The following is a 144,179-nucleotide window of genomic DNA, read 5'->3' as shown; positions in this document are numbered from 1 at the left end:
GGACACTGTAGTCACTGGGTGTGGTGATTTCAATGATCAGTGCTACTTTTGTCTTCTTTTCTTGGACCATCTCCAGTTTTCTAGCATCTATCTTTTGAACTGCTGGTAATGGATGATTCCATGTGATGTAAACTTCATCATTTTCTATGATGCTTTATGGCTTATGTTTCCAGTGTTTTTCACCCACTTCAATACCATAATGTTTGCGCAATCCCCAGTGTAACAGTTTCACCACATTATTATGCCTTTCAGTATACAGTCCTTCTGCCATTAGTATGTCTGAACCAGCAACAAGGTGTGCAACTGTTTCCAATTCTGTTTTACAAAACCTATATTTGCCTGTTTCTCCCACATGTTCAATGGACTTTGTAAACCAACATGTATGTAGCCCACTATCTTGTGCCCCCAATATTAACTTTTCATCTCTTGGTTTGAATTTCCCTCTCCTTAACCATTCCTGAATTTTTCTATACTTGCAACTATATTTATGCATTTTCCACATTTCTTGAATTCTCACCTGGTCCTTCACCTTATATTCTTTCTTTTGTTTTTTGGCACATTCAGTTGCTGCCTGGTTTTTATCCACTTGTGGCTAGATTTCCATTCCTGCTTGACGCTGATATGCTTCTTCTAGCTTAAGCAGGGAAGTCATCTTAGATTTATTTTCCTCATGTTTCAAAACTTTCACTACATTTGGGTCTTCTGAGATCAGCAGATATGTGTGGAGTCCCACGATTGCAGATTTATGTATGTAATCAGTTTCAAGGAGTCCCATCCCTCCTTCGGAACAAGGAATATATTATACTGGTATGCACTGATTTTTATAAATCATTTAGTGAGCATGAAGCATCCTTTTTGTTTTCCTGTCTATCTATTCAACACATTTTAGGGCCAGCTAGTCACTCCAAAACTGTAAGTTAGGACAGGAAGAGCAAATTGGTTTATAGCTTGGATTTTGTTCCTAGATGTCAAGTCAGTTTTCAGGATTAATTTGTCTTCTAAAGTACTCCTTACTATATGCTCTTTACCAAGTTTTATTCACATTTGTTCACATTTTATTGCTGATCCTTCATCAATTCCCAAATATTTATACACTCCCTCTTGCTCAAATTCTTTTATATCACATTCTTGTCCCAAACTGATGTTTTCTTGGTGCTGCAGTTTTCCTGCTTTAAAGGTTGCTTTTGCTCACTTATCAAGACCAAATGACATTCTTACGTCATCTGCAAAAGTTTTGACAACTTACATTTGTACTTTCGATTCCTCATCTGATGAGCTATACAGTTTCAAATCATTGACAAAGAGAAGATGAAAAGTCTTTACACTTTATTCTTTTTTAGGAACCAAATTATAGCCATGGCCTAAGTTGTTAAGTAGACAGCTTAATGTGTTAAGGGCAAAGCAGAATAGCAGCGGTGACAGAGAGTCATCCTGGAATATCCCCTTTGAATTTTTATCCCTGGAATAATAATTTGTCCTTTATCATGGCTTAATTGCAAAGTGGTCTGCCACTGTTTCATGGTCACTGCAATGTAGTTGTTTAGTGTAGGGTGTATCTTATACATTTCTAAGCAATCTTATCCATGAATGTGGGATACTATAAAATGCTTTTTAGTAGTTAGTCCATGCCATACTTAAATTCTTCCCCTTTTTACAGTTCTCCACTATGACTTTAACAGCAAATGATCCTTTGTTCCATATCACTTTCTTTTATTGCCCTTTTGTTCTACTGCCATAATTGAGTTTTCTTCTAAATGACTATAGACTCTGTCGGCATCAATTCCAGTGTATAATTTATACATCGTTGGAAGGAAGTTATTGGTTTATAATTTTTAGGGTAGCTTGCAGGTTCACTCTTAAGTAGGAGCATTGTTTTTCCTGTTGATAACCAGGTTGGTGTCTGTTTGGGGTGCACATATAAATAGTTCTTACTCATGGCTAAATCTTATTGCAAAGATGTTAATACTTTTAACCAGAAATTAGGTACTGTATCTTGGCCTGGAGTTTTCCAATTTGAGGCTTTTCTTAACTTTGTTTCAGTCTCTCTGGCTGTTACTTCATCCCATTTCACATCCTGTACCTTTAAACCTCTTATTCTTTCTTTTACTTCTTCTATCCATTTAGCATTTTTGTTGTTCCACAGGATCTTCATAGATACTTCTCTAAAATGTATCTATTTTTTTTTTTGGTGGTCTTTCAATTCATTTTACCATGTTTCCCATTTCTCTATAAAACTTTTTTGGGTCATCAGTAAATTGCTTATTTTGTACTTTTCCTTTATACTTATCTGTGTATCTTCTAAGTTTTCTGCCTATGCTGAGATTTTTAGTTTATTTGTAATAGTGCATGATAGATCCTGATCTGTTCTAGTACTGCACATTGCTTTTATCCCATCTATCTTTCTAAGTATTTTTGTTGATCTGCTCCCTCTGCGATACTCTTCTAACAGTGACACCTTGTCTTAGTTGCTTTATAGTTTTCTCTATTCGATACTTCCATGATGGTATTCAATTTCTCCCCTTTCTCTCCCTCACTACCCTGTGTTCTTGTGATAGAACTTTATTAGTTATTAATTAAGATGCACAGCAATATATCCTGTTTACTTCTGTTATGTCGCATGCATCTCTATATAAAGTCCTAATTATTGTGTTCATTTGTTTTATCAAACTTCTGACTTTTGGGGTTTTATTGATCTTCTGCAGTCTATTTCTTTCATTGATCTTAAATGTTTACTGTATCTGTCTCTATTAAGTCAAGCAACTCTTCTCTTATCTAAACTGAGGGCACATTTTTTTGTTTTCCATTTCCTGCAGGCATTCTATAGAAAGTTCTATTACATCTTCCTGTGGCACATTCTCTTCAATTTCCTCTTGTGCCATCCATTGCTCTGTCATAATATAACTCAATGGCCTATCACTCCTCAACATTAACTGTGTCAGTTTCCACAGTTTCCTGTTCCTTCCCTTGCCGTCCAGCTTCAAGTGAATGTTTATACTCATTTCCTGTGGAAGCTCCAAAATATCTTCATATGGCACCTGACCAATTGCTTCCCATTCCACTGGTTTCCCCTTAATTTGGATATCCATTGCTCTATCCTTTTGTGGTGCATTCTGAATTAGATTTTCTGCACTGAATCCTTCTCTTTGGTGGTACTCCACAATCTCAGGTATTATTTCTTTAACTCCTCCATTACTGATCTCCTTCTCTACTTTTTCTCTTTGTCTTCTTATTCTTTTTGTATTGTGAAGTTTTCCATGTCTGGATTTCTTTGCCTGTATTTCTCTTCAAATATCTTTGGTGCTACTCTTTTTGTATTGATTAGTGTTGTTTTCTCCTTTCCATAGATATTACACCATATTAACTCTCTTTTTCTTTCCCATGTCCATATTTCTTCTTCAGATGTCTCCTGATCTTCCTGTTTCTCCTTACGTTGGTGACTCATTCCATCATGCTGTGATGTAACCTGTGTTAGAACTTCTACATCAAATTCTTCACTTTGCAGACAGTCTATAACTTCAACTTTTATTTTTTTTAACTTCTACTTTACTAATCTCCTTTTCCGCATTCCCTCTTTGTGATATTTTTGTATTGTGAAATTTTCCATGCCTGGATGCCTTTGCCTGGATTTCTCTTCATATATCCATGGGGCTGCCTTCTTTATTTTGATTAATTTGGATTTCATCTTTGCATAAATATTGTATCATATCAAATCTCTCTTTCTTTCCCATGCCCATATTTCTTTTTTATACTTTTCAAAAATATCTAGGTTTTGTTGTTTATATTTTTGCACTTCCTCAGATACTTCTTTTTCTAAACAGATCAAAGTTTCTTGGTCTATATACTGTTTATCAAAAATCCATATTATTAATAGCCATAATTTTTTATTTGAAGCTTCTGACAGTTTTTCTTGTGGAAGTATTTTTCTTTCCTCTAATTTCTCTGTTAATCTTTTTGTATACCTTGTGTCTGGAAATTCTGGGCTTTTTGTATAATAGTAACAATACATAATTTCTTTCTTTCTTATCCTCAGTAGTCCACTCTATCGTCTTTATGGCTCTTCTTTGGCTTATCAGTTTTTGTGATTTTTGTGGACTGCTAATTCCTTCTACAGCAGGGGGGCCATCCTTCCCTTGGGCTGGGCCTGGCCCCATTGTAGGAATGTTTCCATATTTTGAGGATTCTATACTGTCATTTTTTCCAGTCCTGGCACCAGTAGGCCTACCAGGCTTAGGCACTATTTTATTCAGGATCTTGTGCATCCAGCCATCTTTTTTAATTTTGGACCATCTGTCCACAATATATGGTATATAAATACAATCTATATATCAGTGTCACCTTAGTGAGATTTTGTAGAAAACAGGGTCCCAAGACTTGAGGATGAATTCAGTTAAAGCACTACTACTCTCCCTTGCTTGCTAACTTTTCATCTCACCATTAGGACCCCTATGTTTTGATATGGGTGTCAGGACTGAGGAAAAAAGGTCAAGAATACATTTTCAATATCTGGTTGCTATATTTTTATTATTTCCTATATTTTTACAATTATTCATTGTTGTCTTATCTTATTATTTACAAGTGGCAATAGCTGAACAAGACTTCTTTAATCTAGCACAAATAAATACAATAAAACAAATAAACAGCCTTGTCTGCAGTCTTGTGACCTGATAATTAGGGGACCTTCTGGAGAGCCATGAATGTGTAGAGTTCAGAACAGGCTTCCCTAAAAGGTGGTTCAGGACTCAGTAGTGATGAAGCATGCAGTGGTGTGCAGCTACTTGAAATGTGGAGAGCAGTAGAAACTACACTTGACTTAAACAGTGGGGTGCAATGAGGATCAGACTGGCTATTGACATTTCACTTTAATAAGACAATCTGTAATTAAAAGGATGGAGAAGAAGCATAAATAAACCCTCAGACCATTTGCAAGCCAATGCATACTGGACTGAAGCACTCACCACATGAACACTATGCTTCTGAAATTGAATGGTGGGGTAAAGTGCTAAGGATGGCACAACAACTGACTACTGCAGGACTCAGTGATCTCTCATATGGCAGCACTGTTTGCCTGCTCACTCTGTCATCTAGAGAACTATAGTCCCTATTCAAATGTGACCCATAAAAAGGAACTGGTTCTTCTAAAAGTTCCACTTTCACACTGACATGGCCTCATTGCAGAGAGGAGTGAATGTAATGTCTGTTGATTTTTAATTTAGCATTCTGCTGCCATTGTTCTCTGATTAGATTGAAATGTGCCCAGGAGGTAGATAGAGCAGAACTGTCTTGAGCACAGTTAGTACAGGTCTCACTTCTAGCATTGTGATGCACAGTAAGGGGACTTGCTCTAACTACACACTCTGAACAGTGTGCTTCTCAAGCTGAATCCCCATCCATAATAAGGACTTTGTTGAGGGGGAACTTCACAAAGGGCATTCCAAAGAGGAGTTGACAGGGGAAGTACACCACTACAGGTGCTATTGCATGACTGTGAAATTCTGATAGTGGCCTGCAGGGATTCATTTCCTGAACCAATGGCATTCTTACTGTCTGCAGTACTTTCAACTGGTTACCTTCAGGAACCTTTAAATGAAGGACAACAGGATGCCTAACAGTCTGAGACAATTCTCATCTATTGCTTCCTGGCACAAGTGAAGATGATGCATTCTAGCTAGCAGATGCTGAAGAATTTGTAATGGCAAACAGAGTCAAACTACCTGCTATCTCCGGAGTAGTATATAAATGTCAATTGTTGGGAGAGGGTTAGCTCGGCATTTTGCAAAGTTAATAGTGAAAATGAAGGAATGGAAAATTTGGAGCAGACACTCCTTATCCTGTATGAGACCAATTAAGAAGTCTATCACTTACAACCAGTCATAAAGGTAGGCAAGATATCTGGATTCCCATAATATTAGGTGAAAGACAGACTACTTACATAAACCTGTCTGAAATCAAACATGCTTGTTAATTTCAATCAATATAATTTGGTACATGCTGAATCAATGCTTGCTATGACATTGGTGTCAATGTCAGTGTGACTAACACAGGTAAGTCAAAGTAGAAAATACTGAAAGTGGTGACCAGTGATGGCTGCCCCAATGTAGAGTACCCCAGCACCAGTCAACTGACATTTGGAGTGTCAGCAGCATAGGAATTGGTGTTGGTGATCAACATTGTTAGAGCCATTGCAGAGAAAATTTGTACTTTTTTCCCCAACTTCAGTGAGGCTTGATGCCAGGTTAATTCTGTCAGATGATCATAACATAGTAGAGGTGGCACAGCCATCATTCACTCAGTATGGAGGAGCCATACCTGTTCAGGTGAAACCACTGAGAGAAAGGGAAGCTGACTTTGATGTATTGGTGGCAGAATAGGTAGGAGAGACGCCATTAGTGCTGGATGATTAGGAGACTGTGCTTTATATTACCACACATGACTCATCTCCAGTACAGAAACTGCAGTGCAGCATAAGGGAGATGCTACATTCCTGTGTGCGCTATACATCGAATGGGATTTTAAACTTTGACCCATCTATGTGAGTTGGTGGTAGCTCAAGTGAATTTAAAAAAATCTCATGGCACATATTAAAAAGAATAGGATACAGCTTTATTATACACATTTATACTATGAACAAGTTCTATACATGCAAAAGAGATATAAAATTGTATATACATAATGATTATACAGTGCTATATGACAACAGAAAATTATCAAACCTCACTGCATTCCCCAATCTTTCGGCCATAAACAAAAGATAACATTATTCAGTATTTGGTAACCAAAAGTAGAAACACAACTCACACCAAAAAATTGCGACAAAATCCGGTAGCAATAAAGGCTCTCCTCCGTATACAACAAGCAATAGTAGTTATATTCTCTCCGATATTTCCGATTATTCAGTATTTCAGTAACTTTCTACTTATTGTAAAATATTTCATGACACTTTGCTTTTCATGCATGCCAAAAACAAACATTGTTTATTAATATTATGAGTTTTGTAGTGTCCTGCAAACCAAAATCACCATGTAATAAAATTTACACGTTTAAGTGTTCAACAGTTGACAACCACATACATGCCAACTTTTTTCACAAAACTGTTTCGTATGGTTAAAATAGAAAAGTGTTTCATGGTCTCTGATTCTCTACAATTAAAACATGTAATTTCATCATTATTTATACTTCATGGAAACTTTTACTGACAACTTGTTATTCAACAATCTCCATAGAAATTGTGCAGCAAATCTGTTGTTTCCTTACATTTTTTGATTTTACAGCAGCACTTAAACTTTAAGTCACCATTACTTTATCATACTATTTCCTTGCATTATTTCCTGATTCCATCACTGACAACTTTTATTCCTTCATTTTTCAATTTTTTTCCCATCTTACTATCATGGTCCAATATTTTCTTCTTTCAAGACGTATCACAGAATATAAACATCCTTATATCTAGTTCCTTCTAACATGTTAACATGTTAATCCTTCTAACATGTTAACATGTTAATAGTTACATTTCTTGCTAGTATAAAAATGTCAAAACCCAAATTAAATGCAAGAGACATGCATGCACTACAGGGATAATCAGTTCTATTCTCTGGAATTCCTTTTTTGATAGGGTTTGATGGAGCTTGATATATATATATATATATATATATATATATATATATATATATATATATATATATATATATTTATATATATATATATATATACCCAAATTCACATCATACTAATTTTAACCTTTCTCCCACAGCAGCTAGTCACCAAACGTTGGTGCACAAGAATTCATATATACATTATCAAATGCTTTTTTCATGCCACAGATTACAAATTTCCCTAAATACATCTCTGGTTTAAGTCACTTATCACTTCTTAAATAATAATAACTGTCTGTTTTCTGCATTTGTTTTCACTTCATATATACCTTCCCTAAGAAAGTTTGCAATTATTTTCTAAAATTTCACCTGAAATACAAACATTGCAATTTTATAATCCAAATCACAGACTGTTATTGGTCTTCAAATATCACCAGTTTTTCATAACTAATTATACTGGTGCATATTTCTGTATTCTGTAGCCCCTGTATAGCCCATTCTTTCAAAGAATTTAGCAAACATACTTTTTCTGAAGATGTCCTTCTTTTATAAACCTATACCTTAAGTCATCCATGCCCAGTGTACTATCTACTTTGCCTTTCAAAATTACATGATCTAACTCTTGAATAGTATCCAATGCCTGTAGCAGCTCCTGCTTAGGTTTAGCTAGTAATTGCACACTCCACAGTATACTGTTGATTTACATCTCTACATTATATAGCTTTGAAATATCCCTTATACATGAGGCATAAAGTCATTTGTTTTCCTAGAATTTTTCTAGAATTAGTCTCAGTTTTAAGTATACTACCTTCAGGATCGTTTATCTTATTACTTCAGAAAGGCACAACTTCTTTATCTTAGCAATAAATCCATTATTTTTAATATATTTGGCTTGACAATACAATTTTCTTTATTAAGCACACTCTCATCTTCCCTTTCTAAGGTCAGTTCATAGTCTCCTCATCTCTCCACAGATATCTCTTTGTCACAGTCATGCAAAGTTCTCTCGATCTCCTGATATAGTTGCTGATATTTCCATTTATATGTCATTCACCATTCTCTCCAGCTAGGATAAAAAAATCTCTATCTGTTCATTTTTTTCATAAAAGGTTTATGATTTCCATTTTCTTGGCTTTTAAGTCATTGCATATGCATAATAATCTTTGTATCCCTTTATTTATTTTTAAAACATTATTTTTTCTTAAATTCAAACCAACTTACTTGATGATCAAAAATAAGCAACCACTGTTGAACATGCTTTCACCTCCATAAGACTTCTATAATGAATTTCAAAATCAGTTTCAGTCAGTAGCAGTTTTCTGCTACACCTAGGATTCCTTATATTACCTCGTAGTAAGTCAAAATTAGTAATAGTTCCCTACAAGATTTAAAGTTTCTCTCACTTTCTTTCTTTCTTCTCTATGATCATTGTTAAAGTGTCCACTAAGAAGTACAACCATATTTTAACATGAACTGTAATAGTTTCTTCTAACATGTTAACTGTCAGTTTACATTTCTTGCTAGTACAAACGTTTCAAAACCCAAATTAAATGTAAGAGACATGCATTAACTACAGGGATAATCAGTTCTAATCTATAGAATTCCTTTTTTTATATAGTATCTACTTACATAATTTATAAGACTGTAAAACAATAAATCTTCTCTTCATTTTAATGTTAACATGTATTTAAAAAAAAACAGAAAACAGCTATCTCTCTCTTCTTTTGGTAGTTCTTCATATTTTTTCTTTCTGTTTCTGTGTTTCACCCTACCTGATATTGAAGCTGTTCTATCTCCCGTATTCCTATTCACTGTCTTTTACCTGTAAAACTGCAGATCTATTCCCCTGTCACCAAGCTTCATTCATGATGGCCTTCCTTGTCTTCCTGTCTTTTCATCTCAGTATCATTATCATCGAATTCTCCTTCCTGGTCTGTCCTCTCCAGATGTGGGGCTTTGACTGTTATCATTCCCTGCCAGTTCAGACTTGTTTTGGAATGCTTACTACCTCCTCAGTGCTTGTTTTCTGCAAGACACTTATACTACCAATGTACATTAATTCCACATTTGCTTCAAGATTCCTGACATTACCAGGCATTATAAGCAGAGATTGAGAACGCTTAAAATGTTTTGAACTTTTGTCTTCCTTTATTGGTTTAACTGTGTAGGATGTAGAAGGCTGATCTTAGAGGAGCATTCCAAGGAGATGAAGTAGAGGTCCAGACTTCGCTTAAACTGGCACTCCAGTTCCTGCATCTTTTTAGATATTGTATACATTTCCAGTGCCATGCTTCTTTGATGCCTCGAAGCTTCATTAAATTAGTGCAGATCTGACATCTTTAATTGTCATGTTCTGGCCAAAAATAGATGGAGCAATAAATTTGCCAATCAGCTAATGTATTAATGCAAGCATAATTCACCAATGAATAGGCTATGACCAAAAGTATAAAATAGAACTATTAAAATTAACAATAGACACTTTGAAAAAATAATCAGAATCTACAGCAGAGAAAAATAGTTTGCGTACCCCGAGCAAGGCAGCAAGTAATCATTCAGACCTCTCTTAGCCTTAAATCAAAGTGTTTGCATAAAAACCTCCATTAGCCAAAGACAACAGCCTAAAGCAATATAAAACTAGTAATGTATTTATTAGAAGAAATACTTGTATAGATGGGAGAAGTTAAGGAAGGATAAGGCAGAATGAAAAAGTTCTAAATGGCAAGCAGGCCTTGCTTCTGTGGCAAGAAACTTTAACCTATACTCTGCAGGCAGAGTTCTGTGAAATCAGATAACTGAAGTCTTCCTTCACTCTCAAAAAGCATGTCCACACCATCACTGAGCAATGATTTCTATAAACTGACCACTTAAAATAAAACACTATTTTGCTTCATGCATTTTTTATTTATTTAAATACTTAGTTGATTTTTCAGTCGAGAACAATAAACAATAAAAAAATGATTGTCAGTATTCTCTGACCCCCAATTACTGCAATTAGTTAAAAAAAATATCATTCTGGTATTATATAGTGAAGAGTATAAATTATATTTTGCCAAAAACGCTTTTCTGAAGCTGAAAAATCATAGAATCATATAATGAAAAAATAAATAATTGTGGCAAACCTTATAAATTAGTACATTTGTAATCATTGGCCCCTATTTCTTGCAGAGCTGGTGACTACAAATACCCCCAAAAATCCAAATAATTGTGGTTCAAATCAGGAGTATTAAAAAGCTGTATACGTTTTTGCCTAAAGAGCATTTTAGCACTGCAAGGTTTAAGTCTTAGCTGAAGAGCTTGACCTCCGAGTGTACAACATTGATAGAGAAAAACTCAGAAGGTAAATAGATATTTTCCATAGACAATACTCTTTGACAACATTCTATTCATACAGTAAAAGTGAGTTTCTTTGCCTTCAGTAAAACTGACAGTCTTCAGAAGGTCACTGCTCCTTCTCAGTCAATAATATTTAAATCACTGTATATGCTTACTAATAGTGAATGCAGCAGGATGCATACTCATTTAAACTATTGATTAAAAATATAAAGAGAATGTAAAGCAATAATGACATGTATCTGCACAATTAGCCTTCGTTGGAGTGGGTAAGGTCCATTACTAAATTGGTAAAATGTAGTTTCACCTGAAAAGAAATGAGCTTTTCTGTTGAGACAATTTTTTTTTTTTATTACTCTTGATTTTACTACTGCAGTCCTTTTCATTTTCAGGTTTCTCTTTATATTAGCTCTAAACATTTTTTCACAGAAAAGGCATGTCAAATGACAAAAATGACATTTGTAAAAACTGCCTTTGTTTAGTAAATCTAATTCTTGGATATTTCATGTTACTAATATTTGGAGTAAAAGTTTAATTCAATATCTCTTGATGCACTCTTTTGCAAAACACTCAGCATTTTAGATATGCACACAGACATGGAGACACATACCTACACAGATCACAGACAGAGACACACAGGTACACATATCCATACAATGCAGGTGAAAGATATAAATATTTTATTACAGCATTTCTTATGGTCACCTAGACATTGTATAATGTGGGAAAATGCAACATCAGTGTTCGGACAGAAATCTGTTTTCTAGATTGTGAAAATAGCAATCATTCTACACCTTCTAAAGCAGAATCAAAATACACCGCACCAAGCAGGAAGTCTACTTTACTTCATTACCAGCTTTTTCCTCAGCATAGCTGAAATGGCAGCGAGTGCAGACAAATAGATCATGTGTAAATCCATCCATGCTTGGCATAATAATGAGGGTGGGGACATTCATGTTGTTTGAGTTCTACCCAAAAATACCATATTAAGTTAGATTCATCCATCTATGGCCATGAGTCACATTAGACTCCAAGCCCCATGAACAACTTGGATACACTGCTTAATTGTTCCAGTTCAGAAATCCTGTATACATTCTACTTCCAGTTTTATTCAAAGCAGGTTACAACACTTGATACAGAATGAGTCCCTGATAAGTGATAAACAGTGATACCTTTGTTTACAAGGAAGCTCCAAACTATAGATTTGCTGGGACCAGAAGTCAGAACTTATGTCTTCACCCCTAGAATTCTGCTGCGGTGATTACACAGTGAGCTAAAAGCAGTAACCTGGCCAGTTATAACTGATGACCAGCATACAAGGCATTCTCCAAAGTAGAGTCAGAGACCATTACAGCTATAGTATGAACGGAAAAGCAACTAAAAGGTATGTTTTATAAAGGGCAGGAGGTATAGACAACACTAGGATAATGCTACAGTTATGGGAAAACATCTCTTTATGCACACTGTCTTCAAGGAAACAAATACAGCAGTGTTAACATCAGAAAAAAGTGTTATACTGAACAACACAGATCTTGAGAATTGTTTGTGAAAACCAATTAGTACATCTGAATGCTGAATCATTTTTTTTTTGTTAATACAATTTTAACAAAAATTAGAAAGTAGATATTTAAAATATTATATCAGTGTAGTATGTGTGATTACGTTTATTTTACGTTTTGGCGCTTTCCTGTGTGTTGTGTTCTTCTGGTCTGCCTCAAACAAAATTCCTTCTGAATCAGATATTTAATGTAAATAAAAGTAAATAAGTTTATTTTTTTAACTTTAACAAATTTAACTGGGTATGCAACTCTGGACTACTGAAATAAAATGTTTTTGATATTGATCATTCAATGGCTTTCTACAATTGGTCAGTGTCAAAACCATGGGTAGTAATATTTTAGATCTGATTGTAGGAAGTGTGGAAAACTATATATATATATATATATATATATATATATATATATATATGTTTATATATATAAAAAAGTCCAGGTTGTGCCAGGTTGTGAGGACAGCTTGCTTCACACATGGAGGTGCAGGGCTGCTCCCCTACCCCACAAAATATCATTTTAAGGAGAAGAGCAATTTTTAGATTCACTCTTCTCCAGGTTTTCTGCCTTATTTTGGGGGGGGGGGGGCAATTTTCAACACTCGGAATTACAAGCACTGAAATTTCAGTAGGGAGCCAAACTGAATATTTTGTTTAACAAAACTTTAAAACTAGTATAGTCCTTGATAAACAAATTGCTAAATTAATCAAATTGCTAACCTGTAGAATTCAAACACCATCAAAATTTATAAGAAAAAAAATATTTTTAATGTATAAAAATTCACAAGAAAAAGGAAAAAAACACCTTAAGGAAGATCACTATTTTACAGAAATAAATAAAACGAGAGATGGAAAGGTTTGAAATAAGTTTTAGCTTGGTAGAAAATAAAAAGAAATTGTATAAATATATAAATCCCTATAAAACTAGTAATCATTTAGGAATAACTCTTACTATGGAAGGAAACATTTTAACTGATCCTATTGTGATAACTAGAGCATTTAATGACTACTTTGCAATCTACAACAGCAATGCAAAGAACATGCTCGAAAATGGATTATCCAGTTTAATATTTGATGGACCTTGTCCTATCTATATCTCAAGACTTGGTTAAAGCTGCACTGAAGAAAATGAAATAAGTATCTCTACTAGTCCTAAATACATCCCTGATGTTATGTTATTCAGTCTAAAATCTGAACTTCATATCTTGCTACAATTTATATTTAATAGTTTTACTAAAGTCTGAAACAGGACATACAACATTGAAATAATCTAGTATTTCATATTTTTAAAAAAGGATGCACAAAAGATGCAAATATCTACAGAACAGTCACATTACATCTGTCTTGGAGTGAGTATTTTGAGACATGTAGTCCAAGAATAATGGAAATAGGGGAAAAATGACATCATGGAATCTTATATAAATCAACATGCTTTTTCCAAAGGGCACTCGGTACTAAGATACATGATAGATTTTTATGAGCAGGTTACAAATTCACTGAACCTAGAATTAAAATGTGGTGCAGTCTTTCTAGATTTATGCATAGTTTTCCATTTCCAGCCTCATATCACTACTATTAGATCAATAGTCAACTATGTATATAACCCTTACTAAATAAGATGGAGAGGAAACTGGACGATGGATCAGTGTGTGATCACACAGGGTCACAAATCACAATCTGATTTGTGTGGAGTGCCTCAAGAATAGGAATTTGACCCAACAGTATTTAATCTGGTGTTTGCAGGCATACCCGTACAACCTTCTTTTCGGATAAATAAATTTGCTGATGATTGCAAAACTGGTTTTGTAGAGAGTCAGCAAAGAACACTATGAAGACATTAATATGTACTTGTCAGTCCTTACAACTTGGGCAGCTGAATCAGGGTAAAATGTTAGTACAGACAAATGTAAAACCATGTTTTTTGGTAAATCCAACACTCCAGAATCAAAAAAACACTGAACAATATTCCTTAAGGGGAAGTACAAAAATATAAATGTGTTGGTATAACAATCTCCCCACCACACTTTTCATTTACAAATTAATGCTATTATTGTAAATTATATCATGTGGCAAACTAGTCTTTTGTTAAGCAACATCATGACAAGAGAAGAGACTTGCATGTTTAGTCTGCATAAGACTTGCATTTGACCGATTCTAAAGTATAACAACTCATTTTATAGTTATATATCTGAACATCTTAAATGCCTGATATTTCTAATCAGAAAATGTATTAAAATAATAATTTCCATTAACAATTGTATTGCTGTTGTAGGGGCATCTTACATTTCCATATAAATCATTTCATAACATGGAATTAAGGGAAACTTTAGATTTAAAAATTAATGATTGTGTAAATACAGATAGGTTCAGGAATATGAATTAGTATGCTGGTAATTACAAGACTGAATTGTGGAAAAAATATGACAAAATGTATACTTCATATATGGAACAAAATGCGTGACAAACTGTAATACTTTGTATATGGAATAATGTAACATTCTCTGTTTGGATTTGGATTCCATATCATCTTTTTACAAAAATCTAGATATATGGGTGAAAAATATGGCCTATTTCCAGTTCTTGTGGTGGCTGAGTTTCTTGTTGGCATAAGGGCTGGAAATTAGGAATCAACTTTATGAACTTATGAACTTATAAAACTGAATCATGCTGATGATAAAATCAAGACATTTAGTCTAAATTAAATGTCATAGGTTCATAGGTTCATAGGTTCATAGGCTGGTACTAGGCTATTGGTCCTAGGGCCTATACAAGCCTAGCCATAACAATTCCCTGAATATTTCTTCCCACAATATTTACTTCCTTGGATCCCTGTCTAGCAGGGTGACTGACATGATCCCCGGGGTGAATTTCCTATCTCCCATCTAATCGTCAAGGTTTCTTTTAAAGAGGGCCAAGGAGGTGCTCTGCTTGACATGTATGTGCAGTCTGTTCCAGAGTATGGGGAGTCTCTGGGTCAGGAACCTATCCCTCCAGCATGTTTTGTTCATTGTGATGACAAGGTTTAGATCCCTGGAGAATGTGGCTCTGAGGGATTGGGATTTCTTTAAGTGGAGCATATCCAACAGCTCAGGGTCTGACATGGCCTTGTATATTAAGCAGAGATTGCCTCTGAGTAGACGATATGCCACAGAGTATAGCAAGAGTTTTTTTAGATGGTCAGCATAGGGCATCTGCTTTAGGCCTGTGATTTTTTTTTAGTGAGATATTTCTGCGGCCTTTCCAGCTGTTGCAGATGTCTTGTGAGGTACATACCAAATGGGGTGTTGTACTCTATAATGGGTCTAATGAGGGATGAGTACAGTGGGACAATGACCTCCTTTTTTCTTGATGAAAAGCCCTTAGTGATGAAGTGTGCCACATAGAAGGATTTCCTGACTGTTGTAGTGATGTGGTTATCGAAGGTGAGACCACTGTCCACCTGTGTCCCTAAGTCTCTCATTACACTTTCAGTGTTTAGTGCATTGCCACCTATGTGGTAATTCATGGGTACATGGTTTTTCCCAAAGGGGATAGCTATACATTTCTTAGCATTAAACTTGAGCCCATGGCTCTGGCACCAAGCATCTGTTGCTTTTGTAGAATATCCACACCATTTGGAGATTCAATAATGGCTCCAAGTTGTCAGTCATCTGTGAACTTTGTTAGCCAGAGTCCCTTAGTGTTGGCCTGTTCTTCAGAGAAGTAGATGCCAAACAAGAGCGGTCCCAGGACTGAACCCTGAGGTACTCCACTTGTCACTTGTCTGGAGCTGGATTTGGAGTCGGCTACTTTTACAGTCTGGGTTCTGTCAGTAAGCCAGTTGATAACCCATCGAGTGACATAGGGATTTATGCCCAGATTAGTAAGTTTATCAATGATTCCAGAGTGGGGGATGGTGTAGAAGGCCTTGGTGAGGTCCAGATAGGCAATGTGGACTGCCTTATCGTCATCCACAGCTCTGGAGACTGATTCGAAGAAGTCAATCAGGTTCAGGAGACAAGATTGGCCCTTCACAAACCCAAACTGGGTGGGGTCCAGTGTTTGAAGGTTGCCAATGTCTTTGTTTATAAGGTCCATGATAATGTGTTCCATGCCCTTGCAGATCAGGCTCATCAGACTGATGGGACGGTAGTTCCTGGATCCAAGGTGGCTTCCCCTATTGTAGAGTGGGATAATTGTAGCTGTGTGCCTCTCAGTGGGCATGAAGCCTTAGGTGAGGCTATGATTAAACACAACACTTAGGTGAGGTGCCAGTTAATTTTGTAGTTCATGTAGTACACAGCCCGGGATGTCATCTGGCCCCATGGATGCTGTATTCTTAGCTTTGGAGAGTGCAGTTTCTACCTGTGTGACCATGATTACCAGAATTTGGAAATCTTTTGGTATTGAGATGGGCCCTTTAGGGGGTGAGAGGGGGGTGAAGTTGGCACTAAATCGAGCTGCCAGGATATTGGCAATATCCTTGGGATCAGTATATTTAATGTCATTCTGTTGTTGCTCAGAGCAGATCTGAGTATTGCCATTTAGATTCTTGACATAACTATAGAGTGCCTTGTGGTTGTCTTTGGACTCTTTAGCAATTTTATTTTTGTAACTAGCTTTGGAGGATTTTATGAGGGATTTCAGCTTCTTACTGAGGCTGGTAAGGGAGTTTATTGCATCCTGGGATTTTCCTCTTTTCTGCAGCAGTTTCTTTTTTGGAGGAGATCATCTTGGTTCTATTTGGGATGGCACGATTCATGCAAGAGTGGATGTGGTCATACAGTGCCTTGGTGTAGGATTCAGCAGTCAAACTTTCAGCTCCCATCTGTATGGGTGTCATGAAGTTTGTCACTTCTGACTTGAATAGCATGAAGTTGGCTTTGGAGAAGTTTTTTATGGAGGTTTCCTTACAGAGGGGTGGGATGTGGATGTCAAGGGTGATTAGCTTATGGTTAGACCTGACCAATGAGGGTGTGACCACTGGTGTGGAGCATCCATCTCCCATGTTGGTAATGACCAGGTCTAGGATATTGGAACCCCTGGTGGGACAATGGATTAGTTGATCCAGGGCATTGGAATTTATGAATTCCAAGCACCATTGGGAAAAGGTGTTGGTACCTGAGTAGTTTTCCCAGTCAATGGCAGGGTAGTTGAAATCACCCAGTATTAGGGTGTTTGGTTGTATCTTAATGTTTTACAGTATGTTTAGAAAGGTGTAGTGAGAATCTTGGGGCATGGTGGGGGAATCTGTAGCAAGCTACAATTTGGATTGCAGTCTTACCTAGTGTTAGCTGCACCTGGAGAATTTCAGATGAATTTTGTTGGGCAACTAGCCTGGAGGTGAGAATATCCTTGGTGAATATGGACACTCCTCCACATTTAGTGTTTCGGTCTTGGTTTGGTGGCTGAAAAGTGTGGTAAGAGTTGTAGCCTGGTATTGCAAGGGTGCTCTCTGGGGCCTTGAACCAGGTCTCAGTTACTGCACAGATATCAATGTTCTCTATTTTTAGGAGTGCCTTGAGAGAGTGCATTTTGAGGTTTAGACTTCTAGCATTGAGTAGCATTACCTTCAGACTTTGCATGCTTGTATCTGTTATGGTGGTGGTTTTGTCCTTTGAACCTTGCCTAAAAAAGGCATTATAGCTGTGGCAAGAGCTTTAGATAGTATCCTAAATCCCAGGGGTGACAGGTGCAGACCATCTCTGGCAAAACATTGTGGTTTGTCTATCATGTTGTCCCAGGCAGACAGATACTGTATCCTCTTCGAATGACACCAAAAACTTAGCCAATTGTTGAAGTCAATCATTTTGTCCTTATACTGTGGTATCATTGTGGGTGAAGGCAGGATGCTACTCAGGGCTAGGATCATACCTGCCTGGGCCACATGATCCAAGAGCTCTTACATGTCTCTTTTCATGTAGTCCAGGGAGGTACTTCTCAAGTCATTCACTCCAACATGGACAATGACAGAGTCATATTTGTACTTGTTGTGGAGTGACTTGAGTGCATGTGTTATGTGACAGATCCTGGCACCCGACAGCTGACTGTAATTTTCTCCTTGTTCAGCCTGGTGAGTGGGACATCAGTGTGCCTGAATATAGAGTCACCTATGACTAAAGTGTTGGGAACGTTGTCTTGCCTTAGGGTCTGTTGTTGGATGGCACACTGGTGTTGTGAGCTATATGTCACTTTGGTTGTGAGTGTTGTTTGTTTACATTTCAGCTTCAGAGGTCGTGGTTGCTTGGGCAGATTAATGATAAGGGCCTCCGCATATGTAGGTTTAGTGTTGCTGTGTGTGGGTGTTGATGGTGTGGGTTTTGAAGGGCTATGTGTTGCTTGAGGTGTAGTGCAGGTGTTAACCTTCTCCTCTTGACTGTCTAGCATAATCTTGGCTGGAGAGAGCTTTGCTTCCAGTTTGGCTATGTATGTGCATCTCTCACAGGTTGTAGTGCTGGGTGAAAGGAGGAGAGGGTTGTCTGTGTACATGAGGCAGTTGCTGCATTGCCCCAGTATGCCCAGATTCACCAAGTGGACAGAAGAAATCAGCGAAAGCTGACCCTTGGATATGCCTGTTTAGGTGCTTTTTTTGTAAAGTACAAGAGCTGTTTTCCCTTACCTTTGCAAAGTACTTTGCACTTATACTCAATACACTCAACAAAAACCAAGAAATAAGATACTTGGACACAACACAAGCAGTCAACGGTGCCTATGATTAATTTCTCCTTATTAACAAGGAGAGTTGAGTGCTTGTATCAGTTTAAGGCTTCATAGTTGTTTCCAGCAGGTTCTACAGCAAGTGCTAGTCACAGGGGTTCAGGTTTTAGTGCTACCACTGAGAAACCAGCTAGTTCTAAGCATACCTCTCAACCTGGAAACATCAAAAATCTGGACAAAGGCCTTAAAAAATAGTTACAAATCTGTACGCTGATTAACATAACATTTTCATACATAATTATGTAACCCCACCCACTCCAATGCAATTGTGGGATACCATTACCAACTTTTACAGGCAAAATGTTAAATATAAAATAAACATAACAATAGTGTTTTATTTATATTAACATTTGGACTTGTATCATCAAACTTTGAACAGGTGAAAAACTAAAATACAGTCTTCTTTTATAAAAATAAAATTAACTGCTTCTACTCTAAATTGCTACCTGCAGAGTTCTGAGCCATTAACTGACTAAACTACTGTAAAAGCCACAAATAAAAGAGAGTCAACAGAATCATTTTCATAAAACTACTCAAAAACATTTAATTCATATTACATCTTTGTGAATACAAAGACTGAGTGGGGTAACTCTCAACCAAGCTAGTTCAACAGCTATCTATTCTGAAGAACAGAGAGTTACTTCTTTGAGGTGAGATGAGGCAATTCCAAACACAATGACAGTGACCCAACCAATATAAAGCATGATAGTGCACCTATAGCAAAACACAAGACTTGAACAAACTCCCCTCACCCATTTGCATTACCTCACAATGCCACTGGTGTATACAGATTTACAACATGTTTTGATTTCCAGGCATCAATGCCTACCTCATTCTTCACATTCCCTTGCATACAAACAGCTGCTACCTCACTTTTGATAGGTTATATTAACACAGTCCGTTTCTTGTCACTTAATTTTCAAGATGACATGGTTTCACTCCCCCAAAGAATTTAAAAAGGAAGTAATGGCCAAAGGCCCTGCTGAAAGCCCCATGTCTATGATCCAGGCACAAAACTGAATTAGTATGTATTGTCAAAACATTTGCAACTTAAAACGATGCTGTCATAATAATTATGATGGCTGAATCCATGTGCAGCTTATTTATTTAAAAATGAAAATCACAACAGCAAAGATTGCTGGAAAGGGACACTTTGTATAATCAAAAAAAGTCCCAGGGAGAAAAACTCTCAATATGGTGCAACATGCAATATAAATAAATGCTGTACAGCATAACATACAATTAACTAGACAAAATTAGTACTGGCTTTATTTATATATCACACAATAGCAGCTGAGACACACCACACACAAAGATAAGTCCGATGATTATACGTTGTACCAGCTCTGCATGACAAAATTAAGTAACCTGTGATCTGCCCGAATGGCAGAAAGTAAAGTACATCCACATCCTGTGTTCTGCCCAAACGGCAGAAAGTAAAGCAAATTTTGTGTTCTGCCCGAACGGGAGAAAGTAAAGTAATCCTTCTCCTGTGTTCTGCCCAATGGCAGGAAGATAGATTAGACGCGTATTAGCTTAGTAAAATAAATCTAACCGCAATCCTATTCAAACATATAGCTGATGTCATTGCACCGTGATAACGCATCACAAAAGCGCCGCGGAATTAAAAATTAGAACAGTTGAGAGGTCTGGTTCTAAGGGAAAATTTGAAGAGCAGACTTTCTGGCACCTGGAATAGTTTAACCATAGCCTCATGGTGCTGCACGATATGAAAAACACGCAAACACATGCATTTTTAAGCCAGAAAGTTGAAAAGGATAGAAATCAGCCCAAAATGGCTAATAAAATTACAATTTCAGAGCTGGAAACCACTCCTCTAGTGTTAGATAGGCAGTACAATGCTCACCACTCCCACTGGTAAGCAGTAGGACTTCCCTCTACCACAGCAAGGTCTGGATAGCTTTGAACATAGAAAATAAAGTCCTGAAACCAGCAAAGGCTGGGATCTGGACTATACTAGCTAGGAAAGGTGGGAAACGGGCAAACAAGAGAGTATTTTTTTTTTTTTTTTTTTTGGTTAAAACAGGCTAAACAATGCAATAATACAGTGAATAAATGCAGAAAAGGCTAACACACTTGAGTGTGCATCCCTAAACAGTAAATGCAATTAAAACTCTACAAAATTAGCAATTTAAAACTTTTGAAATGAAGCAAGGCAAGTGCATAACTGAAAAACGATTTAAGAGGCAGTAATACAGTAGAATAAGTAGTTAGTCTACATATACATAAAAGTCTATATATACAGAAAAGCATCTCAGAGGGATGGTTCTGTAGGACCAGCGTGAGACAAACTTAGAGACAGCTATTGACTTCAGAACAAGGGTGAGCTATCAGGCAAACCTTATACACATGGTTACAGTTTTATATAATTGATTTTTCATGCACAGTTATCCATGCTTATCACCTATCCTGCATCAGTAATCTTCAGTCATCATGCTCAGATAAATGCACATATTACGTTCAATGTTTACCAGTGACTACGTGAGACAGATGTAAATCTTCATTTAAATGAAAGTGCAAACATTTATATAAATGCATACATAATATTTACTATACACCTTCTGCATGTGAAAAGAATAAAGTGCAAGTCACCAGTCTGTTCATTTAGCTAACTGGCAAACACAACATAAAACCAGGAACACATAACACAATGACCAAAAATATGAAGCAAAGTTGTTTAATCCAATACTTAGTGTTTTTGTTTGAAAGGTAAGCAGACTTCTTCAGAGTATACAGCCACATACAAACACAGGTTTAAATAGACCCATTAGTTAATCATCTGACTACACACACCCAAAACCTAAAGTGTAAAAACTTTTTTTATACACATTTAAAACCCCACTGACCAAAATATAAAAAAATAACAATGAAAAATAATAAAAAAATGTTTGTATATACAATGGTATAACCATTTTCATACAATTAACACAAATAGGCATAGCATTTTCCCAGAAATAACCCATCATCACTTTCTGGAAAGTTTTCAGATACTTGGTAGTGCATATATTTGGCAAGTGTCTGATTAAAAAAATAAATCTAGGTATTCAGAACATTTTAAGAGCATTGATCCTTGCAATAAATGGAAGGTTTGGGAGATGCCACTTAGTCAACATTTGTTTGATTTCAGCAAAAACATATTTAGTGTTTCTATCTTTTATTGCCAAGATACTTGTCGATATGGTTATTCCCATGTATTTGCAAGTAGACAATGTTTTATCTCTATTCCTGGTTTTACATCTATACAAGCTTGATTTAATTGGAATAAAAACAATTTACCCTTGTTAAGACAAAGGCCAGAGAATTATATAAAAATGTCTATGAGTTCTAACATGTTTCAAATTATTATGATCAATGTATATCCATATTACCCCAACAACAGCAAACCACAAGACAATGTTATACCATCTGGAAAGGGGATATCTGACTTAGAGTGCTTTTGTTGACTAAAAGCAACTAACATGTTGATAGCAAGGATGAACATTGGAGAGTATGCCGCCTTTATGGGTCCTTTTTGAAATAGGAATGCTGTTGAAATTACTCCATTAGTGTTGATGTTAGCCTAGGGACCTGAATCTAATAGTTTGCATTCTCTATAAAGGCCCCTTGAATAATGCATGCTTTCAGAGAGTTCCAAAGAAATTCCCAATCCATTTAATCAAATGCCCCATAGAAATGTAGGCAGAAGGGACCTAAAAGAGTTGAGGTGAACTTAGCCTGCTGAATCAGATTGACTCAGACCCTAACTAAATTTGGGCCCCCATGCCTGCCTTTTATGAAAGGCCTCCAATCTCCTAGCTAGAATGTTGGCACAAATGTTAGATTCTAGAGGAAGGATGAATATGGAACTATACCCAGCTGGATTAGTCAGATCCTGTCTATTTTTTTTTGTATAAATATGATAGATACAGTTCTAAAAAAAGAGGAAAATACACCAACTTTTTCATTAAATGTAAATAAAGTACATATGACTGCCAGGTATGTCAAATGCAGCAGGACCAGAGATTACTGCTCAAATCCTTCCAAAGACAAAAAGGGACAAGCATAAGAACAGTCAGACAGTACCTGTTAATTTCTTCAATCACATAATAGCACTTTATACAGCATTGTTACCCTGCTTGGACCTCTGATTGAAGCCCCCACTAGATTAAATGTCTTGCACTTCAAATAGACCTGAATCCTGAGTAATAAATAGTTGTCCCACTTGCAGTTATGCTGCAGAGGTACATACCAATTATAAGTACAAATCCACGGTGTAGAGGAAGTAAATGGGGGCTCTTCCTTTATCATCACCCAAAGGAATGTTACATTGTTTGTGGTCCCCTCTTGTGTCATTTCCCAGCAAGTGAGTTGTTAGGGGATTGCACATTTAACCTTTCCAGTCTTCTTTTGTCCTTCAGATTATTCTCCACAAACATTTCTCCAACTGTCTCTCCACTGGTTTGGATGTACAATGCATTAAATCATTGTTCACACAGGCATGATCTTCATCTGGGTTGAGAAAGTTTAAAGTATGACCATCCAAGTTAATATTCAAAATGGCTGAAAACTTGTGTTGCCATTTCACTCCAATCTCTTTCACCATTCTGAAGACAGGAACCATTGATTGATGTTTTAGGAACATGACATTGCTGTAGTCGGGGACAACTCTCACACTTGCCCTGAGAGTTTAAATTCAGAACGCAGGACTCTAGCTTTGAGAAGTACAAACTCTTGACTATTATAATCAAAAAACACAAACAATCATATGCCTTGGAACATCTGTTGGGAGGTTTCTTGCCATAGTCATAAGGGTCTTTTCCATGACTGGGGATTGGACTAATTGTAATACCTCAGTTAATTGTTGCCTTATGAAGGTTAGCTGGTCACTCCCTTCCTTACCCACTGATATCCCAATAAAATGCAGGTTGTCCTGACATCTGTAACTTTCCAAGTTGCCTATTTTACAATCCAGAATGAAGGATTTATTTTATAAATCTGATATTTGGCTAATGTGCAGAACCAAAAATTCCTTTTGGACAGATAATTCCTTGCCTTGTTGTACAGTCATTAAAGTGACATCTTGCAAGGTCTTCTTTTTGTTTTAATGAGACTTCCTTTACTTGTGTGGTATCTAGCAGAACATTCTGTTAAATTTTTAAGATCTTTGTGACTTTATCTTGTGTGTTGTCAGTTGCTTGTGTTTTTGTTGTTATATCTTGGATGGGGCTGAGGTACATAGTAAAGTAGCAGCCCTGATTTTCAACAGAATTAAAGCTATACCTTAAGTATTAATAAGGTAGTCATGCTCTAGAAGTAATTGGTAATCCAAGGTAACTGGCTAAACATTGAGGGAGTTCAAAAATTGTAAAAGAGGCTTCCCTGGAGGACTGAGCTATTACAGGTAAAAGCTACTTCGCTCATTCCCATACATGTTCAATTTTATGTATGCATTCTAGTTTAGAACTGTGCTGTCAAGTACAGAACTGCTTATGATATATGGATTTGAAACCTTATTCATTTATTTTTAACATCAATTTATATCCACCCCTTAAGAAGTGAGAATAGCACTAAGGAAAATTAAGTCTGGGAAAGCAGCAGGCTCAGATGAGGTCACGACAGATATGATAAAGATGTTGGGTGAGATAGAAGAGAAATGGCTCCTGAGGTTACTCATAGCAGTATGGAGAGAAAGGTGTATCTAAGATGACTGAAGAACAAGTATACTCTTGTCAGTGTACAAGAATAAAGAGGGCATCCACAACTGTAGGCAGTAAAGAGATATCAGACTTTTATCATATTGCATGAGCGTTCTGGAGAAGGTGATCGATAAATGAATACGCAGAGTAGTAGAATGTAAGATGGGAGATGAGCAGTTCAGATTCAGATCAGGATGCACATAACTGACCAGATGTTTGCAGTCATTCAGATAGTTGAGAAGAAGCTATAGATGAGGAAATAGTCCAACTGGGCATTCCTAGACTTGGGGAAAGAATATGACAAGGTCCCAAGAAAAAAGATCTGGTCAGTACTGTGGTGGTTCAAAGTCCTAGAAACATTGGTCGAATTAGTGCAGGCTATGTACAAGGACCCACTGACTCAAGTACGGACAGTGTTCAGCCTCACAGAGGGGTTCCCAGTGGGAGTGGCTATACACCAGGGTTCAGCTCTGAGCCCACTGCTGTTCATAATGGTGATGGACTACATTACTAAACAGGTTGGATGGGGACAGATCGACAAAGTTGCTGTATGGAGACAATGTAGCATTACAGATAGACTCAGAGCAAGAACTTCAGCAAAGGATAGAGGAATTCAATGCAAAACTGAAGGCACAATGAATGAAATTAAGCACAGATAAGACAGTGGTAATGGCAGCAAATTGGGGAAATCAGAAGAAGCTGAGAATTAACATAGCAGGGAAGATAGTGGAACAGGTAAATATCTTGAAGTATCTGGGACGGGTGGTTGAGTAGAAGATAAGTCTGAATGAAGAGATCAAAGCTAGAATCAGAGGAGCTGCAGCCAACTGGCATAAAGTCTCAGGTATAGTATATGACAGAAGAATGCCAAAGAAGCTGAAAAGTAAGGTGTGCAAGACAGTGATGTGACCTGTACTACTGTATGGTACAGAAACCTGGGTAGTAAAGGCAGAGCAGATAAAGTAACTAGAGGTGATGGCAATGAAGTGCCTGAGAAGGATGGTAGGATGCACACTGTGGGACAGATGAAGAAATGAGGACTTAAGAGCAGAAGTCAAAGTAGCTCCAATTGCAGAAAAGATCAAAGAGAACAGATTACAGTGGCTCTGACACATCTACAGAAAAGCAGAACACAATCTGGTGAAGAGAATTTGGGACAGGCACGAAGAAGGGAAGAGGAAATGAGGATGTCCAGATGGACTGTGGGAAAGAAGATCTCCGACAGTCAGGCATGAATGTCAAAGAAGACAAGAGTGTGGCATTGAATCGAGAGAGATGGCGACTGTTAACTTGACACCCTGACTCCATATAGAAAATGGGAAAAAAGGAGGCTGCTGATGCTGCTGCTGCTGATGGTGCTCATCAATTTATAGTAGCAGAAAAATATACCCTTATGATACTTAAGTTTAAAGTTATATCCAGTCGAGGCTTTCTTCAAAACTCATATTATACATAGACTTGTGCAGACTCCAGTTTTCTTTTTTACTGAGTAATATTCCTTAGGCACAAGTACAAATGTTCATAAACAAACTGGAAGGACTAGTTTTCTCAAATGACTTTCATTATTCTGCAAAGCATACATGTGGAGACTTAAGGAATCAAACCTAGGACAATACCCATAGCAGTGTGGAGAAAAAGGCATATCCCAGATGATTGGAAAATGTGCATACTCATGCCAGTGTACAAGAACAAAGGGGGTATTCATAACTGTTTATATCATGTAATTAAATGACTGCACCACATTTTATTTGATACGTTAGCGGTGAAACATGAATAGTGTTACACAGCACTTTCTAGAACAATAAAGATTGAACAGGTCTTATCCATCCATGCCATTAAATGAAAATGTTTGCATCCCATAATAATTATTCCATGATGCATTGCTTGTGGCAGGTTAAATAAAGCACCCAATGCTGTAAACCATGCATATTTTAAAAGTACTTTAGTCTAAACTGGCAGTCCTTATCAGCCACTAACGCCCCAGAAACACCTGGGGTGTCCCCTCTGCTGATGCAAGACTTATGTGAAACACTAGAAATTAGGCAATTGTTCATATTGTAAATGTACTACATATTCACCAGTTGATCTATAACTGCTTTAGAACTGCAAATTTTATATTTATGCTGTGCACAGCATTAATTGTAAGTATGAATCTCACACAGGTTCATTACTCCGTCTTCTTTCTAATGAATATGAGTCTGTAGCAGTCAATGAATTAATGTCAGGACTATTCAGAGAATAGCATATATCTGTAGTATAATGAATGCCCTCAGTAAAGTGTAAACAGTCCTAAGAGAGGGAGAGAGACAGACAGAAAGACAGAGCTAGATAGATAGATAGATAGATAGATAGATAGATAGATAGATAGATAGATAGACAGACATTCAGATAGATAGAAACACAGATAAATAAATCTAGATTGAAGTGGCAAGAAAATTCCAAAAGAAGAGAGTATTGCATCAGAAGAAAAACAATTGTAAGTCTAGATGATAGATTGCCCTGACTCTGCTTATGCTCGCTGCCTTTTAAATGACCCTATGGCACCAGTGGGCTCGACCACTGGTGTTCCACTCAAGCTGGATTTAAAATTAATGTTGGCAATGAAACATTCATTGTACATTGCAGCTGTGTATTTCTCACATGCAATCCTTGAATTAGAAAAATTAATCAACCGTCGGTATTAAATAACATTTAAAACTAAGATTCATGTCTTGTAATGCTGCTATTACTCAACTCTTCATATGCTTACAATGTAATGGGATTGTTTGCAAAATGCTGTAAAAAATGTAGTTATTTGTAAGTTTTTATAAGAGAAATAGGCTATTTGCAGTCCAAAGGGTATCTGAGATTTCTTAGTGTAATCTTTGTGAATGATTTAAATAGAATTAATACAGCAAGCGCTGTATGTCCTATGGCCTCATAATTTCTACACCACTTCATTTTTCTGCTATGGTGTATGTTGTCAAGTTGACCCTACAATTTAATCTATTCCTATGTCTAATGTTTGCATGGGTTCACTTGCCATACCCTCCTCCTCTAACACTGACACAAGCAGATGTATTGGCTTAAGTTTGAGAGATATTAGGCTTCCAGCACCCATATGCTAAATAGTTCAGCCTGTCATAATAAAGAAGAATTTATCAAACAAATTTCTCAGCAAAACACAAGGCTGTAAGAATGCAAGTTTGTAATTTAGCCATGAGTCCCACTGGACTTAATAAAATATAAATTGCTGTATGAATAAAAGAGATATTAATTTAGCTCTAATTCCCACTAGACTTAGCAGGATTTCAGATACAAAAACAAGAAGCAGATTCATAGTGTTGCAATAAATAAAATGTATAATATGATGTCAGTGTTTAAAATGTTATTTGTTTTAATCTCTGTAACTATCAAGACAAATTCGAGCAGTTTGTTCAGTTTATGTTAATTGATATCTTCAAACAGTATTTTCAGACCTTAAAAAAATGTTAATGCCTATAGATGAAAGCACTATTGTCATTATTCTTTGGTGTTCATCATATGGATGGGTTAGATACTTTGAACGGGCAGAACAACATACAAAATCAGCAGTACCACACAGATGATGGGATGAGATAAGAGGCAAACATCCTTGTCTGAATTATTCTGCTTCATTTAACCACATTACATTCACTGACCTAGATAATATGGTGCAACAGTCGTACCAGAGCAAAGAAATGTATGGAAGGAGAGTTTAAGATGATGTGGTTCACTATAGCACTCAGGTCACTAAACCACAAGTACTAGTATAACTCAGTCATAGTCCATGTGAGTATAAATGACTTGGGACATATCTCTCTAGTGTGTATGAAGAGAGGCATGCCTGAGCTTTCAGAATATGTGTTGCAGGCCGGTATAAGCCTAGCATTGCGCAGCATTCTACCTTCTCCAAGGATGATGCCACAATACCAAAAGAAGATGATTGACTTTAATAACTGGCTTAGCTGCTGGTGTCACTCCAAGGGGGGTCCAATATTTGCTAACCTGGAGAATATGATTGACAGGCCCCGCTGCTTTGCCAAGGATGGTCTTTACCTGTCCTTACTAGGTTTTTGGATATTGGCCAAAACATTATCTGCTCCTATAGTGCCTTTTTCAGTCATTGCCAAAGAGATAAACCTTCCAACATTTACTCACGATAAGCTAAAGTTATTACTGCTCAATTCTAGGAGTCTCAACAAGAAACTACACTCTCTCTAAGCACTCTTCACCTTGGAGAATTTTGGTGGCTGAGCAGTTACTGAGACATGGTTCAAAGCCATGGAAAGCACCTCAGCAATGCAAGGTCATGATATCTTTCACACATTCAAACTACCTACTGCATATGAAAGGACAAAGGGTAGAGGTATATCCATCTACATAAAGGATACACACACCTCATGTCTGATCAAATAATATGTTACACTTCAGCTATTCCATGTCCAACTAACAACAGAAAAAAATTCTTTACCATATCCTTGATAACTACAGGCCCCCAACAATGAACCAGGAAAACCATACCTAATACCTGAATTTACTACAGTCACCTACCATTCAGCTCAATACCAAGCTTGTGGGTAAATTCAACTACCTTTCCCATTAATTGAGAAGTGTACATGACCACTAATATGCAGACTCAAAGATTTCTAGGCTTTGTCTTGTCTCATATGCAAGGCCATGGAAAGAATAATCATGGACCTGATAAACAATGACATAGGAAATCTCCAAAAACTGGGTATAGCCCAGTTCAACTTCATCAAGGGCAGGTCATGCCTACTCAATCTGGCAGACTTCTTTGAGAATGTCACAGTGCCATGGATTAGGGTAAAACAGTGCATACTGCCTCCCTTGGTGTGGTTAAGGCATTTGACACAATTCCCCACTTGGATATTATAGATACAAGATTGGGTATAAATCCATATCTCACCAGAGGGATAGCCAAATGGCTCATGGACATGACATGTTGTTAGGGTGGGGAAATCCAGATTCAGAAAGAGGACAGTTATTAGTTGTACCACAGGGCTCAGTGCTGGGACCTGTTGTGCTTGGAATATGCTTTTCAGAAGTAAAGGCTAATGCAGAAGGTCTTTGGTGGACCAGGTTTGCTGATGACTGCAAGTTGGGGGCAATTGTTGAATCCTCCAATGATGTAGATATCCTTCAGAAGGGTCTGACTCAGACTAATGATTGGTGCCTGAGCCATGGCAAAAACTAAATGCAAAAAAAATGCATAATTATTCCCTTTGGTATTCAAATAGTCATGCAAATTGCAACATTAATAGTACACCCCCTAAGGGTGGACCCAATGGTGAGATGTAGGTACACAGATTGACAGTAACCCGAACTTTGACCACCATATGCCCATAGTGGTTCGTAAGTCCTTCTTTGTGGCACAGATTATAAGTAAATGCATGACATCCAGATCCAAGGAGGTTATAGCACCACTGTACTTGGCCCTCATCAGACCTGCAATTGAGTGCAATGCACCTTTCCGCATGTACCTGACCAGGTACTTGCAACAACTAGAGCAGCCACAGATGTCCCTTACAAAAAATATATAGTGTGTAAGCAAAATGTCCAATGGAGATCGCATAAAACCCCTATCCCTTTACTCTATCTCCTACCAACTATTAAGGAGTGATCCATATGATTCATATGATCTTTTTTTGTGATAGTGCCCCAGTTCAAAATGATGTCATTTCATTACCTGTTACCTTATCTTCTTCTTTCAAGTTTCCTGGTAACACTAGACTTATAAGATACTTATCATCACATCCCTATTCATGTAGACGTCAGGCATTTCTTAAGGTTTTGTGTGTATCGATTACATTGTCAGTTCCCTGTTTTACTCTTTGGACTACCCACTGCACCAAGAGTGTTCATAAAGTGTGTAGCTCCAATTATAGCTCACTGCAGGCTACAAGGTATCCACATTTTTCCATATTTAAATGGCGTGCCTATCATTGCAGAGTCTTTTTTAAATATGTCTGGAGTCTTTCTATTGGATGATAGCTCTCTTATACACACTCGGATTCCAAAAGAACATTCAAAAGTCTTTTGTGACTCCTTCACACAGGATTGTGTTCCTGGGATGTCAACTAGACACCTTGGTTCAAAGAGCTTTTCTTCTACAGGAAAAAAATCAATTGTTATCTAAATCTATTCCTAAGGTTTTACAGTCAGACGTTGGTCACTATGAAGGAATACCTCAGAATTTTGGGTCTCATGGCATCTATGATTCACATAACACCCTTGGCAAGACTCCATATGAGAAAGATACAGTGGTATCTGAAATCTCTTTGGACCAAGCATCAACACCCTTTATCTTTTCAGATTAGTACTGTGGTTTGACAGAAGAGAAGTGTTTTGATGGAGACAACAGATATCATTAAATCCATGTCTCCCTTTTTCCATCCTTGTTCCAAAGCAGTCAGTTACTATAGATACTTCAGACTTTGCTTGGGGAGCAGTTTCTGTAGAGATGAAAATGCAGGGGGTGTGGGACATCAAGGACAGATGCAAGTATGTAATTTTCAAGAAGATGCTTCTCTGAACAAGGAATCCAAATATCTGAACCATATTTTGTTCCCAGGACCTCTTCAAGTGGTAACAGACAATACAACAGTCATGTGGTACATCAACAACTAAGTGGGAACCAGGTCATGCCCCCTTTGTAGACTAACCATGTTAGCTTGGGATATGGCTTCACAGCACAATCTCACTCTATAGGCATCCTACATTCCATCAAAGAAAAACTGTGTGGCAGACTAGATGTGCAGGGCAAGGGCAGACCTTCATAAATGGAAACTAGATTGGGGGTCTTCCAAGATTTGATCCATCTTTGGGGAGTTCCTCAAGTAGACCTATTTGCCTCTTTTTAGAACAATCAACTGGTAAAATTTTGTTCAAGAACTCCATGCAAGAAGGCCTGGAAGACAGATATCTTTTCGTTTCTTGGGGCAGGAATGATCCTGTATACCTTTCCACCCATTCTGCTAATATCCTGGGTACTTCTAAAGGTTTTCAGAAGGAATCCCACAATATCATTGTGGTGACTCCCTTCTTCCCCAGGCAACCTTGGATCTCCATTCTTTGGAAATGGCCAGGGCAATTACCACAAGCTTCCTCAAAGAATGGATCTACTCACACAAGAATGGGGTACTTGATACACCTCAACATCAATCATCTTCAATTGGTTGCCTGGATGATAGGGTCCTAATTCCTTTTAGGCACTTGTTTTCTGAGGACATGCAGCAAGTATTAATGGAGGCAAGAAAGCCTGCTACTAGAAAATCATATGTTAACAAATGGAAAAAGTTTTCTAGTTGGTGTCAACAACATAACTAGCACTCATTCAAGGCTAGTTGTTTTCTGGTTTTACAGTATTTGTGTGAGTTACTATCATATGGCCTTTCTTATTCCTCTATGAAGGTTCATTTATTGGCCATATCAGTTTGCCTGCCCACGGATTCTCCTCTTTCAATGTAGTCTCATGTGAAAATGTTCTTAAAAGGGGTCTTGCATAAGAGAACTCCATGTAAACTGGTGGTTCCTCCTTGGGATCTTAATAGCCAACACTTGCTCTATTGATCTTGCTGACTTAAGGCTGTTAACATGGAAAACAGTTTTACTAATTGGTCTGACCTCTGCAAGAAGGGTGTCTGAGTTGCAAGCTCTTATGGCGAGTCAATTCCATAGGGACAGGGTTTATTTGAAAACTATTCAATCTTTTATGCTTAACGTTGTATCTGAGTTTACTTGAAACCGAACTACCCATCTCCCTGTCTCCTTTCCTGAATGTAAAATGACAGAGAAAGGATACTGTAGATCAATATGTATGTATACCTTTAAGAAGCTTTCTAGGGGCTTGCACAAGTGTATAAATACTGAGCATGTGCAAGCCTGATTGTCATTTTGTAGTAAGCTGTTGAGATGTAAGCATGTATGTCTGTGTAGTCTGTCAGTTAATAAGTTTGTTTATATTTTGTACTGTCCTATCCATCCTGATGTGTTTCTATTTAGTAAAGCATATAAACAAACTACCCCACCTGTTTGTCTTCAATTGTAAACCAAGACAAGTGACATGGTGTCAGAATGGGATCCAGAAATCTATATTCAGGACAGAGAAGCCACTCAGTTAATGGTGGAGGAATATAGAAAAATGGATCATCCCTGCTGCATGTATAACTCACAAAAACAGATCAGAAACATAATTCAAGTATCAAAGCTTGCTTAAATGATTTATTATTTGTAAAATATTAAATGAAGCACTCAGAATTCTCTAAACAAATTTCTAGTTAAATGAAATGTCCGAAACTGCAACAAACTGATAAAAATATTCAGATGACTATGGAAAATGTTTGAAATAAAGTCTGAATTGCATAAAATGAACAAAATAAGGGAAACAACCACATTTTTTCACTATGTGCTACTTTTTCACATTAAAGCTATTCAAGATATCTAAAGTATACAAAGTGTTTGCATGTTTGTGTACTATTACAGTACATTTATTTCATAAAATACAGCTGTTTCAAAGCATATTTCACAAAGTACAGTATTTCAAAGAGGTTATTGTGCATTTGAATGCTATTACAAGTACTGGCTGTATGTACATGTTCTTATATGATTGCAAGAGCCATTTTTCACCGTGTTTGAGCATACTTTGTTGGCATGGCAGATGGGTTTTGAAAAATAGCCCCACTTGTGTTTTATATTAATATTGCAGAGAATTGGAGAGTGTTTAAGCAAAACTACAATATTTTCATACAAGCTGCATTTTCTGATATAGATGACCATACAAAGGCATTTATTCTGCTTAATTTAGCTGGTTCAAAAGCCATAGAAAGAGAGTGTTCATTTGTGTATGCACCTGCTGTGTTTGCAGGGGAGGGGGAAACTGTCATATAGTGGTACCAGCTGAGTTAAGGGAAAATTTACAGAAATGTGTAACCCCCAAATGAATATTACAATGGAAAGGCACTTATTTTACAAAAGAGATCAAAAGCCTGGGGATACTTTTGCACCATATATAATTGACTTGAAAAATAAAGCTAAAACGAGCAGATGTAGCGATTTAAAGGATAAGCTGATAAAAGACAGATGTGTGTGGTATTAAAGAGGATGCTGTGAGAAAGATTTTGCTTCATGACAGTGATTTAACTTTGAATAAGGCCATTGAGATTTGTCATATATATGAGCTTACAGAAAAGCACACAAATATGCTTACAAATAAGAAATGCATGCTTCCAGTATCTTCTAGTGCTCATGTTGATAGTATGCAGCATGTGACTAAAAGAAACAGGCCCAAGCACCTGGCAACAACTGTAAGCCCTGCAACAGTCATTGGGAAACCCCATAGCTTTTAGAAAATTCCAGAGTGTGCACAATCTCAGTGAAGCACAAGGGTGAGTCCACAAACTCAAAGCATGTGCCCTCACTTAGTCTCATAATCAACTGTCATAATTGTGGTGCAAATCATGAGCCCAAAAGAGAAAAGTACTTAGCTTTTGGCCAGCAGTGCCACAAATGCAATAAGAGGAATAATTTCAAAAGGTTTTGTAAATCAAATAAGAGACATTCTTTTATTAAAAGAGAACATTTAGAGAGACAAGTTGATCAATTAGAAAAATGTGGCCCTACTTTTTATGTTGATGGTATGTCTGTGCTTAATGAAACAGTCAATGCAGTACATTTACAGGCAAATAATGAAATATGTTGTACTGTTTGGATAAATGGAAGATCCATAGATCTCAAAGTTGACAGAGGTTCAAAGTGCAATGTTATGTCAGCAGAAACATTTGCTAGAGTGTGTGCTGGTGAGAAGCTTGATTTGGCAAAGTGTGTGAAGCTTTTTGCTTATGGTGGTGAAGAAATTCCAGTAATCATGGTCACTCAGATAAAAAACACACTCTCCAAAGCCAAGAATACAGCAGCCGTGGGACCAGACAACATCCCGGGCTGTGTACTGCATGAACTACAAAATGAACTGGCACCTCACCCATGTGTCATGTTTAATCATAGCCTCACCTCAGGCTTTGTGCCTACAGAGTGGCACACAGCTACTGTCGTCCATCTCCACAAGGGGGGATCCACTTTGGATCCCGGGAACTACCGTCCCATCAGTCTGATGAGCCTGGTCTGCAAGGCCATGGACTGTATTAACATGGAACTTATAAACAAAGACATTGGCAACCTTCAAACACTAGACCCCACCCATTTTGGTTTTGTGAAGAGACGATCTTGCTTCCTGAACCTGATCAACTTCTTTTAATTAATCTCCAGAGCCATGGATGAGGGTAAGGTGGTTCACACAGCCTACTTGGACCTCACCAAGGCTTCTGCCACTATCCCCCACTATGGAATCATAGATAAACTTACTGAGCTGGGCATTAATCCCTATGCCACTCAATGGGTTGCAAGCTGGCTTACTGACAGAACACACAATGTAAAAGTAGCTGACTCCAAATCCAGCTCCAGACAAGCTATAAGTGGTGTACTGCAGGGTTCTGTCCTGGGACTACTCTTGTTTGGCATCTAGTTCTCTGAAGTACAGGTCAACACTAAGGGACTCTGGCTTACAACGTTCGCAGACGACTGCAAGCTGGGAGCCATTATTGAATCCCCAAATGATGTGGATATACTACAAAAGGGCCCTACCAAAACAGATGCCTGGTGCCAGAGCCGTGGGCTCAAGCTAAATACCAAAAAATGTATAGCTGTCCCCTTTGGGAAAAAACACGCACCTGTGAACTACCACATGGGGGCAGTGCACTAAACACCAAAAGTGTGATAAGAGACCTAGGGACACAGGTGGACAGTGGTCTCACCTTTGATAACCACATAGCCACAACAGTTAGAAAATCATTCTATGTTTCACATCTCATCACTAAGGGCTTCTCATCCAAAAATAAGGAGGTCATTGCCCCTCTGTAGTAATCCCTCATTAGACCCATTATAGAATACAATTCCCTGTTTGGTATGTACCGCACAAGACATCTGCAGCAACTAGAAAGGCCACAGAAATACCTCACAAAAAGAATCACAGGCCTAAAGCAGATGCCTTATGCTGACCGTCTAAAGAAACTCCAGCTATACTCAGTCGCATATTGCCTACTCAGAGGTGATCTCTGCCGAGTGGCGGCTGGTGACTTCAAATCAAATGGGGGCTGCAGGAGATAGCCGAATGGGTGGGGTCAATGGGAAGAGGTGCAGACAACTAGAAAGGGGAGAAGCTATCCTCAAAACCAAAAAAACTAAACATTAATTAAATATGCTGCCCTGGGTGCCAAACCCTCATTATGAGAGTCCAATCAAGACAAATGAAGTGTAAAAGAATAAAAATATTTCAGTGCATTGGCTGCTTGACAGCTTACTTAATATCTAGATGGAAACAAAAAGGTTGTGAGGCATGAAAAAAATAAATTACTTTTTAAATACATTACTGGAATGCCAGTCAAAATCAAGTATAAGAAAAACATGCAGCACTCAACTCAAACCGCTTCTCCTTGCACTGCATTATAATTTATATTCAGCTTTATTAAAGTACCAAGTAACATGCTGAAAGTAGCAATCTCTGTGATGCCCCCACTTGTAAAAATGTTTCTTATCCAAAAAAGACCTGCTGCCTGACAACTATCTACTTGTTTCATGGGGAAAACATGATCAAAGTAAAGAATGAAAAGTAAACAAGAAACAAGCTCAAGATACATTGCATAAGGGATTACTGTACAAGTTATGGACCACACATGAATGGCATTCTGTTTAGTTTACGGGTAAAGCCCTCAGAGATCACTGGAAGTCTCCAACAAGTGTAATGAGCTTCTTAAAATAATGTAATCCTGTCCTTTATTACAAATACTGTCATATGCATTTCAATACCCAATGCTTATACATTATCTAGTTAAGTATTGTCTGCATGGCAACAACAGAAAGGCTTCAATGTTGGCAATTCTTTAACAGTATGCTTATTAAAGCTTACTTGCATGTTATGATCTCAGACAAGCTTACTTGATGGTCATTAAAGCATTGCTACTTAAAACACAGAGCAACAGGCACTTTCTGAGTAATAAGCATAAATCAACTGTACAAAAATATGACAGAAACCAGACCATTCTGCAAAATCAAGAACAGATGAAAAGCCACTGTAGTACTTGTGTCTACCTTGGATGGGGGATACCCTGCACATTTACACTGCATGGGGGGATACCCTGCACATTTACACTGCACAACTGCTCCTTGCCTTGCTTGGACACATCCAGAGTCACTACATGGGGAGTGGGGTGCAACAAGTATGTCACAATTTGAAATGTCTCTGGCTGACTGATGGCCCTGACACATTTGTCATACCTCACCATCAGAGCAAAGCCATACATAGAAGTGGGACAAAGGCCCAAAAATAAGGACAATTTTTAAATATTGGTCTTATAAACTAAGAAAGATAATAGAATAGTAGGTCTTGTATTACTATAAATTTTCTGAAGGATATGAAATATGAAACTCAAATGTCTGTCATTATTTTCTAACTTCAGTCTTTAATGATTTACCACTAATTTGCCAAAAAACAATTTTATGAAAAATGGACCAAAAATGTGATGCAAAAATATAAAATAGCCACACAATACAGCTGGGAACCTGTCAAAGAAGGGACATTTTTTAATAATAGTACTGCTAACTTGAGCAGCTGACAAAATAAAAGAATCTACATGCATTTCTGAAATAAAAGTAATCTATAACTCTGATTATTACAGTTATTTCTAAATTGTAAACCCTCCATGTTTTCTTCCAAAATTGCTATTTTGCGGAGGGATTATTAAGGGAACAGCAACATTTTGAGCCAAATTTGGGGACAGTTGAGAGGTTTGGCTATGCCTAATTCTATAAAGCAATTTATTTGTATGTACCTCTCAACCTGTTAATGCAATAAATCTGGATAAGGCCAAATATATTGGGGGAACATAAACAGTACTAAAAATTGCTCTTGTATAAACTGAGACAGTTGATAGAACAGGTCTTACTTCAGCATGCATTTTTCTGAAGGTTATGAAGTCTGAAACTCAGTGTTATTAGGGACTTAATTCCTAAATGATTTTCCAGAAAACCACAAATATTATGAGGAACAAACCAAAAATAAGAAGCAAAAATCTATTCATTCTGTGAAAATCTGAATGGTAGGAAGATATTATTCAGCTGGGGCTGTCTTTGAGTTTGCCACCCTTCCCTCTCACAAAATCATGGTCGAATGGAGCCCTCCCCCCTGCAGCCATTCCAATGATCCATTACTTGGCTATATCACTCCATTTACCATAAACACTAATGTGCATACTGCTTTACTTCTATGATGATCTGGATTTCATTTGAAAGTTTTATTTTGCATTTTACAGCACAAACACTAAGATATCTGCTAAACAAAACAATGCAGTCTCACAATGAAAACAGGCTTAGCATTAAAAACTTCTCTGTCCTTAAAACGCACATTCAATGAAACAGCATTGAAACCCACATTCAAAGAAAATACATTTTGCCAGTGGCAGATAAAGATTAACTTTGGGCTGTTTTCAAATCATAGGCCCCTTGCACATGAAACATACATGTGCTCTTTGATACACCTTCCTGATTCTACTAAAGTATATTCCTTGTACAATACAGTACAGTTGTTAGACGGCATTTTAAATTTATTGTTTTGAACATTTTTCCAGTAAACAATGAAACAAAATGCATGCACCAATGACAAAACTACCCATTTCAGAACATGTCCATCATAAAAGTCTACTCAACCTTCTACAGTCCACCAGTATCAGTAAATATGCACAATCTCTGAAGTAGTAAAAGTCATCTAAATAATTCCACATTAAAGAAATCTGTAACAATGAAGAGGTTGCTGCTAGCAAACAACTTTATATGTCACTGTTTATTCATCTACAAATAAAGTGCCTGTTGCCCTTGAGGAATAAATTGCCTATGTTGCATGCATTAAAAAAAAATAAAAACAAGCTAGTAATATTGCAATAGGGACTGTATGGCAAACAGATAACAGGTTCATAGTTAGTACTCTAGGTATCTTTGCCAAAAAAGACTGCAGCATCCACCCACTTTACAACACAGTACAGTATCAGCAATGCATCTATCTACTGTGGAAGTAGAACCCACAGCCTTCTGCATCAAAAGCAAGTACACTACCTGTTGTGCTATTAATGCAAGTAGACTCAGAATAAGCAGCACTAAAGTTTTGTTCCCCTGCAGCTCTTAGCTCCTTGTAAAATCTACTTGAGACGCAGTTGTATCTCTGAACTTTGCAGCACAAGAAATCTGAAAAAAGCCAAAATTTATTTGGGGGGGGGGACAACCAGGGACACATTTTAAACATTGCTTGTATAATGTTGGAAAGTTGCTAGAATAAAATGCTGTGTTACCACCATACATTTCACTGCCACGTCTTTAACCCAGGGGACCCTGTGCAAAACAGTCAGAGAAACATACCACTATGCCAAATCAGCTGTTTTGTAAAAGAGAGGAAGATAAACTTAAATGGCTACCATTTAGTGAATTCAGTTCTCAGCATAGCTATCAACCTCTTGGCACAAAACACCTGAACAAAGCCAATAATGGGGGGGAATACAGCCCCCAAACATTCAGTGAATTCAGTTCTCACTATAGCTCTCAACCTCTTAGCAAAAAACATGTGGACAAAGCCAGTAATGGGGAGGGAATACAGCCCCCAAACATTCAATGAATACAGTTCTCACCATAGATAACTCTCAGCCTTAGCACAAATACCTGGACAAAGCCAATAATGGGAAATACAGTCCCACAAATAGGGACAAATGTAAAATATCCATGTTATAAACTTAGACAACTGCTAGAAAAATTTTGTATTACCATGTACTTTCTGAAGAATATGAAGTCTGAAATTCAAATGCCTATTTTTTAAACTTTTAACCAGGAAACTAGTCTGACTTGGAACAAAAGACAATTTTCAGCAGAGTAGAGAGAAATGCCAATCACATCTTTGCAAGTAAAGAGAACATGCAGACACTACACAGAAGGCACCCCAGCCAAGAATCAAACCAGAGAACCTGTAGCTGTTAGTCAACAATGCTACCAGTGCACCACTACACTACAGACTTTGCAAGGAAAAATGTAGATACAGAAACCACAGATTTTATGAGGAACAGAACAAATATGAGGCAAAAATCTGCAAGTTTTTTTAGAAATGGTGGTGGATAGGGAATTCAGGTTCTTGCCACCTGCATCCAAGGTACAGGGTTCAAGCCTGAGTCTCTATCTACCACCATTTGCTCTCTCTAGCCACCAGTATATAGTAACTGGGGCATTACACACACACACACACACACACACACACACACACACCGACCTAACCTGCAACACCAGCAAAACGACCTAACCTCCAGCCAGGAAGCAACTCACTTACCTGATGTATGTCTGACCATGCAGCAAAACCACCCAAGCAATCCAGCAACCAGAAGCAGCAAAATCCACCCATTACATGGAGCAATCCAGCCAGCGACCAAAACCTGCTACACCTACCTCCTGAATGAGCCCGTGCAATGAAAGTCCCGTGAGAGCAGCTCACCTCTCTCAGTCCTGATTAGATCTACCTGCAGCCAAAGCAGTCCGGACCTCCTCTTCTGTGCGGTTGTCCCTGCAATGATTCCTGGGTGCATTTGCAGCAATGATTGCTGGGAACCTGTGTTTGTCTATCCAGACTGCAGTCTAAATTTTTTTTTCTGTTTGTTTTTTAGTTTTACAGATTTTTCTTTTTTTATTTTCAAGGTGTGAGGGCTGCAGTCTGGCAGTCCAATACCATGAGCTGCCCCTGTCTCTGCCTAACATACAAGGCCATGTCAGACTCAGAGTTGTTGGACATACTACACTTAAAGGAATGCCAATCCCTCTGAGCCACATGCTCCAGGGATCTTAACCTTGTCATCACAATGAATAGAACATGCTGGAGGGATAGTTTCCTGACTCAGAGACTCCCCATACTCTGGAATAGGCTGTCCATACATGTCAGGCAAAGCGCCTCAATGGCCCTCTTCAAGAGGAACCTTGATGATTGGATGGTAGATAAGAAATTCACCCCGGGGATCACATCAGTAGCCCTGCTAGACAGGGGTCCAGGAAAGTAAATATTTGTGGGAAGCAATAGCCAGGGAATCATTATGGCTAGGCTTGTATAGGCCCTAGGGCTGGTAACCTAGTACCTACCTATGAACCTATGAACCTATGAAGGTTCAGTAGTGCTTTCATGTTACTCTGCTGAGAACAGCTAGGACATGCAGTTTTACATGGTCAAAAGGCATGTACAGACATTATTGGGCCTCAGAGACAGTTTGAAAATGGGAGTACTTTCATTTAATAAGGAAATCCACCATGTAAGCTTAAAAGACCACTGTTCTAATTTTTCTCAGACTATTTTTTCTACCTATGATGATCTTTTCAAAGACAAACTAGGCAAACTCTGAGTTGTGTACTCCATGAAGTTAGTCCCTGAAGTCAGTCCAGTTGTCAAGCCAGCCTGGAAAGTTCCAGTACCTATGCAGAACAGAGTCAAGGCTGAGCTGGATAACATGGTGCAGCAAGGTGTAATTTGTCCAGCTGAAGAACCTACTGAATGGGTACTGTCCATGGTGGTAGCTCATAAGAAAAGCTCAGATGATATCAAAATATGTATTGATCCATGAGATTTGAACAAAGCACTGAAAAGACCTCATCATCCAGTGCATACAGTCACCACTCTTATGCCAAATGCCACTGTGTTTTCTGTCTTAGATGCAAAAAGTTCATTTTGGCAAATTTTGCTTGATCAAAAATCCTCATTGCTAACCACTTTCAGTACTCCTTTGGGCTGGTACAGATTTTTGAGAATGTCAGTTGCAATAAATTCTGCTAGTGGAGTCTTTCAGTGTGCAATGGAACAATTTTTTTCTGGGTATCTGTGTGCTATTATAGTAGATGATATTCTAGTAGGAGGTAATGGTGAAGCCGAGCATGACAGAAACCTCAAGAAAGTTCTGGAAAGAGCATGTCAAGTGAATCTTAAGCTGAATCCTCAGAAGTGCAAATTCAGACTACAAGAAGTTACTTATGTTGGTGATTTCTTTAACAGTTCAGGCTTACGACCAGATCCTTCCAAGCAAACAGCAATTCTTGAGATGCCAGCTCCAGACAATGTTCAATCCCTACAATGTTTTCTTGGCATGGTTAACTATCTAGGTAAGTTCATTCCAGATGAGCCCACTTTCAGCACAGCTCAGAGAGCTGACACAGAGATGTATCCTGGTCATGGTTAGAACACCAGAGAGCATTTGATGTCCTTAAACAGAGAATCACCAGTCCACCAACTCTCAAATACTATGATGTTCACAAACCAGTTATTCTTTCTTGTGATGCTTTGAAGTTTGATCTTGGTGCAGTCATTCTTCAACAGGATATGCCAGTAGCCTGTGTGTCCACAACTCATACCCAAACCGAGATGCAGTATACGCAGATAGAGAAAGAACTCTTGGCAATTGTGTTTGAATGTTTGAAGTTCCATGATTATATTTATGGCTGCCCAATTCAAATCAAAACTGATCACCAATTTCTAGTCACTATTTTGAGAAAGCCTATATATATAGCTCCTGCTGGATTGCAATACATGATGTTGAAATTGTAAAAGTATAATTTTAATCTTGTCTGCACAAAAGGCAAATGTCTTTATCTTGCTGATACTTTATCCAGATCACCCAGAAATAACACTGAACAGCATGAAAATGAGAAACTTGATTTTGAAGTTATGAAAGTGAGAAATTTTTCTTCCACACATGTTGATGAGCTTAGAAGTCATACAGCCTCAGATCCAGTTCTTCAGAAGCTCAACCGCTTTAGCAGTCAAGGATGGCCTTCAAAGCAATCTTGCTTACCAGTGGAAGTGCAACCTTATTTTCCTCACAGAGACGAGATTTTTTTTGATAATGGTATCATCATGAACGGTCTAAAAGTGATTGCTCCAAAGTCCTTGCAACAAACGTATATTACTATATTGCGTCGTGGCCACCCAGGAATTCATTCTATCAAAAGAAGGGCAAGAGGACTAGTATTTTGGCCTTCTATGTCAAAGGGTATTGAGAGAGTACTTTCATCTTGTTCTGCATGTAATAGTACTAAGCCACATCAACAGTAAGAACCATGTCAGCTATACCAGATTCCTGAGCTACCTTGGACAACAGTAGCTACAGACATTTTCAAACCGAATAATAAACCTTACTTGGTGTTAGTAGAGTCTTACTCAGACTGGTTCAAGATTCACCTACTTCCTAATCTAGCATCCAGTACTGTCATTACTAAGATGAAGCATCATTTTACAGTCCATGTTAGTCCACACAAAGCTGTTTCTGACAATGGTACACAGTTTACAACAAGGTAGCAGTCCAAAAGATTTGTTGAAGAGTGGGGCTTTACTCATGTTATGAGTAGCCCTGAGTATCCACAGTCAAATGGTTTGGCAGAACATGCAGTTCAAAGTCCAAAACAATTACTAGAGAAGTCAAAACAAGACAATATCAATGTTTTCTTGAATCTCTTGAATCTCAGAAATGATCCTCTTCATGAACATCTTGGTTCACCTGCACAGAGACTTCTTTTGAGACGAACCAGAATCACACTACCAATTAGTAGTACATTATTGGCTCCATGTGTTAAGAACAACAGATCAGTAAAAATCCATCTGTTAAAAAAGTGCTTATCCCAGAAGTCCTATTATGACAAGTCCATCAAACTGCTAAATCCATTACAAGAAGAGGAGATAGTGAGGACGCAGATGTCCAAAGGTTTTGATTGGATTGGAGTCGTGAAGAGTATATGTCCAGAGCCAAGACCGTACACTATGGAATCACAAAGAGTAGAATTTAGGTGGAACTGGAAACATTTGGTCCTGGTGTCCAAGCCTTTATTGCTGTATCATACCTACAAGAGAGACTCTATATCTCAGAGTGAGTTATCCAGAGTTCCAGTTCCAGAGGATGTTCTTGTAAATATCCTTGTTCTTGAGAAGAATTCCAAAACTCCTGAAGCAAGTTGCTCACCAATAACTGTCCCTGTTGCTAAACCCAGTTCTGATTGCTATATTACTAGATTAGGTCGCATTTCCAGACCATGTTCTAGATACATGACAACTTGGACATGAATGTTGTGTTTATTTCTTATTGTCTATACAATTATGTTTCTTTTCAAATGTCATTGTATTGTGGGCAATTTATTAAAGAGGGAGGATGTAGATCAATATGTACATAAACCTTTAAGAAGCTTTCTAAGGTCTTGTACAAGTGTATAAATACTGAGCACATGAGAGCCTGACTGCCAGTTTGTAGTAAATTGTTGATATGTAACAATGTATGTCTGTGTAGTGTGTTAGTTAATCAGTTTGTTTATATTTTGCACTGTTGCTATCCATCCTGATGTGTTAGAAGCTAGGGACAACAACCTTCTCATCTCCTGTCTATTCCTTGATCTCTCTAAAGCCTTCGGCAATGTGTCTCATCCCATCCTTCTTAACAAACTCTCAGACCTAAGCCTCTCTCCTTCTACTCTTGGCTGGTTCCAATTCTACCTTACTGGCAGAAAACAAGCTGTTAGATGGCAGCAGGCTTTCTCACCCTTCCTTGCTGTTCAAACATGAGTACCCCAAGGCACCATACTTGGATCGCTCCATTTCAACATTTTTACTAACAACTTGCATTCATCCTGCAGTCTCTCATCTGTAACACAATATGCAAACAACTCTACTCTCTTATCAATCTCCAATACTATCTCTGAGCTATACACACTAACACAGAATCCCTTTATCTCTGTTGAAAAATGGTTCAGAAACAATCAATTAATCCTTAACCCTAGGAAAACTCAACTCCTTCTCTTCCTACCTCAGATACTCTCTCACCTTAAATCCAACTTTTCTCTTTCCTCTTTAGATGGCACCACTATCTCCCCTTCCTCACACACCAAACTCCTTGGGGTAATAATTGATAACCAACTAAAATTTGATTTGCACATATAACAGGCCATCAAAAAAAACACCAAAAACTTGGACTACTATACAGGAACACATAATTCCTCACTACTGCTACTAAACACATTCTTGCACAGGCATTCCTCTTACCTAGTCTTCTATATGCTTCACCCATCCTTACCAATATCCAAACTACCTCAATGCAGAAACTGGAACAAACATACAACAAAATTGCCAGATTTATTCTAAACCAACCACTCTCTTCACATCACTGCCTCTCACTAAACAAACTTCAGTGGCTGGAATTTCTGCAGCTTCTCCTACAATTGCAACTCCACACTACCTTTGCCATACTCAACAGCCCCTCTGCATGCCCTGCTCTCACCTCCCATGTTACTCTCCACCCCCCCTCCAGCCTCTCCAAAGTGTTGATCAGCATCTTCTTTCAGTTTATAAATCCAAAAGGAATATTGGCAAATTACTTTACAAACTCTCTCACTAAATTGGAACAAACTCCCTCTCCATATTAGATCCAAAATTTCCTTTCCCTGTTTTAAAAAGGAGTTTAAATCCCACCTACTAAATTTATGCCATTGCCTTGACCACACATAATTTTAGTCTGTCCTACTGTATAACCTGTTGCATCTCCTAACTTTCTTTCTCTGTTAGTAACTTGTGCTTAAACTAACCTCTTAAACCCTCAGCTCTACTGCTATAGCCCTACTATAGCCCCCTCCTGTCTCTCCCCCCTCCCATTCTCCACACTGTTTATCTTCCCCTCAACACTTCCTATCAATATCTATACATTGTCCTTCTTTTGAACAATGATTACCTTTTTGTTTTTACTCTTATATGTAGTAAATTTTAGACCACTGCTATCAGTGCAACCCTTAATGTTCTTAACTTTTTCTTTTGTTTTTCTCGTTATAATTAATTTCGTATTGCAGTGTTATTTTTAATAGTTTTTGTCCTGTATGTTTATCTTTGCTTATGTTTGCTGGGGCTCTTTCCCCTTGAGTCTCTACTGAAAATGGATTGCTTACTATCAATGCAATGCAAATAGTTAATAACCTTTTCTTTTTTACAATAATTTTGTATTGTGATTGTTATTTAATATTTGTATATTGTCACTTTATCTTTACTTATGTTTGCTAGGAATTTTTCCCCTCGGGTCTCTACTAAAAATAGGTTTGTTTGCAAACTCAGTTGGACTAACCTGGATAACAAATGTGAAATAAATAAAATGTAATAAAGGATATAAACAAACTACCCTACCTGTTTGTCTTCAATTGTAAACCAAGACAAGCGACAGATAGTTCAAATCTTGGATGTCCACAGACAACACGGGTACTATCTTGTCAGAACTAATTCCTTCAGATCATTGGATCAATTGTTCATTTCTTTTCAAGGTAAAAAGAAGGGACAACCTGTGTCAAAACAGACTATTGCCAAATAGTTTTTTAAGGCTGTTACCTTTTGTTATACTCATAATGACAAATCTATTCCAGGCAGGGTCAAGGCCAAATCTACCAGGGCCTAGACTTCATCTGTGGCTTTTTGGAAAGGGTCGGATTCTAGAAGTATTCTAGAAGCTTCTACTTGGTCCTCTGCAGATAATTTTACAAAGCACTATACGCTTGATTCCTTTTCTAGGTCTAGGTCATGCTTTGCTAGGACCATTCTCCAGGGGTTCATAGACCCTTCTCCTTCCTCTTCCCAAATATAGTTAGCTATTGTAATCTACCCGTATAGCTAAGGCTACTGCAGCAGTGATCAATATGAAGAACATAATACAGTTGTCTAAGTTAAACTTACAAAACTGTACTTTCTTACTATTTATCTGGTGATTTGGGCTATATGAAAAATTGTGGAATAAAATGATAAACTTGCAGCATTTGGAAGTACTGAAAGGGTTAAATGATGTCAGCTGAAAGAATACAAAACATTTAAGGCAATGGGAGGAGATAACTGCACACTGAAGAAATTCTTTTGTATAAATTATGGTCTGAGGGTCACAAAGTAAAAGTAGTCACAGTTGCATTAAAAAAATTCAACAATGCAAAAATACAAGAAATGCTTAAAAATTAGCACTGTGTCAGATTATTACTTCAGTTTCATTTGAGTTTGTGAGAGGAAAAGAAATTCCACTGAGTTTTCTATGTAATTCAGTAATGAAGTTTCAGCCTTTCTAGTTTACAGCATATTATCAGTTTGGTTAGATCTACACAAATGTATTTATTACTAATAGGTTCATTTCCAGGAAGAGAAATGTATATAAAATCAGGGCAACAAGTTCATAGGTTCATAGGCAAGTACTAGGCTATCTGCCAGAAGGCATTTATAAGCCTAGCCAGAATTGTGTTGGCTTTTGCTGCCCCCTTAGATTAGTTCCCTGTGCCTCTGTCCAGCAGAGCTATTGAAGTGATCCCCGGGGGTAAACTTTCTATTTCCCATCCACTCATAACGGTTTCTCTTGAAGAGTGTTAGCGAGAAACTCTGCCTAATGTGGATTGGAATCTTGTTCCAGAGCATGGGAAGTCTCTGGGACAGGAATCTATCCCTCCAGCACGTCCTATTTATTGTTGTGGTGAGGTTTTGATCCCTAGAGCATGTGGCTCGAGGGGATATGGTTTTCTTTAGGTGGAGAATGTCCATCAATTCTGTGTTGGACATGGCCTTGTATATCAGGCATAGATCACCTCTGAGTGGTGGTATGCAACTGCGTGCAGCTGGAGTTTCTTCAGTCGAGCTGCATAGGGCATCTGTTTGAGGCCAGTGATCCTCTTGGTGAGGTACTTCTGTGGTCTTTCCAGCTGTTGCAGGTGTCTTGTAAGGTACATCCCAAATGGGATGTTGTACTCTATGATGGGTCTGATGAGTGATGTGCAGAGGGGTACAATGACCTCTTTTGATCTGTATGCAAACCCTTTTGTGATTAGGTGGACCACATAGAAGGATTTTCTAACCACTTTGGCAATGTGATTATCAAAGGAGAGATTACTATCTACTTGGGTCCCCAGATTCCTTATTATGTCTTCCATATTTAGGGGGCTACCACCTATGTGGTAGTTTGTGGGTACTTTGTTTTTTCCAAAGGGGATGACTATGCACTTTCTGGCATTTAGCTTGAGGCTATGGTTTTGACACCAGGTATCTGTCTCAGTGAGACCGTTTTGGAGGATGTCTGTGTCAGCCAGAGAGTCAATTATAGCCCCTAGTTTGAAGTCATCTGTGAACTTGGTCAGCCATAGACCTCCTGTGCTTGCCTGTACCTCTGAGAAGTATATGCTGAACAAGAGGGGTCCTAGGACTGAGCCCTGGGGAACGCCAATTGTAACTGGTTTAGAGTCAGCCCTAGCTCCTACAACTCTTACCATGTGGGTTCTGTCCGTGAGCCATTTGGCAAGTAATGCTAAAGACATCTAGACCAGTTTATAATCGTTAATTCTGCAAATGTTGTTTTAATTACCTGATATTGCTTTTTTTTTTTTTTTTTTTTTTTTGTATTTTTACAAACATTATACTGGAGAGACAAGAATCTGTTTTCTGAATTAGGAAAACAGAACTGCAGTCACAAGTTCATTAAAGGTTCAAAATATTTTAAACACAGGCTTGTCCTAGGAAAGGAGGGATATCTGGAGACCAAATTATTTGTACTTGAATAAGGGACAAAGAGGGACACTAGAGTGTTGTTCCAGTACCTCAGCAGTGACTGGGACAATGAAGAATAAGGCTTACATCTGGCAGGAGCTGTGGTGAACATGTCAAGTAGCAAGACTACAGGATTATCAACAGAAAAGCCAGAAGTGAAGATTATAAGAATTATCAACAGAAAAGCCAGTGAAGATTATGAGTGTGTGAACCAACTTATTGTTTTTACGTTTCTTTAAATATAAATAAAATGTAGTTAACTGCATAGATTATTCAACACATGAACAGTATGCTTACTGAATTTACATACATTTGTTTCAGTAATCTAAAGAAAAGTATCCCTTAGAATTAGGGCATGTCTAAAGTACAAAGGCAGAAATGTATATAAGCGGATTAGTTTAAGGTTAAAGCAAGTATATTGCAGATATAGATGCAGAAGTGTATTCATGCAAATTAGTGATGTCACAACATGAAGTATTTCAAGCTGAATCTTAATTCCAAGTTATGTTATCAGGCCATTGCACAATAGCACTAGATTTCAGTTTATGGTTTTATCTGTGTTCAGATGCTACTGGCAGAAAAAAAAATTCCTTTAGTGTTAGTTTTAGTCACTTTTCAGACTACAGCATTCATACACAGCTATTTCAGATGTTCGGAATAAGTATTACTTTAGTGTCAGTTTCATTTAATTTACAGAATATAACATTCATAAACAGCTATTTCAGATGTTCAGTATAAACTGGTGTTACTTTAATGTCAGTCTCAGTCAGATTTCAAAATATAGCATTTATTTTCAGTTATTTTAAATTTTAATAGCATTACTAAACAATTTCTATCACATGCATAAATAGTATGCATATATAAGCAGAACAGACTTTACAGAATTAAATCATTATTCAGCCATTACCTTTAAAGGTAAAGTGACAGAATTATTTATAATAGGTTTATCAAAACAAAATATATATTCAAAGTATGACAAATTCAGTTTTATTTGTTACAGAATAAAGTACACATTACATAATGATTATTGTACATTAGACAGGGAATTAAAAATGCACTGACAGGGTATGCCAATTTTGCTGAAGACACAGATTTAAAATGCAGAAAACATAGATTCAAAGAAATGTACATCTACTGTTATGGCACCTAGTAGTTTAAAAGGCAAATATACAGGATTAATAGTTAACACTTTAAAAATCTTACAAAGACATGCATCTGGAACGTTTCTCCCTGGCCCTCCACTGAAAATTGGCTCATTCCAGGTCGGTCTTTCCAGTAAGCAAATGTTAAATAAATAAATAAATAAAATCTTAGTAAAGATTTACAAAAACAAGTTAACAAACAAATTGTCATTTATTGTATAAATACTCCAATTTGTTTAATTGTATAGTTTTTGTACAACCCCAATTCTAGTAGTTAAAAGGCATTACATTTTTAATTGAAGTGCTGTATACTTTGTGTTATTATAGATATAAGTTAAAAGTTATTTATTAACATTATGATATGAAAATGCTGCATTTCTTAAAGTTGTGCAAAGAAAAATAAATAAAGGCAATGAAAAAGTTAGAAAAAGCAAAAAAAAAATGTTCATGAGGACATGTACTGACACAAAATTAAAAAACATTTTTAAAAATGCTAGTAATAAAGTAGTTAAAATAAATTGTTTTTTAAATTATAGTAATCATTTTACACCTCTACTGTAGCATAAAAATGCAAGTAAATACAGTTTAAAAATAATTGAAAAGCAGTATATATTGTCAGGAATCTAGGGGAGTCTCATCAAGGGAGTACATAAATTTGTATAAAGAATCACAAAAATAATCATATGTCATACTCAACCTTTTCATTCATTTTTCACATAAGTCACATGACTTATCTTTTGACTCATGCCTTCACTTCACATCATTGTCTGACTAATTCCTTCCCTTCTTTCTTGTCATCCTATTTCACTCTAACTGTAATGTCTGTCCTAACTCTGCATTCTTCTTGTCTTTATCTTTCCTGCCCATGTATCAACCATCTCTCAGTCTCCTAGATATGTTCTTCTGCTGCACTTATCCCTGCTTATGCTCTCTTGTCTTTTATGCATTAATCTCTGTTATTTAGTATGTGCTTTGCAATGTTCTTATCCATAAAACTCACAAGTACCCTCCACCCTTACTTTTTTTTGTAGACTTATCCTATGCACAAAATTATTTAGGTATCTCCATTCAATTCCTTTTTCATATCTAGCTTCTTGCCACTCCAATGTCTCACTACATTCATTTCAAGCTCTTTCTCATCTTATCATGACTGTCAACTTCGGGTGCTCATTGCCATTCACTTTCTACTCATCTCTATTCATTTCTCAATCCTGCTCTGTCATTTATTATCACCCCCCTCTCTACCCTTTTCATGTATTTGTACTGGAGTTGTTGTGGATTGTACCGCCACATACGTGGTTCAATGCTTTGCTTATTCTTATTTTCCACTACTATGCCTATCTCCACACTACAGCACATTTCTCCACTCTCTATCTCACCTCCTTTCTTTTATTATATTCTCTCTGACCTCATATGAAATCTCCCATTTCATTGCTGCCTTTTGCCACTCTGCTAGCTTCCTCTTACTGCCTGACCCTCTACTACTCTTCTCTTTCTGCTTTATGTGTCTTTTGGGCTTCATCTCAGTTGTGTTTTTGGCTCAGTCTGGGTTGAAGTACCTTCTCTTCATTCAGACGCTCCTGAAAATATCCTTGTGTTCAAGTTTGGTGCCCTGTGACTGGTGAGCAAGTTGTTTCTGGCATCTTTTATGTCCTGTTGCTTATGATGACATAGTCTTTGGTGTCCACTGGACTGGTGAGCAATTGCAGCCTGGGTGTTTGATGCCTTCTCCTTTACTTATCACAAGCTCTTTATCTTAGCTTCTTTGTTCTGCAACCCTTTTCTTATCCTAGCCTGGCTCCGCCTTTTCTCATTGCCACTCCAACCTTTCTCTGTTCTTCTTCTTTATTGACTTCATTCACTTCTTACTTCCTTTTGTACAGCACCTATTTTACTTTATCCTGGTACCTGTCTCCTCCACCTTATTTCTGTGCCCTACTACTTGATTTGCTGAGGCTACATTCTTCCTTCATCTTCACTGCTACAGCATAGCTGTTTTGTTTCCCTTTCATTCTGATCCTCCTCTTCCTGGGGTTTCTTCTTCCGAGTATTTGCTAATTCTCTCTCAACTCTGGATCTCTGCTGTTCATTGTCAACACCTGCTCCTGACCCTGATACTTTCAGACTGCTGACTCTCTCAGTCTGACCAAACCAGGATGCAGTCTTTGTTGTTTTTACTATGCTGTGGGAGCTGGAATTTACTTGACCCTACTTGATTTTAGTTAGCCTTTACTATTTCCTGTTCAGTACTAATGAGTTGCAAAAAATTCTCAAAAAGCTACAGTAAATTTGTTTCATATCTAGAAATACAGCCATTAAAAAGCATATCTACATCTTATTTTTTTATTTTTTTATATTTATACAGTGTCAGTTGTATTTTCAAAAAAGATACATATTTCAAATTTTGAAATTTTTACGTAAAAGCACCATAAGTTTCAGACAAGAGCACTCATAAGGGTGAGACTTGTTCACAGAATATTTTATGGGTAAAATTTTTGGTAAACCAAAGTTAAGAAGGTACATAAACCTACAAGGTTATTAAAAAAGAAAGAGAACACAATACCTTAGAGACAGTTAGAGAAAGTTAGAAGTACAGAAGACTGAGTCACAGTCAGTTCAGAATGTTTGAAGAAGAAGTTATGTCAAATGTGCAACAGTTCATATATTCAGAATCAGTTCAGAAACCCAGGAATTATATTCAGGAAGTGCAGTTTGTAGAAAAAAAATCATCACACAAGAAAAAATCATTCTACAGAAACAGTTCACAGTTTTAGCTACAGTACAGAGTTTACAGCAGTTAGTTGTTTTTTCAGCAGTTCTTTAGCTTCCATTTGAGTCCATTTCCATCTTTTTGGATTCTAAGATTTCTCTCCTGGATGAATATGATTTTCTTGGCACACCACCTAACCTCCATTTATCAAATGTATAGAATTTTTCAAATTTTTAATTAAGAAGATTTGGCACATATTTTTATTCAAGATTTGGCACAGAAGGCTTATTCAATTATTTTCATTTTATCTAGTACTGTTTATTTTTTCACAGCTAATGTCTAAATTGTGATGATTCTGCAAGTGATTGTTCTTTGTTTGCAGTATTTTGGTGCAAATGATTTGACAATATTTTTTTCGTTTTTATTTTCTTATTTTGTGTGTGTTATATTGTATTATATTATATTATTATTCATATATGTATATAATATGTATGTACTCATACTCCTATTATATTAATTTATATAGTATTATTAACTGTGTGGATGTTACTACAGTGACACACATTGGAAAACAGCTCAAAACATTTGCTTCCAGCTTAGTATCCAAATTATTAAAAATAAAAAAATAAAAATAAAATAAAACAATAATAAAACATACATACATACATATACATACATAAATATATACATACAATACAAAAGCAAAACAAAAAAACAAATTGTATAAAGCATATAAAACTAAATAAATAAACTTTTAGCCTTTTATTAGCCCAACACAGGAACACAGATAAAGTGGACTCGGACTCAAATGGCAGATTACAATGACAAGATCAAATACAAACTTTTTTCCCAGTTCACTATAAACAACACATTTTTTTTATTTTTCATTCACACTAATACACACATACTCAAATCTTATGATTTTAAAATAAAAAGTCTGGTCTGAGGAACTCTTAAGTGAAAAGTATACCATGGGGCTATACACACACACACACACACACACACACACACACACACACACTCACACACACAAACACACCAAAAGAGTTCAAAAGACTGAAGAAAATAAAAATAATTTGCACAATTCTATCCTCCTATGAGAACTAGAGGCCAAATGACTTGCTTTACTATAAATAAAATAACATAATCATCTTTTAAATAACAATAATGTAGTTACTAGTAAGAGCAGTGTTGTTATTTTCTGTCAAATAAAGTCCTCCATAGCAAAATGTTATGTCTGTGGCAATAACAATTCAACACACCCAAGTTAAAGTAAAGTGGAGCACAGAGCATAGAATTGAAGAAAGTGAATAACGTTAAAGCCTTAACAGCTCTAATATGACAATTTGGTAAATGCTAAAAGCAGTAATTTGCATAATAAATTAAAAAGCAGCTTTGCAACTACTGTTTCTACATCCTGGACTTCAATCCCATGCAAAAAGTATTACAGGTATATAGGGGCTTGAATCTGCTCAGGTATGTCTGTTAGACTATTATACCAAACAGAAGTGGCTTAGTCCAATGAACGATGATATAAACAGCAAGAGAGACACATTTTGTGGGTGGGGTTGGCACAATATTTAAATGCTTCACTTCAAAGACTCAAGGTGAAGGGTTTAATTCTTACCTTGGGATATTGGCTATACTTAAAATGGCCCTTCAAGGCAGTTAGCATTGTAATCACCAATGAAAATATACAAACGTATAAGGTATGAATATCTACTTGTTCATGTTTAAGGATATCGTTTATCCTGGGGTTGAGCAAGATCAGAGTCACATTTTGGCTAGGAAGTCTTTCAGAATGGTTTTAATTCACAGGAGGGATAGTATTGTCCTTATGGATACAGGTAAGGAGTTCAGGACCTTAGCAACATGGTATGACTACAGACAATGTCTAGTAGAGCTGATAAGTCTGTGGACAGAGAGGAGTTTTTGGTCCCTTGGTAATGACTGATGGGAACATAGCTGTGTAGAATGGTATTTGGTGCTGTACAAGCAGATGGATGCTGGATAGTTTTATCTGTGGTAAAAAGCTGTATGCATGTTAGTTATTTTAAGCAGAGTATTATCTGTCCAGGATGCCCGCAGACTTCTCTTCTTTGTAGAACATCTTGCAGAACATCATTTGAGGTGAGGTGATAATATATACACACATATATATATATATATATATATATATATATATATATATATATATATATACAGACTGCTTGATCTATACTAAAGCCACCCATGGCATTAGAGTGATTTGTGGGTGGAAGTAGTTTTTCAATCGAACCATGGCTGATGGCTCATTTTCATAACAGTGTTAAACATAATGATTCACTAAGGGATACTTGATCATATGCACAATGAAATACAAGATTATTCAAGATGAATTATTGCTATCTAACCAGATCAAAAACAGTACAGTATACATCATATCTAAGCACTATGGTATAACTCTAATGTAAGAATTACACTGTACATCAGATCTAAGCACTGCAGTATACATCTGACCTTAGCACTGTGTTGTATATCTGATTTAAACATTACATATGCAATTAATTTGAGCGCTACTTTGTACAGCGGATACAAGCACAATGGTCTATATCTGATACAAACACTACAGTGTACATTTGATATAAGCACAATTATGTACATCAAAATGAAGCACAGCACTGTACATATGAATTAAATACTACAGGCTACATCTGATCTAAGCACAACAGTGTATATCTGATCAAAGCACTATTGTGTACATCTAGTCTTATCACTATGGTGTATATTTGATCTAAGTACTGCTGCCATACATCTCAACCTCTTGCAGTAAAACATAAACATAAATAATGGGGGGAGGTCAAAGGCCCAAAAATATGGACACTTTTTAGCTATTGCTCTTACAAGCTTAGAAAATTTTATTTTATTTTTATTTTACATTTGTTGACCGGGCTAGTCCAGCTGGATATATGTCCATTTTCAGTGGATGCCCGGGGAGAAAAGCTCCAGAAATTTCAGCATTATAAAAGGTCAAGAGAAATACATTGATAGAATAATAGGTTTTACATTAACACAGATTTTGTAAAGGGTATGAAATTTGAAACTCAGATGTCTATCATTATTTTCTGCCTTCAGTCCTCAATGATTACAATCCTCGATGACTACAGTGTATGACTGATCTTAGCACTACAGTGTTGCTTCCGATCTAAGCACTGACTTGTGCATCTGATGTAAACACTTCAGTGTAACTCTGATCTAGGCACTGTGGTGAACACCAGATCTAAACACTGCAACAAGCATGATAACTAAATATTATATACATCTGATTGAAAGGCTGTTATATGCAAGTGATCTAAGAACTACTGTGTACATCTGATCAAAGTATTAATGTGTAATCTAATCTAACATTGCTTGTGCACATCTGGTGTACAGTGTTCATATTACTATGGCATACCGCTGATCTAAGTACTGCTGTGTTCAGCTGATCTAAACACTGTGGTGTACATCAGATCTAACTACTGGACTGAGCATCTAATCTAAGCACTGTAGTGTGCATCTCTTGTGAGCTCTGCTGTGTAAATCTCATTTAAGTACGATGCTCATCTGATCTAACCACTGCTGCACACAGTTTATTTAAACTTCACTGTGGACATGCTATTGAAGCACCTAACTATATATCTTATCCACGCATTTTTTACATATTAATTTGAGTAGGTACAGCTCACTCTATACAGCTATCATTAAGGCTATACAGGGATTTTGTAAATATTTTTACTAGATTTGGGGGTAATTGAAATTTAGCCAAGGTGTCACTTAATAGACAGAGGCTAGCTTTGGAATAGTTTGTAAAGGCTTTTGGTTTTGCTGGGTCCCCGGATTTAATTTGTATCCTAAGTAATACTGCCTTATGGTCAGATCTGAGGAGTGCAGACATTATACTGGGTGAGGAACATCGCTACCTCATGTTTGTGAGTACACGGTAAAGGATATTTGTACCCCTGGTAGGAGAATGGGCCAACTGTTCCAGGATGTTGGTATTAAAGACGTTTAGGAATCATTAGGCTCATGCATTAGAAGTGGTGTAGGATTCCTGATCTAAAGAGGGATAGTTGAGATCCACCATGAAGATTGTATTGAGTTGAAAGGTGAGGGCCTCTAATACATTGTGGTATGGGTTTCCTGGGACATGAAGGAGGACCTATAGGTTGCAAGGATATGGCACGAGACCCTGTTTATGGTGATTTGCACATGTATGAGTTCCAGTGGGCCATAAACATTAACTAGTCTGGATGTGAGGTTATTTTTAATGTAGACTGAGACTCCTCCACCTTTATTTCCCACCTATGCAGTAGCTGATCTAAATGTGTGAAAGGAGTTATGATCTTGCATTGCTGGGGTATTCTCCATGACTTCAAACCATGCTTCCATTACTACACAGATGTATACACTCTCCGCAGAGAAGTAGGCTTGCAGGGAGTGGAGTTTCTTGTTAAGACTTCTAGTATTGAGCAGTACCATCTTCATATATTCCTTCATAGGTTCAGTTAAGTTGGGAGATTTATCAGTCTGACATTGCCTAAGAAAGGCACTATGGGGTGGAAAAGGTCTTCAACAATATCCAAAAGCCTAGAGGGAATAAGTGCAGACCATTTCTGGCAATACAGTGGGGTCTGCTAACTATGTCCTCCCAGGTTGTCAAATGTTGTACCCCCTTTGAATGACCCCAGAAGTTAAGCCACTTGTTAAAATCAATCATATTATGTTGGTAATGTGGCATCATCCTTGGGGAAGGAAGCATGCTTTTCTGTGCTAGGCTCATACCAGCCTGAGACACATAATCATTGGGCTTGATCATGTCTTACTTTATATAGTGAAGGGAGGTACGTCTCAAATCATTAACACCATCATGGACTATGACAGAGGCATACTGGTGCCTGAGGCTCAATGACCTGAGTACTTGTGTAACTTAATGGATCCTAGCCTTGGAAAGGCAGCTAAACATGACTCTCTCCTTACGCAGTCTGATGACGGGGACATTGGTCTGCCTCACTATAGAATCACCAATGACCAGGAAATTTGGTTGTGTGCTTGTTTACCTTAAGGGCTTAGCAGTAGAGGCACTGAATACAGTGTTACTATGTGTAGCTGTGGGTGTTGTTATAATGGAAATTTTACATGATGGCTGAAGACCTTTTTTATTGTGTTGTGCAGGAGGTCTTAGTGTTTTAGGAAGGTTATCTGTAAGTGCCTCAGCATAAATAGTTTTATTAGTATGGTCTTTTCATTGTGTAGTAGGCATGGTGCAAGTATCCCTGACAACACCTATAGGATTAGTTTTGGTTGTTTAAGAGAGTTTTGTCTCCAGCATTAAAGTATACTTACACCTCCTGCGTACTTTATCTGTTTTATTAAGAATAAGTGGGTTGTCAGTGTACATGAAGCAATTGTTGCAATGACTCAGAATAGCCATCTCAACCAGACTGGTCACAGAGAGAGTCAGAAAGTGCATATCCATGGCTGCTGATTTACTAGGGCGGAGTGAGGGAAATTTAAATATTTAATACGTCGATAACACAAGGAACTTGATGAGCAGTGCTCAGCTTGCACACATTAGATGTTCTAGTACTTCAGTAAGGATGTTTTAAGGGGAACTCACACTGTAAGTCTTCAGCATCTACACAGATTACAAGGTGGAAATGCACTGTGAGATATCAGCATCTATACAGATCACTGTTAGAAGCTGCTGCGCAGAGAGCAGCAGTTCTATGTAAAGACTGTAAAGGAGGTCAGAAAGTTCAGATATTCAACACAGACACACTCAATTAATGCAGCTATGACAAAACAAGGAGAAAAAAACAAGTGCCAAAACAGTGGATATGGTAATAGCTTTTGTTGAGTTTAGCAGAAACCAGCAACACTCTTCTTAACAAATAGTGTTGTTGCCAAATATCACCAAATGCATCAGGCACAGAGATTCAAATTTTAAACCAGCTAGCCCTCTAGCCAATCAAATAAAGGCCCAATAAGAGTTACACCAGCAATTCCCAGCACAGAAGGGCATAGGCTATCCTCTCCTGCCACAAAATTGTAGACCACAAACCTTCTTAATGTAAAATAACTGGTTTTGAGCCCTAGTACTTTAACCAGAACAAAGACACTTAGAATAACAGGCACAATAAGCCTTCACCAGCAATTCCCAGCTCAGAAGGTTGGAGGCTACCATCTCCTCCCACAAGAGTATAGACGACAAACATTCTTAACTCATTCACTCCATTGGAGCTCAGGAAGTTTCCACTGTAACTTCCAATGGGTGGAGCCTAAACATTTTGGCAGAATCAAATTATGTCCTCACATTTCAAACAAATGTTTATATGACTGGGACCATAGTCGTTATGAAAAGAAGTCTAAATGGCAAACTCTTCAGCACAAACTATTTTTACAGTGGTAGTATTCTTTAGGTTCTAGGTCTTAAACCGAATTGTGTAAGTCACAATAAACACAGTAACTATTACATTTGTAATATTTTGTAAACAACTTAGAATATCTCAGCAACCATTCAAGTTACAAACATACTGTGAGCAGCATTTTATTCATCTAGTTGACGGCATTCATACGAGGCTAAGGAGTTCTGTCTGTATTACATGGTTGTTGAGATATTTAGAGATATTTACAAAAATGTGAAAATATATATATATATATATATATATATATATATATATATATATATATATATATATATATATATAAATTAATATCATAAAAACAACAGGTAATATCTTATTTACCTACACTAAACAGACATGAAATATTAATGCAGTTGAGTTTACCATTGTGTACATTTTAAGATGAAATATTTTCATGCCTTGTACATAGCATGTTTTTGAAATTATTGATGCAAATAAGAACAAGCAATACTTGACACCTAGAGGCATCAGTAAGAGTTAACTGCAGATGCACCTGGAGCCATCAATCAGATGTAATGAGTTAATAAAGCAATAACCCACGCCACAAGCAATGCTGGATTTACCCACGGTTGGTGTGGTTTGGTCACGAGGGCGAAGCGCGAGTGGCCAAACAAAGACAACCATGGGTAAATCCAGCATTACCCACACCCTGAAGTTGGTTATTGCTATTATAAAATGACATTATTTAAGAAAAAAATACTTACTTTTCTTAAATAATGGCATTGTATAATGCCTCCTTTCTGCCCTTCTGCAGCTGTCTGGTATTCTGTGGCAGTTCTGATGTACTGCACATGCATATGCGTACATCAGAGCTGTGGGTGGAAGCAACGGAGAAAGCAAGATCTCCGTTGCTTTTGACAAAGTGTCTCACTATGTTAAAGGAGTTTAACATAGCGAGACAGCTTTAATAAAAACAACAGAGAATCTCTGTTGCTTTTTTTAAAGCTGTCTCGCTATGTTAAACCCATTTAACATAGCGAGACAGCTTTAAAAAAAAGCAACGGAGAAAGGAAGATCTCCGTTATCTTTTTTAAAGCTGTCTCGCTATGTTAAACTCCTTTAACATAGTGACACAGTGTCTAAAAAGCAACAGAAATCTTGAGTTCTCCGTGGCTGTAAAAAAAGAGTGACCGGACCTTTTCCCATTAGTATAAGTCTGATTTACAACATGCACACTGACCAATCAGCATGCACGTTTTAGAATATTAATGGGGGGTCATTGTATAATGTAAAATAACTGGTCTGGGGCCCAAGAGCTTAAACCAGAACAAAAACACTTTTAAAATAATAGGCACAATAAGATTACATCTTAGCAATTCCCAACACAGAAGGGTGTAAGCTTCCTCTCCTGCCCGAAGACTGTAGACCACAAACTTTCCTAATTTAAGATAGCTAGTTTGGAGCTCAATATACTTAAATCAGAACTAGGAGGTTTAGAATAACAGTTACAATGTAATCAAGCTACTTAATAATCAGAGTAAATGCAACTTAACAAAAAGCAAAATAAAGTAGCAATAAGCACAATACAGTGAAAGAAGCTGAATAAAGTGGAATTATTTTTTTAGTAAGTGGGAAAGTAGGAAACAGAAGATAATTCAAGTTAGAAAGATGGGGGTGGCTCTCTAGTTGATGATCTTTCAGTGCTCAGTAGAATGAATTGATGAAATGAGACTGGGAGAAGTATCCAGAGTGAGATTTATAGTAGGAGTGAGCAACCCAAAAGCCTCCAACTTTAAAAGTACAACAGGGATAGGGTGAAAGGGTGGGAAAATCAAATGCAGGCAGATTTCAGCAATGCTCAGGCAGAGAACAGAAAGTCACACAGCACTACAGCAAGAGATGCCACTCAACACTTGCAGTTAACGGAGGAATGCTGTTCCTCAACTCCATCCACTAATTAGCTGAATTGTATTCACTGTCTGCAAAGGAATTCTTTTCTATTTGACCCTAGCCAAGACCTCTTAAAAACTCCAAAAAGAACAAAAAATGCTAAAAACAAAACAAGAGCAAAGATTAAAAAATGGAAGTAAATAAACCCTAAATGAATAACTCCAATTCAATATCAAATTTTGAGATTGGCAAATCACACAGCACTACTGCTAAAGATGCCACTCAGTACTTGTAGTTTATTGAGGAATGCTTTTTCTTGGCTCCTCCCACTAATTAGCTGGATGTTATTCACTGTCTGACAAAGAATTGCATCTTAAAAGATACTATTTATTTCTTATATGGGATGAAAGATATAATATCATTTATATACAGTCATGTTATATAATCTTACAAAGATGTGTTCCACATCAAGATGTATTTCATATCAAGAAAGCTCTTACCATACCCTGTTTTGACTATATACAGCTCATGGTAAAGTATTTTCCCTAGGGTGACAAGTCAGAAACATTTCTTATATAGGGAGGTATGTACTGATCCAACATGAAATTTGCATACTGTGACCAACATAAGTCTATGGTTAATAGGACATTTGTAAATATATCAAAAAATGCTCAAGTCACTGACCCTCCCTCCATTCCATATCAAGCAACAGTTATTGAGGACTCTCTAACACATCTCCAGAAATTAGAGAAATAGGCTAGTCTAACTGTTGCAATTTTTTTCTGAATTTCCCATAAATTAGTCAAAATAAGTATGTGCAAAAGTTGTTCTTACTGGTGTCCTGAAGTTGCATGTAACATTTGCTCTTGAAATAAAATACATTATGCTATAATATAATTTTCACAAAATCTGGCAAACAAGTTATTAAAGTCCTCAGTATATAGATTACTTGTATCCAACCAATGGTTTTCAAGTCCTATTCACATGGAATACATCTATATAGAGAGTGTATGTCAAGACTGTATATAAATTATGAGTTTATATCTTTCAGAATGCTAATAATTTATAACACCCCCACAAAAGAAATAGAGAGACACAGGGTGGGTGAGACAAAAAAGATGCAATTAGATACATGGCAAGTGACAATACTGTATTTGTAAAGATACTTTTTGGCAATACATAAACAATTACAATAATTTACTATTGCACACCTTTGCAACATCCACATAAAGTAGCAATAAGCACAATACAGTGAAAGAAGCTGAATAAAGTGGAATTGATGGAAAAGATGGAAATGTATTTATGTGTCATTAAATAAACAGATATATATGCGCTGATATACAAACCAGCTGCCTTTATTTCATTATGTTGGACTGGAATTATGCATTCTAACTTAATAATTACAATTACCACAATGTAATTGTTCCTGACAGATTGCTATTAAGATCTTATAAACAATTAGCTATTTAAAAATGGTGCTACTGTGTATTGAACCTACACACAGTAAAGCTAATATTCTAATTGCCTAATGCAAGCAGCAGCACTTATTGGGAAGGCATGCATGTTTGAGATGAATGATGAGGTATGCCTGCTTGAGATGTTACTGCCTGAGGGAATAAAAATAATACTATGGTTTGAATTTTTACTTGATTCACTTACCCTATGCCACTCTGATGTGAGTTAATCTCTCCTAGTGCTCCTTAACATCTTGTAGCTATTTCCTCTGCAGCTGTGCAGTACAAAAAGAAAAGAAATATATATATGAAAGCATAATAAGTAACTGAAGTGGCTGGATAATTACTGCCATATGATAGACAGGTTATGGGTAGTACACTTGAACAACTGTGGAGTCTTCCCAGTTCTACCCTCAGCCTCTCATTGGCTTAGAAAGTCCTACTTGTGCTTTTTAAGATCACTATAGTGGTGATGACGTTGTTCCACATTGTGTGGAATGTCAGTTGCATTGAAGACAGGCTTGGCTAAGCTATTCCAAGCCTCAGCCCTATAGCAGCCTCCTGCTGTAACTTTTCATAAGGAGCCACAAATTTTCTGGACTACTCATCACCGCACCTTTGTGCTCTAAATTTAACAGCATTCTCTTCCTTGCCAGCCGTGTCTACAAAAGTCAAGCTAAAAGACAAGCTAACAATATATGCCTGAATTGGCACGCAATTCAGATCTCACACCTTACTGGTATTGTGTAAAGATGCACAGTCTTGCCAGTTGCATTTGTACAATTGAAAGCAGATGGTCTCCTTGGCGGACACATTGGTACAACTTAACATCACATAGCAGTAAAGATGTGAAACATGGCATTGAGCTGTGCTGTGTGTGATGCTCCACCCATTATTACAGGTTCCGTTGTTCAACAATGACTGCTTACTGCATGGCTTTTGAGGGTAGCTCTTTTAAAGCTGTAACATGCTGAATTCTGTCATATTATCATGTTGGTCCTTATCCAATATTAAAATATGATTGTAACAGTGGGGATTCAAACCCATGGGATAAAGGATGCAAAAATTGCAACTTAATGTATTAACTGACATTGCCACAGTTGGACGAACTTTGCACTTTGAAAATTTGACATATAGCAATATTTGAAAGAATGGAGATAAACTTCAGAGAGACCTATAGGTATATGATTGTAATTATATCTTAGAATGCATTAGGTAAAAGTCATTGTTACTACAAGCAAATATGGTTTACATGGATGCAAACTGAATGTGCAAATCAATACAGGTCGTCTTATGTTACATGCATGCTTCAGAAGACATAAGGTTCCTAAACAAATAGTTGGGATATGTGATGATTCATAATGATTACAACAAGTATTGTGACCAGCATGCATATGCAAGTGATGTTTATATGAAATATATTCATTGTCATGTCTAGGAAGGTGGGCATACATTAGGTTGTGTATATCTCTGAAGTATTAATCATATATGCTAAACAATAATTTTTTATTATGCAAGACTTACTGCAACATTGATTGTAAGAAACAAATTTAACATTGTCAGTTTTCTTTGCTGTTACAGTCTATTCAAACATTTGTGAAAAATGTGCTTCTTGCAGTCTTTTTAAAAAGTATCTTGCAGGTGGATTTGAAACCTTATAGGCAATATTATTTATCAAGAGTAACTGTCCTTACAGCTTATGCCACAGAGGTAGCCCTGTGATAGATGGAATTTCTTATCTCAGTACTGTCCAGAGTGTTGGAAAATGTACACTGTTGCCAGGCATGCTTGAGCTACCTAAGGCAGCCTAAACAAAATTTTTCACTTTTTTCCTTAGACAGTAAACCATGTTTGCACAATTAGATCAGATAATGAAAGGATGCAACAGACAGAAAGAAAGGGATTTACTTGCAGTGATTGCAGTCTTTGTTTAATATCATGTGAGAACATGTCTATGCTAACTGTTTACAATATCCCAATCGTCCAGACTTTCACAGTCAAATGTGAAAGGACAACATTCACAACTTGCTTGTGTTGCACTTTCAATGTGACTTGATACAGTGTCACATTATCATTATATCTAAACTCCTTATCACTCTGCTAATAGATGTCCTTGTCCGTGGCATCTCTGGAAAAAAACTGTGAAATGATTGCTTTCAATACCCATGTTTGAGGGTACCAATCCATACAGCACCCTGTACAACATAGCATATATGGTTAATCATGTACATACAAAGTATTTTATCTACACTAATTTATATTTCTTTTTCTTCTATCATTTGTGCACCACTTGGCAGCATGAAAATAATTTTCATGGCTTAAAGAAAAAGTTGAAAAGTTTAGTTTAGTCTGCCATAGGTAGTGCAAACCAGCCAGGCAGCATTTTGCAGCTGCCAGCACTCTGGATAACACTCAGGGAAGAAAATACACCTGACAGTTCATGTTCTCTGTGGCACAAGGTGTAGGTGCAGTAAGCTTATACATGAATTATATCTGATGCAAGGTTTGAATCCACTAAGATGATACTTTTATAGAAAATTGTCTGAGTATGTATTTAATCAGATTTTGTGATGCCATTGTGTTGTTGTTGTTCTTTAAAAAATCAACTGTTGCCACTATTGTTAACAACATGGGATCATGAGTTTTCAACTGCATCCATGTGAATCATATTTACTTCCACTAAAATTGACTTTTACATAATGCATTCCAAGACATGAATACAACCACACACCTACAGGCCTGTTTGAAGTGTATATTCATTCATCCAGATATCATTATATGTCAAGTTTCCATAGCACAAAGTTAGTTCTACTATGGCAATGTCAGCTAATACATTAAGTTGCAATTTTTGCATCCTTTATTCCATGGGTTTGATTCTTAGCTGTTACAATCATATTTTAATATTGGATGAGGACCATCATCTATATTTTCAGAATTTATATGTCAGAATTCAGCATGTTTCACCTTCCAAAGTGCAACCCTCAAACCCTCAAAAGCCATGCCAGTAAGTTGTCCATTGTTGAACATTGAAGCGTATGATAATGGGTGGAGACCCTCACATGTCAGAGCTCAATGTTATGTCTTATACCTTTACTGCTATCTGTTGTAAGTAGTGTCGATGTGTCCGCCAAGGACTTTATCTGCTTTCAATTGTACAGATGAAGTTGGCAAGGCTGTGAGTCTTTACACAATGTCAGTAACATGTGAGTTCTGAACTGTACACCAATTCAGACACATTTTGTTAGCTTGACTTTTGCAGATATACCTGGAAAAGGAGAGAATAGTGTTAAATTTAGAGTACAGAGGTGGGGTGATGAAGAGTCCAGGACATTTGTGGCACACCTCATGAAGCACTATAGCCGTAGACTGATTCAGGGGGATTATACAAGGTGTCAGTAAAAGGCTGAGGCTCAGAATAGCTTAGCCAAGGCTGTCTCCAATGCAACTGACATTCCACACAATGGGGAGCAATGTCATCACCACTATAGTGACCTTAAAAAGTGCAAGTAAGACATTTCATGTGATGTTTATTAGCTATGTGGTAGCTCCTGCTATTCTTTTTTAAAATAAAGATGTTTCTATTTTAAGGACTTCAAATACACACACATATATACATACATATATATATATATATATATATATATATATATATATATATATATATATAATATATATATATATATATATATATATATATTATATATATATCTATATATGTGTGTGTGTGTGTGTGTGTGCAACATGGGTGCATGCAATTTATTTATAATAAACAACATAGTAGAGTTAAAGATTATTAATGTATTCATTTTAGTAAATGTTTCTTAATGTTTTCCTTGCTCACTGTCATACATTGGCTATATGTTGCACAAGCAATCATTGTCAATGTCTTTATGTCAGAATTTTTTTGTATTCCTAAGTGCATTTAATACTTGTTATTATCTTTATAAATGCAGCCCAAGTCATGTCTGAAAATGGTCCTGGGGCCAGTTCACTTGCCCGGTTACCAAAGTATAAATAATTATGAAATAGAAAAAAGGAGGGTGAACATGACAGAAATAATTAAAGATCTTGTAAAGCACATTTTAATTCTGCATCATTCATGACAGAGAAAACAATTCCCACTGAAGGCTTTAGGAAGTAGCAGACAGACCTATTGTGGAGTACATAATTGTGGATTGATGGATAGATAGACAGATGGATAGAAAAATAGATAGATAGATAGATAGATAGATAGATAGATAGATAGATAGATAGATAGATAGATAGATATGCATATACAGATATATAGAAACAAAAAATAGGGAAAACCGGTTGTACAGGAATAATAACAGCATATGACATGTTAAAAGAAACTGTTGCCATAAATATTAATGTAAGATCTGTGTTAAAGATTACCATGCATTCTTATTAAAAACAATAAAATAGGATTCAAGCTGGTATTACTTGTTTAACTCAGGGTTTGTTAAGTAAAAACAAAAGATGAGCACTTTCACTCGTCAGAACTTCATCAGATCTAAGTTATACATGTAAGTAACAAGTAATATGTACTTTTCAATTTAGCATAAAAAAGGCATGTAAAAGTTGTGTTACCATCAATTTCTCAGTTTCTTTAACTCAGATATACTTTTAATGGAGCATGTCTGATTCAGTCCAGATTTCCAGTAAGTTTTAACTCAAATCTGCCATTCAAGTTATTTTTTCTGTAGCATTGCATTCAAATTGCCTTGCAATGGTCCTGAATTTATTCTCTCTGTTACATTCAAAACAAATTTCTTGTAGTTCTTGCAGATCTGAAGATGTCTGGACAATGGGTTTTTGAAATCCTTAATCTTGATGTCTGAAAGGTGTTTGGTTACCTTTATTTTGAAAGGATTAATTATTTTTCCAATGTAAAATGTTTTGCATTTTGTACAGCTTGCCCTGTATATACAGTTACTATTGCAATTATAGCTGTCATTGCAGGCATATTTCTTTTTTGAGTTTGGACATATAAAATACTTCTTTTGACTCATAAAAGCACAGCATCTGTAGCCTGGCAGGTTGCAGGGAAAGGTTCCTACCTGTAAATCTGTGGGTGCACTAATTCCTTTAACATTTTCTACCCAGCTTCTAATGTTTCTTCCTTTTTGATAAGTGAAGGATGGTTGTGGGTCTAGAATCTGACTGAGATTGGTTTCCCCTAATGATGCTCCAGTTTTCAACCATTTTTCTTTTTATTACAAATGAATATTTGGAATAAGTTAGGACCGTAATCCTTTCATATTTGTCATTTCCTTCACTGATATTTGGTTTTGTGGCTTGTGTTTCCTTCTTGTGGGGTTCACCAGCACTAGATCATTATTTTGTCTGAGGAGTTTAATGTCTCCCAGTGTGCTAACCACCACATTTTCATTGTATCCTCTTTCTAGAAAGTCTTGCTGCAGTTGTTTTAGGCTGGTGAGAAATCAGTCCATCTCTCCAGAAACTCTGACCATTCTCATTCGCTGTGAGTGGATGACATTTATCTTAGTAATTATGGATTATATGCTGTTAGTGTGTAGAAGTAGATTCACGCATGTAGGTGTTCTGTACAGGTCATTGTTAAGCTTCTCTTCTTTTCTCTCCTTATAGATGGTGATGTTCAGGAATTCCACCTTATCATAACTATTGTGCTTGATGAAGTCTAAAAAGTCTGTGGTGTTTTTGATACAGAAGGAAAAAGTTATGCAGATTGTCCAGGGAGCCTTTCCATCTGATAAAATATTGTCAATAAAATGATAAAAAGAGTTCTGAGGAAAAGATGGCATTCTCTTTTCATCTTGCCAAGGCTATTTCAGATAGGTTAGGGGCCTTAACAGCTCCCATAGCTATCCACCCTGTTTTGTTTGTACCATTTCTGTTTGAAGTGAAAGTAGTTGTTGGTGAGTATGATATCCAGCATATTCCCAAACGCTTTAATTTCTTTTTGGGTAGTGTTGGTCCTTGAGCCCAAATATTCTTTCTCAGCATCAATACAGTAGCTATGGGGAAGAACAGTGTATAGGGCTTCCACATCAATCATGACATGTATCGTCTCTGGTTGTATTTTTATTTCTTTGATTTTTTCAGGAAATTGAAAATGAAAGAGGGAGCACTCCTAGCGAGCTCTTTAATGTTAAATTCAATATAAATGGATAAAGTTGCAGTGGCTGAACCACCTCCTGCTACTACTGGGTGGTAAAGATGATTTTTCACATTATTGTGATGTCAAAAAATTGCGGTATTCTAGAGTGGGAGACTGTCAGAAAACTAAATAAATCATTGTCCAGATGTCCCTCTGAGTTAAGCATAGCAAGTCTGATGTTAATGGCCTTGTAAGCTTTTCTGACTTGTTCAGTATCTACTCTGTTGTAGAAAATCTGATTCTTTACATTTCTTCATTGTTCTGATTGCATTCCTCGGTGTCTGTGACGGCGATGCCACCACCCCTGTCTGCTTTTGTAATCCTTCTTGTCTTGTCTTCACTGAGTCATTTTAGAGCTGACAGGTTTTCTTGTGTGAGGTTATAAAATGTCCTCTTGCAAGGTTTACCTAAAATTCTACGTACATTGTCCTCATATTTCTCTTCATATGGCCAGATGGTAAGGTGAACTGGGGATGATGGGTTTCCTCACCTTGTTCTTCTTTGACTGCTCTTCTGTACCTAGATCATTGCCTTCTCCACATTGTCTGGTTCTCTTTTCTTTCCCATGGAAAAAAATGTTTTAAAGTTAAATTTTCTACAAAACAGTTAAAGATCAATAACTATAGTAATAAGATTGCTTCTATTATGTGAAATTAAGGTAAGCTGTTTTTCTAGTACTTTGGTTCTGCATCCATGAATAGTGTCCTGGAATGATTCCACATTTTGTTCTTATGCATGTTTGGGGAGGGCTGGTCCAGTCCTGGCTGGTGTGTGCTGTCATTTTCTGTTTGCATCCTGGAATAATTATTTTTTGAGTTCAGATAACCGCCGTACTCCTCCCCTCTAGCATCACAGTAGTTCACACAGAAGTGATTATTATTTACTATAGTAATATAACATAAATATAGGACTAGATGTTTACATTATTTGTCACTATACACACCACACTGACTAACCAATACACAGTGGTTTTATACTGAGTGTATACAGTACCAATCACAATAAAAATGCAAACTAAGTACTAGTGCTCCAGTCAGTCACTGAATGTGGTCTGTTTATGTGTTCTAGCATTAATGCCTTCATTGCAATTTATATGCCTTTTTTATGCTAAATTAAAAAGTATATATTACTTGTTGCTTACATGTATAGCTTAGATCTGATGAAGCTCTGATAAGAGTTAAGGTGCTCATCTTTTGTTTTTACTTAATAAACCATGAGTTAAACAAGCAATACCAGTTTGAATACTGTTTTCTTGTTTTTAATAATGCAAGGTGATCTCTAACACAGATCTGGCATTAGTGTTTATGACAACAGTTTATTTGAGCACGTCATATGCTGTTATCATTCCTGTATAACTGGTGTTCCTTATTTTTTGGTTTGTTCTTCCTTAAGGAAAGTAGGAAAGTGTCTACTAGCCTTAAGGCTGGAAAACTATATTTCTTCACTACTAGGTTTTGTTGTCTGATATATAAAAACACACATATGTATGATGTATGCATATATTATTTATATCTATATCTAATCTATATATATATATATATATATATATATATATATATATATATATATATATATATATATATATATATATATAGGTCCCCTTCTAATCGTCGACATTTCAAAATGTCGACATTCATATGGCCAAGACCATATGATCAACATTTGAAATGTCAACCATGGAGAACCGGCATCACGCTACAGTGCAGAATGGAAAGATTTCCACTTCCGCACTGTAGTACGATCTCAGAGTCGGTATATTTAAGTTACGGGTGGTGTGGGGAGCAGAGGCCCCCACAGATGGTGCAGGGGGGCGAAGTTTGTGTTTTACTTCTATGGTCGAGATTTCAAATGTCGATCATATGGTCTCGGCCATATGAAAGTCGACATTTGGAAATTTCGGGCATATCAAGTAGACTTTGCGGGTGGTGTCAGGGATAAAGCACCCCATGTAAGACTTGTTTTTTGCTTCACTTTTGGAAACTGCAAATGTAACCCATTGGTTTGCATATGCTATTACTTTTTTTATTTCTTTGGATGATTTAGTTCGCAATAATGGTAACACCGATGAGTTATTTCAATGTTTTGCATTTCATAAAATCACACTGATGATTACTCATTTTACACACACACATGCGGGTGTGCGCGCGTGCTCTCGTGTGTGTGTGTGTGTGTGTGTGTGTGTGTGTGTATATACACACACAGACACACACACACACACACACACACACACACACACACACACACACACACACACACACACAATGTGCACTATGTTAAAATATATAATTCTGCATGAACGTCTAAAATGCAACGTTAAATGTATACATCTTTCTAAAAATAAACACTAAATTCAACTTCATCTGACTAGCATAACAAAGGTTAGGACTGACAGAAATTTACTTGCTCTGAGGTTCGTCACATGTTTGTATTATTTTATTTCAAAAATAAATAAACATGCCAATATTGTATTTGTGCAGCTAAGAAATAAAAGTTTATATAAAAATGCTTGAGTTTCTGATTGCAAGCTGCAAACTGAGTTTGGAAAGCTAAGAGCTGAGGCATTCATTGAATCTGAAGTAAACTTCCTCAAAACAGACTGATTCTACCAATAAAGTCAAATTTTGTCACTTCGTTCTAGAATTCTTGCACTGCAAATTATGCTGCAACTAATGCAAAGAGGTTCTATCAATATACTGCAATTTAAATGTGAACCCTTTTCATTTATAATTGACACAATTTATTTTTCATTTGCATGAAATTATTTTATATTAATTTGAAACATTGCATGAGAAAACAATTGTTGGTACTAAATTAAATGGTAAAAGATACAAAGGTGTATTTTTGTCAATAAGGCTCATAAGTAGCCCTACACAGCTACAATATATTAACAGAAAGAATGCAATTTTAGTCTTCTTAGGTGTTAAAGCTCAGGCTGATTGCCCAAGAAGTTTATCAACATTTGCTATACAAAGTAGACTATAACAGAATCACTGTGTGACAGTTTCTGAATGTGACTGAATAGTTTTTGCATTCCTTCCCATTTGTGTAAGCTCTTATCTTTTTCATTTGCTGCACTAATGGTAACCAATAACACAACACTGTGAAAAGACTGGTAGAAGACTAGTCCCCTGAATGTTTCATTAGACATTATCATAGTTACTGCCATCTTTTCATATCATAAGATTGTGAGTTTGTTTTCCAGGAAACAGCAGGAAGTAGTATAGCTTGGCCTGACTAATGTTAATCATCTACAGAAAATATTTTTAACACTTTATGGTCAATATGCCTATCCACAATATGAATATACAGTATAGGAAATAGCTTTTGTTGTTCAAATAAGTCTCATTATGCTGTAAAATTTACATTTTTAATTATGACTTCCTTCAAATATTAATTCTCTGTGCACTATTGACCATTCTGTATTTCTCTTTCCTAGTACTTGGAGCATACCATGACCAAGAAGCAAGCTCCATTCAAAGTACCGCACCCCAACCTTAGTAATCAAAGCAGAGGTATGATGCCTAGACAGCCCAGACAAATTGCAACAGCAGTACTACTTCTGTAATACTTATTTCCAATAGCAGCTTCACCCATGAAACAGTCCAGGCTCTACATCACTGTCTGTTTCCTAAGCAAGACAAATAAGTGCCTGCTTTACTGGTCTGGGTCTGTGGTATCTTCACTTGAGTGACTCATCACATCATCTTTTTTTTTAAAAAACTAAATCTGAAGCAGAAAAAAAAGTACTTTCCAAGAGCAGCATCTCCCTAATAGTTTTCAGTCTACATGCTTCAGCTATTGGTGCTGAACTCCATACCAAATATATAAACACATTATGTCATATACCAAGCCATCTGCTACAAATCACCAGTCCAATCAGAAAGTTGTCTTCCATTTTTGGGTGGTGCCTTTGGATCATACCTTACAAAAAACATAAAGATGAGTGCAGCTTTGTTTTTACTTAGCCAAAAGGTTGCAATGAGCAGCCAGGTAACAGTGAATTCAGAATAACTGCACTTCAACTTTTTTAACATATAAATAAATAAAGCTAATCATTATTACTTTGTGGTTTTTGTTCTCTCACAAGCTGAGAGTTGGAGTGGCTACTCATTATGCCTCACCCTTCCTATGGCCTCTCCCCTGAACTGTGAGCTCTGGGATGCTCCCCAAATCAACCCTATTATTATTTGCCACTATAACAAGAATCTTTTGATGTATATGTAACTGAGTTAACAGAGCAAGAAAATGTGAATTTTGCAAGCTGTATGATGGTTACTCAGATATAGGACTGCTCATGGCAGAAAACATGATACCTTGAGAAACACACTTCTGGCTGCCAATGCATTTTTCGTATGTGTGCAGAGCAGAGGAATTAATAAACATTCAAAAAAGGGAGGTTACAGAGGAACTGAATACGAATAAATTTAAACCAGTGTAAAAAGAGCTCAAATGAAGCAGAAAGAAGTTGTTGAGACATAATAATTTGAAGTAATGTAGAAATCCCATGTTACTGAAAAGGAATAAAACATAGCAAAGCCGTAATAGTGTGATTTAAAATAATAGAGATTCAGAGGAAGAGACATGTTACTCCTCCGGGTGTGTTTGAAGCATGAAGACAAATGCTGTTCTGCTATAAATACATTCTAGTATGGACTATCAAACCATTTCTCAAACACTTTATTCATGAATAATGCAGATATATGTGGAGTTAACTAACAAAAGGGATGAAAATACAGGTATATTACTTCTAAAGAAAGCACTGAATGGGGTAAGTGAATATCAGTTCATTTCAAGGCAGACTCTAGGGCAGAGTGTAACATCATGAATGAAAGTAATTTACATTTGCATTTGCATGGCAAAGGGGTTCAAAAGCTATTCTATTGACTTATTTGGACTATATTCAAACACTAATAGGTTAAACAAAATTGTGTTTCATTTACAAAAATAAAGTCTGCAATCTTTTATTTCAAACTGTGGAAATTCAACAAACCAAATATTCTGGGAAAAATGGCTGAGAAACCTTTGTGCTTGATTAAATGCATCTACAGTGTACATATGATGTTTTAGAGCACTAGAGGACAGTATGTGCTCAGTGAAGGCAAACGTTCACAGACTTGTGAAGCTAAGCAGTTCTTCATACAGAGTGTGAGTCATATGCTTGTGAAGGCATACATTTTCACAGTCATGCAGGCACTGTTGGCTCCAAGTTCCCTTATTGCCAGGGTATAATAGGGGCACAGAAAAGCAGTAGTGTGGCCCACCCAGATATATGGGGGGAAAAAAAGCATAACCACAACTATGTATCATCCCCTCAACTAAAAGCTGAACAAAAAAAACACACACACAAAAAAAATTATTCTTATAAACTGGCCACCTGCTACAGTTATCATAACCCCCATGAAGTGTTTCAGAACTTCAGCCCTGACTGTGATTACACTATTGTCATGCATTCATTTCTGAATGCCAGTACTATAATACCATCCCATCAGCAGCTGCCGATTGAGACACCTAATACCTTGAGCCAAGGGCGGTTTCTCATTTCCCCCACCCTAGCAACACTATGGGCACATGTGTTATTAGCCTCTGTGTGTTACACACATTATTACTATAATAACTTTTGATTTGAACATTTAACTCAGAATATTAGTCTGCAGCTTAAAAGAAAGTTTCACATTTGTTTGAAAAATAAGAATGTTGTAAAGCCATTAAACAACTGCAATCTTATCAACATACAGTGGTATTATGAATAAACACATGATGACTCAAAATATTAATTTATAATACCTTAAATTGTGATATGTCTTACTTTATGTACTCTGAAAAAAAGCTTTTTGCTTGACTTCTTTCCTTAATGACTTGTGCAGAGCTATAACTGGGCCATTTTTTTGCCTGGGGCAATGTATTGCACAGCTTGACTGGCAATGATTAACCATACACAGCTTGAAATACTCTAAAAAGGCTGTTCGCTAGAACTCATGGACGAGGAAATCTCTATACAAAGCAAGTCATACACTACAAAAGACAGGCCTAGCAATGCAATATGGCACCATTTCAGCCAAAGCACTATATATTAGGACACCTGAAGCTCTTATATTCTTTCCTGCAAAATGCCAAAAACATACAAATAAATATGAAGCGCACAACCTCCTCAATCTGTAGTAGGGTCATGTAATATGGTATTATGGTGTTGGTGAAGGATGAATGGCATTTTAATCATAAGAGACTAAATTTACTTAGGCCTGAACTCCAACAAGGGGAAATATACCTAAAACCAAGTAGAATGAAAGGATTAGCAACGGTGTCAGTAGCATAACAAGAGCAAGCACACTCATCTATGGTGCAGAAAGCTGTGAGTTCTATTCCCACATCAGGCAGATAAATTTTCTGACACCGTAGTGCAACAGAAAGAGGTGCTACATTCCTGAGCATCCTGTTTTTAGGATGAGATGGCAAACTGAAGCCCCATCTGCTTGAGTTGGTGACAGGTCAGCCAGATACAAAAGATCTCATGGCACCTATTGAAAAGAGTAGAGAAAGTTCCCTGATGCCCTGGCTAAATTAACCTTAGTAGTATAAATACCACCTTGGGTCATCCCCTGAAAAGAGGCTACTAATCAAGTGGGATTAAGCTGCTTAACAAAGAAACAATAAATAAATACTAAAATTACCAGGCTCAGACAGAGGTAGACTACAGCCTGCCTACAAACCCAGTGCAAAAGTGCAATGGTAAATAACTACTGCTTTGCGGTAAAAACATTGTAGGGCATTCTATATGTGGAAGATGCAGGCACCTGTATCCTGAGAGAAACTTTAGAGTATGTTTGAAGAGAAATATATATATATATATATATATATATATATATATATATATATATATATATATATATATATATATATATATATACCTGTGTGTGTGTGTGTGTGTGTGTGTGTGTGTGTGTGTGTGTGTGTGTGTGTGTGTGTGTGTGTGTGTGTATACATATATATATATATATATATATAGAGAGAGAGAGAGAGAGAGAGAGAGAGAGAAAAAGAATTCCAGGAAACTACAGCAGAGGCAGGAGGTATGAAAAGTGATCTTTTTTCATCTGATTTCATATGTGACCTGTACAAGATAGCAAAACTCTCCGTGCCTAGGAAAAAAAACTGATCCTCATCAAAGCTACTTTTTAATTTCATTGATTAAAGCAAAATGAAACTGAAAATATTATGCCTGCCAGCTACAGACTGTAAGTTTGGATTAAAATGAACTCCATAAAGAAGTTTCTGCTGTAAATCTGTTAAAGATATATATATATATATATATATATATATATATATATATATATATATATATATATATATATATATATATATATATATATATATATATGGATTCCTTTCACAAACTCAAAGTTTCAAAACTTCAAACTGTAAATGGTCGAGGCCATAAGATCAAAGTTTTGAAACTTCAAACATTTTGAATGGAGATTGCAGTACAGCATGGAACGGGAAAGGTATCATTTTCCTCACTGTAGTGCGATCTCAGAGTTGGCATATTTATTTAGTAGGAGGTGTGGGGGGTGCAGGGGGGCTTCCCACCTGCAAAAGTGTAAAAAAAAATGTTTTTATTTTTTTATTACAATTTCGAAGATTCAGAACTTTAATCTTATGTTCTGCCCATTTACAGTTTAACGTTTTAAAACTTCAAGAGCCTGACTTCATTGAATCTTCATTATATTGAACTCCTGGAACTATGAAAACAAACCCCGGAAATAAACCACTCGACTACCAGTACAAAACAAGAAACAGCAAAACAAACAAACCTTCCTTGTAGGGGGCTTCACCCCCAACATCCCACCCTAACTAAATATACCAACTTTGAGATTGCACTACAGATGGAAGAAAGGCAAAGTTCACCATGGTGGCCAAGTGGTTGCTTTCCCGGGGTCCATTTTGTTATTTCCGGGATTTCGATATAATAAAGATTTGATGAAGTGGGATTCGATAATGTAAGTATTAGATGCTTTGAAAGGGAACCATAAATATATATATATATATATATATATATATATATATATATATATATATGTATATTTATATGTACAGACACACTCTCTGTTTATACATTTATATATAATCACCACCTCCCACCATGCACCCACAATGGATACTGAGATACTTAGATATTTTTATCACCATTCTACAAGTCATAGTGTTTAACTTTATATTAACATTACTCTACCTACGCCATCACACAATTGTTACCACTCCATTAAGTAAACTCCACTCCACTTTCAAAAAAATTAGAAAATTGCGCTTCACAAACATACACACACACACACACACACACACACACACACACACACACACACACACACACACACACACACACACACACACACACACACACACACACACACACACACACACACACACACACACACACATATGCACACACACACACAGTAACAATACCCAATGTAGCATGTCGGAATTCACTGTTTATTTGGAGAGTGGTCCGATAAGAATGTCATAGTCACAAACTGAAATATAAGGTTTAACATTTTATTTTTGAAAATAAGTTGTGGGTAAGTACATAGAATTTCAGTGCAATGTATAAGAAAATCTAGCCAATATATAGTCAGACTATAACAAATTAATGAAGCTTGTGTCATTTATTATTATAGAGTCAATAAGAAGTTTTTGAATATTGTAATACATTAATAATCTGCCCTGTGTCAATAATACCTGTTTCATTTTTAAGAAAAAAAAATATATATATATATATATATATATATATATATATATATATATATATATATATATATATATATATATATATATATATATATGTGTGTGTGTGTGTGTGTGTGTGTGTGTGTATAAAACTTCTTGTTTAGGCAGGTGTCACAGAGGGTTATGGTTGTGAGCTATAGTTCTTAGGGTACAGAGTCTGATTACAGCTTATCGTGTGACCATGAGCAACTCATTTAACTAGGCATTGCTCCTATGTCTCCCCTGTAAAGGACCATGTGTGCAGTGAGTTTTCTTTTTTAATAAATAGATATTATTGTCATTTACAATTGGCAATCTTCTAATTTCTGTATGCAGTACTTTCATCTGACTTCAAGGTTTAAAGTCCTTAATATTGATTCTACTTTTCAAAGGCCTTAATGTTTAAATCCCCTCTTTCCAGTACACCTGACAGGGATTCCTTGTTCCTTGTTACCTGTGAGTCACCTTTGTTCAATATCCACTCATCCAGGTAAGATCCAAACCTAGACTGCACTGTAAATGCTTAATGATCTCTCCATCACTCATTGAAAAAAAGAATCTAATATATTGCAGATTTAGTCTGCAAACTAATGTATGCATACCTGAACAAACTATCTGAGAAATTACATTTTTTATATAAGCCTTAGTCTTCAAGGCCACATCTTAGTGATACCAGGCTGTGAATCCACCTGACAATTACGTTCTACCTTTAAAAACAGAATTCTTCACAATAAAGCATGATTTAAGCCGTACATGCCCAAAAGTCATATAATTGTACAGAAAATTATCTGTCTCATTCAGTAGAAGAATTATGTAATGTCCAACATGTCATCAACGGATTATCAGCTAACTAACCTCATCAAATCACTAATTAACCTTACTAACTTAACAGATCAACCTAAGTAAAGTAACGTCATTACAATAATCAAATGGAATTTTACTCTATAGCATCCACTTAAACTAATCGAAAGTAACTTGTCAACTGTCAGCCTATCAGTAGTAAAACAGTAAGATATAGCAAGAAAACCATTCTTTTTTATAGGGGAGCAAGCCCTCCTGTACCACCCAGGTCTCCTGCTGATTATATATGTCATCTCCAAGATTGCACTGCAGTGGAGAAAGGACAAATGCCCTATTACCTACTGCACCTCAATCTTGCACAGAAACAAAAAAGGCATCATATTAAATCAACTGATTTTCAGTCAGCTGTGCTGGTTTTTTTTCTGTTTGACAATTGGGAAAGTTCAACCAATTGTTGGAAACAGACACACACACACACACACACACACACACACACACACACACACACACACACACGCATATGTATAAATGAGAAATAAAATAAAGCAGACGTGCAACTAGCCAAATGGAAATAGTATCACCAGCAAAGTGGAACAAAATCTGCAATCTGTTCTGAAACTTAACTAACTAAAAAACATATATGTAAACAATCTAACAGCAGAGTTAACGCACATACATACACTCTTCAGTAATGGAATCGGAAATAAAAGTGGTTAAAACATATATCTTTACTTCATATCAAAATAATAAAACTGGTAAGCACTTTCACAACTCTCCTTGTTGCTTTATCAAACCAATTTAACAATTTTAAAACACTTATTTTATACTTAGCTCATTAAAGAGACACCAACCCAACTCAATGAATTCAAACTTGGCACCAAGTCACAAAACACATATCAGAACATTGTTTTCATTCAATTTGCAGTAAATGCATAGCAATAGACATTGTTTACATTTAGTTCATAAAAAAATCAAAACCTTACCAATGCCTTATTGCTCTCAGATTGGGTTTAATGGGAATCCTGTCATTTGAGACCTGCCTTCAGTTGCTTGTAACTTAATAATCCATTCTGATTCATTAATCTCCATTTTATTTCTTATGTCCCCTTGCCTCATAGTGATTTTTGTTTTATTTACTACCATGAACTTAAAGCATGTTTGCATGTTGTTGGTTAAAATGCTGATACACATCTCTAATACATAACTTTTCAAAGGTTTCCAACAGTGGATGTCCATTAGGCATAAAAGTACTAGCTCTTTTAAATGCTTTTACCTCATTTGTATTATTAAACAGCAATTTGAATCAACATTCCTAACAAACATTTTTTAATCAATTATTGTCTGGGCATTATTGGCTGGTATAAATGAAAGTTCCTTTTGCAAAAGTGATCTCTCACAATGTATCAAAGTCCTATCAGATATAATCCAAATCAAATTGTCCCCTTGATGACCTCACATCTTTTTGATTCTCCGGTTGCTGTCTATTTTGTTCTGGCCTTTTCCCTTGGTCCTGCATAACTTATCGAGTGACTGTTTCATCTGCCTATCTTCTCTACAATGGTTAGAGGAAATGTTGGAAAAAATTGGTTGTTTTTCTCTTTCAATTTTTCAACCAAATAGGTCTTTCTCCTTACATTACCTGTCCCTATGGGTGACTTATCACAGCTCTGTACCAAGGGTGTATAATGACAATTCTCACATTCTACTTGATGACAATTCTCATGTTCTACTTGCTTCCATGCAATCATGTTGGTGGTGGGGCTACTATTATTCTCAACAGGGCCTATTGGTATATCACTAGGTACTTCAGGTCCACCTCCACTTGGATCAAGACCTTTTGTGATTAACTAAAAACAATAACTAAACTATAAAAATAGCATGTGCGAACATAACATGCACTGCATTACTAAACTTCTAATATAACTTACTGGCACTATAAAAATTATTAAGATTTAGTAAAAAAAAAATTCCCATGAGGTGGCCATTGATTTAAACCTCTAAAACCTATATAAAACCATATTCAATAAATAGTTTATGCAGTAACTGCATTGTAATGAAACTAAGGGGAAACAGTAATTGTAAAATAGAAAATAAATGATTACTGGAATATATGGTGCTTTGGTTTGTATGCTACATGAGATATCTTGTACTGGAAGGGTTGGAGGATTAGAGAACTAAGACTGTGATTCATGGCTTCATCATCAAACCTACAGTGCAAGATATTTCATGAATCAAATACCAAGCCCACTTGTATTCTTTATACACAAAATACTAGATTTTTATTCCAGTCGAAAAAACATACAAATCAATCAAATATTTTCACCCAGTGTTACAAGAAAAGTTTAACAATCAATAAATATGTAAGAAGTTGATGCTGATACCACTGAGAAATAAATTTGAGAATTCCTTTTTATTGCATTTTTGTGGAAATTTCATAATGTTTGTTTTATATTCTCAATCTTGCGGTATCCTACTGCAGCTTTATTTCCATTAGAAATTTATGACTGCAAATCTCTATGATATTCAATTCATATAAAGGATATGCATATGATCTCTCTGTATATGAACTTGTTCAGAGTAAATAAAACAAATACACCAAAAATGTATATGTATTGCAGTGGCAGACCATAACAGAATAAAATGATATAGATATGTATTCATTTATGTTGCATTTCCTTCATTGTTACATACTGACAGAAAAAAAAAACATCAGCAAAAATAATGACGGACAAAATTTTCACAGTTAATGGCAGGCACCTCACCATACAGCTTACAGTTTGGACTAAAAACAGTGGTACATTTTTCATTAAGAGCATATTAATATCATTATCACAGATGGACTGTTGCCAGCAATATATGATGGTCTGTCTGGCACTGATGGAGTTTGAATCCCCCCCATCAGTGACAGATAGGCCATCACATATTAGTGGCAATGGTTTATCTGAGATATAGATGGCAGTGGTCAGATTCAAACTCTTGCAGTGTCAGACTGAACATCACATAATGGTGGCACTCAGCCACACATTACATAATGGTGGAATTAGAAATTAACTTATTTAGTCTAAAGCAGCTTTGTTACCAAAGTTGCATGCATCCACAGAACCCTCACTAGACTGAGAATTGGTTTTGTAAAAGTTATTTTACTTAAGTCAGATTATTGTAGGAATAGTTGTAAATGAGTTCATTTAAGAGCAGTTATCTTGAGCAGCGCCTGTTTAATTTGTATCAGCAATACTGTTTTACTCATTTAATATATTGTGGCTATGTGCGTTTATTTATGAATTATTTATTATCTGCAGAGAGGTTATTCTTTAGCATTGCAGGTTGTCAGGCTGTGGCATCTATTCAGAAAGCCAGATCACAAGAGCACATTACCAGTGAGGTAGTATTTTTTGGAATTTGTATCTGGCTATTTCTCAAGAGTGGCACATGTAATTGGTTGTTTGGTCTATACACATACCTTTGATAGTGAATGTATGGACTTGCCAGGATGTAAACTTTGGGGAATTAGAGCATTCTACCAGCCTATAATCAGAATTGTGTGTGTGTGTGTTTCTGTGTGTTTGTGCACGTTTGTGGGTGGGTGGGTGTGTGCATTTGAAAGACAGTTACTATGGGTAAGGGAAACTAGAAGACACTGTGGTTCACAGAAAAAAGTGGTAAGAAAGAGGCCTGGGGTGCTAAGCCAGAAACTCATCTATGTAAGTAGTCAGTGTGTAGTCCTAGTCCTAGTCAGGTTGTGGAAGTTGGAAGTCCATACTTAGAGCAACAGTACATATTCCACTATATGCTCTTGAGGCTAAGTTGCATTTTAGTGAATTGATTATTTGGTTATATTTGGTGTACCCTTTTCTACTTTAGTTTGTTTAGCATCAGTGGTGTGACTTGACTTGGCCATCAGATTTTTTCGAAGCATTAGGGTGGATTTACGGACTGCTGGACCTGTCCCTAACACATACATTATGACCTTTGGTTGACAGTGTTGGGATTCAAACCCTTCCAGTGCCATTCTGATTGCCACACATTGGTGGCAATGATCCACTGATCACACTTGTATTTAAGGGAAAAATAAAAGTCATAAATAATTGAACCCACCAGAGCATCAACCATTCTTGATATTGCATGCATAAACTATAGAGAAATGCAAGGAACATATCAACTTATTTCAGCACAACAAAGGAGTGATCATTTGATCTTAACTACCTCGATGAAGAAGAAATCTCAGTGAAATAAAAACTAAATAATTCTAACCACAGTGCCATGCAAACTGTGTCTAAAGATTATGACAGCACAAGAAAAGAACAGAGGAACTGTGATTAGAACGGAAAGTTTAAAACTAAGAACAATTTTTATATGTGGGTTTTTTTAAGGATTACATTCTTTAGACAAGAATAAACAGAAGTCAGGAAATTAAGTTTGGATGACAAACATACATTATAACTAATGAAATGAATGTTAAAATAAAAGAAGAATGTTGTTAAAGAAATGAAAAGTAACACAAATCATCTAACTGACATGATTACTGAATAAGACAAATACAGTTAAGAACAGATACTGAAAATGATGCAGGAAGACTTAGAAATGAGTTGCCACTAAACTATAGGGATCATGTGATGCATGTTTGCAATCATATAAGAAATGTTAGAGCACAAATGCAGCAGCAAGTTTTTCTGGAAAGAAATGACAAAAATATATTCAGTTTCTGACAAGTTAAAGATTTGTGAAAAATATTTTCTAAATGCATTCTTAGTGCCACGACAAGTGCTCATGTATTATTAGCGCACAACACACTTCCCAGCTGCTACCCATATTGACAAGTATCCTAACTCCCATCACCCTGTGTTCTATGTGCCACCTCTAAGTTAGCTAGCCCTTCAAGAACCCCTGGCCTTAACCCTAAAACAACCCGTGATCACTCCCTAAACCTAAATTCCCCCTCCCCTCCCTTACCCTAATCATCTAATCACTACCTTAACCTAAATCACCCTCCCCACCCTAACACTAGTCTGGTACTTCCTCCTGATCACTCCCTAAACCTAAAATCAACCCCCTCTCCCTAACTCTAATGTCCTGATAACTCTGTAACCTAAAATACCCCTACCCTCCCTAATACTAACCTAGTGCTAAGTCCCAATTGCTCCCTGAACTTAACTCCCCCTTCATAACCCTAACCTAGCATTAACTTTTAATAGCTCCCTAAACCTAAAATCCCCCTCCCCTCCCGGCATTTAAAGTTCTCCTGCCTGTTTCCCTTTCCGACTTACCAGTTCCATGTCAATGCCTTCGTTGCCTGTGACCATTATGACAGCTGCCTCCCTTAACGTATGTTACATTCCAGCAGCTGCACATCCAGTTGGGAGGCAGGGGAAACAGCAGCTCAAGCCCCTGGGTGTGAGTTCCTGGATTTTGAGTAGCTGGAGCTTGGCGTTCTGTAAGGGTGCCATGTTCTATCACATAAACAAAGAAATTGGTAAGATATAGGTTCATAGAAGATTACTAGGTTAATAGCTAAAGAGTCTTTACAAGCCTAGCCAGTTTTACCCAGATTTTACCCATTTTTCTATCCCTAGGTGGAAGATAACAAGTATCAGCAAGTGGGATTTTGACAATTTTTACAGATTTCCTCTGTCCATAAGGGAGAAGGGCACCACCTCAGGAGTGAATTTGTGACTTTCTATCCATTGGTCCAGATTGTGCTTGAAGATAGTCAGGGAAGGACTCTGCTTCATGTGAATAGGAAGCCTATTCCAGAGCAGGGGTAATCTCTGGGACACATATCTGTCTTTCCAGCATGATCCATTCATGTCAGAGATCAGGTTTAGATCTTTGGAGTGGGTAACCCTCATGCAGTTAGTTTTGTGAATATGCAACATTTCCACCAGGGCTGGGACAGAGACTGCCTTGTAGTTTAGGCACAGATCACCCCTCAGTAATCAGTAAGAAACTGAATACAGTGATAGGACTTTAAATCAATCCACATATGACATGTTGGTTATACCTTGAATTTATTTGGTGAGGAACCTCTGAGGGCACTCCAACTGTTACAGGTGCCTGGTGAGTTACATGCCAAAGGGGGCATTTTACTTGATTATTGTCTGATGAGGGCTGAATACAGTGGGACTATGACATTCTTAAATCTGGATACCATGCCTTATGTATAAGCTGAGCCACATAAAAAGATTTCCTCACCACCATGGACACCCAGTGGTCAAAGTTCAGATTACTATCTATCTGAGTACTCAGCTCTCATGACTGAGTCCACTGTTAGGAGGGTGCTATCACTGTTGTAATTTTCAAGGGTATTTGATTTCCCAAATGGTGTTATTATGCAATTTTTCACATTTAGTTTGAGGTCATGGCTCTAACACCAATCATTAATCTGCAACAGACCTTTCTTCAAGATATCAACATCCTTTGGGGAGTCAATGATTGCCCCCAACAACTTGCAGTAATCAGGAAACTTGATCAGCCAAAGGCCATCTATATTTGCCTTGACATCTGTGAAGTATATCCCATACAAACAAAAGCGGGCCCAGCACTGAGCCCTGTGGTACTCCACTGGTGACTGGCCTCTTGCTGGATGTGGATTCTTCCACTCTTACAGTGTGTGTCCCATCTGTAAGCCATTTGGCTAGCCATTTGGTGATGTAGAGGATTATGCCCAATTTTGTGAGTTTATCTATAATACCCAAGTAAGGTATTGTGTCAAATCCCTTAACCAGGTCAAGGTAGATGGCATGCACTTGTCTTATCCTCATTCATGACCTTGGTGACCTTTCTCAAAGAACTTCACCAGACTGAGCAGGCAGGACCTATGCTTGGCAAATCCAAACTACATTGTGTGTAGAGTCTAGAGATTTCCTGTTGCTGTTAATCAGGTCCATGATTATCCTTTCCATAGCCTTACATATGAGGCTAGTCCAACTTATGGATCAGTAGTTTGCTGGGTCAGTTGATGATCCCTCCTTCTGTAGAGAGATGAGTGTTGTTGTCCTCCACTCTACTGGGACAAAGACTATCTGGAAACTGGTTAAATAGAGATCCAAGTGGGTCCACTAGGTCTTGTTCCAAGCTATTTAAAAGGCACCCTTGGATTCCATCAGGCCCATTAATACTGTGTTTCTAGCTTTAGGGAGTAGAGTGATGACCAGTTCTTTTGTGATAACAGGCAAAGGAATGGTAGGGGTTATTTCACAGGGAGTGACCAGAGGTGATGGGGGGTGAAATTTGAGCTGAATTTATTGGCCAGCAGGTTTGCTATTTCTTCTTGCTGAGTATAGGTAGTGTGATCTACAGCCAACTCAGCACATTGTTAAGTGTTTGCCTTAAGATTTCAGACATAACCAAAAATGCTTTGTGGTTGTCCTTTACTTGAGAGGCTATTTTAGTCTTTTATTTAGTTTTTGAAGATGTGACTAGTTCCCTGGTTTGTCTGTTGAGACTGAGGGATTTTTCTCTGTTGTGCTCTCTCCTACTTACTTCAAGATGGTAATTTCTTCCTTCTGTTGTACAGTCTATTTATGACAGGGGTCCACCAAGGTGGCTTGTTTTTCCTGCTAGACTTGAGTTTAGTTAAGTAAGGTACTGACATTTCTATGCAGTTGTTTAAGTGTCTGCACAGGGCATTTGTGTATACTGCTGCATAGGCTTCCATGTTTTTGGGGCTAGGGGGAGCTTCACAATTACCTGTACTATCACATAACAGAAGATAATTTGCCTTGGAAAAATTCTTTGACATTTTAGGGTTTTATGGGTGTTCTACTACTATTTATGATCCTATCTTATCAATGAGGACATTATGCTGGGGGTGGGGGTTACAACTATCTCCTTTATTTGTGAGTACTATGTCAAGGATATTTCAGCTCCTAGTGGGAGTGCTATGTCAAGGATATTTCAGCTCCTAGTGGGAGTGCAGACCAGAGTTTCTAGAACATTTGCATTTACAAGGTACAGAAATTTCTAAGCCTGCATGTTAGTAGTCATATATGTTTCCCAGTTTATGGAAGGGTAGTTAAAATCCCCCATGAGTAGCATGTTGGGCTGAATGATAATGTGATTCTAGCAACTTCAGGTATGCAGAGTGGTTTTCATGGTTCATGGTTGGGGACCTGTAGCTTGGGATGATGTGGTGGGGGATTATGCCTATGACTAGCTGGACATGGAGTAGCTTGAGCAAGTCATCCTACTTGACCATCTAGAGGTGTGATTTTTTTTAAGTAAATGGAAAAACCTCCTCCTTTTGTTGTTTCCTTTTCACAGGGTGATCTGAATGTGTGATAGGCATTGTAGCCTTGCACTGCTGCGGTGCTTTCCAGAGCCTTAAACCACATCTCTGTAACTCCACAGATATCAGCATTCTCCAGGATGAGAACTGCCAGGGAGTGCAGTTTCTTGTTAAGACTCCAAGCACTGAGCAGTATAACCTTCATCTTGGCATTAGAAGAATTTGTTACATTGGTAGATTTGTTGGTTTGTCACTACATAAAAAGGCAATATGGGGGTGGCTAATGCCTTTGCCAGTATTCAAATGCCTAGTGGTGATGGGTGCAGACCATCTCCGGCAAAGCAGTTTGGTCTTTTGATGATGTCATCTCAGGCTGACAAATACTGGTTCCCACAGAATGACACCAGTAGCTAAGCCAATTATTGAAGTCAATCATTTTCTGTTTGTATTGTGGTATCATTCTTGGGGAGGTAGAATGCTGTTCAGTATGAGCCTCATACCCAACTGTGACATGCATTCAGAGAGGTCCATCATGTCTTTCTTCATATCGTCCAGGGAGGTACATCTAAGGTCGTTCACACCCACATGGACTATGACTGAGTCATACTGTGACTTCTGGTTGAGTGACCTGAGTACCTGCATGATCTGGTGATCCTGGGTCCTGACAGACAACTGACTTTAAACCACTCTTTATCCAACCTTGTGATGGGGGCATCTGTTTGCTTTGTGATGGAGTCTCTTATGACCAAGATGTTTAAATGTGTAGTGTTTCACTTGTGGAGACACTGTGATGTGTAGTGTTTGGTATTGACTTGGTTTTGTTTGCATGTTGTTTCTGAAGGTGGCTTACAGGAGGCTTCTGAGTGTTTGGCAAGTTACTTGAGAGTGTCTCCACATATGTTGGTTAATGTGTCAAAACCTTATTTAGTGAGGAAAGAGATGTGTGTGTGCTTCTGCTGACAATCTGTCTGTCATTTGATTTGTCAGTATGTGAAAGTCGTGTCTCAATTTTCATAGTTTAACTTACATCTTTCGTATATTGTGGTTGTTTGTTTCAGGATTAATTAGTTGTCATTATACATGAGACAATTACTACATTGCCTCAGGATACCCATGTCTACAAAGCTGACCAGAGAGATAGCAGGAAAGTTCCTGTCCATGGATTCAGATTTTTACTCTGGGTTTAGGGAGAAGAGTGGGTAGATTTAACTAGACTGGGATGATAGCACACAGATGAAGAACTGGTGCTATACACAGTATGAACTGCAGCTATCCAACAAGGTGATGCTGCTCGGTGTGCAGCTCAAATGCTCCTAGAGCAGCAGGGGGACTAGAGAAATTTGCAGAGATAGTTATTCTAAGGGAAATTTTAACTTGACAGCCTTTGCATTTATAGAGGTCACTGCTAACCACTGCCTCACAGACAGCAGCCTAGCACAAACACTGGGTTTATATAGAATCAAAAAAAAACAAGTTTTACGTTAGCAAGGCCTACAGAACAATCAGGAAAGCACACAACTAGCTTTCAGCCAGCAGGTATAGATATGTATATATACATACATATATATATATGTATGTATATACATATATAGATATATATAGATATATAGATATATACATATATATAGATATATATATAGATATATACATATATAGATATATATATAGAGATATATAGATATATACAGATATATATGGATATATATAGATATGTGTATATATATATATATATATATATATATATATATATATATATATATATATATATATATATATATATATATATATACATATATGTATATAGATATATATAGATATGTATATATAGAGTGATATATAAATATATATGTATATAAATATTTATATATATATATATATATATATATATATATATATATATATATATAGTGAGAGAGGGAGACACAGGGTCAGACGTATTGCAACAGGTGCGTGGTGACCAAGGCATGGACTGAACACCAGTGTTGATACTGCAGTGCCATACCCCATTCCAAAACACTTTACCCACTAACTACCAGATAGGTGGTTGCCTGACTAACACTGAAGGTGTCAGAAGGAAATATGGGAAACAGGTGGACAGTAGCCTCCCCTTTGATATTCACAGTGCCACCCTAGTCTTGTAATCTGTCTACGTGGTACGTGTAATCACAAACGATGTGTCATATATGGAAATATAGGTCAGAGTTCCCCTGTACTCATCAAAATGCCCCATGTGGTATGTACCACACATGACAACTACATCAAGTGGAAAGGCCACAGACATACCTCACAAAGGGCAATACTGCCCTGAAACACATACCCTATGCAGACTGACTCACATAACCACAGCTACAGTGCATTGTATACCGACCACCCGGAGGTTACCTCTGGCAAACATACAGAGGTATGCCACACCCATAGCAGTCAGATAACCACCATGTCAACACCTCACAATCCCACCGGGCTACAAGGCCAAGGTCCCTAGTCCCCGCAACCTCACTAAACAGCACATGCTGGAGGGATAGGCTCCTATTGGCAAATATGCCATACTCTGGAGTAAACCACCCAGCATGAACAAACAAGGATCGTCAGTAGCAGATGTCAGACGTACCCCTGATGATTGTCTGGGGGATAGGTAACACGCCCTGGGAATCACCTCTGTGTATCCTGTTGACAGGAGGAAGTGAAGTCTAATTACATGTGTGTCACAGGCCAGGGTAGCATATGGCTAGGCTGCTGTAGGCCCCAGGGACAATAGCGTATTACCTACTTATGACACAATGCACACAGACATGTACACAGTGCAATACCTGCTATGCGAGGTGGAATGAGTGTGACAGTGAATGTGTGCAAGGTCTGTGATGGTGTGATAGCTAAGTGTGAGGTTGTTTCTGTCATGTTCGTTTGTGTCCTAAGTGTGAGGCCAGAGAAAGATGTGTCAGTTATTGGGATGCAGACATAGTAGGATGGTATATGTTGTGACATAGTTCCTTGTGTATGACTGTGGTGTCCCATCATAGGCTGAAGCAATACATGTATGCTCAGTAAGTGGTACTGCTGGTGAATCCAGCCGACATTTGAACTGTTGTACCACCTGAAGCTGTAGGCCTAAACAGCACAGTATGGTGTATGTTCACATTCCTGGTAACACTGTCTTGTGTGTTTCCTGTAGTCTGCACAGATTACATTCCTCAGGCATAGGTATCTGTAAGTAGGGGCACACAGTACTGTAAGGTACATAGCATATCTGTGTTAGCATACATTTGTCTGTTGTATGAATGTCTGATGTGTGTGTAATGATGCCTGTACCATGTCCGCAATCACATGTGTGATGCAGGGTTTGCGTGTGTACCTAGCAACATGTATACTCTGTTACAGCAGTATGCCAGCTATATTAACAGCTGTGCACATATGTTAGGTAGGGGTATGGCATCAATGACTAGGGTGGGTTACTGGTTATACTGTAACTGTACTTCACATTCATTGTAATGGATGACATATTTCTGCATGCATTAGCTTGATATGTACCCCCTGGCAAGGCTGTGCATTGGATCCCAAACAGTGAGCCAAGTACTGGTGTATACTGGTGTGTCATATGGAGTGTGGTAGGCACTGTCAGCCAGTTGTGGGCTGAACACTGATATGTGGTAATGAATGTGTGTATCCTCTGACAGACGAACAGATGCTATATATGGCAGTTAACTGATATCTGTACTGTATAATGTTAAGTGTGCCACATGACTTGCTCACACATATCATTTACTTGTCTTCCAGGCTTATGGCTCATCACAGGAACCCCTGCTACACAGCTTCAGAGGAACAGAAAATCCACCACAGCCTGGTTCAGCACTATACCCTGCTGTTTTCAAGGGCCAGCCAACACCAGCAGGGAGCGTACTGCACTATGGCAAGAACTTGTTTGTTGGGTAAATTACATAGGCATGCATAACCGGACATATGAGCAGGTACGCCATCACTGCAGTGATTTAATTAGACATGTCCGGCGGCATGCGTCTGATATCCACAGACAACAGCTTGCCACAGGTGGTGAGGTGGCCATACATCCCCCCCTTACCAGAGTGGAGGAACTGCTGCTAAGTGTGGTGGCTCCTGGCCTACAGCAACAACAACATCACACATGTGTCATCATGGAGGCCGGAGCCACCCAGTATGGTGACATGGAGCGTGCAGGTAACATGCCCTAGCTGTAGACTACTGTTACCTTATTGTTAGATTATGCATGTGTGAGATGTGTACTGTGTTTAGCAGTTGTGCTGCCTATTGTGTGCAATACTGATAATTTGAATAGTATCTGTACACCTATGCCTGTTGTTCTACTGCAGTTTAGCACACTCACAGTAGCAATGCCACAGTTGTGGCCACTGACAAACTGTGTCATATTCTTGCAGGTCCCTCTGGTGTGACAGCAGGGCAGACGTTACATGCTGGTGAGTGTGTTAACACTTTAAACTTAGTACTGAACTGTGCATGTCATAGGTGAGGTGTAGGCCATGTACACATAACACACCTACGCATAATGCATGCTGTGCATGTTTGCTGTGAGCCATGAAACATCTCAGTAATGTCAGTAGCTGCCTCAATTACATGCAATGCACAGAGCATCAGACACAAATGTGGCAACACTGTGCTGCACATTGGATAGGCATAGTTGACACACATGTACACAACATAGCACGTTTGTCATACACAGTACACCTCAACATGCTACACATAGTGTAACCGAACACTCGCTGCCAGGTCACACTTCAGTATCCCACATGTCATCCACACACCACACATACTATACCTAAGGGGTAGGGGCCTAGCATGGGTCTGTGCAACACTCCTCAACACATAACACAGTCATGTTAGGCAATGCTCCCTATTGGACACCTCACACACCCTTGTGCAAAGTACTGTGTAATTGTGAACTTAGCCACGGCACTGCGGTTCAGGTACAGCATGCTAGGCGGTGGTCTAGCACACTTTAGTGGCCTTGAGTGACCACGTGATGCATGATGATGATGGCTAATGGTACTACACCCGATACTGTTACAATGGCCGTGTCCAGGATTGGTATCCCATCATGTATAGATGCACCACTCATCCCGTGTGTGTACATAACATGCATGTGCTACACCTGTGTCCACAATTATCTGCTACAGACACAGACACTGCAATCAGACATGGAAATCCATGTGACACACAGATAACACACGCAACCATGGTATGTATACCTGTGTGTGATGGTGCACAGGACATTGCAGAGCTTATAATACTTGCACAGAAATGTTGTGTCCTTGTACACATTGTGTTCCAGGGTATAGTCAATCACTGAACATGTACACACATGCACCACAGCCATATACACTGTCATTAACTATGGCTGTCTACACTCACACTGCATGGACCTGATCAACACTTATTCGGCATGCTGACACGTGTGCTTGACTGTTTGCCTTGTGATACTGTCACCCACCTTCAACCAGTACTGAGTATGATTTGGATTTCTGTTGTGTGTGTGTATCTGCTGTAGTGAGGAGTGTGCATGTTTTCCTGTGTTTCTGTGTTCCTGTGTTCCTGTGTGCATGTATGCATGTGTGCAGACCATAACGTGTGTTTCCTGTCTTCCTCTCACAGGTGCTGAGGTAGGGCTTGGCGAAAGCAGCAGGTGACCTGAAGCCACTGCCATGGATAGTGGTGATGATGACACATGTATTTTGGCACAGGGAGATTTGACAGGGTCTGTCATTGGTCCATCAATCGACAGTACACAGTGTTCAACTCCATCTATGCGCACACTCATACTGCCATTACATCTCTCACCACCAATGGCCATAGGGGAGGGGCAGCATACAGTTGGCATTGACCAGGAAAGTGTGGTACCCATGGCACGTGCATCCCCTCACAACAGCCATAGCCATAGACCCAGAACGGTACCACATAGGCAGAGGTCCAGGGGTTCTTGGGGGAGCACCACTGGACGTATTGCCCCTGGCAGGCATGCCCTCACAGGTCTTACGATGACCACTATGTTCCAGGCTGTAATGCAGGCTCAGGCACGTATGGAATGGTATACCAGGCAGGGACTTAGGGCGCAGAGGGCACATAACAATGCTATCAATGACAGCATCCGTGACCTTGCTGGTGCCATCCGAACATACACTGAGGTCATTGATAGACATTGGGGGGAGACAATGGATGCCCTCCACAACATGTCCTCCTCGAACCAGGACTGTGTGGGACGGTTGCAACATTGACGCGGATGCATGACAGCAAAAGCAACAGCTGGCAGTGGTCGCGGACAGCCCACAGCTCACAGCTGCTCCCATAGTGGTAGTACCAGCCCCAGCAATGCTGGGGCTGGACTGTCCATTGTCCATCCCAGTAGACCACGTGCACATGGCTCTGGCCAGTTCCGGCAGGGACATGGGTCCAGTCATCATACCTCTGCCTCTGATGACAGTACCCAGTCAGGGTTGGTACCCAATACCATCTGTAGCACCCCTGCCAGGCACAGGTACTGTGTCCATGGCCGGAGACAGTGATCTGTACAGCCAAGCATGTACAGTCTGTGGCTGTCCCACAAACCACCGTATATGGCAGCCACATGGTGGAGCTGTGTGCATGCAGACACACACACACATTACATCAACATTGGCCCATGCTGTATTGTTGTCTCTCTCACACATACACACACACACACACACACACACACACACACACACACACACACGCACACATGCACACACACACACACACACACACACACAGACATGTCAATTGGATGGGTCAATGTCAGGCTCTGGCAAACAACAAAATGCCCTGTGCATATGATGATACCTGTGCCGCCTCCTGTCATCTGCATTATTGACGGAGGGACAGGCTAACATGGTGCTGATGCACAGGGTGACACTATAGCAGTGTAGCAATAATAGCGAGTTGACATATGTGACCTATGATCTGAATAGCAGCGGCACAACCTGTCAATGGAAACAAATGTATTCATGTAGTATGCAGGCTTCACACCTATGTACTGGTTGAGGGGACATGTACACATATATATTTCTCATGCAGATACCTGATGTCTGCAATGCACTTACTGTTGTCATCATTCTATGTCATACCATAGTAAAAGCAAAAACCACACACTGTGTTGACTAACCATAACACATGCACAGTCAGCATTTGCAGGATTCAAACCCCTACCTAACTATGTTATGATACAAGAGAGAGAGAGACGCACTAACACAGTGCGCTATTTGCTTTACTGGCTGGTTTTCCTAGTCCTGCAGTATTTGTAGGATGGTGACATCATCAGACTTTCCAAAGAGGAATGTACCTCTTTTAGTGTGTTTTCACAGTCTCGAAAAAGGGAACTCCTTTCAAAGACAATTGCACACATACACACACTCACTGTTTGCAGGATTCAAACCCCTACCTAACTATGTTATGATACTAGAGAGATGCACTAACACGGCGCACTATTTGTTTTACTAAATGGTTTCCCTTCTCCTGCAGTATTTGTAGGATGGTGACATCATCAGACTTTCCAAAGAGGAATGTACCTCTTTTAGTGTGTTTTCACAGTCTCCAAAAAGGGCACTCCTTTCAAAGACAATTGCACACATACACACTCACTGTTTGCAGGATTCAAACCCCTACCTAATTATGCTATGAAACTAGGGAGAGAGATGCACTAACATGGCACGCTATTTGCTTTACTGGCTGGTTTCCTTTCTCCTGCAGTATTTGTAGGATGGTGACATCATCAGACTTTCCAAAGAGGAATGTACCTCTTTTAGTGTGTTTTCCCAGTCTCCAAAAAAGGAACACCTCTCAAAGGAAACTACACACACACACTTTGCAGGATTCGAACCCCTACCTAACTATGTTTTGATACTGGACAGAGACACAGTAACACGGCACACTATTTGCTTTACTGGGTGGTTTTCCTTCTCCTGCTGTATTTATAGGATGGTGACATCATCAGACTGGACATGAGGATGTGTGTGCACTTTGTTTTATGCCATTCCAGGAATGGTCCATGTGGGTCAGCAGGTGTCAACAGCTTGGACATGACCTCAGTATCCTTACCTTGTGTGATCTATCTGTGGACACATTGACATTCCGTCATATGTCAACACATATTTATGCACAGCTTCTTGGTTTTGTGGATACTACATGTGTCTAGGATGTTGATAAAGGGCGATTCAAAGTCTATGTGATACATGTGTAGATGTGTTCATTGATGTATGTCCTGGGTGGCTGCCTTGCAAACAGTCTAGCATGTTTAGGAACCATGATCCGCACATGAACATACCACAGTTGGTAGGGTTGTGTGTGTGTCAGCTTCCAATAGCTCTGTTTATGACTGCAACCATGATGGACTCCATGACCTTGCAGATCAGACCTCATAGGCATACTGGACTTGACTTCCCATGGTGTGTTGCGCACCAACACTTGTGGGGAGTGCTATATGTAGCTGTGACACATTCAATGGTTCCACATCCTGTGTAGGGGGTGCGGCTCAGCTGACTATTCAGGTGCATGATCTGTTTGTTCTGCAGTTTGTGCATGACACATATTGGGAATCAATGTATTCCACCTGCTGCCATGCTTTTTGCAGTGGGGGTAGCTGCTCATCCATTCTACATGTGATATCTCCTGGTATGATGATGTGGACTATTGTCAGTGAGGGATGGGTATGTACATATGGGCCTGTCTGTCATGATGTCGGCATTGACACTCAGGTACAGTTGGCCTTGACTCAGGACATATATAGGTGTACACTGATATTTATGACATAGCTGAAGGAGGTGTCATGATTCAGTCTGGACTCCTTCTCAGCTCCTCTTTACAAAACACTAACGAACATGAACACTGATCCCTGTTATACTCTTTTACATGCTTAACACCCTACTGATCCTTTGTGATCAGGCTACAGAGTATGTCATGATAATATCCTGGCATGTTCAGGGGTCAGTTTTGTGTGTACTCTTCAGTCCAGCTGGTGGATATTGTGATATTGACACAATGTCACATCTGCCTCATATACACAGACAACCCTCTCCTCCTCCCGACAAACTCAGATATATGTGTGAGATGCACCTATATAGACATACAGGGAGCTGAACTCTCTCGACCCATGACTAGCACAGTCTATCAGGTGGTGAAGGTAACCACACACACCACATATCAGTCTTACATATCCTCTAGCAACAGCACTCAAACCACATTAGCACACATTGACATACTCGGATGCTGTAAATTTACTCTACCTAAGCAGCAGAGACCTCCAAAGCAGATACACACACACCTTCTACCTCACTACAATACCCACATATCACTAAGTTCACAATGTCAGTGTGCCACACAGTCACTGCCCTTCGGGCTAAACAACACACCTAATACACTTGTAATAGGCGACACTTATGTTCAGACACACTGACGTACCACTCACCAGCCCTGACAAGGAAATAGTCACTTTGGGCTGTCTGTTGGGTGCCAGGATCTGCTGCATAACACAGGCAGTCAGGTCACTCCAAAGAAAGTACAAGACTGGCACCATCATGTTCCATGCTGGTGTGTGCAACCTCAGACGTTACTCCCTGGACCACATGACATGATACATGGAGGTAAACTCTGATCATGTAGCCTAAGCCAGTATGACCCTGACCTTGTCTAGCATCTTACACCCATCAATTATGATGTCACAGTATAAGGACACACATATCACATTTAACAGTTGGCTAACAAATTTGTTTCATTCATAGGGGATGCAGTGTCTATCAGCGTATGGTGACATGCTCAACATGCCACGTAGCTTCACTATGGACAGCTTGCACCTGTCACCCTTGGACTTTGGTATGCTGGCTAAGGCTCTTGCTACCACCAGGGTGCCTTTTTTAAGCAGGGCTCAGAAGACAAACCCTCCTCCATAGACATTACAGGTTAAATGAAACTAAGGGTAATGCTGCTCAACAACAGTTGTGTTAACCTCATACTGTGGCCACCAGGACTCTCCTCAGTATGGAGGAGAGCAATATCTGTGCACTGACAGACACCTGGTTCAGGCTCGCTTATGCACACCACCACTACCAGGTTATGTTTCATACCATGCTGTCTGACAACAAGACTTGGAACAGACAACACAACTAGGGGGAGTATCCATATACATCACAGATACACACACCTCCAGGTTAGTAGCACTGCACAAAGCATCACAGACCACACATATACAACTACCATTGTGCAATACTGCCTTTCAGTTTGTTGCCTGCTACAGAACACACTCCCAAACTCAGGAACCACACTTGGCTTTTGTGGGAACTAGGGAGAATATGAAGGTCTCCACAGACACCATTATATTGTGTGACTTCATATACACACATATTGACTGGGGATACTACTCAAGCCCCGACAACCTCACCCAACAGTCACTACAATTTGTGGACTCATATGCTTTGGCACAACTAGTCAGCACAGCCACAAGGGGGAATACATACTGGACCTGCTCATCACCAACATGGGGACTCTATGTTCCACACCAGTGATATACCCCTCATTGGTAAGGTCAGAACATACATGTATCTCACAGGACATACATATACCCTCCACACACCCATCCTGGGTAATCTTGGTGAACTTCTCATGAGCCAACATCTCACTTCACCGAAGCAAGGTGGTATCCTTCAGAGATCCTGAGACAGTGGCATATACAGCTCACACTGCTGCATCCTTTACATACACATTCTATGGACACCTAGTGGACTGCATGGATTGTGCTATCCCAAATAACAACAAGACCCACTACTACAATGGCAGGGGACCTGTCTGGTAGACACCAGCCATTAATAAGCTGTACAATGTCAGGCGAACGCTACTACATGATAGAGCACAATCCCAGACTGGGAAGGCATCTGTGATCTGTACTAGCAGACAGCTGCAATCACTCATGGACTTTTCTAAGGGCCACTTCTACCAGACAATTGCACCTGACATGTAGGACTATCACACAGCCTTCTTCAGTTATGTCAGGAACCTGGGTGGACACTCACTGATATGCTGTGAGTTACTGCATACTGACTAAACCTACCCTGAACCCACTGGCATTGCCTACATCCTGGCAAACAGGTTCAGTGCAGATGTCTCCCACCCATCCCCTCTACGGAGCAACTATCCATCCCAACAGAGTATAACCTCCCTGACATCACACAGTAACAGGTGAGTGCTGCCCTCCCCACAGCGTACATCACAGTATCAATGTGACCAGATGGTGTCCCAGCCTGCATCATACACGAGCATCATGACAAACACAACCCTCACATTACATCACTGTTCAATATCGGAGTTACCACAGGATATGTACCCAAGAAATGGTGTACTGCGACAGTGGTCCCGCTCCACAGATTTGGTGCCACAATGGACCACAGACAATATTGCCCTATAAGACTATGTAGCCTGTTCTGCAAAGCTATGGAGCATATTGTCTTAGAACTCCTACACATAGACATTGGGAACCTACAGACATGTGTCCTACTCATTTTAGCATTGCTGTGGGCAGATCTTGCCTCTTGAACCTGTAGGTATTCTTTAAATGGCTAACAGGTCCATCAACATAGGGACGGCTATCCACACAGCCTACCTGAACCTTGCAAAACCATTCAACACAATAACCCACTGGGCCATTATGCATAGGCTCACCAGCGTCAATTTGGATACATATCTCACACAATGGATTGATACCTAGATCAGGGATAGCACCCACATGGTCAGGATTGCAGGTGCCATGTCTGACTATACACCAGTTACACATGGCATCCCACACAGCTTGGTCCTGGGATCTCTCTTGTTCAGTATATATTTGTCTTACGTACAGGCTATCACAGGGGGAATATGGCTGAACATGTTTGTACTTGACTGCAAACTGGGTGCCATTATCAACTCTCCAGCTGCCACATGCATATTCAATCAGGGTCTCACAGAGATGGATGACTAGTGCCTGAGCCATGGCCTACAGCTAAATGCCATTAGTTGCATAGTCATCCCCTTTGGGAGTAACAACATGCCCACACGTTACCACATAGGTAGTACTCCATTACATACGGTAGAAGTTGTTAGGGGTTTGGGGACATCACTTGTTCATACTGTCACCTTTAACATTCACGTTGCCAAAGTGGTTGGACACACCTTCTATGTGTGCCACCTTATCCCATATGGTTTCACATCTAGATCGAGTGAGGTCATTGTGCCCCTATACTCATCACATCCATGCTTGGTTACAATGCCACATTTGGGGTGTACCTTACCTGACACCTGCAGCAACTGTACTGGGCACAGATGGTCCTCACCAAGCAGATCTAGGGACTCACACAGATGCCCTGCATAGTTCAGATGCAGTAACTCCAGCTCTACTCAAATGCTTACCACCTACTCAGATATGATGTGTGCCTGTTGTTTACAGCTATACCCAAACCAGAATTACTGGACATGCTCCACCTCAGGATATCCAACTCCCTTGGAGCTACACACTGCAGGGACATATACCTCAGCACAGATGTTAATAGGACATTGTGGAGGGACAGATTCTTATCCCTGAGGCTCCACTCACTACAGAATGTAATCCCAGTTTCACATAGGCTGAGCCACCCACTGACCACCTACTGGAGACATCTTGATGACTGTATGGGTGATTGTATATTTACCCCTGGGATATCTTCTGTGTCCCTCTAGACAGAGGCACACTCGCATAAACGTACATGGGCTATCTTGTGTGACCTACTATTCACACACACAGTGTAGTAATCTGACAGGGTTGCAAATGCCAAACACACTCTGGCTAGGCTTGTACATGCCCTAGGGCAGATAGCCTAGTATCGACCTCTGAACCTATGCTAATGTTCAAGATGCACAATGTTTATTGCTGATACTGTTTGCAGGTCTTTATCATCTTTGCTTTACCAGTTTCCATGAAGAACTTTGGTATCTGCAGAACATATTTGATTATGACAGGGTTCCACTATATTATAGATGTGTCTGTTGTCATATAACTGTGGCACAGGGCGGATTGCTGTATAGTGACAGGTTCCTGGGTTAATACATGCAACTGCCAGATAGACGTGGCCCACTGCTGTACACAGACATGGCCTAAGTGTGTGAGCATGCCCAGTTCTGACATTCCATGTTTTGTTGCCTGACATTTGTCTCATTTATTCAAGTGTGTGAGCATGCCCAGTGTGACCCTTCAGTATGTTGCTATCTGAGGTCCACTACATCTGCTGATGTGTGCAAACATGACCAATATTAACATTTATACTGTGTGTGTTGGAAGTCAGGTTCTGTTCTCACTGCAGGACTCACCTTTGTGTCATAACTCAACAAAGATTATGCTGTGCCTGCAGGGTTTCCATGGAATACTTTGCATAGACTTATCAACATTCCATCACACAGGTGGACCACCACAATACTGTCATGGTTTAGTGGTTCAGTACTTTGGCTATAATGCACAGTATCCTGGGTTCGAGGCCCATCACTGTTTTATATTTTCATACTGATCAGACCAGACTGCTTAAGGGCCTGTTAAGCAAATATGAGCATTTTGGCTTTTGTTCAGCTATGCCCTACTTAGACCAGGCTTGTCCAATATTGCTCAATATTCACCAACAATGCTGGACGCTGTCCAATATTACTGAACATTGACCACAGTTGTGCTAGTTGGTGTGTGCGATTTTGTTTGCATATAGTACACGGTGGTAATTGCTGTTTAGCACTGCTTTATATTGCTTAACATATGGCATTCATGCCTTAGGTGGTGCTGCAGGGCTGTCTATGTCGGATGCACATACTACACTCCCTGCACATGTTTGGAAGCAGGTAGTGTCAACTTAGGCATCCCTTTTACTTTATGTGCGAGTCGGAGAGGGGTATCATTTCCAGGGTTCCTGCTGAGCCAGTGTATGTGCTATGCATTGCCTCTTTGCCAAGGCCAAAGCATACCGGGCAGACCTCCTTCTGCCTACTGGGGCAGGCTCAGGTTGTTCCTCCTCCGAGTCACGCTCTGCCTGTGATGGTCTTGGCAATGGTGGGGGGCTGTTTGGCCCAGGCCTATGCTGGTCCTGCTGCAGCTGTTTTCACAGGATCATATTATGTAGCATAGCACATACCATGACAATTTGGGTACATGTAGTTGGTGAGTACTGCAAGGCTCCACCAGATGTGTCCAGGCACCAGAACCGTGACTTGAGCAGCCCAAACACATGCTCTATTACATTACGTGTTTGTGCGTGTGCCTCATTATGGCGTTCCTGTTCAGGTGTGTGTGCGTTTCTGATGGGTGTCATCAGCCACGGCTCCAGTGCATAGCCAGCATCCCCTACTAGGTGACCATGTGGGATGTCCCCACTGGCAAATATCTGGTACAGCTGTGTCAGATGCCAGATATGGGAATCATGGTAGCTTCCAGGGAAGCCTGCACACACATTCAGTATTATGCCCTGGGCATCACACATGACCTGGCAGTTGATGGAGTGGAAGCTCTTGTGGTTGAAGTAGACCCTACTCCGCTCGCCGGCTGGTGCTTTGATGCATATGTGCGTGCAGTCTATTGCACCCACTACCTCAGGGTATTCCGCTATTTGCTGGAAGAGATGCATATTGCTGGCCAATACCTCACGGGAATTGGGGAAATATACATGATCACCGACATGTGCTGACATGGCGTCCAGGAGCTGGTGTAGTACCCTGGATGCTGATGCCTGTGATATCCCCATCATATCACCAGTTGGTCTCTGGAAGATACCTGTTGCTAATATTCTTAGGCCAACACATACCTTGGTTTCCACTGGGATGGGTTCCCCTCTGTTGGTTCTGTGTGTGAGGCGTGGCCTGCACAGCTCAACAATTTGCTGCAGGAGGTCTCTGTCCACTCTATAGTGCTCCACTATCTCCAGCTCATGTAGCCCCTGGTAGGTTACCCTGGGCCTGTACACTCTTCTCCATCTCCTCACTGTGGGTTGTCCAGCAGCATTTCCATTGTCACCACCCTCACCATGTTGCATATGTCGCCTTATAACAGCAATGGCAGCCCCTAACATTTCTTTGTCTCAGTAAAGCTTTATCAGTTTTCACTTCTATTAGCTTACTGCAGTGTCTGTTGTGAGAAACATAATGGACTGTTGTTTGCAGAGTTTTAAGTGCTAGGCTGGGCTGGGCTAGTGTACTGCCTGTGTAATTGCCTGATTCTGATTGTTTTCACCTGCTAGCTCTGCTAGTACTCCCTGGTAGCTTCCTACTATTTGTTGTGCTTCCTTTTTCCTTTCTGTTTCCTCGCGGGGGGGGGGGGTGCCGCGCACACAAGCCCAAACACGCGCACAGCTGCTAACACGCACACAAGCTTACACGGACTAAAACTTGCTTACAACTCTTTAAACAGCCTTATACATGCTTACTCCAGCTTAAACGCGTGCACTCACACTTAGACGCGTGCACTCTGTCTTACTCGGGTTTACAGGCATGCACACGCGCGCATGCACACTCGGCAAGAAACTTCTATGTTATCCATGGTATATACCTTCCATTTCTTGGCTTTCCTAGCCTACCTGTTGACACACCTCTTTCCATGATGTCTAAATGACAGCGGACACATGCCACTCTGCTCCAATGAGCTTCACTTCTTTCATACATACCCCCCCCGTGATGTTACCTATCTTCTACTCTGTTACTCCCCATATCCTACTCCTACACTCCACTGACTGTGCTCATTTGCTATGTTAACTAGCGATTCACTATCCTAACACTCATTTACATAGGATTGCCTACTAATGCTTGGTTACATGTCTTAGACTGAGCTTCCCCTCTTAGCAACCTCTACTCGGTGGCCATCTTGTCTTCAGCCTGCCATTCCCTTGCATTGTACATTACCACTTTCAATAAAATCCACATTTGTGGGTTTTAATTTGTAGTATTCTGGTTTTTAGAGCGCAGCCCGTTTGTGTGGCGCTGCACTACGCTTAAACATCGGAAATCGGCGAAAAAAAATATTTTTATTTTAATTTTGCATCAGGGAACATTTCCAATGGCCGTATATTTTGCCATTGGCATGCTTCCTGCACTGGATGCAACCTTTGTTTGGAGCTGTCACGACTCAGTTTTGTTATTTGCAGAATGGTACTCAGTTGTCAACTGAGTACATTTCTGCAAATAACACTGCTCTTACTCGGACAGGTTCGGGTTTCCTGAATCGCAAATCAACCTCATTTGCATGCCTTTCGCCTGCAGTTTAGGTGATTTGCATGTCCCAGCCCTGTCCATGTAAGAGCTGTTTTAGGAGCTCTCTTACACGCCCCTACAGGCTGTTCCTGGATCACTCGTTGGACATGATGGCTGCATGGAGTCTTACTCTACTCTTAGACTCTGTGCAAGCCATCGTGAATCCGGCCCATTATCTTGTTCTGTTGAGAAATTTATCAAACAATCCAAGTATATCTAGATCCATTAAATCAAGAAGCCTATATGTCTACCTGCCTTTGTACTGCAGTTTTGACCCATCCAAATTTGAATATGGTTACACAGTATGGCCTCTAGCTGAAAAGCGTAATTATAGACTCATACATGTACAAAAGCAGTCATCATAGAAAATACATAAAAATGAAGACTGCAGGTATAAAGACATTCTAAAGAGTTTGAATTATCCTTGAACTTTAAGCACTTGGGAAATGGTTTCCTAGTAGAGTAATTAAGACTGATAAAAGTTGTTGACTGAACCAGACAAAAGAATTAAAAATCTCAAGACAAAATAACTCCTTAATTTATTGGTTCTCAGATAGGATTATAAAAGGAGGAAATATATTGCCAGAAATTTTATGTTGAGCTAAGATTTAACATTATTTTAAATACAGGGCTAACATACACTTTCTAGAATGATGTTTCAGAGTATATCGTGAAGGGTAAAATACACAAAACTATGAGCTTCTACATATATGATATGCAGGAAAACAGTATGGTTACATTTCAGACCGGGAAGAATAGCTAAGTATGGTATCTGTTGGGCTAGTCAAATGTATTTCACTGCAGTTTTTATTATAAGTAAGAGTTCCTGAGTATATACCACCATGGCAGGGCTAGCCACCCAGCTCTGTGAACACTGGCTTTTGATAATGATCACTGTTGATGTTACATACCCAACCCTATGTCCAAAAATATTTGCCATGTATAATAGGAATATGAATGTATTTCAAAGTGAGAAACACACACACACACACACACACACACACACACACACACACACACACACACACACACACACTTACTTATGTAAATGGAAAACATATCTGGGTTAAGTTAGCAGAGGATGAGAGCAAAACACACATGCAAACAAACATGCACACACATGCATACCTACATATAGAGATGTAGAGATATACATCCATAAAAAGAAACATTATTACTGAAAATGCTAATACAAAAAGTCATTATTCACCTGAGAGAGCTAGGTTTTTACTTACTGAGTTTCTGCAGGAGGTATGATCACACCCCTTCTTGTAGGGGACCATGCTCCCTTCATTCCACAGCATTAAATAATCAGCATTGAAACTGCCATATCTCAGAATCAAATATCTATACTGCATGTAAGGTCAGAGGGGCACTTTCAGTTTTCTTTCAGTTAAGTATTTTCACTCAGCATAAAAAGTCCTGTTTTATGAATTATATCTTAAACTCACAATAGCTATAAAGTACAACTTTATCCTAGCCTCTTTCTTCCCTTCCCCTTACAGTATGCAACATGCTAATGTATTCTAAACCTAATATAATGTAGTAGGATAATTATTTCACATTTAGTTCATTGTTAATCTGATGTGAGTTCCCTTACAAAATCTTAAAATTATAGTGCCAGCATTATATATGTTTCTTAGACCTGTTTTACTGTTAAAAGCTGGTAAGACTATTCATTTACCATGCTTTTAGTATATGGACAAATGTACTACATTATATTCATTCATTTTAAACAGACACTTGTAAAACTGTTTTAATTTATGATAATGTTAAGTCTAGCTGTATAGGGTAGTTAAGGATAGTTATTGATAAATGTATGTTCTTGTATATAGCAAAATAAACATCAGTTATTGTAAGGCAAGTTACTGTTGCTTTGTGCTACTAAGTGACAAAAAAAGACCCGTGTGACAGCAAACAGCAAACACAGATAAGAACATCTGCAAGCAGGTATTTATACAACAGTAAGTATTCATGTATTTTCCTTTTAGGCTTAAATAATTTGTTATTTAGTTACATTTGTTCAATATACCCAGGTCACATTTCCCCATGACCTGAGCTCATTAATTTATAGGAGAGGCTTAGCTTTCTCTGCAAACCATAGACCATGCTTGAATCAGTGGATTTGTCTCAGCATAAAAATATTATTACCAATAACTATAACCACAGGGGAGCAGGAGACGATTCACTAGCTATAAGGCATAAAGAGAAGGAGAAATAACAGCTAAAATTCATGTGGCTAAATGGATGCAAATAAAGCATGGAACAGCTGTTTTTCCTGAAGGTGATTCAAACACAAACAAACAGTCAAAAACTGCATCACTAGTGATGTTACTTCTAAGTTAAATCAGAGATATTTGATCTTGAAAATATGAGTTTTCCAGTTCTGCAGCCTGAGGGGTTCAAAGCCACCACAACATGAGGCTTTAAACCAGTAGTCCAAAAACTCTACATACTATTGGTGAAATATAACTTACTCAAAAATAACCTTTCATGTTAGGGATGAAAACCTACTAAATATTTAGTACCATAAATCGCAAGGCAGCCCTTGAAATTACTGTGTTTATATTTACATTCTGATCTTCTCCTAATGGAACTCATGAATTACAGTGTGTGTGTGTGTGTGCGTGTGTGTGTGTGTGTGTGTGTGTGTGTGTGTGTGTGTGTGTGTGTGCGTGTGTGTGTGTGTGCGTGCATGTGTGTAATACACATACACACACACACACACACACACACACATATGCATATATGTGTGTGTGTGTGTGTGTGTGTGTGTGTGTGTGTGTGTGTGTGTGTGTGTGTATGTATATATATATATATATATATATATATATATATATATATATATATATGGTTCCCCTTCACAAGATTGAATGGATGGAAGCTCGAAATTAAATTCATAATTTCGAGACCTGAATCTCAAACTGCCATTCACTCAAATTGTGAATGGGAGCCTTAGGTTTAAAAACATAAAAAGTTAAATTACCTTATTCCAGGGGACCAGGTCCCCTGTTCCCTAGCAGTTTAAATGTGAATGATCCATGACAGCACTATAGCGGAGGAATGGAAAATCTTCCATTTTGCGCTTATACGTATAGCACGGAATGGGAGATTTCCCTTTCCTTCACTATAGCGCGAACTCGGAATAGGTTGCAAGGTGTTAATTTTTTTTTGTCACTTTCATATGTTTGAGTTTCGCTAAATTCGAGATTCTGGTTTCGAGTTTATGACTTTCGAGTTTAGAGAAATTAGATTATATGAAGGGGAACCATATATATATATATATATATATATATATATATATATATATATATATATATATATATCAACACAAGGTCCAGCACAAATATATCTTCCACATAAAAGTAAAAAATAATAAAAGTAAAAAATAAAAAATAATCCAGCAGTTGAGTTTGCATAAAACGTCTTTAATTAGAAGTAAACAGCAAAAATAAGATGTACAAGGAAGTGTCCCAGCAACTTTCAGGGAAACAAGTATTCAAAACACATACCGGTTTTGCCCCCTGGCATCATCAGTGTGATAGTGCAACCAGTATAACTGAAGCTTTATATAGCAGAAGTCTTTAAAGTCATACACCCTGTAAAACAAATTCAAAACTACTAGTTGTTACCCATAACAAAAGTGTACACATACTTATAAATAGTTATATGTATATTGAAATATATTAAACACTTATACATATACAAAGGCCACATATACATATCACATTATGCATATATAAGGTATATATACAGCATATAGTGTATTTGTTTGTGTCATTCGGCTTTTCCCGGCTAGGGGTTGCCACAGCGGAACTCCGGTCCGCTAATGATTAGTAGTGGATTTTTACATACTGGGTTACCAGCCCTGATGCACAACATTCAACGAAGGCACGCCCCATTCACGTATACCTCCCCACAGAAGATGCTCTAGCTGAGAATCGAATGGGACAATGTCTTGCTATGAGGCGACAATGCTACTGCAGCACCACCACCGCAGTCATTGTATATGTTACATATATCTTTTGACCCAAAATAAACCATTGGTGTCATTAGAACAACTATAAACACCTTACTAAATATATTCATTAAGACCTGGCTTATAGGTAGCCCCTAAATTAACTATCCACAGTCTTTCCTTTTATTAAGTATTTTGTGTTTATCATTCTTAGATAGTTCTTTATCCCACACTGCATCAATACATATGAAAACAAAATGAGCTGACATATGTTCTAATTTATGTTTATACAATGCACTCCTAGCTCTCTTGCAGTTTATATCGCTAAGATGTAATGCTATACGTCTCTTAAAGCACCTAGAAGTTTGGCCTACATAAAATACCCTACAATGCAGAGCAACATGTATATTACCCATTCTGTCTGGCATTTAATAAATGATCTAACTTCATAAACTCTTGAAGTATTTATAGATGTAAAAGTTCTAGATTTAAATATGACTTACAATAAATACAGTTACCACAACAATTACAGCCTTTCAGTCCACTACCAATCATTTTATCTCTATTCACATCCATTTTCTTATATCAGGACAGAAATTCCCCCATATCCCTACCCCGCTTGTAACTATATGAGCAATAGTCACCCAAACAATGGTCAAAAAACACATCTGATTTTAACATATACCAATGTTTGTCAATAACCTGTTTAATCTTGACGCTGTTAGTATCAAAAGTAGTAACTAATCTAACAATGGATTGGTCAGGCCTAACAGGTTTAGGTTCAGTTTCCCAGGTCTCTAATAACAAAGGATCCCTCTTTAACCTAAGGGCCTCATTCTTTACTTGTGCTATATGCGATCTACTGTAACCCCTTCTAATGAACCTAGTCCCCATTTGTTCAGCCTCAAGCAAATAGTTATCATCTTGGCTACAAATACGTCTTAATCTCTGAAATTAGGCCTTAGGTATATTATTCACCATATACTTAGGATGGCAGCTATTACGCATTAGAGTTAAGATACTTCAAAAACAAATGCCACTCAGATAGGGAGCCAGACCAAATGCCCCAACAATCATCTAGATAACGTATCCATGTTACTAGATCCTTCTTAAATTTATTGTTAACACCATATATCAAATTCATCTCCAGAAATCCCATAAAGAGGTCCGCATATATAGGGGCAAAGTACCCATGTCTGTCCCTTTAAGCTGTAAATAGCATTGTTTGCCAAAATAGAAAATATTATGTTCCAAAACAAATTTGACTATCATTAATAACAAATCACAGTGCTCAGGTTAATATATCCCAGATTCCATCAACCAAAATTTAACTGCTGTTATACCTCCATGGTGTGAAATATTTGTATAAAGTGATTATACATCAAGAGTACATAGGTAGGAATCCATGGTCACTTGCAGGTCAGTCATTAACCTTAAAAATTCAGTAGAATCCCTAATCCTGGCTCTAATTAAAGGTAGTAGTGGTTTAAGCTGATGCTCCAGATACATAGAAATAGGCTCTGTTAATGAGCCTCTACCAGATACAATATGTCTGCCAGGTGGGGGGACACATTTTTATGAATTTTAGGCAATGTATAAAACAACTGAGGTCTAGGATGTTCAGCAATCAACACTTTAAAAATATCATCCGTAATATAACCATCACACTTATACTGAAGGAGTAATCCATCAATCGTGTTCTTAAAGTCTGTAGTGGGGTCTATGGGTAGACGGCAATAGTATCTAGCATATTCCAATTGTCTCAAGGCTTCATTAGTATATTCCTCGGTCCCCCATACCACAGTTGCCTCTCCTTTATCAGCCTTAAGGATAACCAGATTTTTATTATCCCTTAGTTATGTCAAACTTTGCCTTTCAGCCCTATTTAAGTTGTTATAATACTGCTTAAAAATTGAACATTGATTAACATGCAGATCTTTTAATACTGCTTCCTCAAAAAGTTTCACCCTAGGATGGTAGGGTGGATTAAATGTAGATTTTTTAACATTAAAACCTACTATATCAGCATGTACATAACCACTTTTGTTACTAAAAAATATTTAAAATTCAAAGTTTGACAACATCTTTTTTACATCTATACAAATATTATACTGTGACACAAAATGGGAAGGAACATAGTCCAACCCTTTATTCAGGATACTTCTTTCACTATTTGTCGAAATATGTACTGTTAAATTCACCAGCAAGTCCCCTCCATTAGTTAACATATCAGTATAACCATTAGTTGAATTGACATCAGCATCACCATTTTCCTGACATAAATTGGGTCTATATTATAATCTCGATTGTTTAACGGATAGAATGCATAAACATCAAACTTTATGCATCAAACCATTAAACAATCGAAATGTAATAAAAAAAATTCAAAACAAAACAAAAAAAACTAATGGGTGTAAGCAGGGGGGTAAGCCCCCCTGTACCCCCCTGTACCCCCACTACTTAAATATACAAATTCTGAGATCGCGCTACAGGAAAGGGAAATCTTCCATTTACGCACCATACTACATTAAAGTGCGATCTTGAAGTTGGAATATTTAAGTAGCGGGGGGTGGGGGGTGCAGGGGGCTTGCCCCCCTGCTTAAACCCATTAGGGTAAGCATTTGAAATTTTAATTTTTTTTTATTTTCAAAGTTACGGAACTTCCATAATATGGTGTCGACCATATTTTATTCAATGTTCTGTAACTTCGAGATTATAATAAAGACCCCATAAATTAGCATGAGATGTAACATCAAAATAACATTCATTAACATTTTGCACATTTATTACATTTTGTTAGATGCCTGAAATTTTTCTCTGTATTGTCCATTTCAATGTTTTTTTCCACCCCTTCTAAAGGGCCCGTCTTGGCCCTCACTCTTTTAGGTAATGGAGATACACACATACACACACACACACACACACACACACACACACACACACACACACACACACACACACACACACACACACACACACGCACACACACACACACACACACACACACACACACACACACACACACACACACACACACACACACACACACACACACACACACACACACACATACACACACACACACACATACATACAGTGAAAGATATAGATCGATAGATCCTTTAATTTCTGAAAAATTTTGTACAGAGTATTTTAAAAGCACATTCAGCTTGACAAACATATTGTGCAATTAGCAGTCTCTTGAAATACTGTGTCATAAATTAGATGAAAGAAAATATCTCTCCACTAGTTCTTGCCAACACTCAGATGTCCTTCGTGGTTCACTGTTACAGTCATGACTGTAGGGTTCTTCCTGCCAGCAGCAGCCCCCGATCGGCCAGAGTTCCAAAGTCTGGATCGGGCATCAGCTGAGGTTGCTTTTATCCTGACATCAATGCGCCAGAAGGTATAAAGACCTCAGCTTACCCCATTTCCCCAGTCTTTCTTGCCGCGCAGTGCCCTTTGCAGTTCACTGATGCTGGTCGGCCTGTTCCTGTTTGTTTTTGGATTTAATCCCAGGATTTTCATTTTATAAGATAAGTACCCCGTTGGGGAGGTCTTTTTCTTGCTCCAGTCAGATGTCAGAAAAAGTTAATAATTGCATTTCTTGTGGGAAGCAAATACCTCATAGGGATTTTCACTCTTACTGTATTCCCTGCCTGGGTCCTGACCACAATGTTACTAATTGTGCGTTTTGTGCTAGATTTAATCAGCGTACTATTAGGTGTAGATATAACTTTGCCTTTTACTATTTTGGAAAAAGGTTTAATTATAACATGTCTTTGGATTTTTTTCCGACTTCTGGGGTGTGTAAGAGATGCAAGGATGTTGACAGGCCTCTGAGGTCCTCAGCAAAGGATGTTACTCAGTTATTGCCAGTTGCTGGTTCATCGGTCGTCAGTGAGACACCTTTGCAGCCGCTGTCGTCCGCCTCTTTTGAACCAATTGCCTGTACCAACTCTGGTGTGGAGCTGATGGGGTCTTCAGAATTGCCAGGGACTGGACCTTCAGATACTGCTCCCTCAGTTAGGTCCAGAGCCGGTAGGCAGGTACCAGCTTCTGAGGGAGTTCTCAGGCCTTCGCAGCTTCCTGTAAATGTGGATTCAGTTTTACATTCAAAGACAAAGTCTAAGGCTCCAGCTAAAGTGAAATGGCAAGCACAGGCACCTTTTGATCAGGGTCTTAGGCCTCAGAGGCAGATGCTTAGGATGGCTGAAGATCTCTTAACTATGATCAGGGGTTCACATCCCCCTCCTGACAAGAAGCCTAAATTACAGTCCGATTATGATTCTTCAGACCAAATTTCTGTTTCTTCTGCTTCTTCCCTTGAGCAGGATTATTCTTTTCCTCCTTATGAGGATTCTGATGCTGAAGATTCCTTTCCTTCAGCCTCTCCTCTTGAGGATTATTCTTTTGGTGAAACTTTGCATGATATAAGGGTGCATTTTCACTGGGAAGGGCAGGAATTTTCTGAATCCAAGAAAAGGCTTAAGGATTTTCTTCTTCTCCCACAGCATAGGCCTCTGGCTATTCCCCCTGTTTTGGACATTGTAGATGATGTTTTTTCGGAAGCTTCTCTCTCTCCTGATTATTTTCCCCCTGCTCCAGTCAAACTGGACAGGTGTTATAGGGTTCCAGATTCTCACAAGTTTCTTTTTAAGAATCTTTCACCTGATCCGGAAACACTTTCTCAGGGTCCTAAGGGTGTTAAAGCGGCCTCTGCTAAAAATCCTATTCCCTCTGACCGAGAGTCCAGGGCTTTGCGGAGATGGGGTAAAAAAGTTTATACTTCTGCTGCATTGTCTATTAGGGCTTTGAACTGTCAATTTCATATGCTGAAGTATCAGCAATACCATTTGTCTGTATTTAAACAAAATATGTCAGCTGTTTCTATTGGTGCAGATAATCAGGAGTTACAGATTCAGGCATTCCAGAGGTAGGGGACAAGCACAGACCCATTTTAGGAATAGGCAGTGGAGTGCCCCCTCTCCCAAGGGAGGTGAAGATAAGTCTCAACCCTACCGAAAACAGTCTTTATGACTCTCCCTTTCTGGTTCCAGGGGCTCCTCTCCTGGAAGCACCTTTGGGAGGAAGGATTTCTCTTTTTTATCAAAATTGGAGCCACATAACCTGGGACAAATGGGTTCTGGACATAGTCTCAAGAGGTTACAGATTTCATTTCCACACCTTGCCAAAACCGAACGGTTGGCCAGATCTGCCAAATCATCAGTGGGCAGAGGCGCAACGGCAGGTTCAGTCCCTCCTGGCTATGAGGGCCATAGAATTGGTACCAAATTTAGAAATAGGGCAAGGTTTTTATTCCAGACTTTTCCTGGTTCCCAGGAAGGAAAATTCGTGGAGACCAATCCTCGACCTTTCTGTCCTAAACACCTTCCTAGATATACCAAAATTCAAGATGCTCATTCTGCAGCAGCTGCTGCCTATGTTGGGCAAGAACGCTTGGATGGTGACTTTGGACTTAAAAGAAGCTTGCCTGCATATTCCTATAAGGCAAGAGTGCAGAAGGTATCTGCGTTTCAAAGCGGGCTTGAAGCATTACCAGTTCTCTGTGCTGCCCTTTGGCTTATCTACTGCACCCAGGGTCTTTACAAAGTGCCTGGCACCAGAAATGGCATTTTGCAGACAGAAGGGGATTCAAATATACCCTTATCTGGACGACTGTCTTATTCAAGCAGACGAGAAAGACACTCTACTTCGGCATCTAGCTTTTGTGCAGCATCTTCTTCAGTACCTCAGTTTCACAGTGAATCTAAAGAAATCAAATCTGGTACCCACACAACAGATTACTTTCCTGGGAGCTCTTCTGAGTACTGCAACCCAGATGGCTTCCTTGACACCAGACAAAAAATTGCAACTGGCTTCTTCTTTCTGACACCTGGCTTCAATGAAACAGCTGACTGCAAGAAAAATTCTGCAGGCTTTGGGTTACATGGTTTCCTGCATTCTACTAATACCATATGCAAGACTACATATGAGGAAACTTCAGTGGTACCTCAAGAGTGTATGGTCTCAGCATTACCACAGTTTGGAAACAGTGATCACGATTTTGCCTTGTCTCCAGCAAGAGTTTCTTTGGTGGGCCGAAGCCTGTCTACAGAACAAGGGGAAGCATTTTTGACCTCCACCGACCAACCAGGTTCTGACAATGAATACTTCATATTGTGCCTGGTGAGCCCACATGCATGGGAGATGTCTTCAGGGTGTTTGGACAAAGGAGCAAACACACCTGCACATAAATTTGAAGGAGATGCTAGCTGTACAGAATGCCCTGATAGCCATCAGGGACCTTCTTCTACCAGGACAATTGTTGATACAGACAGACAACACTACAGTGATGTGGTACATAAACAGGCAGGGGGGCTCTCACTCTTACCCCCTGTGCAGATTAGCCATGACTCAGTGGTACACTGCACTGACCTGCAGTGTCGACTTACAAGTGCAATTCCTGCCAGGAAAAGACAACACTCTGGCAGACACATTGAGCAGACACATTTTGGATCCACATGAATGGATGTTCGGATATTCAGAATGATTATAAAGGTGTGGGGATGTCCGGATATAGATCTCTTTGCATCCCCTCAGAATCATCAACTTCCAACATTCTGCACCAGGACCTACCAAAAACTAGCATGGAAAGTGGATGCCCTCTCATTCAGTTGGAAACACCTCTCAGTATATGCTTTTCCTCCTTTTCCTCTTCTACCTCGGGTACTTCTGAAGATAAAACAGGACAGACCGCAAATGATTTTACTGGCTCCCAATTGGCCTCTGCAATTCTAGTATTCCACTCTGATGAACCTGGATCAGGAGCCTCCCTGGATTCTGCCTCAAATCCCTCATCTACTGTCTCAACAGGACGGCCGGATACTGCACAGTCATGTCAAAACTCTGAATCTAGCTGCCTGGCAGATCCAGGGTCTGTAAACACCTCTACCCTTTCCAAACAGGTAATGGATGTAATCCTTGAAGCTAGACGGCCCAGCACTAGAAAATCTTATGCGGGTAAATAGAAAAGATTTTGCTCCTGGAATCAAGTCCAGGGTGGTGATTCTGCTGTTCTGAACATTCCTCTGATTTTACAGTATCTGACAGAGTTGTTACATACTGGCCTATCTTTTTCATCTATCAAGCTTCATGCTTCTGCTATTTCTGCACATTACGATACGGATCCTCCAATTTTTTCTCATCCATTACTTAAACAATTTCTTAGAGGGGCTAAGAATATTTGGCCCCCTATGAGGGCTCCTGTTCCCACTTGGGATCTTAACTATGTTTTGGAGAAATTAACCTTGTCTCCTTTTGAACCTGCAGCTTCCATGGATTTGAAATTTTTGTCTTGGAAAACTGCTTTTCTTTTAGCTATTACCTCTGCTAGAAGAATTTTGGAATTGCAAGCACTCATGGCTGTGGAACCCTTCCTTATTTTTCATCAGGACAGGGTATCTCTATGGACTAATCCCACCTTTATGCCCAAGGTGGTTTCGGCAGTGGCCTTGAATCAGTGTATTCATTTGCCTACCTTTTATCCTAATCCTCAAAGTGAGGAAGAAAGTCTTTTGCACTCTTTAGACGTGCACAGGCAGCTTCGTTTATACCTGGACAGGACTAAGATATTCCGGAAATCTGATCAGATATTTGTCGCTTATGCTCCTAATGTTCAAAGGAAAGCAATCACTAAGCAAACTATTTCCAAGTGGCTCACCCATTGCATCAAGTTCTGTTACTCTTATCATGGCAATCCAGTTCCTGTTAATGTTAGGACTCATTCTACCCAGGCTACTGCTACTTCAGCAGCTTTTCTTTGTGGGGTTCCTACCAAGGATATTTTGGAGGCTGCTACTTGGAGTTCTGTACATACTTTTTCTAAGCATTACAACCTCCCTCTCTATTCTAAATCCAGGGCCGGTTTTGCTTCTGTGGTTTTGCAAGGTTTTGTGACCACTCCCTCTGTTTCTCCTCCAGCCACCCTTTCTTAGCTTTGGGACTCAGCCGTACAGTCATGACTGCAACAGTGAACCATGAAGGACATAGTACAGTTGTGTACTCTTACCATAAATGTAGATATTCGAGTGTGTTCACTGTTGCAGTCTGGGTTACCCTCCCTCCTACCCCCTCTTTTGTTTTTTCTTTGAGTATTATCTGTTATGAGGTATTTTGGCTGATGAGCTTTTGGGCATGGTTTCTTTTTTAGCCTTTTCTTTCTGGGCACCTGACATCTGGGGCAAGAAAAACTGGGGAAATGGTGTCAGCTGAGGTCTTTATACCTTCTGGCTCATTGACGTCAGGATAAAAGTGACCTCAGCTGACGCCCGATCCAGACTTTGGGACTCTGGCCAATTGGGGACTGCTGCTGGCAGGAAGAATCCTACAGTCATGACTGCAACAGTGAACACACTCGAACATCTACATTTATGGTAAGAGTACACAACTGTACTTTATATCACATTCATTTTATGTTCAGTTATAAGAAATCAGAAAATGACCTTGTAATAATAATAATAATAATAATAATAATAGGACTTTAACTCATTTTGTTGGACTTCATTGTTCAGTAAGACATGAAATAATATGACCAAATGTTCTAGGAGACAGATATTTGTGGGGTTTACCAATGGAAGGTAATGTCACTGTGGCACAAGGAGTCTAACAAACTGCACAATAACTCCAGTGAAATTAAACCAAGCTGCATTTAACTTTATAACAAACACTGGTTTCATTTCCTATTACAGTTATTTCCCTTTGTTTAATATTTTGTAAATGCTATAATGCTATTACTCTATGCACTTTAATTCTGATTTACTAAAGTTCCATAAAAGTGATACAAATCTGTATGGTTTTGTGTTGCATTCTATTGTATTCTATAATTTTTTTGGTTTCACTGAAATAGTTTGCCTGAACAAATATGTAAATCAAAAAATGAAAGGAAAAGACACACTAAAGCTCTCAAACAAGCTAGCACCAAAGATTAGGGAAAATGTATAGCATTAAAAATTTAACGACACACAGAATGAAGAATTCAGTGAATACTGCTGATTAAAATTAAACCAGTAGAAAACAGAGGAGGTAGACAAAACATAAGATGGAAACAACAGAAAGGATAGTTCACTCATGAAACAACTAAAATATTTCACATGTACAGAAAAAGACAAAAAAAAAGAAAAACAAGAAAGGGAGAGGATAAGTGAAACCAAGTAAAAATGACTAAGCTATAGAAAAGAAGGTACGTATTATCGCAACCAGATTTTTGCGGTTGCGACCTTTGCATACTTCCGCACAAACGAGACCATGAAACACTGTAAGGTGGTGCTGTGAGTCAGTTTGACTATGGACTAACTTTGCATTACCTTCAGGAAGGCAAAACATTTGAGAAAACCCTCTTCCTGTTTTAAGCGTGCATTACAGATGCATGCTTGAAATGTCATGCCTGCTGCCATTCTGATGAACAGATTTCTTTTGTGTGTCTGAAAGGAATCCTTCAGAGAATGCAAACACACACACAGTAGTGATGGTTTTGGTCCCTTTTTTTTTGGGAGGGGGAGGCAATTTAGAAAGATATATTCAGGTGAAAATGAAAAAGCTGCTACCATCCCCAAAGTACAGTAAGAAGAGCACTGTCCAGCAGTAACACATATTTGGAAGTGCACTTAGTACCTATAGTAAAGAGGGGATTCTGAGTTTCAGGCTTTATTTCTAAACTATGTCCAGTGCTTCTCAAATGGCGACACTTTGTTACCAACTGAAGTGAAAGCATTCACTGTAGTTTATGTAAATCAGCAGTTTGCCTAACCTAAGAAAGGCAGCAATCATTGACCTTGAGAGATTTACAGTCTCCTAACATCACGGGGTGTATTTGATGATTCGATTTTCCAGTAGCTCTCATCGTCCTTCGTAATGCAGGTACTGCAAAGTGGAACTTCACTGTGGAGTTACAGGATCAAAGAGGTACAAATTCGCACCCTCTCTCCTCTTCCTGGCTCATACCTGCAGTGACAGAGTAATGGTTTCTTCCTTACAGACCCCTTCTTAGCTGAAGTAACCTGTTTCTGCACAGACATACCGAATTATGGCAGTGCGGAAATCTGGTTGCGATAATACGTAAGTACCGAAAAGAATAGTGAAAAACAGAGCTTTAAATGACTACCTTTAGTAATGTGTTCATACAGAAAAATAAAGAAGATTCACCCATACCTCTCAACTGTATAGATTTTCACAAAAAGTCTAGATATTTGCCTCATATTTTTGGTCTGTTTCTCAAAGAAATTGTGGTTTTCTGGCAAATCATTGAGGACTGAAGTCAGAAAATTATGACATATATCTGATATTCAGACTTCATACCCCAGAGAAAATTCATGCTAATGCAAAATCTGTTATTTTATCAATGTTCTAGGTTTGTAAGAGCAATATTTAAAATTGTCCCTACTTTTGAGTCTTTGTCACCCCACTATTTATGGCTTTGTTCAGATTTCCTGCTCTTAGAGGTTGATAGGTATGGATCAACCACATGGAACTAGTGAATATGCCTGTAATAAAAGGAGTGATTTCAAACTTTTCAGAAAAGAAATGTTCCAAGAAGAGCTCTAGAATATAAGTAAGTGCGCAAGACAATTAGGCCTGATAGAATTCTAGCAAGAATTATTTGAAAACTTTAATTGGATCTATATTTATCTCTAACAAAATATTATTTTTTAGCACATTCTTTCATGTTACAGTAATGAAACTGTCTTGCCCACTAGACCTTAATTTATATCAGCTCCTTCCAGTGTTGCCTGCTGTTAAGCTATCAAATAATTTTCCTATAAGACTATTCAGCAAAGAATAACAATCTCCTTTATTACACAGAAAGATGTATGTCAGAGACTAGGAAATCAAGATTATCTCTCCTCAAACTACAAAAATCAACATGTTTTATATCTTTTTGTTAAAAGCAACATTAATGTAACAACTCTAAAACTGCCATTGACCAATTAGAAATAAACATTGCAGCGTTATTTTTTTCTCAAATATTTTTATTTAAAAAAAGAGAATATTTGTGTTACAACAATATATATGACAAAAATATAGTTTTGAATACAATAAAGAAAACACATCAACTTTTTACATTATTTACAAAGGCCTGAAAAGGAATCATAAATATTTAGAGTAGGCAAAAACAAGTGTATATAATAAACATAAAGTATTTCAGAAAGAGTTGGAGTCCATTGGGAAAGTCTCAATAAGATATGAAAACTTTATCCAAGGGTTGTTGATGAAGTTCTTCGGATATAGTCTGAATTCTTTTATTCTGGTTTCTTTAGTTATCATTTCTTTTGAGAGAGACGGGAAATCTTCAAAATTTGCAGAGGTAGCAGAGTTCCACTTTCTTGTGATGCATTTTCTAGCCACTGCTAGAATTGTCCATACAAGATATGAGTTGGGATTGTCCATAATATAACTTTCAATTACATTAAAAATATATTGTTTTAGTTAAAGAGAAATTATCTGAAAATAAGGCTGTAAAAAAATTCTTCAATGTTTTCCCAGAAATGTTTTAAATTGTGACAGTCATAAAAAGTGTGAAACCAGTCTGCTTTACAAGGTATTAAACATCTCCAGCAAATGATATTTTCAGATTTTTTTTAATGTGGCTATTTTATCAGGGGTTAAGAAAACTCTGTGCAAAAATTACAATGTAAATATGCTCCAATATTGACCCCACAAAGTGGATTTTACAGAAGAGTGTAGTTTGGCTTTCTCTGCCTGAATATAGTTGGGAGAGAGAACTCTGGTTATTGTATTCCAATGTTTGAAAGTTAAGGTGGTCTTATAATTTATTAAAGTACTAATATAATTTGTGTATTATATTGTCAAATTTAATATTTCAGATATATACCTTGCTTAGTACCTTTAGTAATGGATATACATTTTGATGTGAAAGGACCCAGTTTGACATAAGCTAAGTTGTCTTTTTAGATTACTTTTATCAAAGGGATGAAAGACAACGGAAATGCTAATGCATTTAGCATTCCAAAAAGTAGTCCCAATTGATAGAATCAAAAGCCTTTTTTATATCTAAACTGACCATCAGGGCTTCTTCTTTTACTCAGCTTAGAAATTCAATAAGAGTTAGAATTCTTTTAATATTGTCATGAGTATGTCTTTTGTATATGACTCCAGTTTGGTCATTATGTATTATTTCTGAAAGTATAACTTTTATTCAGTCAGGAAGTATGGGCATGAAAATCTTATAGTCAATATTTAAGAGAGAAACTGGTCCACATGATTTACAAAGTTGTGGATCTTTGTTGGTTTTAAGAATAGGAGTGATCAAGGAATATCTCCAGGAAGGTGGAATCATATTTTTAAATTGTACTTCAGTCAAAGTTTTATTAGGTAAAGATATAGGGGATACAGGAAATAGTTTGCAGATTTCTATGATGATGCTATCTATACTAAGGGTTTGTTGGGTTTAATTTTTTAAATTTTATCTTTAATTTCATTTAGGGATATTTGCTTCTCATTGCTTGTTCTAAGATTCCCTGGAATTATCTCTAAATTAAGAGAAGATAACTCTTCATCAAGTGCATTACTGTTTAAGTTATTGGAATTATAATGCTTAGCATAATGAAACATAAAAGCATCTAGAATATTACCTATGTCAGATACTGTCTTATTAATGCTGTCATGTAATAGTTTTATAATATTGCTTGATTTGGAATTAAGTTTGGATCTTACTGATACATTATGCATATCTTTTGGAGTGAAAATAATTTAATTTCATTCCTTATAATGATAAATTTGTTAAAATATCTAAGTATTTTTTATTTAGTTCATTTACTTCCTTTTTGTCATCTGACGTTAAGTGTGCAGATTTGGATTTAAGACTTGAAAGCTGTGACTGTTAAGTTTTGCAATTCTGATTTCAACTCCTTTATTTTATTTTTGTACCAAGCAACAGTTCTGCTATAAATATAAGCCTTTAAAGCATCCCAAAACATTATTATTGAAGAAATGTCGCCACCGAAGAAAATGTCCAAAAGTGACCAAACTCCGTACTATTGTATCTGTTATTTTTTATTTGTCTCAGAACAAATTCTTGCCAAACAGTTAATTCTATCAGAGCTATTTCAATTCTATTATAACACAGCTAGACAGATAAATAGACTAATGCACACTTAGTCAAAGACGTCACTACCAAGTGAAACATACCGTCCGGTTTATATACTCTTTTCAAGCAATGTTATTTTTAATGTCCTTGTGACTTGTTCTTCTGGTTTTTGTCTGTGTCATGAAAGAGTCCATGGTTATTTCATGCCCTTTTTTGGTCCTTACTGTATCTGAAGACTTCATAAATGTCTCTCCACGTCATCTTGGCGTTACTTGACCTGTCTGCATTTTATTTATTTATTTCTGCATCTAAAAGCCAAGAAAGTCAACTTCCTTTTTTTCTGTAACAGGATGCCTTTACAGTAAAACTACAGCTATATGTTATTAATATCTAAGCTGAACATGTACAAGAAATAACTGTTCTTGCAAAGCAAGCCATATTATTTTGAAAACTGCTGTTTGGCCTTGCACATTTCCTTCACTGTACACACAGTATAATCTTGGGGAAAAGCATTTTAATTTACACAATATCTATCAATTATATTAGTTTAAGAGTTGTTATTAATTCTAGAAAAAAAATAGTTCTGATAAAAGCCAGAGTTCAAAGTCTTTGAGTTTGGTAATATAAGCAGGTATTTTAGTTATAGAAATTAACTTGGTAAAGTCCAATTGTATATCTAACATAAGACAATCATGATCAAATATAAGGCAAGAAAGTATAGAAAAATATGAGACTTTTAATTTCAAATCATTGGAGATTAGAATTCTATCTATTCGTTTTTGGTTTTGACCCTGTGATCAATATGAGAAAAACAAAGTGATTTATTATGTTTAGAATTAAATGTATCAGATAAGTTAAGAGAATCAATCCATTTCTTAAGGAGTTTTGATGTGGATGTGAGTCTGAGTGGATGATTATATGTGGTATCAAGGCTATATAAGATACAATTGAGACCTTCCCATAAAATAATATTGCCTTTAAAAACATTAGTTATAAAATCAAGGTGGCATTTTGCAGTTGACACTCCTAGTCCTGGAAACCAATAAAGATTAGCTAATGTCCAAATTCTGTTGTTAAGTTTTAAGATGATAACAGCTAATAATCTCTCAGGGTCTTTGTACTTATATAACATTTGTGGGTGTATAATTTTAGCTTTCCATAAAATCATGACACCCCTCCTTTTAGATTTGTATGAAGAGTGAGCTAATATTGTATAATTGTTGGGATTCCAAACATTTTTCTCGATGTTTTTAAAGTGAGTTTCCTGTAAAAAAAAAACTTTTGATTTGTTTACATTTAAATATGACATTTTCTTTGGATTGTTAAGAGCAGTGATATATAGAGAAGTTAAAGATAAAGACATAGGCAATAATAATAGTAATTTGAGTAATAATGAGTAATTACTAATTTTTTTTATGACAGAACTCTTTCTTCCATCTAGAGACACCTGAGCATTTGCAAGTGTGTATAGCAGATTTGAAAGAACTTTGACTATAACTGTAATATAATACATTCTATATTCAGGCCTGAATCTAAAAACAAACAAAAAAAAAACAATAAATACATTAAAGCATAAAACAAAACTCAGTATATTATATAAAACATATTAAACCTAAGAGTAATAAGTTTCCCCATCAAACATGGAATGAACATCATTCCTAGTCCAGTAGATAAACATTGATCTATCAAACTATTCTTCATACTTCACCTAACAACACCCAGTTGAACTCTAAGGACAAGGCTAAAAGGAGACTACTTCATAAATGTATTATGAAATGAAACATAGTAAATATATTCCCTTGTATAGCTTATAATATAAAACGTAAGTGATAATGTATCATGAAACTCTAAAAATGCTACTAGTAACTGCATATTATATACAATGTTTTATCACATAGATTAATTATGTCACTAGAATATCATAATAGTGTATATTTGCTCTTATATTATTAATAGATGAACTAAAGACATTTATTCTGAGCATGGAAAGAGATACATATTGCATAGATATATTCATTGTTATATGATTCTAATTTACAAAAAATCCACCACTCTTACCCAAACATTTCTTAAATAAAACTTAAATGTATACATATTTCTACAAAATACTAAGCTTAACTGATTGCCAACAACTTAATAACTTTTAATAGAATACTCTACAATCTCAGAGGCTAAGGTTCAAAGATTCAGTTTGGCAGTATGCAACATCAGCTCAATTACATATGAATAAACAATCATTATCACTGCATTTCAACATGCAACTGTTATATTTATCATGCGATTGTAGTCATGTGTTATTATTTTTATCAAGAGATCAAACAACTATTCCCTCCTTTAAAGTATGCAAGAATAAAAACAAATGCACATTTGACTTGCAAACTTTTACACTCTATATAAACTTTAATTATGATTGATAAGTAAGTTATAAACAAGTAAGAAAGATAGCAATGATAAACACAAGTATCACATAGTAAAACAGTTTCTTCATAAAATCAGTACTGGAATTTGTACTAATGTAAGTATACAAGGTAATGTCATCGTAGGAATATTTATATTTTAAATAACATAAATGTGCACCTTTTTTCCTTCTTCTTCTTTTCCCCTTTCCATCCTCTTCTTTTTGAGTTGTATAACTGTGAATAAATATCTGTATGATGAATAAATATTTTATTAAGATTTATTTTGTAAGTTATATAACTTCACATGTATAAATATATAATCAGTGACTAATAAAATTTGTTGCAACTTCAAGTTAAACTATTTAGTTAACAAGAATTATAACTATCTCTATCTAATGCTTAATGGTAATTGTTACCATTTCAATTAAGCTGCATTAATGTATATGAATAATAAGTGCTTATATCCAGTTCTTCAAGATGTTTATTAATTCTGATTAAATTGGTTAGAAATAATTAAATGCTAAATACCTGTGTCCAGTACTTTGAGATGTTTGTTAACTCTAATTAAACTGCTTAGAAATAATTCAATGTTAAATACCTGTATCCAGTGCTTACAGATGTTTGTTAACTCTGATTAAATTGCTTAGAAATAATTAAATGTTAAATATCCATATCCAGTGCTTAGAGATGTTTGTTGTTAACTCTGATTAAACTGCTTAGAAATAATTAAATGTTAAATACCTGTATCCAATGCTTAGAGATATATGTTAACTCTGATTAAACTGCTTAGAAATTATTAAATGTTAAATACCTGTATCCAGTGCTTAGCAATGTTTGTTAACTCTAGTTAAACTGCTTAGAAATAATCAAATGTTAAATATCTGTATCAAGTTGTTAGAGAAGTTTGTTGTTAACTCTGATTAAATTGCTTAGAAATAATTAAATATTAAATACCTGTATCCAGTGCTTAGAGATGTTTGTTGTTAACTCTGATTAAACTGCTTAGAAATAATTAAATGTTAAATACCTGTATCCAGTGCTTAGAGATGTTTGTTGCTGCTGCAAGTCATGCTGCTTAGATGTTAAATAAAATAAACTTTCCTGATACTTATTAAGAAGTAATGAGACATAGTTAAGTTGAAATTAATGAAAATGAACTGTTGTATATTGGTTAAAACATAAGTCATTTAGAAGTTGATACTTTGAGAGATTTAGCATTGGTAGTAATAACAGAATCTGTCTTTTGTTTCTTCTTTTTTAAATCAATCCAAGAACTCTTGTCTGAGGATCATTTTAGGGAGGATAAGACCAGTCCATATCCTCAGGAATAGATATTATTTTGTTGTTTTTGATATAAAGGGAAGCTTCTTCTATACAGTTAAAAGTTCTTACTTCATTTGATAAGTGGATTTTAACTTTTGTTGGGCAGGTGAGTTGACCTTTAATATTGCTCTAAAAGTCAGTCAGGCCACCGCATCTCTTACAAAGGAATCTTTATTCTGTTATGTTAGCACTTTCACAGTGCCGATATCCTGCTTCTTCAGACATATAAAACAAGGTTAAAAAGCTAAATATATATAAATACAAATCAAGATTCCTACCAATCAAAAGACAGAATTAAAATCAACAACATTGACTTGTGTAGGATGGAAGTCAGATCTAATGAACACAGGGTACATGCCCCTACCATCTATACTAGCAATGTTAATTTGGAGACAGAGTTGGCCTGACTGACTTCTCTGCATTGTCTTGGTTCACTTAATGTGCTTTTGGTTTGGATTTTCATTATAAGTAAACCACTCATCCAGTCTGCCATTATTGTGTCTGCTCATTGTTTGCATTTTGTTTGTGGTGGTCTGGAGCAATGGCAGAATGTGGCAATGGAGAAATTGAATTAGATTACAATCCCTTGAATAATTGGGTATCTAGTGAACATTCACTTAAAAAACTTTCTGATTATTTAAGAAGACTTGATAATCCTTTGTTACTTGAAAGTATATCTTTTGAAGGAGAAGAAAAGAACAATGTAGGTATTGATTATAATTTACTCTTGAGTAATGTTCATAAAACAGACAGTGATATATTTAAATTAAAAAGACTGCAGACCCAGCAGTACTACTCTGAAGCCTGCCTTAGATATTGGGGGGTGCCGAGGGGACTAAGAATCCTAAAGATGCCGACTTATAGTGATCAGCATCCACAACTGCTTTCTAGATGCCAAAAACTTAATTTGTATCTGTGTTTTGACTATTTAAAGTTGTTAATGGAGTTCTCCAAACATGAGGAAACATCCTTAGTGGATAAAATCATGAAGCAGCAAGAACACCTGTATAGAATTTTTCCGCAAGAAACTATTGATGATAAACTTAATGCTGTACTGGATTCAGCTGAGTTATTTGAGAAAAGACTATTACATCAGAAGGTTGAAAATCTTGAGAGAGATAGAAAGGATTTTTCAGAGGATCATGTCTTTATATGGCCAAAAGTCAACCCTCAGAAGTTCAACATTGTTACAATAGCCAAGCATGACTTTGAAAGAACTGTTGTCTCTTCTCAAGTGACAACACAAAAAACTGCTGTCTCTTCTAATGTGGTAACACAAGTGAGCCCTTTCATGGAGCAGGCTTATGATGGTAATGAGGGTAGTAAATGCAACTGGAATATGGTGAAAAATTCAGGAGGTAGAAGAAAAATTACCGCACTCCCGACAGTAGATGTCACTATGACTTCAGCTTCACATGATACCATCCCACAAGCTACTTCCTTGTTACAGAAATCATTTAACTTCAGAGATTCCAACAGAATGCGGATAATGGAGAGCAGGTTTTTCCAAAATTTCCAATCTCATTAGGCAAAGTGCACGATCAAATTGTATATGGAATAAGAAAATGCTCGAGCAGCAGGGGTCGAGTGCAAATGAAAATTCATCACGAACCCCCTAATACTCATGAAAATGTGGCAAGACAAGGACAGTCCTTAATTTGGAACATTTCCTCTAGGCCCCTGACTGACTTTGAGCATTCATTACTTGAGAAGGGACTTAATTTTATACCTGCGCAATCTGCAGAGGTAACGGATTCTATTCTTGATTTAAAAATGTTTACAAGAAATGTAATGTTGAAGTTAATGTTTAAAGACAATAATCCAGCCAAAAAAGAGTTTAAGGAACCTAGTACATTTGTACCTGTTAACCACCCTGTTCTAGAAGTATTTATGAAAGTTTGTGAGAATGACTTGCATAATGCTTTACAAATACAAGGTAGAAGTAAAGTATTTAAGAATTTGAAATTAGAAGATTACAAAGCTTTAAAGACTTTACAGGATGCTCAGACAAATGTTATCAGGCCTGCAGATAAGGGAGGTCCGATTGTGATTATGGACTGTGGTCATTATTTTCATACTATGAAAACAAAGTTGAATGACCAAAATGTATATAAGAAAGTTACTTTAACTGAGGTTGATCGAATGATTTCCAGGATAAATCATACTTTATATGATTGTTTATTAAGTAGTGATATTAGTTTGGATTTATACAATTATTGTATTATAAACTCCCCTTTGATACCGATCATGCAAGGACTCCCTAAGATCTATACAGACCCCCTATTTCCACCATTTAGACCAATTTTATCTAGTCATAATTGGTGTACTGAGCCACAATCAGTTTTTATTTTGAAAGATCTCAGTCCTGTTCTTTATAGGAACCATTTACTTTGAAAGAGTCTAGACAGTTCCTTAATGACTTGTATAAATGTATCTCCGGATGGGATAGAAGAAATGAAATATTCTAGCTAGTCACTTTAGATTTGCAATCTCTAATTACAGTTATACCTAATAGGGAAGGTATAGAGATGTTCAGGATATATCTGTTGAATGATGGCTACTATTATTGTAAATTCATTGATTTGATATATTTATTAATATAAATGGTCTTAGAGAACAATGTTCTATTATTTGACCATTAGATATTTTTACAAAGAGAAGGAGTAGCCATGGGCATTTCTAGTGTGAATAGTTATGCAAATCTAGTAATGGCTATGTGGGAGAAAGAAACCATCTTAAAATCAATGAACTGGGAATAAGCAGTTTTTTACAGACGGTTTGTCAATGACCTCTTCCTAATATAGGCTTGAACAGAGGCTGACAATGTCATTTTTCACCATATAAATGCCAGCACTTCCTTTTTTAGATTTATTATGAATAAGGCACACAACTTGACAGATTTTTTAGATGTTGAGATCTATAGGAAACCATGTAATGATTTGGGAACTAAGATACAAAGGAAAAGTTGTTATAGGAATACTTTATTATATTGAACAAGTATGCATCCTAATTACATCTTTAAGAATGTAATAAAAGGGCAAGAAATGAGAGTTTCAAGACTGAATGCAGAGGATGATAGCTTTATGAGAATTAGGTGCCTTGAGAATTAAACTTAATGAAAGAGGTGTATAAGGGTAAGAATATGGAAAACATTTGTGAAGAAATACCCAACTTAAGGCGTACAATGGCCAAACCCTATTTTTCTGACAACATTGACTTGTGTAGGATGGAAGTGAGATCTAATGAACATAATGTACATGTCCCTACCTTCTATACTAGCAATGTTAATTTGGTCACAGAGGTGATTAAGAAACACTGGCCTATTTCGACTAGTGACCCTGATACAAAGAATATAATAGGCGATGTACCCAGTTTCATATTCAAAAATAGGAAATCTCTTAAATGATTATTATGTCATCCTAAAGATAAGCTAAATAGTTTATCTTTAAATTCATTTTATGATACGTTACCTTTCAATAAGTGTAACTTATTTATTTTATTTATTTTATGGGACCATCATTGAGCCTGTTACCAACACCAAATTACTAGGTGTCACAATCGACCATAAACTCAAATTTGATACCCACATCAGCCAAACTATAAAAACAGTTAACAAGAAACTTGGTTCCTTGTACAGAATTAAGAACTTTCTTATGCCCCATACTAAACTAACTATCGCACGTACTCACCTTCTCTCCACCCTACTTTATTCCTCTCCAGTATTTTCCTTCCTCAAAAAAACTGAGCTTAACAAACTCTCTGTTGCTTACAACCACATTGCCAGATTCGTAACTGGTGAACCATACCGTACTCACCATTGCCTTAACCTAAGAAAACTAGGCTGGTTAGAACTCCCAAATCTTCTTAAGTTTAACCAACTTAATGAAGCATTTAAAATTATCAAAGAACCAGAAAAAAAACCCTCACTGGCCAAACTTTTAACCCCCTATTCCAATCTAACTAGTCTTCGTTCCTCTAATAGTCTCATGGTACAAACAACTAAATCTAATAATTCAGGGGGCGATGCTCTCTATGCCAATTCCATAGGAAAACAATCAAATTCCCTCCCTAATAACCTAAGACTAGCTACCTCTCTCAACCAATTCAAAACTAACCTTAAACTTTTCCTTATCTCTCATTGGTTATGTCCATGCACTAAACCAGACTAAGTCTTTTGATCACTGCCTTCCTTCTTACTGGCCCACTAACCTATCCCCTTTCCTATATACTACTGACTCTGTCATAATTAACTATCTTTTCTATTATTTGCTTTCTTTTCTAACTAGCCAATTCAATTGTATGTATACTTTGGCCTTACATGTTTTTGTCCTCCTACAAAATTGTAATTTACTATGAATTCTCAATGTCTGTTGATCACTGTGGAGCTTTTCTCCCCGGGCCTCTGCTGAAAAGGGATTTGTATCCAGTTGGACTAGCCCGGTAAACAAATGTAAAATAAATAAATAAATAAAATAAACAATAGGAGGTTTAGGGACAGAGTTAGGGAACACATTTATAGTTTTAAGAATAGTATTGTTACAAATGCTTTGGTGAAACATGTCATTATGCATGGTCCAACACATTCTTTTATGTTTTTGGCCATGTAGGTAATGGGAATGAATGAACATGGGAGTGATATTGAGAATCTGACAGAAATTTGGGAAACTAGATGGATCATTAGACTGAGAGCCGATGCAGGAAAAGGAATGAATGACAAAGCAATATTAAAGCCTGTTCTCAAAGCTATGACTCTTCTTAAGTGAAATGCTAGATTTTTAAATGTTTTTAACTTACATCTGTTTTATATTGTTTTTGTATTTTTTCTATTAGCATAGAAGACATTTAGTGGGTTGAGGGTCATTTATGTTCCACTAGATATTATTAGTGAATAATACACTGTCTTTTTAAATATAATTGTAACAACATTGCCATAAGTTTTTAAATGTGTCTTATTATTGGTTGATGGCTTTTTTGATTTTAATTCTGTCTTTTGATTGGTAGGAATCTTGATTTGTATTTATTTATATTTAGCTTTTAACCTTGTTTTATATGTCTGAAGAAGCAATGTATCAGTACTGCAAAAGTGCTAACATAACTGATTAAAGATTCCTTTGTAAGAGATGTGGTAGCCTGACTGACTTCTCTGCATTGTCTTGGCTCACTTAATGTGCGTTTGGATTTTGATTTTCAGTGTAAGTGAACCATTCATCTGGTCTGCCATTATTTGTGCCTGTTTAATATCACTCTGTTTGAGTAGTTTTATAAGTGACCAGCATTTCTTTCTCATGTCCAGCACTCTAGTGGAATAATCATAATCAAATCTCATCTGACTATACTTGTATTTCAGAGAACCTTTTCTCCAAGCAGTTTTGAGAACAAGCTCTTTATCCAAGTAGGACAACAATTTTATTACCATAGCTCTAGGAGGTGATGAAGGTGAAGCTGGTACTGGCTTCCCTGTAGCTCTCTATGCTCTTTCTATGCCATATGAAAAGCCCGCTTGTAAATCTAAGATGTCTAGTATCCAAGACTTTAAAAATGAAATAATGTCCTCAACTTCACTTTTAAAATCCAAAAAGAAAGAGAGTATACCACGGCTAAAAGTACTAAAAATACTTTAATACACAGCAAAACAATGAAAATGGTAAGCACGTTCACAGTCTATTTTCATTGTTACAGGCCACCCTCTCAAACTCAGGAACCCCACACAGCCTTCCTGAAGACACTGGAGAGTATAAATGTCTCTCCAAACACCATCATATTGGGTGACTTCAACTACCCAAACATAGACTGGGAACATTACTCAAGCCCAATACCCTAGCCCAAAGGTTCCTGGAGTTCATAAACTCAAATGCTATGGAACAACTTGTCACCATTCCCACAAGAGGTGAAAATATACTAGACCTGATCATCACAAACATGGGGACAAAATGCTCCACACCGGAAGTATATCCCTCATTGGTGAGATCAGACCATAAACTAATCTCACTGGAGATCCACATCCCACCCCACCCCACCCGCAACAAAGAAGACCACAGTGAAGAACTTCTCAAAAGCCAACTTCACACTTCTTAAGACTGGTGTGGTATCCTTCAAGGCCCCTGAGCCATTGGAAACCACAACCCACGCTGCTGAATCCCTTACAAATACTTTCTACGAGCACCTCCAGGATTGCATGGATCAAGCAATCCCAAATAAAATCAAGACCCTTTCCACCAAAGGCAAGATCTGGTGGACCCCAGCCATAAACAAACTTTACAACAAGAGGAGAAAGCTATTACAAGATAGAGCAAAATCCCTAAAAGGGAATACATCTCTGATCAATACTAGTAAAAAACTACGATCACTCATAAAATCATCCAAGGCCAACTTTGAGAGAAAAATCGCCAAGGACTCAAAAGACAATCATAAGGCCTTCTTTAGGTATGTTAGAAATCTGGATGGAAACTCCCAGATATGCTCAGAATTAGTCCAAAATGATACAAAAATCATTGAACCCACAGACATTGCAAACATACTGGCAGACAGGTTCAGTGAAAATTTCTCCCCTCCCTCCCCAAAAGGAGAAATATCTATCCCAGCAGAGTGTAGCCTCCCAATCATCTCAAATGCCCAGGTGAGAGCTGCTCTCTAAAGCTAAAAACACAGCATCAATGGGACCAGATGGTGTCCCCGGCTGTGTGCTACACAAACTCAATGAGGAACTAAACCCACACATAAGGCTGCTGTTTAATCTTAGCCTTACCATAGGATAAAGAGTGGCGTACGGCAACTGTGGTCCCACTCCACAAAGGCGGTGCTTCTACGGACCCTGGTAATTACCGCCTCATAAGCTTAACAAGCCTGGTCTGCAAAGCTATGGAGAGGATCATAATGGAACTCATAAATAAAGACATAGGGGACCTACAGACATTGGATCCTACCCAATTCGGCTTTGTCAAGGGCAGAGCATGTCTCTTGAACTTGGTCGACTTTTTTGAAACAGTCACCAAGGCCATTGATGAGGGTAAGGCAGTTCACACAGCCTACCTTGACCTTGCAAAACACAATACCCCACTTGGGTATCATAGAAAAGCTCACCAGCTTAAATGTAAACCCATATGTCACAAGATGGGTTGCAAACTGGCTCAAGGACAGAACCCACAGGGTTAGAGTTGCTGGTGCCATGTCAAACTCCAAGCCGGTCACAAGCGGTGTCCCACAGGGCTCAGTCCTGGGCCCCCTCTTGTTCGGCATCTACTTTTCAGAAGTGCAGGCAAACATAGGAGGATTGACAAAGTTTGCAGATGACTGCAAACTCATATTTGAAAATCCATCAGACACAGATATCCTTCAGAGAGGTCTCATAGAAATGGATAACTGGTGCCAGAGCCATGGCCTTAAGCTAAACGCCAAAAAATGTATAGTCATACCCTTTGGTAAACACAAGGTAACCCCAAGTTACCACATAGGTGGCAATCCATTAAGCACAGAAGTGGTTATCAGGGACCTGGGGACCCAAGTTGACAGTAACCTTTCTTTTGACACTCACATTGCCAAAGTGGTGAGGAGGACCTTCTACATTGCCCACCTGATTATGAAGGGATTCACATCCAGATCAAGGGAGGTCATTGTTCCCCTGTACTCTTCACTTATCAGACCAATGATTGAGTCCAATGCCCCATTCGGAATGTATCTTACCCGACACCTGCAGCAATTGGAAAGACCCCAAAAGTTCCTCACCAAAAGGATAAAGGGGCTCAAAAATATGCTATATGCTGCCCGACTGAAGAAACTCCAGCTCTATTCAGTCGCATACCATCTGCTCAGAGGTGACCTGTGCCTGACATACAAGGCCATGTCCAACCCAGAATTAATGGACATGCTCCACCTCAAAAAATCCAAATCCACCAGAGCCACAAGAGCAAGAGACTTAAACCTCAACACAGATATAAATAGGACGTGCTGGAGGGACAGATTCATCACCCAGAGACTCCCTATGCTGTGGAACAGAATCCCGGTCCATGTGAGACAGAGCACCTCACTGGCTCTGTTCAAGAGGAATCTTGACCAGTGGATGGGAGTTACCCCAGGGATCATCTCTGTATCACTGCTGGACAGAGGCACGGCAAACTAATGGGTATAGTATTCTTCAACCTAAGGGGTGGTGAAAGCCACACAACTCTGGCTAGGCTTATAAATGCCATAGGGCAGATAGCCTAGTATGAACCTATGAACCTATGAACCTACTGTGTATTAAAGTATTTTAGTACTTTTAGCCGTGGTATACACTTTTTCTTTTTGGATTTATTTGGACTGTTTGAACAGAAAGTGTTTTGCCAACTCCTGGACTTTTACTGCTGCTGTGTTGTCACCTTCTCTTCTATCAGGCAGGCCAGATATTCTGATATTGGATCTTCTTTTCTTATTTTCTAAGTTGTCTATTTTGTTAAGTAGGCATGTTTAAGGAGAAAATCAGTTTGAGTTTCTTCTTCTCTAAGTCTTCCATCAATATCATTTAAGGAAGTTACAATGTTGTTATTTTGGTTTGATGTTGCTAGAGCAGTTCTTTAAAAACATTAGTTTGTTTCTAATAGTTTTCTTTAAGATTTTCTAGGTTTTCCTTGAAGTTATCAATTTGCAAGGACAGCTCATGTAGGGTAATAGACACCAGCTGCAGTTCTTTCTTTAAGGATGATTCAGAGTGAGAACTCATACAGCTGCTCACTTTTCCCAAGATGAAAAAGTCTCCAAGATAATTTGACAAGAAAATATCTATGAAAATACACCAACGTTAGAAAGTTTGAAGATTAGACTATTATCAATGATGTTTGATAAGTTTTGTTAAAGAGGTCTAATTATTTTGCTGTATTTAATATTGGTTTTGTACAGCTCTGAAATTTTGATGCTCTCAGTTGGCCATCTTGGCTCCACCCAGTACCCACCCCACAGCATTCATTTTGCTGATTAAAGTCTCCTGACTGCTTGTTTATGACATTCCATGAGTTCTGAACTCCACAATAGAATGTTCTATTTAGAATAAATCTTGTATTTTTCTCACCCTGTCAGCACTTATTATTGTTAGACAGGAAGCAAATCAACAGATACATACTTAAGGGCATTCAGGATTTCATTCTGCTATGAAAGCATATTAGAAATGATAAGCATGCACTAACATTTTCCCTTCTCTGTGCTCTTCACCCTTCACACTGCCAAAAGACAGCAGCATATCCTTGGTGAGCTAGAAAACCATGAAGACAGAAATTAGGAACAGCATCCTCAGACCTTATCCATTATGCATTCTCCAGTAATTTGATAGGGCAGAGTATCCAAGAAAAGACAAATGAGGCAAGAATACAACATACGGCAGGATTTTGCAGGTGACAGGACACAACAACACAATAATATCCCCTGTAAATAAGACAGTTGTTATAAGTGAGATTCATAATTAGGAAAATGGATCACAGAAAGTTGGGGAAGTTTGTAGTCTTCAATTTTTTTTTGGTTCGTGTCTACCTAACATGGTGTGTTTAGTTATATATCTTTTAACTTTTAGTGTGAAAGGCTGACCCATGCTGGAAGTCTCATTTTTCAAGTTTTTGAAGAAAATTGTATGTGAATTGTTTGCTTGCTACATAATACCTATACATTTAGGAGTGAGTGTAGGACAGTAGAGTTTGACTTGTTTGTTTTTAAATTAAAGATTCAGTACTGTACAGTCAATTTATGGAGCCAGAATTGCTGGTGTTCTGTTTTCTTACTGAATGACTGTGACAAGTAAGTAAATTTGTATTGCATTCACTGCAAAAATACATATAAACAGTACATACTTTCACATCTGCTCATATCAATGTATTTATACACGTTTTCCTTTATCAAACTGTCGATGAAGCAAAACTTACTTTCTTGTATTATTTCTCAAAGAATTTGGAGAAAAGTAAAGGGGAACTCTACAGGGGTGGTGATTATAATATTAATGATTTTACAGAGTCTTTTGTATAGTAGTCCTTCTGGAGACCAGACAGTTGGCATAGTTTTCAGCCATCAATTCTACCATGTCCCAGTTAAGTTCCTAAACTTGATAGCCCTTGATATTACTTCCTTAATTTTAGCTAAACATCAGTATCATGGCCACATCTACTCTGTTCATACCTACAGGCTGCTCTCTACAAACCCTAGAGCAATGACTTGTTTAAAACCTTCATTATATAGCAATTATAGGAGAACCACACCCACAGACTCAAAAAACATGTTTACTTCATCATGGTTTGGTGTTTCCTACATTTTAACACCACTCTGGGACTATTTACAGGTTTTTAAATATTTTATATGTAATTTCTGAGTCTGACCACATGGGGTCTGCCTTATTGAAGTAATTCTGATTGTTTAGTCTGCCTCTAGGTAAACAACAATGCAGTGCTTGTCTATAAAAAAAATGACATCACACAGGCCTCTTTCTTCCTAAAGCTGCTGTCACTGCTTTGATTTTACATGCATACACTACTGTCTTTCAGTCAGTTTTAAGTAACATTTCATGCTGTGTAATGGATACTTAAAACACAGACAGTGCAAATGCCACAGAACAGACTTTCAAAGTGCTTTTTACTGCTGCTTCTTTTCATAATGGCTAAACTGCAGTCTTTTGTGAAGCCTGAATTTTACTACTTTGACTCATATTCCATCCCTCTTCACAACTAACTTCACTAGCTGTCAAAGTGTTAAGAGCAATTTGATCTGTTACCTGCTGTAATTGACAGCTTACAGCAGGTGACTTGACTCATGTACTGTTTCCTTGTTCTAGCCTTTGCTTTCTGTATGAGTAGAGGAAGGACCAGGGAGCTGTGACATGCCATCATGGGTAGGTTTTGTTTATTGACTATCTGCACTCTTTAACAGATTTCTTGATGTTTGATGTTAAGTCATCTTGTCATACCATCGATTTTTTTGGACATTATGGTAACTAAAAAAGATATGGCACTTAATACTGTGATTTATAGAAAAAATGTACAAGCAGTTAGGTATGTAAATTTAGAGAGTATGCATCCCAGATACATTTCTAAAGGAGCCGTTAAACGTCAATTAATGAGAGCAAGCAGATTAAGTACTGAGAATGAGATGTTTGTAAGGGAAATGGAAGGTATGGCATTGGACTTTAAAAGTAGAGGTTATAATAATACAACTATCAAAGAAACAAAAAGCTTGGTAAATGAGTTAAGGATGCATGTGGCTAAACTATATTTATTAGGAGATGGTAGTGGTACCTTGAATGATGTTATGGGTGAGAATAGAAATAGAATTAGAACTAGATACATGATGAAATATAATAGACATGCTAAAATAAAACAACGGATTATCAATAAGAACTGGACTATCCTAGCTTCGAGTCAGGAAGTTAATGAGATAGTAGGTGCAAGACCTTGGTTTGTTTATAAGAGGAAGAACAACCTGAAACAATATTTATGCTATAAAGATGTGAATAAAGGGAACAAAGAGAATAGTTCTAAGAATAGAAAGAAAGTTTGAACCATCCCTTGCTATAATTGTGTTCACTGTAGGGACATTGAGACAGACATAATGTTATTAGTCAAGAAATGTTTGAATTTAAAGCCCTAGGTACATGTAATATGGAGATTATAGTTTATTTTGCGAACTGTGTCCAATGCCAATATTTTTATATTGGCAAGACTAATAAAAAACTGAAAGATAAAATCAGCACGCATATGTCATATATCCGTAGGAATGTTATTACTAATGCTTTAGCAAAACATGTATCTAATCATGAGGTAGAACATAAATTTAAATTTAGAATTCCACAGATTGTACATCTCAATGATAGTGGTGGGATATAGTTAATAAAAACAGAACTAAATGAGTATAAATGGATAAATTACTTTTGGGCAGACAGTTTACCAGGGCTTAATAACAGCAACAGCATCAAACTTGTTTTAAAATGTAAACATGATGTTATTTAAGAAACATTTATTTTAATTTGGTCTATATGATGTGTCCTTTTAAAAGTTGATTATTGGTGTTAATTGGAAGTGTGAATTGACTGAATGTATCTGATATATAAGGAAGTAATACCTTGTATGTTCAGTACATTCAAAAAGAGTTTAACTTGAAAGCTCTGTTTTATGCTATGTTTTATTAAACTGATTTATTGAACGGTGGACTTCTGTTTTTTTGTTTTTTACTCTTTGTTGGAGTACTTCAAAGTCCTTCAGCTGGCCAGGAGAGTTATTGGTTTGTTTGCATCGGTGGGTTTTTAGGATCATAGTGGTGATGTCAGTTTGGGGAGGGAAATGGCCAGAAAACTATCTGTATTCAGTGGCCTTGATTATGTCACTGAATTGGAGACTGAGACAGGGGGGAACAAAAGTTTTTTGAAAGTGAAACTACCGCAGTACAGTAAGGTACTGTTCTATTGGAGAGAAGCAATTTAAAATATTTTAAATGCTGTATTATTGTTTATTCATAGCAGGGACAGTAAACAGGGAGAAAAAAGACAAAGAAGTTGAGCATTTAACAGCAGACTCCCATTGTTGTCCTTTAAATGTTATGTTGATGGAGAGCTGAATGCATTAAGGCTGAATGCTAAAGAGCCATTACCTCGTCTGCCAGGTAGAATTTACTTCTTGAGAGGAATCACAAGGGTCTGTTACTTTGCAGGCAAATTCATTCATTGTATGATTATCCTCCTAATTCAATTTAGGGTCTCTTTGGAGCATACCACAACATTCAGTGGAGACAAATCAGAGAAGCTTAGCCTGATCAAAATTCCAGTCCATTGCAGGATACATATATACACACACACACACACACACACACACACACACACACACACACACACACAAACACATATGTACACACACACACACACACACACACACACACACACACACACACACACGCACACACACACACACACACTCACACAAATGCATTCCGAATTCTTGTGCACCCATGACCAAAATGGAGGCTCACCAATTCACTTATGAAATGGCTTCAGTATGTGAGGGAAACAGAGTTCCCAGTGAAAACCCACATGAACACAAGGAGGATATGCAAAGTCACTTTAGAAGACAACCCAGATAAGAACCAGTCTGGAGAACAAAGCATAGTGAGAAAGCAATTTTAACTACTGGACCATTGTTCTGAACTATAAGAAAACTGCTGATGTGAACTGCAACATTTGAATAAAGATATATTAAAGTACAATTGGAACTATTATAATCATGTTATATGAATTGTCTATAAATAAGGCAGCATATTTCACTATGAAGAGAAAGAGGTTGGAGGATAGAAAAAATGAGGTGACAAGAGGAGAAGAGCCTATGGACAGACAGTTTGGGAAGAGAAGAAGAAAAGAGGAGAGGAGAAAAGAAAGTCCTATGTGACCTGTACTAGTATACTAGGTGTTGACAAGAAGTATGACTGAAGAACCTGTAATGAGAACAGGATGGTGTGTGCTTCTGAGGATAAGGGGACTAGATCACCAGGCAAAGGAACCCAGGAGGCTAGTATGGGACCTGGTGTGTGACACAGGTGGAGAAGAACAGAAAGACTCCAGGCCAGGAAGAGACAGACATTGGGCAAGTAAGTAGGCACTAGCAAGAGCAAGGATAGTAAATAATTAGCAGACAGTAGAGAATAACAAGTATAAATCAAACCATGGGAGAACAGATGGGAAAAGTTTGCAAAAGATGCCTATTAATGAGACAGAATAGATGATGCATCAACAGAAGGAGGTCAAGAAAATGAAAGTAAACAGGGAAGAGAAGAGAGAAGATCAGGAGGAATTGGAAGATCAGATTCTGTGGAGAATAAGAAAAGAGAGAATACAAGAACTGGGCAACAGTGAAAGTGCTTGTAGGCAAAGAACTGGAGGCTTGAGAAAGGATGGCTTACAGCACAGAAAAGGAAATGAAAAGTAGAAATAGAGAGGAAGGCTGATGATGATAGAGCTAGGAGGGGTAATAACATGGAATGAAACAAGACATGAGGGAATACACAGTTTAGAGACAGTGGACAGGGATTTTGTGACTCTAGACTCGATCACCAAGTGGTTGAAGACCCTTGTAAAAGAGATGGTAGAGAATAGGTTACACCAAAATCAGTCTCTGGGCTTGTACTAAGTAACATATAATGGAAGGTGACTAAAGTGGTCACCAACTGTAAGGAATAGAAGCATGTTATGTTTCACATGTGTGCCAATGAACTGTCAGAGGACACAGCAGCGATAGTAGAAAGCATAGCCAGAAAGGTGACAGGGAGATGTTCAAGGTATCAATTTGAAGATAACACTCTTGGAAGTGTTAATTATACTAGCATATCCAGAAAGGACAGATCTATGGAACCTCATGACTGGATGAAACATTGGATAAGAGAGAAGTCTTGACACCAGTAAGAGATGGGGTGGCCTCAGCAAGAAATACCAGATGTATGTGGAGAACAGGCTCAACCCTAGTTCCAAAATGCAGAGGTACTGGATTGGAAGTATCTATGTCTCTATGGCTGTATCTGTAAACTATGATGGAAGAGAGATGTAGTATCATGGAAACGTAAAATGGGGTATTTATTCACATGCAGTTGTGGCAGAAAAAAACATGCATATAAAGTAAAAGAAAGAAATGAGGGTGAAGTTGGAAAAAATGAGGACATGTAAGCACAGATGCTGGAGGGGACAGTAGATATTCCTGGTATCACACAGATGTGCTTCGAACAAAAAGGCATGGGACAGAGATGCAAGAAAATTGTTTGTTAAGGAATCAGAGAGTGGCTAAATAGGCCATGGGACTGTCAAGCTTCATAACAGAAATCATTAAATGCAAAATTAGAAAGAGAACAAATGTGACCTTTTGAAGGGACAAGGGGAGAAATGAGACTATGCTTAAATGTGAGAAATGTATTTAAGTTAAAACAGATTATGCAAAATGTGAAGCTACTTGTTTAAATATATATTTCTCACATTTAAGTATAACAGTAACATAGGATTCTAGCCTGCAATAGCTGCCCAGCTGTCAGCGGTTAGAAGCTTGACACCTGATTAACTGGCTACAAGCAGGTATGCATGAGTTAACTGCTCTGACAGTTAAGGTATGGGAAGAAGGAAGAATTCTGCATGATTAATTCAGTGCATCATCCTCTGAGCACATGACAGGTAGAGGATGAGAGACTGCTCAGGAGATTAAATGAGTAGAAGAGGAGAAGAAAAAGTCTTAACACTCATGGGGATTTGAATCTATAAGGGAAGACTTTAAGATCTCAAGTTCAAGTGTAGAAAGGGAGAAGGTACTCCTGAGGTCTTGAACTGGAGGGGGTCTCAGCCAACTGCTACAGAACTGTACTGGAGGAACAGAATACTGGATGCAGTCATATCCAAATTGGAGGTATTCAGTGATACTCCAGTGAAGGCTATGTTAGATATTAGGTGTCATGTATGGTTTAGAGTATGGGTGTAATAAAAAGAAACAAACAGCAGACTTCAGGGAATTTTTCCTCAAACTAGACAGCAAATGCTAGAGGTGTGAGAAGAAAGAGATATACAGTTCTGCAAATGTAATGAGTCATCAAATTGTAAACATTCCTTACACAGTGTTTTGTCAGAAATGTTGGGGAAGCAAATCGTTGCAATTAAGGAAATTTTTTTTTGAGCAGGAACACTGGTTCTAAATTGCCTAGACATAGTTAGGCCATACTAGGTTTAATGCTATTGGCAGCCAGAAAGCAGTTACTAGAAAACAGAAATCAAATCTAAACCAAATGTAATTGAAGTGCTGAATATTATAAGGAAGATAAAAAAATTGAAAGTGCGATCCTTAGGAAAAGGAAAGATTATATACAAATAAATGTTAACTGTGGGAGCAATGCATGCAGAATAATGTTTAGGAGGAGAAGGAGTGAGGTTTAAGGCAAAAAACTGAACAATTAATGAAATGTCAGGGTGAATGACAATTGTTTCATGGACTGTACTCTCCATGAAAAAAAAAAGTTGTTTATAAAAAAAATACAAAAACAATGAGATGGAAAGTACATACTGATGCAGAGAACAAGGGGGGTCAAACAAGAGTTAGGGAACCAGTAGCAAATCAAGATGGGCTGAACATGCTATGAGGATGCATCATGAATGACATTCTCACACTTATGGACAAGAGTCACTGGCCAGTAAACTGTGCAGTGCAGTGTGAGCACAGAAAGAGGATGCATTCAAGTTTGCTTATGAGCAAAATTGCTTGCAAGATTGTGCGGGCAGCCACAATGACTACCAGGGGTAAAAATACTGCAATACCAGCAGTACTAACACAGTAAAGCCATGTGTATTCAGTACTATGTACAATAAAAAAAAATATTTGAATAATGAAATAATGGAGGGGGTGGGTTAAATGGGAAGGGCAAATACGAGGAAACATATACTGGGCAGGGAAATGTGCTGATGAAAATGGGCACAGACATGTATGATAGGAATGAGTAAAGAAAAAGAGAGTATGGTAAATATGTCAATGTCCCCAAAATAGGATTTGCCAATGAATGTACACCAGGGGTGGCTCGTGCTATCGGACTGCAGAACTGCAGCCCTCCCCAGCTGTAAAAAGAAAGAAAAAGAATTTTACAAACTAAAATAATTGGTATACTCGCTGCGAGTTTGACTGATTGTTAAAGTCCCAGAGCTGACTGTACTTGCATGCTCAGTGACTAGTTTCTGTAAATCTGGACTGCTGTTAAGCCAATCCAGATTAATAAGAGAAGGCATGAATGTACAGATGCCCAGAGGTCTATACGGTTTGTAACTGCAGAAAGTGGAAGGGGATCGGACTGCCACATCTGCAGTCACATACGTGACGTGGATGGCTACTGATTGGTTCTATCTCCACTCTCGCTGCAACGTTCATTATTTTGTGTGTGATTTGGAATGAACAAAGCTGCTGCAAGGGAATATTCATCTAAAAGTTCAAGGTTCATTATTTGGAATGAATGAAGCTGCTGCAAGTGAATATTCATCTCCACCAAGAATGAAGGATATTCATCTCCACCAGGAACGGATATATATATATATATATATATATATATATATATATATATATATATATATATATATATATATATGTGTGTGTGTGTGTGTGTGTGTGTGTGTGTGTGTGTGTGTGCGGTTTTCTGGATTTTTGTAATCAGTGAAGGACTGAATTCACTAAATAATAACAGGTATTTGAATTTCAGACCTCGTATTCTTCAGAAAATACATGATAACACTAAAACTTTTTTTTCCCTATTTTGGGGCTGTATTCCACCATTATTGGCTTTGTTCGGGTTTTTTGTGCTAAGAGGTTGAGAGCTATGGTGAGAACTGAATTCACTAAATGATAGCCATTTAAGTTTCAGTCTTCCTGTCTTTCAAGAAACAGCTGATTTGGCATAGTGGTATGTTGCTCTGACTGTAGTACACAGGCTCCTTGGTTCAAGATTTGGCAGTGAAACACATGGTGGTAACAACATTTTATTCTAGCAACTTTCCAAGATTATACAAGCAATGTTTAAAATGTGTCCCTGGGTTTTGGGCTTTGCCCCCCCCCCATAAATTTTGGCTTTTTCCAGATTTCTTGTGCTGCAAAGTTAAGATATACAGTTGAGTGTCAAGTGGCTTTTACAAGGAGCTGAGAGCTTCAGGGGAAGGGAAGTTAGTGCTGCTTATGCTGAATCTGCTTGCATTATTAATAGCATAACAGATTGAATACTTGCTTTTGATGCAGAAGGCTGTGGTTCTACTCTCACAATATGTAGATGCATTGCTGGTACTGTACCATGTTATACTTTTAAAGGGGGTGGATTCTGCAGTCCTGAGAATGTCTTCTTTGACGGAGATACCAAGTAACTATGAACCTGTTATCAGTTTGCTATCCAGTCCCTATTGCAATATTACTAGTTATCATTTTTTATGTAACATAGGCAGTTTATTCCTCAAGGCAACCAGCACTTTATTTGTAGATGAAACAATGAAATATAAAGTTGTTTGCTAGCAGCAATCTCTTCATTAGTTGCATATCTCTTTAATGTGGAATTATTTACATTACTTTTACTTCTGCAGAGATTGTGCATATTTACTGATACTGGTGGATTGTAGAAGTTTGAGTAGACTTTTATGATGGAAATGTTCTGAATTGGGCAGTTATGTCATTATTGGTGCATGCATTTTGTTTCATTGTTTACTGGAAAAATGTTCAAAACAATAAATTTAAAACGACCTCCAACAACTGTACTGTATTATACAAGGTATATAATTTAATACAGTCAGGAAGGTGTAACGAATAACACATGTATGTTTCCTGTGCAAGGGGCCTATGATATGAAAATAGCCCAAGTTAATCTTTATCTGCCACTGGCCAGATGTATTTTCTTTGAATGTAGCTTTCAATGTTGTTTCAATGAATGTGAGTTTCAAGGGCAGAGAACTTTTAATGCTAAGGTTATTTTCATTGTGCGACTGCATTGCATTGTTTAGCAGGTGTCTATTAATGTTTGTGCTGTAAAATGCAAATGAAACTTTTAAATGAAATCCAAATCACCGTAGAAGTAAAACAGTATGCACATTACAGTGTTTATGGTAAATTGGGCAAAATAGCCAAGTCACTAAATAATGACAGACGTTGAGTTTCAGACTTCATACCCTTCAGTAAAATATATGTACCAACTCTTTTGCTCAACATTTTCTGGAATTCATAAATTCCAGTGCCTTGGATCTACTTATCCACACCCCGACCAGGGTCAGCAATATCCTAGACCTGGTCATTACTAACATGGGCAACCAGTGTTCCGCACCAGAGGTTAATTCCTCATTGGTCAGGTCCAACCACAAGCTAATTACCCTAGACATTTACATCCCGCTCCCACCCCCCATTAGGGAAACCACCTTAAAAATTTCTCCAAAGCCAACTTCATGCTTCTTAAGACAGAAGTGGCAAACTTCCCGACACCCATACAGATGGGCAATAGAGGTACAACTGCTGAATTCTACACAAATGCACTTTATAAGCACTTACATGAGTGCATGGATCGTGCAATCCCTAACAGAACCAAGATACTATCCTCCAAAAAAAGGAAGCCAATCTGGAAGTCCCCTGACATAAACAAACTCTACAACAGAAGAAAGAAACTATTGCAAAAAAGAGTAAAATGTAGAACACAAAAATAGTCCAGCACCTGGGAAGTTGAAAAAAATATACAATTCTTTATTGTGGCAGTTTTAAGAAGTAAAGCAAACCGGTTTCGGCTAAAAGACAGCCTTCTTCAGTGCTAAAAAACACACAAAAAAAGTGAGTATTAACTACATAAGCACATAATTAAAAGAATATTCCTATTGGTTTATACCAAAACAGTCTTAGAAGCTATTCAGTTTTGGTTAGCAAAAAGTGGATATATAACTCCAGGGTTCAGCACTCTATTCATTTGTTTAACTGAACATGTTCTAACAAAAAATGTTTTCTATTTACATGGCAGATGTTATTGGCAAGTTAGGGGTACTGCTATGGAGGCAACTTTTGCCCCCATCTATGCTGATTTGTTCATGGGGTAAATCGAGGAACAGCTTATCTATGATTCTGGCCACATCATAGACAACACAACATATACTTGGGTGAAATGGACATTTGGCGACGGTACTTGGGCGATTGTTGGATGGTGTGGAGAGGTAATAAAACTTACGTACAGGAGTTTGTCCAATATTTAAACAAAAATAAGTGGGGTATTCACCTCACATTGAATTGGGATTACAATCAAATTACCTATCTGGATGTGAGTGTCATTCAAGAGAATGACCACACGTTGAGAACTGAAGTTTTTTGTAAATTTCCCCAATTCAACACCATGCTCCATGCTACCAGTCATCATCCTCGACACATCATCCAAAACATCCCCAAGTCCCAATTTCTGAGGATCAAATGCATTTGTTCCACCGAGCAGGCATTTAACTTATAACAGCAGAATCTCACCAAAAGATTTGTTAATAGGGGTTACCCTGCTCACAACATAAATAAGGCCCATACTTTTGCCTCAGAACAATCCAGAGCTAATCTTTTGCAGTACAAACATAGCCCTAACCATTTGGAAAAGAATTTATCTCAACCTATATGCCTGGTCAAATCCTTAGGATGCAACATCAACACAGTCAGACAAATCATTGACAATCACTGGGATATACTACTGGCCAATGAGAAACTATCCACATTGCTATCACCCCATTGTTTATTTTCATATAGAAGAGGCCCTACACTGAACTCCCACTTTACTCACTACAAACACTCTTTATCTGCCACTACACAACAATAGCTTACATTATTTGGGGACAAAGTGGTGGGTAGCCACCCTTGTGGTTATTGCTCTGCTTGTACCTTTGTTCTAAAGATGAAAGAATTTATGAGTAGCAATTCCTCTAAGGTATTTGAAATTCACTCCTTTGGTAATTGTAGCAGTGACTGGGTGATATACCTTGCTACCTGTTTTTGTTCAGCTTTTTATGTGGGACAAACCTCACATCCATTTAGGTTTTGGATCAGTGAACACCTTAGTGATATTAGAAATAATAGAATCTCCAGTGCACTATTCAAACATGCTCTGACCCATACAACTGCTAGGTTTAATTTTACTGTTATAGATAAAGTGCAGGGCAACAGATTATGTAAAACAGGATGGCATACCATATTGAATAAAAAGGAATCCAGCTGGATTGTTAGGCTAGGGGCTTTGTTTAAGCCTGGCCTCATTGAGCTTACTTGACTGTTTTGATATAAACCAACAGGAATATCCTTTCAATTATGTGCTTATGTATTTAATAATCACTTTTTGTTGTGTGTTTTTTAGCACTGAAGAAGGCTGCCTTTTAGCTGAAACCAGTTTGTTTTACTTCCTGGAACTGCCACAATAAAGAATTATATATTCTTTTCAACTTCCCAGGTGCTGGACTATTTTTGTGTTCTACATGTTTTTGGTTCAGTCCGTGCACCTTGTCATACGGACATGTTCTTGGTGCTTAATAAAGAGTAAAATCCCATGATTGGAGGAACTCCCTGGTCAGCCTCAGTAAAAAGCTGAGATCCCTCATAAAATCTTCCAAAGCTAGTTATAAAAACAAAATTGCCACTGA

This window comes from Protopterus annectens, chromosome 7.part0 (genome assembly GCF_019279795.1).
Source record: "Protopterus annectens isolate FY-2018-M chromosome 7.part0, PAN1.0, whole genome shotgun sequence".
Taxonomy (NCBI): domain Eukaryota; kingdom Metazoa; phylum Chordata; order Ceratodontiformes; family Protopteridae; genus Protopterus; species Protopterus annectens.
The sequence above is the reverse complement of the archived record's forward strand: the minus strand, read 5'-3'. Positions refer to the sequence as shown.